General features: G+C 38.2%; 12 protein-coding genes and 1 long non-coding RNA gene across 19 annotated transcripts in view; 7 read left to right on the top strand and 6 right to left on the bottom strand.

Moving 5' to 3' along the window:
- babam2 (BRISC and BRCA1 A complex member 2) overlaps nt 1–25,148 on the top strand; it is a 67,926-nt gene extending 42,778 nt beyond the window's left edge. The window contains exons 7-12 of the mRNA XM_017431707.3: nt 2,608–2,717; nt 17,814–17,913; nt 23,368–23,438; nt 23,519–23,601; nt 23,695–23,848; nt 24,001–25,148. Of these exons, the coding sequence (XP_017287196.1) occupies nt 2,608–2,717; nt 17,814–17,913; nt 23,368–23,438; nt 23,519–23,601; nt 23,695–23,848; nt 24,001–24,064 (582 nt within the window). The 3' untranslated portion in view covers nt 24,065–25,148. The remainder of the gene's footprint in view (nt 1–2,607; nt 2,718–17,813; nt 17,914–23,367; nt 23,439–23,518; nt 23,602–23,694; nt 23,849–24,000) is intronic.
- Nucleotides 25,149–30,668: 5,520 nt separating this feature from the next.
- LOC112451130 lies at nt 30,669–38,748 on the bottom strand. Of its 2 annotated transcripts, XR_005233610.1 has the most exons (4): nt 37,337–38,748; nt 36,587–37,199; nt 35,107–35,278; nt 30,669–32,801 (listed from the first exon to the last, which is right to left on the bottom strand). It is a non-coding gene; the product is annotated as an uncharacterized LOC112451130 (long non-coding RNA). The 2 variants fall into 2 exon arrangements; XR_003039883.2 differs by having other exon boundaries at nt 36,587–38,748.
- Nucleotides 38,749–38,923: 175 nt separating this feature from the next.
- fosl2 (FOS like 2, AP-1 transcription factor subunit) lies at nt 38,924–44,612 on the top strand. Its single transcript, XM_017431763.3, has 4 exons — nt 38,924–39,589; nt 41,799–42,053; nt 42,146–42,253; nt 43,824–44,612. The coding sequence occupies exons 1-4, from the start codon at nt 39,461–39,463 to the stop codon at nt 44,376–44,378; spliced, it is 1,047 nt and encodes a 348-aa protein (XP_017287252.1). The 5' UTR covers nt 38,924–39,460; the 3' UTR covers nt 44,379–44,612.
- A 5,066-nt stretch (nt 44,613–49,678) lies between these two features.
- On the bottom strand, nt 49,679–52,624 carry LOC108245087 (potassium voltage-gated channel subfamily S member 3-like). Its single transcript, XM_017431726.3, has 2 exons — nt 51,791–52,624; nt 49,679–51,405 (listed from the first exon to the last, which is right to left on the bottom strand). The coding sequence occupies exon 2, from the start codon at nt 51,354–51,356 to the stop codon at nt 50,088–50,090; it is 1,269 nt and encodes a 422-aa protein (XP_017287215.1). The 5' UTR covers nt 51,357–51,405; nt 51,791–52,624; the 3' UTR covers nt 49,679–50,087.
- A 242-nt stretch (nt 52,625–52,866) lies between these two features.
- Nucleotides 52,867–65,761, bottom strand: wdr35 (WD repeat domain 35). The gene is made up of 28 exons (XM_017431701.3): nt 65,370–65,761; nt 65,170–65,287; nt 64,628–64,699; nt 63,597–63,689; nt 63,383–63,511; nt 63,120–63,253; nt 62,643–62,808; nt 62,392–62,537; nt 61,858–61,983; nt 61,248–61,433; nt 61,056–61,091; nt 60,887–60,947; nt 60,474–60,618; nt 59,962–60,031; nt 59,585–59,638; nt 59,349–59,458; nt 59,054–59,273; nt 58,837–58,917; nt 58,425–58,561; nt 57,664–57,867; nt 57,422–57,568; nt 56,763–56,895; nt 56,566–56,676; nt 55,863–56,027; nt 55,153–55,293; nt 54,832–54,988; nt 53,552–53,792; nt 52,867–53,284 (listed from the first exon to the last, which is right to left on the bottom strand). The coding sequence occupies exons 1-28, from the start codon at nt 65,391–65,393 to the stop codon at nt 53,134–53,136; spliced, it is 3,558 nt and encodes a 1,185-aa protein (XP_017287190.1). The 5' UTR covers nt 65,394–65,761; the 3' UTR covers nt 52,867–53,133.
- Nucleotides 65,762–66,693: 932 nt separating this feature from the next.
- On the bottom strand, nt 66,694–75,108 carry LOC108245060 (matrilin-3-like). Of its 6 annotated transcripts, none has more exons than XM_017431691.2 (14): nt 74,786–75,108; nt 74,402–74,521; nt 73,173–73,865; nt 71,801–71,920; nt 71,548–71,667; nt 71,124–71,243; nt 70,570–70,689; nt 70,200–70,319; nt 69,973–70,092; nt 69,718–69,837; nt 69,445–69,564; nt 68,745–68,864; nt 67,726–67,827; nt 66,694–67,430 (listed from the first exon to the last, which is right to left on the bottom strand). In XM_017431691.2, exons 1-14 carry the CDS (start codon nt 75,081–75,083, stop codon nt 67,378–67,380), a joined length of 2,346 nt encoding a protein of 781 aa, XP_017287180.1. In that variant the 5' UTR covers nt 75,084–75,108; the 3' UTR covers nt 66,694–67,377. The 6 variants fall into 6 exon arrangements, with proteins under 6 accessions (XP_017287180.1, XP_017287184.1, XP_017287183.1 ...); XM_017431695.2 differs by having other exon boundaries at nt 73,293–73,865; XM_017431694.2 differs by having other exon boundaries at nt 74,864–75,108.
- A 1,548-nt stretch (nt 75,109–76,656) lies between these two features.
- Nucleotides 76,657–81,804, top strand: LOC108245079 (G-protein coupled receptor family C group 6 member A-like). Its single transcript, XM_037977725.1, has 6 exons — nt 76,657–76,861; nt 76,935–77,247; nt 77,612–78,397; nt 78,785–78,994; nt 79,085–79,196; nt 79,915–81,804. The coding sequence occupies exons 1-6, from the start codon at nt 76,692–76,694 to the stop codon at nt 80,844–80,846; spliced, it is 2,523 nt and encodes an 840-aa protein (XP_037833653.1). The 5' UTR covers nt 76,657–76,691; the 3' UTR covers nt 80,847–81,804.
- An 859-nt stretch (nt 81,805–82,663) lies between these two features.
- On the top strand, nt 82,664–88,036 carry LOC108245088 (G-protein coupled receptor family C group 6 member A-like). Its single transcript, XM_017431727.3, has 6 exons — nt 82,664–82,980; nt 83,055–83,367; nt 83,535–84,320; nt 84,945–85,154; nt 85,237–85,354; nt 85,745–88,036. Exons 1-6 carry the CDS (start codon nt 82,811–82,813, stop codon nt 86,635–86,637), a joined length of 2,490 nt encoding a protein of 829 aa, XP_017287216.1. The 5' UTR covers nt 82,664–82,810; the 3' UTR covers nt 86,638–88,036.
- Nucleotides 88,037–90,775: 2,739 nt separating this feature from the next.
- LOC108245089 (G-protein coupled receptor family C group 6 member A-like) lies at nt 90,776–97,184 on the top strand. Its single transcript, XM_037977966.1, has 6 exons — nt 90,776–90,942; nt 91,618–91,930; nt 92,679–93,455; nt 94,027–94,251; nt 94,334–94,445; nt 94,936–97,184. Exons 1-6 carry the CDS (start codon nt 90,776–90,778, stop codon nt 95,859–95,861), a joined length of 2,520 nt encoding a protein of 839 aa, XP_037833894.1. The 3' UTR covers nt 95,862–97,184.
- A 212-nt stretch (nt 97,185–97,396) lies between these two features.
- On the bottom strand, nt 97,397–101,748 carry odc1 (ornithine decarboxylase 1). Its single transcript, XM_017431702.3, has 11 exons — nt 101,606–101,748; nt 100,786–100,934; nt 100,526–100,650; nt 100,158–100,331; nt 99,876–100,048; nt 99,567–99,783; nt 99,396–99,479; nt 99,109–99,271; nt 98,894–99,009; nt 98,595–98,809; nt 97,397–98,512 (listed from the first exon to the last, which is right to left on the bottom strand). Exons 3-11 carry the CDS (start codon nt 100,625–100,627, stop codon nt 98,374–98,376), a joined length of 1,383 nt encoding a protein of 460 aa, XP_017287191.1. The 5' UTR covers nt 100,628–100,650; nt 100,786–100,934; nt 101,606–101,748; the 3' UTR covers nt 97,397–98,373.
- A 5,778-nt stretch (nt 101,749–107,526) lies between these two features.
- nol10 (nucleolar protein 10) lies at nt 107,527–117,669 on the bottom strand. Its single transcript, XM_017431708.3, has 21 exons — nt 117,498–117,669; nt 116,983–117,028; nt 116,791–116,889; nt 116,617–116,694; nt 116,490–116,527; nt 116,043–116,179; nt 115,874–115,939; nt 115,697–115,757; nt 115,195–115,280; nt 114,822–114,900; nt 114,399–114,548; nt 113,979–114,045; nt 113,699–113,751; nt 111,595–111,721; nt 110,614–110,693; nt 110,400–110,498; nt 109,982–110,074; nt 109,487–109,663; nt 109,083–109,393; nt 108,790–108,892; nt 107,527–108,114 (listed from the first exon to the last, which is right to left on the bottom strand). The coding sequence occupies exons 1-21, from the start codon at nt 117,561–117,563 to the stop codon at nt 107,962–107,964; spliced, it is 2,169 nt and encodes a 722-aa protein (XP_017287197.1). The 5' UTR covers nt 117,564–117,669; the 3' UTR covers nt 107,527–107,961.
- Nucleotides 117,670–118,716: 1,047 nt separating this feature from the next.
- On the top strand, nt 118,717–124,879 carry atp6v1c2 (ATPase H+ transporting V1 subunit C2). Its single transcript, XM_017431723.3, has 14 exons — nt 118,717–118,982; nt 119,150–119,355; nt 120,063–120,130; nt 120,787–120,872; nt 121,033–121,095; nt 121,220–121,314; nt 122,057–122,148; nt 122,220–122,315; nt 122,391–122,459; nt 122,752–122,844; nt 122,936–123,023; nt 123,105–123,202; nt 123,297–123,420; nt 124,508–124,879. Exons 2-14 carry the CDS (start codon nt 119,227–119,229, stop codon nt 124,610–124,612), a joined length of 1,206 nt encoding a protein of 401 aa, XP_017287212.1. The 5' UTR covers nt 118,717–118,982; nt 119,150–119,226; the 3' UTR covers nt 124,613–124,879.
- A 788-nt stretch (nt 124,880–125,667) lies between these two features.
- Nucleotides 125,668–127,301, top strand: kcnf1b (potassium voltage-gated channel, subfamily F, member 1b). The gene has a single exon (XM_017431713.3). The coding sequence runs from the start codon at nt 125,881–125,883 to the stop codon at nt 127,198–127,200; it is 1,320 nt and encodes a 439-aa protein (XP_017287202.1). The 5' UTR covers nt 125,668–125,880; the 3' UTR covers nt 127,201–127,301.
- Nucleotides 127,302–140,613: the final 13,312 nt, after the last annotated feature.

The following is a 140,613-nucleotide window of genomic DNA, read 5'->3' as shown; positions in this document are numbered from 1 at the left end:
TCAACAGAGCCCTTGGTCTGATCAAATTGAGGGATGGTCCAGTGCAGCTCGTGCAGAGCTGTCCCATGCTCCTCTGCTGGCCCCCTCACCTTCCTGTTGGTTCTCATCCATCTGTTTGCTCTCTCCCAGTCCAAAGAAAGCATCAATTAAATCACTTCTAAAGATAAGAATGGGACATGACAGCTACAAACTGGAGCAAACCAATGTTCTCCTAAACCCCACTCCCCACCCCGGCCTTGCATTTCCACGCCTGTTCCTATCTGTCCCATATCGTCAGCAGGAGAAGCCGTGAGCACTGCTCTGAGGCAGAGAGCAGTTCTTGTTTACTGATGCACACTACACTGATGTGAGCTGATTTCATCAGGCAACACTTTTGGATGCCGTCTTTCTCTGCCTCCCTTCTTCTTCGTCTGTCTTAAGCTGCTAATGTATCTGCTGCGACAGGGCAGACTGCGTGACAGTCAGCAGAGCTTCTAATATCTGGGTGTGTTACAATAAAATGTTCAGCTAATTAAAACAGCTTTTCATCTCATGTTTTTCCCTGACGGCTGCTACCATTTTTATTGATTATTTTCTACATGATTTTTTTTTTTTTTGCTTTGATTAAACAAAGTCATCAGACTGTCTACAGAAAAATTATTTCCACTCTACTTGGGGAGAGAAATGTTCACTCAGGAAATTCTTTTTTTCCTCTTCTTCTTTTCACTAAGGCCTGTTTCTCCTGAAGCAGTAGTTATTTTAGATTTGTAATCAACAGACCAAAGCATGTGATTAGTTAATAGGCTGATCATGATGGGGGTTGCTTCGCAGCAAACTGGTTGCACTGTGCCTCTGTCCATCATGTATGGTGGTTAGCTTTCCTCTCACCACAAAGAGCAGCAATTATAACAAATGGATGAGTTCAAACCATCTGTAAGACATTTGATTAACGCTACAGAGCCACTGACGGCCGAGGGAGTTTAGAATGGTTCTTGATGTGGAATTGCACTAAAGGCAGTGCCTGCAAAGTAGGCATGCTCCAGGAAAAACATTACAAAAAGAGAAATTAGAACCTCAGAGAGACAGATGAGGTTTGTAGCGAGGAACTCCGGGTGGTCTCTGCATCCATCTCACACATGATTTGATTGGTGCTCCCAGTCATCAGCTCAGCCTCATGATGCAGTTGTTGGAGCTAATGTTGCATAAAACAAAACAGATGTTTCTTCTGGTGTCTTTCCTGTTCATTTTTCTATCTCATTCAGTGTTTTAGGATTGAACACTTCCTGTGCACATGTATCATACTCAGAGTAGTTTTTGCCTCTGAATCTTAAACCTTCCAAACCTCATCGAGGCAGTTTGGGAATCTTTTTTGTACTCTAGAAGTTTTAAATGGATATGGTATATTTTCTGTTGAGCCTTTAAAGCAGCATAGCAACAGTGGCAGCTTCAGTCCTCCTCCTGTATCTGCCATCTATGAATTCAGCTGCAGTGGCATAGGTCACTTGCATTTTGGCAACACTCAAAACCCAAGACACAGTTGCTGTAGTTAAACACCTAATATAGGAATCTAGTGTGCCTGAAGCAAAAGAGTTAATTTAGGTCATATTTACTGTACGTTGGAGAGAATCCTCCGCTGTTATGCAATTTCTTTAAACACCTATATTGATTAAAATAGAAGCATATTTGTTATGTTGGAACAAGAAGATGGACAGCTGAAAATGGAGAATACAAGATTCAAGGGAAGAAAAGTTGTGCCTCTGAAAGCATTTTATCAGGCTTCACCTATGCACAGCAGATAACCGTGATTAGGAGCACAAACTTTAGGTGCATTTGATGCCATGACGAGTAAAAACTTTGATCTTTCTAAAAAAATTTAAAAAAAGCTAAATTAAAAAAAAGGGTTTTAAGTCACTGCTGGTTGAGATGAATATCACTTTCATTTTAAAACAGATTTAAAAAATATTATGAAATGTCTCTAAAACTGTTTTGGTGAACGTGCACCAGAATTACATTTCCAACATCTCTTATATAATTCTTATATAACTTGTCTATATATAATTATATAATTTTAATTGTTTTCTCTGTAGGTGATTTTAGTGAGCTCTGTGACACACCTGACTTTACTCCCTTTTCTTTCACTCGTTTTTTAGGGGTGATTGTATGAACAAACATTACCCTAAAACTTTAGAGAACATTTGCAGTACTTACCTTGAACATGCGTGCGCTCAGACTAATGCACGGCTAAATTAGACAAACACTTTTATTCACACATATTTTCATTTTGGTTGTCAGCAGTTTGACATGCATGACTCGTGACAAGATTGTGCTTAGAGTCACACATTAAAATAAGTCAAGGTTATTAAAACACCACAGTCAGGTTTAAACATTAGGTACCATAATGGCCGACCAGCTGTCCCAGTTTTTCTGTCCCATATTGGCTTCATAAACTGCAAGTTTCACTATGGACCATTTCTTTGTGTTTATTGGTAGAACATATTTGACCAATTTCTATCTGAAGTGAAATATTTAACTTGTGATTAAAATTTGGAGGTAATAGCAAATTTATATGAATTTGATGTGTTTAAAATGTGCTAAATAACAATGCAAACTTGTTTTTGTCTCTTGAAGGACACGGCTCTGGACCCAGGAGAGGATGTGGCCCTTCTCTCAGTTAGCTTTGAAGATGCTGAAGCTACCCAAGTCTTCCCTAAACTTTACCTCTCTCCCAGCATTGAGCAGTAAGTACATTCATCAGGTGGTCCATCTTTGATTTATTTGCTCATGTGGAGACTTATAGTTAAAAAAATTCTTAAAAAATTGTAACAATCACTCAACATCATGACCAAATATCATATTCCATATAATATATAATAATCCAGATAAATTCATCCCTCTGAATTAAAGGGTGGTGCAAATATTTCATGGCTACTGAAAAGGAAAGTTTATTAAAAGTTAGCACGTAGTAACAAATTATTAGCTGTGTGCAGTCAGTTAAAGAGTAAGGTAAGGTAAGAGTAACTTTCAGTGGATTACACAATAGATAATTATCAATATGTTTGGTGCTGGAAAACAAAATAAATCAGTTTTTCTGATTTAGTCATTTTCACAATGGCCTTGAGCAGTCAAACAACTTTCAAAAAGCATTCAGCAAAAAATACTAAATTAAACCTGTTCTGGATACGTTCACGATCCACAAAAGCTTCAAAGTGTGTGTATTTAATTTTTAATGTGAAGCAATACTAAATGGTAAATATGAAGAGTTCAAAACCCAGGATCAGAACATTTCCTGTGAGCCCAGCATGAATACAACACCACTGCTGTAAGTTTAATAGAATGAGCTGCAGAAATGCTTCGTTATGTTTTCCTGACTAAGATGTTCACTAAAAAGCCTCTCTGACCCTTCGCCTCTTTCTGTTCCACTCTGGTATCCTTTTCATGAGCATGTCTTAGTGAAACACCAAATATTGTACTCATAGAAATCACTTCAGATTCCTCACAAGGGTTGTTAGCTCATCCACTGATCTGACTTTATTCATGACGATAGAAGCCTTCATGAGGCTGTTTCCAGTCTGCATCCAGCTCCTTCACTCATCATCTTACCGTTCATCTTTATCCTCTGTGTGTTGGCCTCTTTTTTTTTCATCTGGAATTGAGGTCAGTTTTATCCAACGTTAGTTTTGGCACATATTTAAATTCAGATATCAAGTTCCTAACCCATAAAAAGTGAATCATGCATCCCAAGTTCCACCGCCCTGTGAGAACATCCACAGACATTCACATCCGGCAAACACTTTGTAATAAAAGAGTTCAGGTTTGTTGCCAAAATGAACTTCTAAAAGCAAGCTGCTTCAGAAATAAAGAGGGTCAGCCAAGGATGATGTGGACTCACTTGATTTTGAGGATGTGAGATGGAGTCGGCAGATTAGCCTGAGTGTGCTGTGCGTCTTGCATCAAATTCTCTCTCTGAGAATAACTCCACATCCCAGCGTCTGAACTCATCGCTTGCTTTTCTAAAAACAATGAAGGAAAGATGAAAAAACTGAGATGGATGACACAGAGTGTCTGAGCCTGGCATGACTGGATGTCTGCAGACATCTAGGAGGTTAACTCTGTACGTGCATTCTGTTATTAAATATTTCATAGTATATGGAATATAGGAGTTTGTGTGGTTACTGTAGCAGTGTGTGTGCATTTTTATTTTATTTTAACGCTTGATTTTAGCATCTTTACGTGCAGTTATCAGTTTAAAACTTAACATGTCTGCATGTGAAGACCTATTTGTGTTTGACTGCATGCATGAGCAAAGCGTTTCACATCCCAAACAAAGAATATGCCTGTTTACATGTTTGTTTATGTGCACAGGTATTTGAATTGGCTTTGCTCTCAACACAAGGTCTTTGTAGGGATGGATGTGGAAGTGTTTGTGTGTTTGACTGTGAGAGCCAGGTATGGGCCCACTCTGACCTCGGGGCCTCACGGTCTGAGCTTCCGTGCTCAGAATAATCTCAGGCTGATGTTTATTTACAAGCACACGCCCCGTCGCACCAGGTTAACAGACCTCTGCTCCCCCCACCACCAACACCACCATTCATTTCTCCTCTCTGTCTCTCCCTTTTTATTTCACTCTCATTTTTATCCTCCTGCCTCAACACGTTCATGTTTTTTTTTTTTTGCCTTGTTTTCCGTGTGCTCTTCATGCTCATTTGATTTTTTTTTCATATTATCATTTCCCCACCTCTTTGTGTTCATTTAATTTTTTTTCCATTATTTTCTTGTTCCTTGTAGTTTTCCAAACAAATTGAGTCCCGGAGGCATTCATTGGTCTTAGAACAACAAAACTGTTAAGTGTTTTTTTGTTTTGTTTTGTTTTTTGTTTTTGTCAAAAGGTAGTATGGCAATCTTACAACAACAGGCCTGTTAACATTTGCATAAAATTTCAACATGACACAAGTCTGAACATTATGCTATCATTTTTTTCAGGATTCAAACGTTTCTTACAGTGACTGGACCAAAGTTATATTGAGCAACATATATGTGTTGTGTTGACAACAGTTAAATTGAAAAAAAATAAAAAAAACATTGTACAACTGTGGCTTATTTGAAGATGTTGCCACATCATAACTTTGGGTTTATAAAGGTTCATCTGAGCAAATCACAAGACTTCTGGAGCAATGTCTTTTGGACACAATGCACTGTGGCACATTGTGAGAAAACCACACAACATATCAACATAAACACATAAAAACGATAAGCTCAGTGGTGGAGGGTTGATGATTTGGGGTTATTTTGCAGGCATTAAAATGGCCATAAACTCCTTTATATGCAAAAGGATTCTAGAGTCAAATATGGCGCTGTCTGTCCAATAGTTGAAGCTTGGCTCAAGTTGAGTCATTCAATAAGACAGTGATCCCAAGCAGAGCAGCAAATCTACAACTGGATGGTTGAAAAGAACAGAGTCGGTGTAATGCAGTAGCCCAGTAAAAGTCAGGAACCTCAACCTTACTGGAATGCTGTGGTGGGACTTTGTGCAGAAACCAGCATCTGCAGACCTCTAAACTGAAGCAATGCTGTAAAGAAGAGTAGGTCAAAATTTCTCCTCAACAATGTGAAAGGCGAAGGTCATGCAGAAGATTACTACAAGCCATTAATGTTTTTCCGCATATTGCTTCTGAACTTTGACTTTGTGGATTTTTGTTTTTGTAAATAAGCAATTTTAATGTCAGTTTGTTGCTCATCAGAGCAAGTTATAGTAGAGATGTGTGGTTTTTTTTTGCACTCAGCACTGTCTGTAACATCACTCCATTCTTTCCAGGGCAGCTGCCTTTTCTCTCTCACACACACTTTCCTTCCTGCAACAGCTCTACTTCCACATGATTTCAGTTTGATGCTTTTCCTTCAGTGAGATTTAAGCAGAGATCTTTTATGCAATATTGTCCAGAACCCCGTTCATCTTTTTTTTTTCCAATGCAAGAAAACATAAACCCAAGACTGAAAAAAATAATAAGAATAAACCTGATCCACACACACACACACCCCTCTCCGTTATGATAAAATAGCCAGGACCTTATCCTCATGCAGCAGCTAATTACGGCATGCAAAAGGTCACCTACCTACAGACTGGCCCACATAATCCTCATTTATTTCATATATTTCATGCTGTGCACATGCATAAATCTGAGCAATAATATGTAGGATAATAAGCTATTTTGGGCAATAGATGTTTTGTTTTTTTCAATCTCAACATGTCATTGCACAGCTTTCAGAATAAACAGTTAACATGTTTTCTGTTATATTAAGCAATAAGTAAATCTATACAAGACTCTCCTTTGTGGTTTATTCTTGAGGGGGAAAAAAAGCCTCATTTTAAAAAGGAAAGGAAAGTTTTCATGAATGTTTTCTGCACCAAAAATCCACTTGCTTGAAGTGGAATTCATCAAGAGCCCTTCAGCGTCTGGATATGTGCAATAATTGTATATGTGTTTTGGTGAGATAGAATAACCTCGCCTCTGCTCCAGACCAGACTGGCACCATTTCAGCGGCGTTAGAGGCTCTCCTCCTGTGCCAGCATCGTATAGAGAACACACAAAAAGAGGCTGAAGGCAGCAGAAAGTGGGGAGCTGCGAGGGGAGGATGCCTGGCAGAGCAGTGGGGGGTGAGATAAAGGAGGAGAGGAAACGAACCCTCTCAGAAACATCACAAAACGCAGCGGCTTAAATGTGCCTCAATGAGCCAAGCTCTCATTTACAAACCCTCTTCTCCCGCTTAATGTTTCTTCTTTGTCTTGTGATATTTGCACATATGCATATCAAGGCCATCCATGAATATGCTCTGCTCCATGTTTTTGTGCACCTTTTTTGTCAGCTGTGTGGGAGTGTGTTAATTCATGACCCAGGGCAAAAATGTAAGTCTCCGACATCGTTGTTTGAAGACAACCAGCCGCATGTTCTGCGAGTTTTATCATCAGTGTTGCATTTATCATGAATGCTTCTGTATTTAGCACGCAGATAGTTGTGTTTATGCAGATGTGTAAGGCTGTTAGCTTGCCTCCATGTCCTCCCTGACCCTTGTTAGTCTTTGCTCTCATGTAGCTGCCCATTATCTCAGCGTCGGCTCCACTGAAGAGGAAAACTCATTTGTTGCAGTTGCGCCTGCACATGTCTGTGTTTTTCTAGTGAAGCATTTGATCGACATTCAAGGGGCTCTGCATCACAAATGTTCACAGTATCTCATAAAGCCAAAAGAAAAAAAAAAAGAAAAAACACATCAGAACAGATTTGGAAAACGCTTAAATCAATCCTCATTTTATCAAGTTGTGAATGTAGAAAGTGACAGATTCACAGACTGTCTCAGCTTTGGTGTTTGTGCAGGGTGTCATACCAGCTACATCTACTCCACACAGGCTTCTGCATCTTTCTGTGTTTTTTATTCCATGTTTTACTAATCTGTTTTTCTGTCACTATCTTTCATCTTTCCAAATATACAAATTTCCTCTTTTCACGTTTTTTGTTTTGGCAAAAAATATGTTTCCACCTAAACTCAAAAATACTAACAACATAGTTCCTTTTTAAAACATGATCATTTTAGTAACAAACCCACAAAAATTTAATTATTGCATTATTTATTACCTTTTTTAGACATTTCTTTAGATATAAAAGGTCAACTTTTCTCAGAACAGTCTTGGAAATTTTCAGTTGGTGCTTTAACAAGCATAAATATTGCAGAATAAGATCATATCCCTATGTTAAAACTGTTTTATTATTGTTTATTTTAGTGTATCCCCATGTATTACATTATTATCATTCTTCACTAAGAAGCAAATGTTATATAAAAAGTTTGTTAAAGGTTTGATAACTAGTTTTACATTCCAAACATGGGCATATGGACGGTGCCTCTGTTTACATTAAAAGATTACAAGAAGTGATGCCATATTGACTTTTAGAAGAGGTAAGGCAGTGGAATACTTTTAACTCTGAGAGTAAGTGCCTTTTCTCTTAGTAAAGGCACTTACTTTATTTTAAATTTGGATTTCTTTCAGTCTTTCATGCAAAAATACAATGATTTGTGTTGCATTCTGCTAAGATGCACAGCAGCTGGTTGAGTCTCTAACAGAGAAACTTAATGCTGCACAGCTTTGACATGGTGTAAAGAATGAAAACAGACAGCACAGATGACTTAGAAAAGATAAACTTGTGCAGCAGTACACGCTGCTGAGTTTTCCAGAAACCCCTCATTTTAGCCAGACAGGTTGTAACAAGCATGGAGATGCTGGATTCCAGCACTATTATTAGGAGCTGATATCTTTCAGTTTAAAATGTCAGCCATGAGTATTATGAAAAATGTGGTTTTATTTCATCAGTCCTAATTCAGTTTATCCCTGCTTTGGTTTTGGCATCATTGGGTGTTGACACAGGCTGTCAATTCAACCACATCTATTCAGAGATATGTTTCATTCATTTCTTCTGTTCTACGTCTTTCCATCATCATACGATTTCATCTTTTGCTGTTTCTCTCCAAGTGTCCTCCACTCCTTAACGTCACTTTGGACTAGATCTCCAAACCCAGGTACATTAAAGAGGAGATGTCTACCATGAGACTGGGGCAAAACACGGAGTGAAGAGATGGAAGTTTTAACATTGTTTTCATTACCTGTAAAAGCAAATGTGGGATTATTGGGGAAAAATGAACAAGAAAGAAATATTTGTTTTCTCACTCTGAAAACGCATCATCCCATTGAAAACCTTTTGAGAGTTTAATCTGCTCTTCTCTCTGTTAAACTGTATTTTTGACTTTTTTTGCTTATTTCAGAATTCTTTTTTTTTTCTGTCTGATGCTATCCCACAGTAAAAACTAAATAAAAGGTTTCTGTCTGTCTGTCCTATTTTCATTCTGACTTCTGTTTTAAGTTTCTGTTGGTAAACAGGTAAAACTCTTTTTATGTTTTCTCAAGCTGAAATGCTCCGTTTGTTTATTATTTTCTATTTTAAAGAAGTTAAAATAGCACAAAGTTATCCTAACTTTGACAGGTGAATTTTGCCTCATGCGAGTACACCCAACAGACAGAATAATAACACAAGAGGCCCGATGTGCAGTTTCTGCATGGAAGGCTTTTAGTTGGGTTTTAAAGTGGGAATGAAAAATACTCACTTTGTTCAGAAGCCTTTAAGCTTTGCTTTTTGCTTTGAGTGAAAAACTCATACTTACTAAAAATGATCAAAGTAAAGAGATTATATAAGAATGCTTTTATTTCACTTGACAATATAAATAAAACTGCAAAATAATAACTTTGTAGAAATGGTAAATGAAGCAACTGTTTTTGAACAGTTTATATAGTTATGTTCTCATTTTCTAATTTTAGAATTTATGCTGAAACAATATCATTTGCCTTGAGGGATTAATTAAATATTATTTCTTTCAGCTCTGTCCTGTGTATCCATCACTTATTTCACATTTTCTAAGTTTTTAATTCTTGTCCCCTCAGTCATTTAGCTCTACTCCCCCGTCCTCACCCCTCCCGTTTTTCACATGTGCACCGCTTGTCTCTTTTGCCTCCATCTTTCTCTCTTTCCATCACTTCCTCTCGTCTGCTGATCCCTCTGGCTGATCCTCAAAGGGAAACTCGGAGAGTGAGTGGGACTTAAAAGAGAGAAAAGCGCTGCGCTCTCACCGGCAAGGTCGTCCCTCGCTCGACTGAAACGCACCAAGGAAAAAAAAAAAACCACAACGTTCATTTTCTCTTTCCTCCACCTCTCTGCTTTTTTTTCCCTCTATCACTCCTGAGTTGTTTGATATCTCACTTTTGCTGTCTTTCAGCTGGAGCTCGGATCTAAAAGCTCTGAACGCAGTCGTAAGCTCCCTGAGCTACAGTGTTATACCTCTATCTCTATTCCCTCGTCTCTTTTTTCCTGCCCTCCCTGCTACTTTTTCTTCCTCTGTCTTCAAACAGATCTTCACTCTAATGTTTTCAGCCCTTCAGAGCGACAAGAGGAAAAAAAAACATGCTGAAATACCCCAACAGACGCCCACGTTTTTACCGATAATGTGGCGCGTATATAGACCGTTTCACCAGCTCTTCTCTCTGAAGGGACTTTATTTGCTTCTTTTTCTGTAGAAATGATCGATTATGTGCTGTAAACAGCTCTTATTCTGTAGGTTTACAGATGCACCTGATTAAGATTCAGTGTTCATTTGTTATGTAATATTTTACGGGACGCCTGGAAGAAAATGTACTGTGAAAAGGATGGTGTTGCACTGTGTAGCTTTCCTCTCCCGACTCATTTAAAGTAGCTGTTAAATTGATGTAGACATTTAGAGAGCATAAAAAATGTGATGTTTTGGAGGCGTGTTTACGCTGAATTTGTTGTCAAGCTGAATCAGGTTCTAAATAAGTTGTGTTAGAGTGGAAGTCATGGTATTATCAGGTCTAAAATTGCAGGATTTTCGTATCCCAGTGGGACGAAATAATAGTAAAGATGCAAAAAAAAAAGTTAAAAACAGAAACATCTGGACTTCTGTAGCTGAAGACGTTTCGCTTCTCATCTGAGGACATTTATTATGTCCTGGATGACTGAGAATTTACACCAGCAATAGTAAAGATGGCAGAGTAGTCTGAAAGATCAAGTGGATCAGGTGAGAGTGGGCTGGCTTGTCTTTATGCAAATAAAAGATTTGAACAGTTTTTGAGATTTTAAGAAGATGCAGATCAAACACAAATCTAAAACATGGCATTAAAAAATCCTGCAGAGAAAACATAGATCATAGAAATCTTCTGCTGCTTTAGTCAACAACGTTTAACTTTGTTTTTCATCGGTTATCTCAGCTGGATCTAACAGTTGGTAAAGCTTTGTTGTAAGTGATTGATCACGGTTGTTTGTTTGTGTGGTTAGTGTTGTTCTGTCTGGACCTGGTTTGGTTTTCTAGTAAACACGTTTTGTTTTTTCCTCTCCGCTGTCATCAACTGCTTGCTCGAAGGCAATTTATTGTGCTTGTGTTTAAAAAAACAAGCTACGCAAAGGCTTTTTGTTTTGAATGCGTGCTATTAGCAACAAAACCAAATCAAAATCAGATTGAACTAACACAAACCCAAAAACAAAACGTGTTCCAAGAGTGGCTGCCCTGTGCTGTCTTATAAAGATTAATGACTCCGTTTTAGATCAACAAAAAGTGTAAACTGTAGTCAAATTAAGTAGAATGGGAAATACAGGGTAATTCACAAATTAACTCAAAACACAATTGGATAATGTTATGTTGCAGCAATTCTTCAGGGATCATTGAACTTTAAATTAGGCATCACAGTGACTGTCCAAATGCACAAAATGCACATGAGAAATGAAGGATTTCTTTATTTGCTGCGTGTAACTTGTACATGTTAATTTGTCCAAAAACAAAAAGATAATTAAATCATTAAAACAACTCGGCTCTGCAGCACAGATCAATGTTTTAGACTTTTTTTTAACTTTTAAAGTTATAAAACTTTGAACATAAATTAGCATTAAAAGATACAAATTTCCTTATGAAAGACACTGTAGAGGATAATTAAAGTGGTGTTATAAATTTATTGTATACATTTTAAAATTTTAACAAATTTTCTGATTAGCTGATTAGTAGTGATTGAGTTTATTTTGCAGTTGGGTTAGCCTTGTTTGGTCAAATGGCAATATAAATAAATAAATAAAGACTTTCAAGAAAAAAATATCCAAACAGTGACAAGAAAGCTTTGTTAAACGAAGATGAAGATGAAGAGTACTTAGGACAAAGTTAAAGTTTATCAAAATAATAAAAATGGAAAAAGAAAAACTATAAACTGAAGAAACTACTACTGAACAGTACGTCACTGGCAGTGGGAAAATGTTCTCTAAGTTGTGTACTTTTATGTAACTCAAAATCCCTAGTGACTTAAATGGTTTTTAAACATGTGTGTTGTCACAATATATTTGCATAAGCCTGAAAGTACAAACTGAGCAGAAAGGGAATATCCCCTCCAGCTGTTACCTGCAGCAATAAAAGTGCTCATTAGCATGGCTCATTGAGGCTGTACCTGTGATAATGAAAGATTAGAGGAAGTAATGAGTTTGTGTCACTGCAGCTTCCGTCAGATTCTCTGTGTTTATTTTTGGCTTCTCGACTCATCGTAAGAAGCACTTAACTGCAGACTTTGATTTTTTTTTGCTAATTTCGAGCCTCCTTCACCGAGCATTTTCCATCCAGACTTCTTGCTCTTTTTATTTTCACTCTCACTTCTCGTTTACCTGATTTCAACGTGCCCATGAGACGAGTTGGATACATCTCTCCTTCCCCCAGAAAACCTGCTGCATTGCATAAAAGAATCGAGTGGGCACCGTCTCTGCCCCCAAACCAGATTTAGGAGCCCAGAAAAATCAACACAGAGAGACAGTTTTAGGCTGCAGTGCACTAATGTCTGTGTATCTGCATTTGCCTGTAGGTGCCTGTGTGTGTGTGTGTGTGTACACATGCTTCCCTGCCTGCTGATGTGTGTGTGTTTGCATGTGACTGTGTGGGTGTACACTTTGTGTGTCCCTTCTTCAGGGTCTGTAGAGGTGTTTTATGGCCTTTGAAAATCTCTGCATTTCAATCAGATATTTTTTTTCAAGGTTTTGTGAACATCTTTCCACAGTCAGAAATTGTCAGTCTGATAAAATAAATTCACCACTAACTCAGAAAAACCGACTCGACAGCGCAGACTTGTCAGTGCGGACGCCTCTCGTGCACGCCGCTGCCTCTTCCTCCTTCCTGTCTCCTTGAAGACTTCGGCTTTATATGTTTCTCTGTGAATCTGTGTGAAAGGAGTTTTGCGATGCGGCTTTGTTTTTGAAAGCAGAGTTTCCTCAGCATGCAAGCTTTCTGAAATCACAGTAAAGTACGCAGGATTTATGATTTTTGCATCGCTGGAGTCAAAATATTCCTTCTGAACAGCTGCTTTTGTTTTGAAAAAGGATGCAAATTTTCTTTTAGTTTTTTAGGTTTCCAGTTTACTTGTGTTTAACAATTTAATGACTGTTAAATGCACACATATAAAATCCATGTTAAATTAAGCACACTTGCCAATAGTTTAAACTTGTAGGAGTCATCAAAAATTATATAAAAAATGAATATTTTAGAAACTTAAAAGCAGAAATACCATGTATACATAATTGTGTACTGAAATTCTTTTAAAAAAAGAAGAAAAAAGGGATTAGAGTAAATTTTTATTCCTTTATCAGTATGTTTTACCATCATTTATGACTCATATGTTTTAGTGAAAAATGGTTAACCCGTCTGAATGTCTGAAATGTTCAGACGTCTAAAATGTCACCCACTTTTTGCGTTGTGGACATCATGGTTTTACATTGAGTCTGTCAGACAAAAACACAGGAAACAAAAGGGGTAAAATAAATAAAAATATACATGTATATTTTACTGGCAGATGGACGCATAAAAGAAGCAGCTCCACATAATCCCACTAATTTGCCTCCACTTATTTCAAAAAAGGAATGGGACACTACTAGTCCTCAACATGGACAAACAAAACATAGAGGAAGGGCTAAGTGCCAGGAGCAAGGGTTCAGGATCTACTGTAGAACTGGTTGAAGTTGTGAACACAAAGACTTTGCTCTGTTCTGCAAACTAAAAATATACTTGAGAATATAAAAGTCGAGCCCGAAGCTTATCCTAATCTGATTTTATCAAAATTGTTGCCGTTAGAAAGATTTGCATTATTTTTAGGCTCTGATAGAGGAGGGGTCACTGAGTTCTGTAGCCAAAGGCCAAAGGTGCCTCGTCTAGTCTCCGAGGAACCACAGGATGTTTATTTTGTCCAGTCTACAAGCAGACTTTACAGCCTTCCAGTCTTTTTTTAAACTGATGAAGGCAATCAAAATGGAAATGTTGCCCCTTTGAAGTTGCATTTGAATCCCCAAACGGTTCTTCTTGGTTTCATCTTCCACTTTGATAATGAATCACTGTTGCCCTCTTTCCATTTGAGCTTTTAGCCTTTCTTACGCTGCAACTGCCCTGCTGCTATACACACCCCTCCTGTTTGTTTTTTTTTCTCTTTCACACATAAACAAACAGAGCTTCGTCACCATTCACCTGAGTCACGGAGGATAATCTCTCCATTTGATGAAGTCACAGGCAACCCTGTCACTGTAGAGCATGAGAGTCTTTGTGTTTACATGTACACAGTCTACTGTAAATATGTCATGCAGTAGGTTGGATCGCTCAAAGGGTTCGAGTTAAGCAGCATGTCTGCTTGATGACTCCAGTCTGTGTGGGTAGTGTTGAGAGTGGTGTCACCAGTGGAGACAGAAGCAGGGACTCTTCAGGGTGCCACTTACAGAGTAAAACACCATTATGTCTCGATTCTGAGTCCACCCACAGGAAGCTCAGTTTAAAGCACTTCCAGGGAGTCTGAGAACACTCATTAAAGAATACACTGCTTTTTCAGGAGCAGTATATTTATTCTTTTCCCATTTTTGCAAACTGAAGCTGAAATTTCTATATTTATAGTTATGGTAAAAAGATGTTTATGTAGATTTTTTGGTTCTTTTATTTTGTCTTTTTTAATTTGGTTCAGGATGTAATAAATCATCTGATGAGCTCAACCAGATAATATGACATTAGCAGTCTCTTGCATCATTGTGGAAGAATTTTGGCCCACTCTTCTTTACAGTATTTCCTCAGTTCATTGAGGTTTGCGTTCTGTAATGCTTTCCTAATGTTCCACCACAGCATTTCAATCAGGTTGAAGTCTGGACTTTGACTTTATTCTTTTACTTTTCAGCTATTCTGTTGTACATTTGCTGTTGTGTTTGGCATCATTGCCTCGTTGTTTGATGCAATTTAGGACAAGGCTTTAGCTGTCGGACTGATGCTCTCACATTTGACTCCAGAATGCACTGGTGTACAGAAGAGGTCATGGTTGACTCCGTGACTGCAAAGTGCCCAGGTTCTTTGGCTGCAGAGCAAGCCCAAATTATCATTCCTCCATCCCCGTGCTCACAGTTGGTATGAGGTCGTTCTGATATGGTGACAACTCCACTGTGATCCTGTCGGCCCAAGTGACATTGTTCCAAAAGTCTTGTAGTTTGTTCATATAAAACTTTACAAACCTAAGCTGTGCTGCTGTTTTCTTTTTAGACGAAAGAGATTTCTTTTTGGCAGCCTTCCCAAAGAAGCAATGTTTGTTCCTCATTTGTTTCTTTTAGTTTTTATTCACAATTGAATGATACATGAGCTGCATTTATATACTGCTTTTCTAGTCTTTCTGACCACTCAAAGTGCTTTTACATTACACGTCACATTCACACACACAATGTGAAAATTGGGGGCAACTTGGGGTTCAGTGACAGTGCATGTGGTGGGGGAAGCCGAGATTTAACCATCGATTAATCAGAAGATTAGAAGCCAAGCGCTCTACCTTCCTGTGCCACTAACCCCATCGAAAAGTTGCAAAGTGGTGAGGAGTCCATACTACAAGATTATACAGAATTTGGATGTAAATAAGAAAACATAAGTGATTGGACAATAATTAATTAAATGAATGTTAGTGTTCTCTGTGTGGAACACGGCCTCGGTACTCAAATGCTGAAGTCCTGGATGTTTGGGAAAGTTTGTTGATTATAATCATCCATTGTTCACACATGTATGTTCAAGAGCACAATCAGTAACATTCAAAGAGTGTTACATTTGTTCCGAAGCTTGCCACTGACACAAACGAGTGACGAAAACACACAACCATCTATTTTGTGCCTCTGTCTGCATTTCCATCTGAATGATGTGGAGCTATTCTTAGATCTGTGGGAGGATAGATGGGCATCATTTAGATTTTCATTTTCAAAGGCTTTTCTCCTTGTGGCTGTGAGCCATTTTCAATCGACCATTTGTTGGTGCACAGAATAATGCTAATTATGTGCACAAAGCCTACTGTAAATGGTGGCTTTGGAGTTCTTAAGAAAAGGATTTTGACAATAAAAAAGGCTTCATGACATAGCCTGCTTCCCTGTGAATAGGGTCTTATTAATATTCAGCTGAACACCAGTTAATAACAGCTTTATATACCACATGTTTGAATTTGTGCAGCGCATTGGGACTTGTATCTTTACCTAATTTTATTCATTTCAAACTATCATTGGACGCTCCTGTAAGTGAAAAGGTATTTCCAGGATTAAAATACATTTTTTTACATTCTCATATTAAATGTGTTAGTCCAAGTGTTTCTCTGTTGACCATGTCTGAACCCTGTTCAAAATATTTTTTCCGCATAAACAGCTGTGGGTTTAGCTTATTACCGTAAGGAGGATTGCATCAGGAGGAGCTGCACCTTCCTTGCAACTCCCACTGCTTTTCTTCGGAATAGGAGTTTTCAGTCTTGTGCAATTTTTCTTTTGTGTTAGTCAGCTTGTAGCACTGAGTAAATGTGAGAAATATTTCCATGCAGGATAAGAACAGTTTCCGGGCTCTTATCGGTCAATGTGATGTAATGATAAGCTGTTACTTACCGTTATATTTCATTGTTTTATTGTAACCTCTTATGGGATATTCTTTTTAAAAGGCAAAAGATTAGTGCTCAGCATTCAGTTTTTACTATTTGGCATTTGTTTGGATGATGTATGGGAAGGAATTTTTCTTAAAAAAAAATTAACTCATGTTTTCATCACTCAAAAAGTTAGAAGTAAACATTTAAACCAAAATGTTTCAAGTTGGAGAAAATGTGAAATAGTCAGTGCCATTTACATTGTAAGAAATTTTGTTTTATATTATTTATTTTTAAGTAAGTAGAGAAATGAAAAAGAAGGGATATAATTTGTTCTCTGAATGTTTTATATTGTATCTGGGCAGCTTTTCAAATGAACGTCTACTGGGGAAAGAATGTTTAGTTAAAGTTCTAACTGTGGCTCATTAAAAAGCAATAACAAGGAAATAAATCCAGGAGGATCCTCCAATACTTGATAATGAATCCAAATTATTAACACATTATTTAATTATTGACACATATAATACAAACAAAGAAATCTCAGATGAAGTATAAATGAATAAAAAAAAAGACTTGTAGTTTTTACTGGGATAATGCTGTTGAAACTACACTTCTCGCCTGTTGACTTGTGGAATAAAACCCAGCTCCCTGCAACTTGGCACAGAAATTAGGTGGTTGGATGGAAAACCAAAATAAAAATCAATTAAAATAATGATGATCTATGTGCTTTGTACATGTGCATCATTAATCAGATTTTAAGACAAAGTAGTAATTTTTAAATGTCATGTGGCTGTTCTGCTGTAATGAAGACCGAAATAAAAATAGAGAACTGTTGAGGAAACTCTCCCTTCCCTCTCTGTGCCTTTAAATGAGCATTTAAAACATTAAAGCAGCCTCCTAAGACCTTTAACCTGTCCTCAGGGTATTCCCTCTGTTTTGCCCCAGATCAGAAAAAAAACCGAGGGAGTGACTACGCTGGCTGGTTAGTCACTGGGGAGCTGCAGCAGCAGATTTCCTGATTAAATAAGCATGCGCTAATCACTAATGGAGCTGTGCTGCAGGATTAAATCAGAGAGATGTCAAAATAATAACTGAAGGAGAATGAAGAGGTTGCCACAGGCATGACTCAATCTTTGAAATTATTTTTTTAATTCTTCAGATCAGGTAAACAGCGTCAAATATTAATGTGCTTCCAAGATTTGCTTTGCTCTGTTGTTAACATTCACTTACATGAAGTCATGCACAGTGTCGCATTGGTCCTGAAGCCATGGAAATGTCTTAAAATAGATACTATAATATATAATGTAAAGTTATAATGAGAATTTCCAGGCTCACTTTTGCCTTTTTCTTCTTTTTTCCTGATCAGCGCTCTGGGAGGCTCTTCTGCACTTCATATCCCTGCATTTCCCAGTGGAGGATGCCTAATTGATTACGTCCCTCAAGTGTGTCAGTTGCTCACCAACAAGGTAAAAGTGCTGTTGATATTGCTTGTTTCTTGTGTGCAAATATATGCATTGAATGTACACGTTTTCCTGCCTTCATGTGGATATATTTCAGGTATACGAATCATTTCCTGTATATTTAATCTATCAAAGCAAGCATCCACTGAAGGACATCTTGTGTGTGTCTGTTCCTGCACGTGTGTCAGTCGTATGCAGCGTGGGCGTCCTGGCCAGCCTCCATAGGCTGTCAGAGTGCTCTTTGGCCTCCGCAGGTTGACAAGTAGATATGCAGTGTGGACGTGGTGTAATGCTGTTTCCTTCAAGGCAAAATACCCATCCCCCTCTATTACATTTTGCACACAGAAATCCTCCATTTCTTCTTGATTTTTCTGACCAGCAGGAAAAACCTTCGCCTGACTGCCCTCCATGTTTCTGTTTTTTCAAGTCGGAGCCGCTCCCTGTGCACTTCTCTGTAAAGAGGCCCCAAGTGTGTGTGTAGGAAGGCATGTTGAAAAGCGTTGTCAATACCAGGTAGAGGGAGAGTGGCTCAAAGAAGGAAGGAGGAGTTCCAGCTTTGTTTTAGAGAGTAAGCACATAATGTTCAGAGTTGAAAACATTCTGACTCTCATCACTCCCATTGGTTTCAATGAGGGCCATGAGTGTTTGCTGATCTGCTTCTTCTTTTTTTAAAGGTTAGACTGGCTCATGCTGATTCTTTGAACTAATTGCTCTGAAAAAGAACATTTTGAACGGAATAGATCTCTGCAGAAATGCATTGATAGTTAAATACCATTTAGAGGACAAAATGCAATAAACTGTAATGTCCAAATTTAAGATAAAAATAAATATCACACCATGCTTTCTTAAAAGTAAAATAGCAATTTATTAGTCCTTTCTATTTCACACTATCTACAGAAAAAGTGATTTTTTTATACCAGCATAACATATCTAAACTCTTCTTCTTGAAACATTATTATTTTATTACAATTAACAGAACAGATCAAATATTTTAGAGCTGATTTTAAGATTTGCAGACCAGGATGATCAGATACAGTCAAGTGAGGCAATGTTGTAAAGCAAACAACAAACTGCAGCTCCTAGTATTTAGCCAACATGTTCATTTGTGCCACTCCCAAAGTAACTGAATTGTGCTCCAGAAAATTTTAGGTAAACTAGTTTTATTGCTCAAGCTGTCGTGACTGGGCTTTTCTATTTTAAACTCTTTAGTTAAAGTGTCATAAAAAACATTAAAGCCAAAAGTATATTTCGAAACTAAGGACAAACATGAAGTTCAAGTAATTAAACTCCAAACAAAAGAAAACAGCAAATACTTTTTCTGCTGTAGTTCACTGAACATCATAATGAAAGGAGGTACTAAGGCTCTACCAATACGTGTTTTAAATTCTTACTTGGAAATGCAACACCTAGTATGTTTTAAAGACATTATTTGCTTCAGGATGCATGTATATTTTAAATATGTGTACCAGGAACACATCCCTGGAGAACCCCACAATACTAAGAAGAAACATCTTTCACAACCAACTATGTTGAAGAGTAATATAAAGTAATGCAGTTATATCAAAACCATTACACTTTGCTTGCAGCAACTAAAGGTTTAGATTATTATTTTTGATTCCATACCTTTTACACTGAGGCTTCTTTAAACATTCACTTCCATTGTTCCATTGTTTGGCCCAATCATGCACAATAATTATCCGAGATTTGGCTGAGAAAGCACAAGAAATGAGTGGAGTCATTTAGCAGACCTGGAGAAATATTTGTATTTTTTATGTCCTTGAGGTAATTGGAAAATCTTCTGCTCAAACCAGAAAGTGTATTTTTAGAAAGAAATGTCAAATTTCCTTGTGATGTTTGCTACTCAAGAGCAATCTGTAGTCTTTTTTTTTTTTCTTTTTGACATCATCAAGAATTTTGTGGTCTATTTGCAGTATACCAGATGTATAAATTGTGTATCATAGACTTTGACTATGGTGCATGGTGATGGCAGCATTTGGCATCTGAAGACAAGTCAGCTTCATGAACAAAGTGTTCAGTGAAATTTATACATCTGCCAACTTTAGTACTACAACAATGCGGGGGTTTTGCTGGTCTTTGTTTTTCAGGAGTAAGTAAGGTAAAAAGTGTGACAGGAAGTAATTATTAAAAGGAAATCTAAAAAAATCTCTAATCTAAAAAAAGACTTACTTATTCCTAAGGTGTCTCGTGTCAGGGTTGATTGAGAGAACAAGGGTGCACGATCTGTGCACCCTTGACATCTGTTACATCTGGAACAGCGTTTATTAGTGATAAAAAAGAATAAAGTGTTGGGATTGTATTTTTTAAAATATCTTACAGTATTTGGGTGGTAAACATGACTTGGAACACTTAAAACAAAAGAAAGGCTTCCCACCGGCACCCCTTCAAAACAAGTCGTACCTGTTCAGTGTTTTTTTTTTTCAAATTGTCCTGTCATGAACCCTAACAGTTCAGATGTTAACTGAGGCCTGTAGAGTCTGAGGTGGAGCTCTTGGGTTTTATGTCAGTTCTCTGAGTGTTTTACAGTCTGACAGTCTGACCTCAAGGTAGCGCCCACTCCTGGGACGAGTGTCACCTGTCCTGGATGTTTCCTTCTTAATATCCTTTCTTTCTGTAGAACGATGAACTCCAAATCACTTGGAAATGGCCATTTCAGTTTGTGTCCCGTTCTCTATTTTACTTGAGAACAATTGCAAATGTTTTGACTACCAATTCCAAAGTAGGTTTTTGGGTTATTAGAGCAAATGTTTGGCAGAGGTGGAGCTCCAAATGTTTGTGAAAACAAACATGTGTTGTTTAGTTTAATTGAAGTCCATCTTTATCATCTGAGTAATGGCAGGGGAACAACATGCCACACATGAATCACCAGGCTGATTAATCCTTACAGTAACATCTTTACTATACACAAAGAAAAGAGCAACAAGCTTTGTGGTTGTCCTTCTGAGAAGCTGGGTAAATTGCAAACTCAGAAGTGACTCACAATGTTTCTGATATGTGGAATGTGTTTTTGTTTATTATTGTTTGTTTTCGTGAATATTTCTAATTAAAAACTGAGATTTTTTTTCTTCCTGAAAATGATATTTTATTGCTGAATTGTTTTCGTAGCGTTAAAGTAAACAAATTATGTCCCTTTGTCTCAAGTCAACTTCAAATTTCTGAAGTCTTCATGAAATCTGCGATATGCAGATTTCATGAAGACATTTAAGCATCCTGTTTCTAGAGGATTGAAGCTGATGCTGGGGAGCATAGTGAGACACCTCCTTTATGTTTGTTTGTTTTGTTTGTTTGTTTTTTACAGGACTTGAGTTTTAGTGTTAGCTGTGTCCTTTAGCCTTAAAGCATGCAACCTCCTCGTAAGGTTATGAAAACAATTAAGGCACAATCTTAGCTTGACTCATATGTTGAAGTAATCTGAGTTATTATTAAACTTGAAATGCAAACTCTAATGAACAAAACAGACAGCTGACAGGTTAATACCAATCACGCTCACACCTCTAGCAAAAACTGATTACACAAACTTACACAAACAAGTTTCATGTTTGGACAAAATGTTTTGATCTTTTCTTTCTGAGGTACAGTGAATGCAGCATAGTTTGAAGTTCAGTTTGGGACAAGGCAACAATAAGAAGAGTTGATTTCTTCTGCTCCAATCTGGAAAAATGACATTTTCAAACCCAGAGGACCTATGAAAATTAGTTTTATATATATATATATATATTTTTTTTTTTTGTTTTGTTTTTTTTTAGATGACACAGTTAAGACAAATATATGTTCTGAAACAGGAAAAATACATATAATGTTTCATTTTATTGACTAATTTTGCTGCACTCTGTATATAGATGTGCTCAGACAACCAAACACCATCCATTTATATAAAATCAGATATGAGATCAGTCACACTTTATGATTTGAGGGCCGGGGGTGGTGTGAATATGACAGAGATCTTTAATCACACAGCAGTCAGCACTACTGGCGTTGTTGCTTCCCCCCTTCACACACACACACACATACACACACACATGTACAAACACACAAACTGGATATGCAGGCGAAGAGTCATGGGTGCGGGCAGGTTTGAATACCTGCAGAGCAAGATCACCTGTCTTGCATCATTAAAAGCTCCAGGCAGCCAATAGGAGGACTGGGCGCATTGATAGCAGAAGCAGGAAGTCCATTCTTGGTATGGGTGTGTAAGTTCAGTGATCCTTAGTTCCTTTAACACACACACACACACACACACATACATATACAGAGTGTAATTAAATAAACAGCTCGTAGAGTATGTGGCCTTGCAGCTTTTCAAAAAGCAGCATTGCCGCCTCCGCTGTTTCGTGTGAACAAAAAAGAACAGAAGCCTGAGTCACAATGGCTGTCTGTGTTTGAGAGTTCTTGTAGAAATGAGACCCATCAAACGGCCAATTGTGTCAGAGATTACTACGTTCCTTTTTAACAAAACACAGTCATTCACACAAGGTTGATATGTAATCAAAAATGTGCAGTTTGGAGTGGCAAAACCAATTCCAGCTCGGTGATGATAAATGCTGGCCCAGGATGAACCAGATACCGAATACATCCTTCATAATGAGATATATATATAATATACACACAGATTCCATACAGGTCTGCCACATGATATGAAAAGATCAGCTTCAAAGTGAACTGATGTTTCTTAAACGCTCCTATCTACTGATATTTTATAGTTTAAAAACTTAAAAGCTAAAAAAATTTCCAGCTACCATTTGATTTGTTGTTGTTTGAACTGTCAATATATCGTGGGATTAGAAGCACAAACCTTTTTTTAGATTGACCACAGTTTGCTGTGCAAAACTATTAAAAAGGCCTAGAGGTTTATTCACTAAAAAACACTCTCTCTAGGGATCATTTCCAAGTTTAATATCAACATTTAGCTATTTTCCTTGTAAAGATTTCTACTCAATTCACTGTGAAAACCAAAAAAATAAAAAGTATCCACTAAAGCAACTCCAGTTTCAGTCTATGAATATAAGATATCAGGGGAAAATGAATCTGTTGAGGTGTCTGAAAATCCTTAAGTTGTAACTTTATTAGCACAACCATCTAAGGCTGAAGTACCTTATTTTAAAATATCAATGTTTGTGCAGTGTTTATTGTACCGTACAAAAAAAGGAAATGTAATAATTTGACCTTTTCTTTTTTCACTCCTACTCAAATGAGAAGTGCTGTTAGCATGACACCTGGCAGGAAATGTGTGTTTTACAGTCAGGGCTGCAAGAGTGAGCACAGCTCTAAAGAAAGCTAGAAAAACACGTGGATCCAGATGGATCAGAGGCTGGTGACTCACTCGAAGTTCAGCTTCGGTCAAAACCTCCGTAGTAAAATCTTTAACAGCAAGCCTCTTCCACAGGAAGTGAATCCAATTAGAATTATTCACCTGCGCTCTCGCTTTCACTTTGTTCTGTCTAGGTGCAGTATGTCATCCAAGGTTATCACAAGCGGAGGGAATACATCGCTGCTTTTCTCAGCCACTTTGGAACGTGAGTCAGCTATCATGGTTCATATCAGCGCCCGTTAATAAAACGGAGACACAGCGATGCTCAGTGTTTGTGTTTTGCAGGGGGGTGGTGGAGTATGATGCAGAAGGATTTACCAAACTCACCCTTTTACTCGTGTGGAAAGATTTTTGCTTCCTGGTTCATGGTAGGAGAGGCAGAGAAGTACCACAGTTGCTCAGGTCACTTTTGACTTACTTGTTTTTCTACATTTGTCTTCCTGTTGTTATGCGTCTTGCAGTGGATCTTCCACTGTACTTTCCCAGGGATCAGCCAACTCTCACCTTCCAGTCTGTGTACCACTTCACCAACAGCGGCCAACTTTATTCTCAAGTGCAGACATCGTACCCTTACAGCCCCCGCTGGGACGGCAACGAGATGGCCAAAAGAGCAAAGTATGTCGAATTTGTCTCTCAGAAAAACTAATTGTGTGGAACTAAACATGCACCTTTCGTAAACGCTTGACAGGCTGCTGCAAATTATTTTGTCAAGTGTTTGAAACACAATTATCACATTTTATTAATAACGGTGTGTGTTTTTCATTCAGGGCATACTTCAAGAGCTTCATCCCTCAGTTTCAGGAGGGAGCCTTCACCAATGGAAAACTTTAATATTCCTCCTTGCTTCATCATGGATGTAAATGTGGGAGTGTTTGTGCGTGGCCTTGTGTGACTCAAGGATGCACACAGTGGGAGAGAGAAGCCACTTTTCCTTTGAACTTTCTTGTTGCAAGTGCTGCAAAAGCTTTTATTTTGAAAACTCTGAGAGGAACTCAATGTGACAGCCTGTACTGCACAACATCTTAGTTTATTCTTAAAGTAAAAATGTTTTGTTTTGTTGTATGGATGCCTTCTGGAAACTCACAAAGATTCATACATTATTGGCATCAAAAAGAGCTAAAGGAAACTATTTTGTTTACTGTTTTTTTGTTTGTTGCATTTTTTTTGTTTTTGTCACTAGTGATTTTCAAGCTTTGCTCCACTCCGTATGTTAAAGCCATCTATAACTTGACTTTTTAGCTGTTAAGATGCTATTTCCATTCTTTAATGTTCGGTGACGTCTTTAACTGACACGTTGATGGTACTGTAAGTTACTGACAAATATGTTTGTTTAAAATTTCTTTACAGTAAAACCTGTTTTTTCCTAAGTCTGTCTCACAGAAATATCTTAACTGGATCCATTTTTTAGGGCATCCTTTAGTTTGCACCAGCCAGAAGCCAAATTTCTTTAACTCTGAGCGTAAATTGAACTGTGAAAAAAAGAACACACTTTGTAAAAAAAAAATTAAAAAAAAAGATTTTATTTAAATAATTTTTACTTGAATATTGTTCATATATTTTAAATTGGTACTCTCCAAAACTGTAAAAGTCTACTTTTTATGCAAACACTTTTAGGTCTGGTGTGTTTCAAAGCTTAGTGAAGCCATTTGCTCCAACAGGACATCAGTGTGACTGTGTAATATGGAGGGGGGGGGGGAGAAAAACGTGTGTGTGCTTACATGTGTGTGTGCTCTCTTGTTTTCATCATTAAATATGAAGCTCATAGTTCGGGGTCCTTCCTGGCCTAAGGCGCAGCCCTCTGCTATATTTATTGTCGGTAAAGCAGCAACTGTCAAGTCTAATTGAGAACTATAGGGTGAATGTTTCTGGGGCATTTAATAGCATCAAGGCTCTTAATAAAATAATTAAAATGCAAGATTCTTTTTGTCTTTTTCACTGCCCCGCTTCTAGTTTGTCGCTCTAACCTTTCCCGACCTGCTTTGAGAGCATCTCGGCTGTCAGCCGCAGGACAAGCTGCTCTTTGTTTTATGGGGGGGGTGGGTTGTGATGGGGCAAGTTCAGTGGAGGGGTAGCAGCATCTTTAACAAGCTCAAGAAAAGAAAAGTTGAAGCTGACAGTAGGCTCCGGGCGTCACAACTCTGAGCTCAAAAGGTACCAATTGATTTCCTATGGACGTGTTCGTTCAAGTGTGTGGAGCCGAACGTGTAAAATCTGTTGCTTAACATCAGTTAAAACACAGAGAGTGACTGAATCATCAGCTTGTGTCCTAAATCATTCCCTTGAATGCGTTGCAAAAGGTAAAGTTCACTAACGTGGAATGTCAATTAGAGCAGACGTTCACTCCTGAAGTTTCGCTGAAGTTAACCCGAGCTGACATAAGCCCTTTAAGAAACTTGTAAACAATTCTCCCCAAAGTGGCTTAAACCGTGTCACAAAGTCACATCTGTTTTTTTTATTTTTTTAATGTGTCTGAACCTAAACAGAGCTCACCTTTACACGATTTTAAGCAACTTAGCATGGATTTATCCGGTGTTAATGATCCTGTGAAGGTACCTTTTGAAGATGTATTTCTCAGCTCCCTGAATCACAGTGCAGAGGTCTGCCAACCCTCCCAGCTAATACTTCAAATCCACTAATCCACACGTCTTTGAGAGATCTCAACAGCAGTCGGATGGAATAATTACAGGCTGGAAAAATTAGTTTGGAATCTTCGGACATGAAATGATTAAATTGATGAGGCTTTTTTTTTGTAGCCTGGCTGAACCGATTCAAGCGACAAATGAAAATGTGATGGTTATTTTGCCCTCAGAGGTTCAGTGGGCAGTCAAGTGGTGTTTCTGCTTTTAACCATTTTCTTGGCTTGGGGTTAGACGATTGAACCCTTCCCGGTGGCGAATCTGTTCAGAAGTAGGTGCCGTCAACTTGAAGGAGCATTAGATTAACGTTAACTGCTCTGGTGACAACCCTATTAGCATGTAGCTTGGAGGCACTAAGGACCTGCCAGCCTGGAGAAATGACAAGTGTGTGAAACAGGATCACTTAAAGCCAAGCAACAAGCACCATCCCGGGCAAACAAGCCTTCGTTTGGCTTCACACTTCATCAGAAAAGTTCGTCAGAAGTCACCGGAAACTTTTGAGGAGCAGAAAAGCATGTCGGAGGCGGACAAAGTTCCAGGGAAAGGGAGTGAACCTAACCGAAAAGGAGGGGAAGTGTGTGACTGTGAGAGTGATTGAAAATCCTGAATCATCCTTGTTGAGATGACAAACAGTTGCAAGGATGAGGTAATCAGAGGGAAACGACGAGCATCCAATAGGCCTGAATATGTCAGCAAGCGGTGAAGCCGGGCAGGCGCCTTTATTGGAGTTTGTTTATGTTTCCTCTCCTGTCACTGCGTCCGAAATGTCCAATCTGTCAACCTCTCCTGAATCCTTTTATTTATTTTCACTGCAGCCTTTTGATTTAACATGTTCACCCAGAAAAGAGCCACTGTGGGGTACTTTCCAAATTCAGAGTGACATGTGGAGAGTTGTCTGTTTTTACCCCTTCCTCCTCGTCTTCAGGAGGGGAGGGATGGATTTCCAGCGATGCAGCGTAGGGTTGTTGATGCGAGCCATGTTGAGGATGATGGAGCTGAAAGGCTTAACTAATTTTGGAAAGAGAGCAGGAGGAGGGGAGCGAAGGGGGGATTTGGGGTCTTTTGTTACAGCCTGTTTGATCTGGGAATTCAAAAAGGAAAAAAATAGATGATGTTGTGGAAATGAGAGAAGTGCTACTCAGGTCTCTCACTTTCGTGGATGTTTCAGTCCCATGTCAAAGAGGCAGAGCCCTCCCCACCCAAACCTTCAGATAATAACTGGATCTAGTTAAACCCTGATTGTTAATTGCTAATTACTCGTCGTACACGAGGAGCCAGGAGAGCGTAGCTAAGCTGATCAGATGAGTTTTCGCCCAGGAGCTTGTAGGTTTTCCCGTTTTTGTCTCGTGTTCAGGGTGTTCTGGATGAGCTGGTTTTCGATGGCTTTTGACAAGATAAAGAGAGATTTATTTATTTATTTATTTTCTGTGTGTGTGTGTGAAAGTGGGGAGGGGTCCTCCTTATTTCCCCCTCTGGGTGCAATCGTTGAAACTTGATTTAAACCTTAACTAAAGCACATCCCGCAGGTGTTTTTTTTTTTTTTTCTGGAAAGCAGCTCCTGGTGCTCCTTAAGAAAGCTGCTTGGCTTTGCTTCAACATGCATGATTGTCATAGAAGATGAGATTTAATTTGCTTAAAAATACTGAAACTGGCACACCGTGTTTTCTCTGCAGATTCGGAGCTATAATGGAGTTTTCACCGGAAAGGTTTGGCTCTCGTTCGCAAAGCACGATCTCAGAATTGCTTCATTATCAGATGATTTTGTGAAATTAGCATTAAGATCAGTCATGCAGCTTGGATTAGTTCAAGGTGTTTACTCACTCAAATTTACTCCTATTGCTCTGCGGCCTTTCCCCTGCGTTCTCCCCCCTTGTTTCCGCCCCTTCGTCCTCCCCCAGCTACCTGAGGAGCTGTCAGTCTGGATTGCGGCGCTGTCGGTTCAGCCTGTCAGGCTGAGGGACGCGTTCCCATCAGCCGTGGACACTGATAGACCTGTCAGGTGGGATGACAGCTGCAAGTGAAGACGCGCACAGACAGGTACATGTAATGTGACAAGACTCCCGCTTCCCTTTGCCTCCCCCTCATTCGAAAAATAAATATCTATAAGTTGGAGGAGTGCAGGAGGGATGAGGATGTTTCCTGACGAGTTGAGAGAAAGTTTTTTTCCTTTGAGCCTGACAGGATGTGATGCAGCCACTTGATGAAGCGCATCAGTTTTGTCAGCATGTTAATATTTTGTTTCTGTCCATCTTATAAACATCCTAAGTAATACAACTGAACAAATTGGACTTTTGTAAAAGCATTTTTCTTAAAACTTTAATAAACTTTACATATATACATATATATATATATATATATATATATATATAAATGCATCTCTGAATTCTTGGAAATCTGATTGTTCATCTCCTTGGGGTGAACAAACATCACATGCTTTTCTGCAAGTTTTGCTAAAATTCAGAGTCATTGGGTACCAAATTTACAAAGAAGTCTGAGACCAAGATTGGTAAAAATAACAAACAATTCCAACAAAACCACCTTTTTTTGTTGTTTTTTTTGGCCAAACGTCGGTGACTATATTCATGGAAGACATAACATTAGTGAAACTAATGTAATGGTTCTTTTTTAAATCTGATACTAAGTGGTGATTTGTGACTTTGAAAATTAGTTTTTACTAAATATTTCATCTTGTAAAGCTGCTGAAAATGTAATCTTTTTGATTTTGATTTAGATTTCGCATTCATGGAGCCAAACTCTCCTAAGATTTTTAAAAGGTTCTTCAGATTTTTAGAAAAATTTTCAATTTTGGGTGGGGGTGAGATGGACTTCCCACCCCCTATTTTAAATTCAGTACCTGACCATTTTCCTGTCCTTATCTGTAAGACTTCAGAAAGCCAGAGGAACAATTGATCAAGACCACTTTAAAATGTTCGGAGAAAGTCTGGCTCTCTGGAAGCGAAATCTAAAGAAAAGAGGGATAATTCAGGACCTTTGCTCTATACTTTATAGTGCACTTTAAACTTGTCATGTGGAGTACAGCTTGTATTGTGATTTTCCGACTTGAAGAGAAAATGTCTTTTGAGCAGAGTATCACTCCTTAGACTCTCAGCCATAAAACGTTTAGTCCTTTTTCTGCCTGAGCTGCTGGACTTTTTTCAAATTAACCATATCTGTTGTCACTTTTACAGATATTGAGCTCACATTTGGTGCGGTTGTTTTTTTAGCCATCAGGAACCATTTAAATTTTCAGTCTGAACAGTGAAAAATGTTTTAGATATGATCTGTGAAGATCATGCAAATGATAACACTGTGGTTCTACAAACATTTGTTTTGTTTTCTTATAAATTTGTGAGTGTTTCATAGTAAACATACTGAAGATGATTATGCTTTTACAGCTGAAGCCTATGCATGTGGATGCAGCACTATCAAACAGATTTGAGATCGGTCTTAAAATACGTCAGTGCTGAGGTGTCAGTCACAACAGGTTTCATCATACGCTGTCAGTCACCTCAGTTTTGATGTCTGTAGCTTCCAGCCTGGTTATAAATCATTTAGCTGTGAAAATCTGATCAGCCGATATAACTTTAAAGATCAACTTGAATCCAAATGTGTCATCAGCCATCCAGCTTTAGTTTTGTCAGTTTAAATAAGGCCCGAATTGAGTCAGTTTTACAGATATTGAGCTAATATTTGTTGTTGTTGTTTGTTTTGTTTTTTTTAATAATCAGTAACTCAGAACACACAACCATTCAGCCAACAACAGCTACAAAACCACACTTCATTTTGTGGTTGTCATGCAGCAACATGTTGTAAACAACATTGTCATGTCTGCTCAGTTTCATGTAAAGGTTCAACGTTGTCAGAAAAATAAAAAATAAAACTTCAAGCCCAGATATGAGCAAGAATCTGAATCAAAGCATGAAGTTGTAGCGGCGTGGCAGTAATTATGTCACGAGAAGCAGTGAGATCTAAATGGCATTCAGCACGCCGGCCCTCCTGCAGCAGCCACTCTGCTTCAGTGTATCCACACATCAGTTCACACCCACTTCACGAGCTCTGTTCACCACTAAACTGTTGACCTCCATCTGCCTCTTTGGCCTGGTGGGTCATGTCCCGAAGGAGCGGCTGGAAGTACAAAAAGAAGTGCAAACAAGAAGGTTGTTGCAGCAAATGGAGAAGAGCAAAGGGTGTGAGGGGGCGGAGGGGGACTGGGGGAGTGGTGATGGTGGTCGAGAACGAGGGGGGGGGTGGAGGAAGGAGGAAGCTTGTGCCGAGTGACACAAACCCCCTTTGGCAGCCTAATTAAATTTTCCACTTTTCAACACTCACATTAAGCCTCCATCGAGCTGGAAGGAATGGACACACCGGAGGAGGAGGAGGAGGAGGAAGAGGAGGAGAGAAAGGACCCCAGGAAGAAGATCAACTACCACCTTCCTACACATTTCTGTTCAATCAACGAGTTTCACCTGAAACTGTCTCATTAAGGAGATGTTAAAGCTCACTGTATATTCTTCTGATTCAGTCATGGTGATGTGACAGCTTCAGCTCAGCTTCATCCCATTTTTTTATTTTTCTGCCAGACAAAGCTTTCTGGAGACCCTGTTTTTTTTTTCATTCCCATGGAATGAAAGTGGAAGGTTTCTGTTACTCTTTGTGTCTTTTGCAGAAAAGATAACATGTATCACAAAGTTAAGGCAGAAAAGCAGATTTGTAGCAAGTTGTTGTAGAGAACATGTTGTTTCACCATCTTATGTGAACAGTCTTTAATGCCTAATCTGAGCAGTAATGGAGTACAATCGTAAAGTTCAGTGTTTTAATTCCATATTTTCAAAGATGTACAGTATAATCTGCTGTATGTTATTTCAAATGGATTGATTTAACATTTTCTAGTTTCTGCACTGATTTTTCAATCTCTTCTTTTGGGAGCTATAACTCTGCAACAAGATGAGCATAAAATTATAATAAACCTTTAGGTAAAGCTTTTTTTCTTAAAAAGAAGTTTAGTCTAATGAGTGTTTCCTATAACAAATAAATAGTAACTTTTCTTAAAGAAACACGTCTTGCTTTCTGCCCTGCATGCCAAAGTATTCAACCAGGATCTTGTGTCTGTTCGCACTCAAGGTGTGTGTTGAGGATGACTCTCTGCTACTACCACATCAAATTGTAGCTCAATATCTGTACAAATGACTATGTTATAGCAATGTTTGCTAATTTTGCTGTGTTGGCCATCTTGAAATGGGTTGATTCCTAAAGTTAATTATTTGTAGATGCTCATTCAGTGATTACTTTCCAGGAGTTTTTAATAAAATCCATCCCGTGGTTCAGGAGATGCTTACTGAACAGACACCTAAATGAGATTACCCAGTTACAGACTGGAAGTGCAAACTCACGTGCTTTTTAGGTTTTATTTCTACACCTGCAACATGAAACCTGTCTGAATAGTAGTTTATTCTTGATGTCTTCTTTTCATCGTTAGAGTTTTGTTTTCTCATGAGGGCCTAAATCTTAAAATGATTAACATGGAAGCCACGGGACTTTTGGATCTGCATTACAAAAGAGAATAAAATCCCAGTTGAGAATGGTTACAGTTCAGTTCTAGGTAACCATATTCCTCATTTAGGTTGCACACATGTGATGATTATGTCCCAGAGCGAGCAGAAAGGTGCATTTGAAAGCAGATTAAAGACACAGATCTTTTCATGCGATTCCTTGACAGATTTTCCAGGGAAAACCCAAATAGACGGAGCTAAAACAATGTGGATTATTCTGCAGAAAAGATAAGCTTCAGGCTTGAACACAAGTTCTTTCTGTTTACGCAAATGAATATGATTTTATCTAAGAAAATGCTAAAAGTAATCTTCCCCTAAATACAAGCAGGAAACAATGCAGCTCTGCATCATTAGTAAAGTTCAGTTTACAGGTAGCACTTCTTGGGAAAATGTTCAGACGCAGAGGAAATGTTTATATATACGTATGTATATATGTATATATTTCCAGGCTTTAGGAAGAAAAGGGCAGTAAGTTAGCAGAACAGATCAAAAACAATGAAAGTAAGTCATCATGGAGTGAAAGTCCACAGCAAACAAGGCCACTGTACCACCCACAGTTTGTGTTCAGCTGGAGATTTCTGGGAAGTGTTTTCAGACAACAAAACAGCATCACAAAGAAAGATGTTCCAAGGTTAAAAAAAAAAACAGCAAATCAAACATTTTAAATTTTTTCCGACTGAAAGCTTCAGACACAGCAGGTCAGCTCAACCAAAAAGCCATTCCAGTCTGCACTGCGCTCAGACTAGCATACTCATAAATTACTTTGACTCCCTTGTTGACAGACGGAGATAAACTTGCCCATTGTGTGAGACAGTTCCAGAATGTTATTTGATTTGACTGTTTTGGGTCCGGAGACGAGGAAAACAACTAGCAGGAGGACCAAAACATCATAATAAGACTTTTTTTTTTTTTTTTTTTGGTCAGGCAACCAACATTTTCCTTCCTCGGTTTCTAGAAAGGTGGAAATTTGTTTTCTTCCACTAAAACCAAGCAGTTCAGTAAACACGGAAGGACCGTCGGGGAGCTGCAGGTGGTTGTTTTGGTCGTTCAGTACCAGCTCAAAAGTCCCCCGACCACTCGCCCATGTCTTTCTTCTCTCTCAGACCCTGTTATTTGTGCACTTCTTCCACCACATGCGCCAACACTTCCCCTTCTCTCTGTCTCTGCTGTTTTTTCTGCCCGAGCAGCGTTCCACTCTTTGTGTCGAGGTACAGCGTGCCTGTGACGCACTTCCTTCCATTGTATCAGGAACTGATACCTAAACGCTGCTGAAGTTACTGTCAGAAGTCACTCGGATGCGTTGATTGGAAGGTTCTGTTAACTCGGGACAGGTAATCCACTTGAACGAGCAGAACCATGTGGTAGATTGCAGAATGCTGCTTCCTGTTTCACAGAAAACATAATTTATTTATTTATTTTTTTACATTTCACATCAGAAAAATTCACACAAAAGCCTTTTTTTCTCAACTGCTGTGTGTTCAACTCTGCTCTTCTTTTGTCACTCAAAGCAGACAGTTGTGGATGTATGACAAGAGGAATCAAATGTTCACAATATGTTTGTTTACTGTTAAAAAAAAAGAGTTCCACGTCGAGCAGCAGCAGATGTGTAGGCACTTTTCGTCCCCACAGGAAAGTGAGCCGCTCTCCTGACCTTTTCTTTTAACTGATTTGACTGGTTTTTATAAAAGTGGAATCTCTTACATTATCAATACCCCCTAAAACATTTGCATTAGGCTCAGTAACCACCTTAGAAAGGGAGAATGTTCCTCTTGAATCAAGGCAGGGTGACATTAATAGCTTCTCACACATCTTTTTTTTTTTAAAGGTTCCCCTTTGGAAAATAACCCTTTCATAGACTAAAAAAGAAACTTATCATCTTTTCCTAGCCTTTGTCTAAACATAATGAGGTGAAGAAAACATGTTTAAAGAAGTTCTAAAGAAAAGGATGACGGCACTAAAACAAGACTTTGACCACACTGACTAAACTGTGATGTGGGAGATTTCTGGGAAGTACTCAGAAAGAATTTTATAAAAAGTATTAAAGATTAATTTGTTCTCATCATGATGTATTATTTAAGCTCTAAATATAATTCTAAAATATAAAATATTTAAGAGTTAAATCAGTGGGAAATAAAACAAAGCATTTTTGAAGTTTTTAGATTTATTTACATGAATCCTGATTGCTTTGAAAAAAATATAGCTCAAAAAATTATAGACATGAAATAATCTCATTTCTTTCTTAAAGGCTGATCCAGTGTTTCTTATTCTAAAAGAGACCATTAAGGAAGGTTTTAATATTCTTTCTTTAACATTTTAAAAATTTGGAGCAGTGTTTTTTTTATCATTATTCCTTCTGGTTATTTTAACTCAGCTTAAAAACAAATAAACTGGACTTTTGCTCAAAAGCAAAAAAAAATAAAAATTACAGGAAGCTGATCAGCCTTTGATTGAGGTGTGTCATTAAAGCCAACCTGAATAATTTATGCAGATATGTTTCAGAGGGATGTCATTAGGAAACTAAAGAAAAGTCTGGACTGGAAAAGGGGAATAACAGAATGGAATAACTCATTGTGGTGAAGATTTTATGTCTGTTTTGCAACTTTTACGTGCACAAAATGCTCCCACATTGCTAATAGAGCAGGGAATTTTCAAACAACTTTGGATAATAAGTGTGTGGTTGTGTGCAGGACACAGCCCTGTTGCAACAGCTACCAGATTTTGGGAGATTCGTGCTAAAACAGGTTGGTGTGACTGTCTTTATGTGCAGCTAAGATCCATTTGTTGGGCTTTTTGCCGGCCTCACTGGAGGATAAACAGCCAATGAATCCATATTCTTCTATTCACTCTCAGGAGGTCAACAACATTTAAATGATCCCTCTGCCGCTGCTGCTGCTGCTGCTGCTGCTGCTGCTGTTGTGGACTGCTTTGAATGTGTCACCAAGGCAACGGTAAGTGAAATCACTGACGGATGGTTACTTTAAATCACAGGAGCTTTCTGCGTGTTTGGCATCCAGCTTCTCGTTCCTGCACAGTGGGCATCCTGATGAAACCACTGATTAGATTTCTATTTAAGAGTCCGACCTGAGCAACATACTGAAACAATAAAGTCTGTGTTTGCTCCTGCTGATTGTGCATCACAGTTAAAGGGGTGGGAAAAGAAAACCTGTTGCTCACTGCTGGATTTACTCAGCCCATTGCAGCATGCAGGCACATGTTGCCGTTTCTTTGCTTTGTTGTGTTAATAAAACAGCACATTAGCTGTGTTCACAGGCCAGTAGCTCAATATTACCGCCCCTGTCAGTCATTTTGATTGCTCTTTAACCCACTCTCCACAGTCTTAGTCAGCACTTTGGTGTCTGCGTGTGTCCTACTGGCAGCACCTGAGCTGAGAGATAAGCCTTGCTGATCGTGTTGAGCTGTTATCCAGGTTAAAGTATTACAACATGACAGGTGGATGACGCTAAAGGGGGGGAAAAAAAGAAAGGAATGCAAGAACAAAAAAAAGAAAAAACTCTGAACTCGCTGACATTCAGCTGAGCTAAAACAGCTGTTTTACCTCTGAATAATCAGTATACAGTGAGTCACAGACTGAAAATCTACTTCTGAGGAGGAGTGCAGTTCACTGGTTTTGGCAAAAAAAACAGGTGAGAAACTTGCTCAGCATCTCTGACTTCATCAGAAAACTCACCTGAGTCATGCCTGCATTTAATCTCCGGCAAACAGCAGCGCTGGATGAGAGTGTGAGATGGTTCACACGAGGCGTACTCTGAGAAAAACTGGAACAGCGACGATGAAGTGGCAGAAGCAAAGGGATAGATTTAAGGCACACATCTCATGGACATGTTCGTGGCCGTGTTTTCCTATAGAATCCAAAAAGAGAAGACATATTGCTGAATCGGTGTTACTAAAAGTTCAGAGTTTATGCTTTTTAAAAAATAATTAACATGGCATTTGAAGAGGATGCTTCCACAAAAATAAAACAGAAGAGGAAAAATGAGTGAACTGTGTTTGTTTTGTATCTGTGTTAGCATTAAAAATGTGAAACAATAAAGTATTTGAATAGCGTGAACAAGACCTGAGAGCTTTATTGTGTTAATTGTCAGTTGTAAATGTTTTTAAGTAAAACTAAAAGAATAAATACTTGTAATAAAAGATTTAAATGTAAACATTATATTGTTATTAATAAGGACCAAATAGTATTTTATGTTTGGTATCACCTAAAATCGTTAACTCCCCTTTTTATTGTAGCCAAATTTTATTTTTTTGAACAGTTTTCTCCCTGAAATAAATCGTTTTATCTGATTTACATGAGACCTGAACAGACAGGATAAATTCAGATCATTTACATGACATTTTGAATCTTTTCTTCAGCCTTTTTAGGCCGTGGTGTTTCCAGTCAGAAATGACCAATCAATTAAAACGTCTGTGAGACATTAGGTGTGAGACAATCTGCAGCAGATGGACATACATCCTTTCCCACACCCTCATGTGCATTTGCTTTTGAGCAGACACCTCACTCCCTTTTTTTTTGGTTTCCATGACAACCCGCCACAGGAATTTTTCCCTAATTTTTCCCCATGACAACCACCTGTTGGCATTCTCACAAACCGATGCTACATGAGCTCAATCACTGTGGTTCTGGTATAACAAAAGTTGTTTTGTTTTTTGTTTTTTTCTCCATAAGCTTAAAGTAAAATCAAGTTTCTGATGATGACTCTCACAACTTAACAAATAGAAGAAGAAAAGAAACCTCCAAAAATAATATTAAGCGATTAAAAGAAAATAAGACCTTACAGTTACATTAATAATGATTTTTCATATTAACTGTCCTGTCTGTTGAGGTTTTGGTTTAACATTTAATTTTGCTGCACTTTTTAAATTTTTATTCAGACTGAAATTAGACTGTATGAACGTGTTTGGTCCCATTTAGGCCCTAATGTCCATTTCTGAAACATTTTTAATGCTCTTTATATAAAATCTCTATCTGTAAACCGCGTAACTCTGAGCTTTTGAACCAATAAAAAAACGACTCTAAAGAGCCACAGAAGGTGGATGTCTTGTGCTTTTGTTTGATTGTTATTTTTCCTCAGCACCTACTGTTGCTGGTTTTTACATAAGGAAAGGAGAAACTGGTTTCCCTTTCGTGACTCGGATTTATCAGGCGGTACCTGAAGGCAGCATTAGGCACGCGCCGTCTTGCGTCACCAACACCTGTCTCCTCGGCCAGGTAAGCCTCTTGTCGGTCTGTGTGGAACATAATTCCTGAATCTGATTCCTTCTGATGTGTGATGGACGCGTCAGTGGCGCACGAGCTGCGCATCAGCTGACCCTCGCGCCTTTTTCTTTCAATCACCTGACCTGACCGTGACCTGCCGCTTCCGCCCTGCAGCGTTTCCTCCTCTTAAGTCTCTTTCTGTTGTTTCTTAGCGCTGCTTCCTTTCTCCGGCTGAAAAGGTGAGAAGTGAACTATTATTGGAACATGTTTCGAGTGTAAATTCTGTTTTACACAAACTGACGCTGAAGGCTGCAGCTCAAGTCACATTATGGCGCTAATTGAACTATGTCTGATTAGATTTTCCCAAAGCAATTAAGCTGAAACTGTGTCGCTTAGCAACGCCGTTCCGTTCAAAAAGCTGCGCCTCTGGCTGATTGAGAACATTAATCATAAATTAATATCAGATTTGTTGAACATCTGGGTGATTTCTGGTTCTGGAACCCAATAAAAGTCGCGTCTCGTCGGTTCTCTGAGGGAGTTCAGACCCGTGTCAGATGTTAATGCAGCTGAAATGACACAAATAAAAGTATTTATTGCAAAGTGACGAAGAGCGAGCGAACAACAAACAAAATCTGCTCAGTATTCATGGTAAATATGCTTAAATTAAAATTGGAAGCAAAACTTGTCACCAGAAGCCACCTACCACGTGTGTTTGTTTACCCACAGAAACAGCTGAAGTGGGTGAAAGTTGGTGAAATGGTAAACTCACTGCATGTGTCTGAAAGCTGAGCTCTGACTTTATGGTTTTCTTTCAGGTTTAGCAGCAGATTCGCTCTCATAGTTTCACCTAAATGTCTTCTCCAAGACTCTAATTTTATCCAATTCCACCATTTTTATTTAGCTGCGCAGGTAGCCTAATGTAGGCCACTCTCTTCATGGGTTTTGTGTTTTGTTTACATTGAGCGTGGACCCGCATTTCAGAGCTGCATATGGATATATCTGGAAACCTGCTGGAGTGAACTCGTTGGAACTGCACCAGTTGATATAGTTCAGGCTAACTTTTTTCTGTTTGACTTCATGCTTTGCAATGAGTACCTTTAACTCTGGAAAAGTTGACATTCAGCGCAGGAGGCTGCCTGTCTGACTGATGTGTTCACGGTTTGAGCAAACAGCTCCTCAGCAAGTGGTCACCTCAGAAACCCTCCGCAGATCATTTTCCCCATGCAGACACAACTTCCCCCAACTCTTTTTTTTTTTTAAATGAAACTTCCATTTCACAGGAATGACTCCTTCTGGCAACCCAGGCGCAGAGAACAGCTTCAGGAGCTCAGCTCAGCCAGTTGCAGGGATCCAGATTAAAAGAGGAACCGTAGCGGATTGGATTACACTTAATAGGACATTTTCTATCACATAGCGTGTCACTTTCTGGGCGCAGTGCCCTTGTTTTTGTTTTTTGTTTTTAATATATGAGCTGCGTCCGAATTACAATTAGCCCACATCTCACAGAGATTCCTCCTGAAGGAGCTCCGTTGATGACCCGATCACTGAGCCCGGTGCGCAGACCTCCCATCGGTGCCAACTCTCCAAATTACGCACATAAAAAAAAAAAAAAAAAAAAAAAAAAAAAAAAAACTTGATTGTGCCCAAACACTGTGTGTCCGAGCATTCAGGGCGCACGTGGGAGCTGGTGGGAGCTGGTGGATGTTGAGCTCTCTGCAGGCACGCGCGCTGTCGGGATCCACAGATTGAGATTAATTTGAACGTCAGTGTTGTTGTTGTTTGTTTTTGTTTTTTTTTTGGTTTATTAGTTTTCCGCCGCAAACTGGACCTGCTCTGAGAGCTCCGAGTCCGGAGCGCAGCTCGGAGAGGGGAGGGAATCCCTCCAGAGTCTGACGCTTCCTTTTTACCAAGGAAACCCACACGCGCTCTCTGACGCAACTGCCCATTTTAGGAAACATGCGTCAATGGGCCGAAGAAAGTGAGACAAAAAAGGTGAACTCCAGTTCGAACAGTGACGTCCCTTTTGCTTGAAAAAAAGGAAAACAAGCTCCCGCGGAGAGCTGCTCGGCTTTAACTGGAAATCGGAGGGTTTTGACCGCGTCTCCGGCGCGAGGAAGGCGGACGCGGCGGATCTCTCCGGCTCGCTGCCTTATCCAGAAGCGAACCCCTCCCCGCGCCGAGTTGCAACGCCCAGGCGTGACGTGGGCTGTTTCGTTGGTGTTGAAAAGCCGTCGCGCTTCTTCATAGTGCCATTGAAGTGAGTCATCTTTAGGAAGTGGGGGTAAAAAGGGGAAAGAAAAAAAAAAAGAAAGAAAGAAAGAAAAAAAAAGTTCGAAGTGTTCCGTGAGCGGCAGAGAGTTCAGAGTAGAGAGTTGTAGGGAAAAGGCGGCGGAAAATATTCAGCAGGTTTTAAAAACAAGCCGGAGGTTTTAAAGCGACCTAAACGCGCGTGAGTCACTCGAACTACAGCTTCTCTGCTGATTTCAAGTTCAAGTTGGCGCACCTGACAGGATCTTTGCTGTAGTTTACCTGCGGATCCTAAATAATTAAAGCACAAAAGAAAGACTTTAGGGTTAAAGCAACAAGAAAAACAAACTCGCAATATCATGTTTTAGGTGAGTTCTTAGAGGCTCTATTTTTGCACTTTGCCAGCTCGTCCTTGGATATCTCAATTAAGGACTCAGATCAGAGGATTTTTCCTGTTGGTGCCTTTTTACTGTGAGGAATTTAAGAGGGAGAGGGAGAGAGAGAGAGAGAGAGAGAGAGAGAGAGAGAGAGAGGCCCCAGAGCTCAAACAGTCCACTGAAATCTTCCTCTGTCCCGGATCATGTACCAGGACTACTCCGGGAACTACGACACCTCGTCCCGCGGCAGCAGCACCTCTCCGGCTCAGCCAGAGTCCTTCACGAGCGGCAGCAGCACGATCGGAAGTCCGATCTCTGCCTCCAGCTACCAGGTAAGACACGACGAGTTTAAGATGTCTGCTCTTTTCATGCGCACGGCCACCAAGAACTGCTGTTTGTTTCATCAGGCAGAGTTCTGGGCTTCAGTTCGTTCGTTCTCCTGAAAAAAACAACTCCAGACCCAAACACCGCCGGCGACTCAACAGATGCGAGGCTTTTATTTCTGCATAATGCACACCTAGTTCACACTGTTGTCATCTGAATTTTGTCTCACGGCGTATGTGTTTTTAAATTGATGGGAAATGTGTCCAATGCACAGAAAATGTGGTGGGGAAGAAAAAAAAAAGAATTTTACGCAAACACGCAAAATATATATTCTTTATGGGCGCATTTCTATAATTTGTTTGCAGTTCTGTACATGGGGGGAGGGGGGTGTTAAAAAGCGGCACATCGACATGAGCCTCTGATTTCCAGATGTGACATTCAGATGCTCCAGTCGTTCCTTTTCCTCCATAAATCTGCAGCCCTTTGCGCTCGCCGCGCAGACCAGGCTCGTTTTTACGCATATGATTGCATCTCCGAGGTAAATCCAGCCCCCATGCTGAGCTTTACAGACCCTGAGCCGTGTGGCTGGAAACAAGCAGGAGGTGAAGCTTGTTCTGAATGCAACAGGCTTGTACCCAGCCTGCTGCCTGCATGTAAACACAGTCGGCAGCTGTCGGATTCTTCTTCGCCAGCAGTTTTATTTTTATATATATACGACGAAGGCTGGGCATATATCCTCATATCTGTTGGAAATATTAGGTCACTAATAAAAAGGGTGGCCTAATTTAATCGGACGGCTCTCGGGCCGCACATGGCACATTTCCTCCAGCGGGAAGCGCACTCAGAACGAGAACAGGGCGATCAAAAACAAACACTTCCTCACCGAGGAAATGCCAGTTAAAAGGGGGACTGTTTGTTACCAAAACCTCCCCTACATCAGGGGTCATACATCCTTAATGTTCACATCAACTCCACCAATGTAATGTGATGATGACAGCGCGCCTGTATATCCCATAATATAGGATCTAAATCCGGGAACAGACGGGCTGTTTCCACACACCCCTATCTCAGTGCGCTTCTGTGGAAAAGCGGCGTCAGGCTCACGCTGCGTTACTGTAAACGACTTTTGGCCCTTATCTCTAGCTGCTTCGGTTTCTTTTTGCAATCACTCACTGCTTTCCATTGCGGCGCATCGGAACATGACCTCCTGTGACTGAAACACCACTTTATTGGACCAGTAAGATATTTCATCATGCTCTAAGTATTCATGTAATGACTCTAAGGAATTTTTATGCTCCTCTGCGTAAAGTTGGTCGAGGCTTGTTTTCTGAGTTATGTGTCTTTCTTTCTTTGGGGGCTCTTCTCCCCCTCCTCCTTACTGGAACTGAGCGAGATTCACATGTGCTGAACAAATCCCATACACAATGACTCACCAGATAAACAAAGTTCCAATAGACTGCCGGGATATCCGACGGAAAGTCGGGAATAACGGGGACGTGCGTAATTTACGTACACAGGCAGGCGGACAGCAGCTCCTTATGTGGACACCAGAAACATGATGCAACACTGATCTGACATCAGTTCTCTGCTCAGAAATGTGTGAGTGATCCAGATTACTGAGAGAGGTCATTGTTTAGTCAGTGATTCTCACATAACTCCGTCTGCATCTGTTTCTGTTTTTTTTTTTATTTAAAAAAGCTACTGTTTATTAGAGTAGATCAGTTCTGTTTCACATCATTTGTGAGCATTTCTGATATAAATCTAATCGGTTGCTAAAATTTCTATAAAAAGAGATTTTTTTTTCCCATAAAAATCTTAAAATCTGTATTCAAACTGACATGTTTCCAGTGCAGACGGGCAAAGATTCAGTCCGTCCTGTGCTTCTTGTTGTAAAACGAGATGAACTGGACACCTTGGGCTTTCCCACATGATTCACAGCATGTGTCACTGTTCCACTCCAGGGGTTACAGTCTACGTAGATTGAATCACCACTATAAAGCTTTAAATGTGAAAAATGTGTGATTTTTTTTTATCATTGTGGGTGTTTATGGAGGCGACACTGCATTTGTGCTGTGAGGGACAGGGAAACTAAGATGCTTACAGGATTAAGTTGCACATCATGGTTCATCCACATGCAGCTGCCCACCAGTCACGTCTTCTGAAGCGTTTCCCTTCCATCACCTTTCATCACCCTTTTCTTCTCCCCTCTGTGTGCAGAAGTATAGGGTTGACATGCCTGGCTCCAACAGTGCCTTCATCCCCACAATCAATGCAATCACAACCAGCCAAGACCTGCAGTGGATGGTGCAGCCAACCGTTATCACCTCCATGTCCAACCCCTACACCCGCTCGCATCCGTACGGCCATCACCTGACCAACGGGCCGGGGCTGCTGACGCACAACACACTGGCTCGACCCGGGGTCATCCGCTCCATCGGGGACGCCAGAGGCAGGCGCAAGAGGGACGAGCAGGTGAGCAAACCCTGGAGGGCTTGTTAGTGGCACTCTGCCTCACATCCACTGGCAAACAATGCGCTTTATTTGCTTTCTTCTCCCGCCGACAGCTCACCCCAGAAGAAGAGGAGAAACGGAGGGTGAGGCGCGAGAGGAACAAGTTAGCTGCAGCCAAATGTCGCAACCGCCGCCGAGAGCTCACAGAGATGCTGCAAGGGGTGAGTTTAAAAAAAAAAAGCCTGAAGCGTTTCGTGTGGCTTTCCGCTTTCTTTCTGCATCATTTTTTTTTTTTTGCTGAAAATTAAAAAAACAATTTGAGCAGAAGAAGGAGAAAAAAGTCACTTTTGTTCAGAAGTGTGTCAGAAGCCCAGGTTTCTGATGAAAAACTGAAATCCACTCCTGCATTTTCCTGCCTGACTGGACTGGTTTGACTTTTAAGTGCGAGATCTGAGTGACGAGATGACAGGCGCTGAAAAGCTTTTTGTTTCAGGCAGCTGCAGACAGAGGTTGGGCTGTCTCACGGTTCATGGCTCGCAGACAGTAACGACAGCTAAATGGACTAATTAGTGGAATTACAGTGAGGTTGAGCTTGTCAGACCATAAAAAAACCCCTGCAATGAAATTTGCTGTAGGCAGCTGTCTTCATGAATGCAGGACATTTTGTAAAAAGGGCCAGTCGCTTGTGGAGACAAATAGTGTCCCACCAGAGCAAGTATTTCTAAAAATATCTTCCTTCCTCACACCTAATTTTATCAAAAACCCAAACATTGAGCTTTCCAGTGAAATTCTGCTGCAGTATTTCCTTTTTTTTTTGGTTACCAATCTCATTTAAGACTCCTACGTCACGCCTCTTTGCTCTTTGCAAACAACTTCCTTATACCTTTACCCTTGAGTCAAAGTTCTCAGACAGCACATCAGCTTTATCTCTGTCTACATGACAAACCTTTGTTTTATTCTGTCTTTATTGTAGATTTGAATCTTTGATGGCGCTTCCTAGATCTCATACGTCTGAGAGACAAACAGCATACAGTCATAAGGAAACGTTCAAATTCAAGCAGACGGGCTTGAGATTACATGTTACTGGTCTTTTTTATGACAAATTTAACAAGAAACAGAAGCAAAGAAACACTGCCATCTTTTGGATCTCTGGGGAACCACAGAGACAATCTGTTGCATGTTTTCATGGATGAAAAAAAACGCTTTTCTTATGTTTGGGTTAATTTTGTCATCAAATCTTCCAGTTAAAAGCAAACAAAATGTTATTCCATCAATTTTCTGCCAACTTTATATAATCGCTGCCAAAAGACACTTTATGTGTCAACTGTGAGTTTAACCTGATCGGGTGGGAAAAAATTTAAAAAGAAATGCAAAAGCATCAAAAATAATACTATACTAAAATGGTAATTAGTAAGAAATAAGATATAAAATTAAATAAATATTAAACCAGGCCTATGTGTAGGTTAAATTTAAATTGAGATATTTATCTAAAATAATAAATACATGTAGAAAAAAAAGAACATTGTTAAACACGTAATTGTCTATTCAAAAAATAACTCAACTGCTTTTAAGTGTTTTAAAATTTGTCTTTCTTTTTTTAATTTTTACATTTTTTATCATTTTCTCCTCCATAGTTTCTTTCTTTACTTATATCATTTTTTTATTTCTGTAGCTACTGAATTTTTCATTTTATATATATATATATATATATATATATATATATATTTTTTTAACATTCTTGTTATTCCACACACAAGCTAATAAGCGTCTGTTTTTTGTTTGTTCTGACAGGAAACAGAGAAGCTGGAGGAGGAAAAGGCAGACCTGCAGAAGGAGATCGAGAACCTTCAGAAAGAGAAAGACAAGCTGGAGTTCATGCTGGTCGCCCACAATCCCGTGTGCAAGCTGCCCATGGAGGAGCGCCACCAGTCGTCGGGACACCAGCAGCAGCAGTGCACCCCACTGCCGCTCACCATGCGCCCCAACGTCACCCTACGGCCCCCGATGCCCCAGGTGGTGGTGAAGCAGGAACCCGAGGACATGGAGGACAAGGTGGGCAAACCTCAGCGCTCCGTCATCAAGCCCATCTGCCTGGGAGGTGGCGGCGGCGTCGGTGGCGGGATGTACTGCCCGGACGGAGACAGCCTGAACACGCCGGTGGTGGTGGCGTCCACCCCAGCAGCCACTCCAAACGCTCCCAGCCTCATATTCACCTACCCGAACATGATGGAGCCCGAGAGCCCGTCACCCTCCTCCGAGTCCTGCTCCAAGGCTCATCGGCGGAGCAGCAGCAGCGGCGACCAATCTTCCGACTCCCTCAACTCGCCCACACTCCTGGCGCTCTGAGTTTGGGGGGGGTGAAACGAACACTGTGGTTGAACACTGCCCCCCCTCCAGCCCTTCAGTGTCTTTAAAGCACATTTAAAAAGTCCAGACCAAGCTGACCATGTTAGCCGTTCCCCCTTTGGGCGAAGCAAGGGGGGGACCCGCAAGGGCTACGCCGCGTTTCTTCAATTCAAGCGTGAAATTTTCTCCTCATCGACGTGTGTGCAGCAACCCTGAAAGGCATCATCTCTTCGCCATTTCAACTCCAGAGTGTTGACTTGTTTACGGACATTTCTGAAGAAAGACGCCTGTGTTGATGTGACTACAACCAGAGAACAACATCTTTTTATATATATATATACAGCTATATATCTATATGTATATAGATATATATGTAATTTTTTTTTTGCAAAAGCAAAATCATGCTTAATCAGCCTGTAAGCCAACAAAAGAAGAGTGTTTTTTTTTTTTTTTTTTTGAAAACATCTAAATAAAAAAGCCATGTGGCCGACTGACTCTTGCACTCTGCCAATCAATAAATCACTAAGCAAGGTCGGTGTTCTTCTGGAAATTCTAAGTTGAGACAATGAACAAAGACTTCCTCGCTTCGGTTTTTTCCTTTTTAGACTTTGATAACTCGATTCAGGACAGAGTGTGTACACTTTTCTGGTGTTATCTCCATCTCTTTAAGTGTATTTATGGCCTGTGCTGATTGAATTTTGTTGTTGTCTCCTTTGAATCTGCCTGTAGAAAAGCAGCGTGATCATTCGCAGGGTGACCTGAGGACTCCTCGGTGTTGCTAAGAATTTGAGCCAACTTTTAATCGATGACTAGCTCCTCAATACTTTCTATTTTTGCCATTGTGGCTTGAATTTACGGTAGTATTGTGTGCTTTTCCTAAGTGATTCTGTACCTGAACTCTACGGCTTGTTTTTGACAAAGTGTATGTGATTTACATTGATGTCAGGGATTATCTCTCATGTGTTTAGTAGAAACCTGTTGTGAAGAGTGTTGCAGGACTGCTGGCTGGTGCAGAGGTGGTACTTTTTAAATTTCATTGCCTCATTGCGTCTCTCTGAGAGCTTCGTCTTTCTTGCTCAGACATTTCAAAAAGTTTGAACAGAACCCTCCTCCGCTTTGTTCTCTAAATAAACTTTTTCTTTTTGTTGTTTTCTGAACACCGCCTCTCAGGGGCAGATCAGGTTCCAAAAAGCCAAAAAACAACCAAACTTTTTTATGACACATGTAATCCTGTATTTCATCAGTCTTTGTCTAAAAAAAAAAGGAGGGATTTTGGGCAAACTTGAAAAAAGCCACGGTGGTCCAGACTGTCGCCAGCTGCCAAATGATGTCAACTCTGTTTATACGGTGTTTGTAAATCTGTCACTTTTAGTAAAGAAATTATGTTTAAATTCTGCTCAGATGTGCTGATTTCTGGGTGCATGAGGTACTGATCAGCTAACAACCAGCACTAGACGCAGTTTGCTTTTTGACTAAGGGATGAGGAAGACTTTCTCTACAGCTGGTCTGATGTGAAAGAGTGAACACTGACCACTTTTTGGTCTTTATTTGTACCTGTATGTTAAAGGGACAGGGGTTTGAAATGACGCACTGAGGCGGACAGAACAGCCATATCTGAGAATCTTTATGTACTTGAGACATTCCAAATAAATTTTAATGTCAGGGGTTTAAAAAAAAAGCCATCATCGTTGCTTGAATCCTTTTTCCAGTCTGAGGAAATAAAGTTTTTTGTTGCGCTGGATACACAAACTACATTTTTTGCAACCGAACACAAGCTGCTGCTACTTGCTTGGAAAGAACACGTGGGCTGTTTTTGATTTAATGTGACTCATTGTTGAATATTTTGATGAAAAGGGGGGGGATTCTTTAATCCAGCATGACAACACAAAGAGACGAGAGGAGAACCAAAAACATTTGTTTGTTGGAGTAAAACCCCTCGACACACATAGGAAAGCCATCAACTCTTCTGCTGTACATGTCATCTACTGTCTGTCGCCTGTTCTTCTACTATTTCTTCTTTTTTTTCAGCTGCTTTACCTGTTTAAAATGATTCAAAATGAATAAAAACAGCAATATGTATAGCAGTGTTTGTTAATTTAAGAGTAATAATAAAAATAATTTTCAACTTGGGATTGTTTTTGATTTTCTGTTTTTCAAGCATAAAAATTCTTGCAGTAATTATTGTGTGTAACCATATTAGTTTAATCTATTTTATCTAAATTTTGCTAATCATCTCATAATAAGATTTAATTCATTTACTGTAGGTGAACAAAAACCTTCCTTCTTGCATTCATCTGGCCACGAAAAATCCAGCTTTGTTTTGATATTTTATCAAGGATGAATTGAAAAAGAAAAGCTTGAAAATAAAAATAAAATAACAGCCAAACATATAACAATCTGTTTGTTGATTATCAGTTATAATGCCTTAAATTAGCCCTGAAATGTTTTTGTCTCAGGTCAGAAGATTTCAAAGTTTTCTAAATTAAAATGTCACTAAAAGACCTATTTATTCTTAGTTCACGCCTTTATTTTTCTGATAAAGTTGCTTTTTTATTTATTAAAAAAATAGTACACTCAAAATTATGTCTACATTTACTGGTGTAGCAATACTATGAGACTTAATATTACTTCAGCTACAGAAGAACTGATGTTATTCATACAGATTTTAGCCAATATAAACAGGAAACACCAACCAATTAGACATTAAAAATGTTTATCCTTATTTTATAAAACGTTTTTGAGCTAGTGAAATTCTGAGCAGCTTTTCTCCTTCAGTGCCTGAGAAATAATATATTTTTACATGTTTTTGAACAATTTGAAATACTTCTGATCTGATATAAGTCGCATAGGAGAAAGAAAAAAAAAAGCTGCGAGAAGTTTAAGCAACAAAGTTTAAATTAGGCAGATGAGAAAACACAACTTGTTATGAGGTAAAAAAAAAAAAAAAACATGACATGGACAATAAAATGAAGACAAAGATTTAAAACTGAGACAAAGCAGGGAGAGCAGCAAGCAAACCAGAAAACAAAAACCTTCATAATACTCATTAAAACTCTTATGATCTTGAGAAAAAAATGGACCAAAATTAGTTTTAGCTGATAAAACATTAAGGTGAAATGCATTCTCTGTCTGGTGGTTGTGAATTATGAATTATACATTTTAGTTTAGTCCATGTCAATCACAGATGCTGCTTGTTGTGCTTCTTATCAATATTCATCCCGGGTCCTGCTGATATTCTAGGATTGTTGTCTTAGACTGTTTTGCTACATGCACATAGTAAAATAAAAACTAAATGAATTATTCAGTAAATCTAAATTCACACATCTTTTTTGTCGCCTCAGTATTTCCACTGAGGCCAGGAGCAAATAAATTAACATTAGGCATCTAAGTTAGACACCAAGTGCACATCCTTATAAGTCAGTAAAACCATAAAAGATGAACTATTTTGATTAAAAACAATATCAGATTGACAATAAAGTCAAAATGGTTTGTCCTTTAGAATTAAAAAAGAATCCCTCAGTACTTTTGGAGTGCATGAAATGTGTTCTGTTCAAATAATGAGTGTTTGCTGCCCCCAAGTGGTCATTGGAGGAAATTACAATGAAAAGCTGTTTCAGTTTTGTCAGTTTTTATTGGTTTGAGAAGTTTTGTCATTTAGGTGGAGTAACTATGTTTGTCTTAGTGACATAAAGTTGTATTACCTAAATATTTAAAGTTGTCTTTACATAATAACAAAGATGAGCGAAATAAGAAGTGCCATGTCCTGTTATTCATTACAATATTAAAAAAGAGTAGTACAGTGTAATTATATTTAAGTTTTATTTTGTAATTCAAAGTGTGACTTTTTTAACTTTTCATTTCTTTTCAAATAACACATTTCTTTGTTTGGCAATACAGTTTTGAAAATGAGAGTCTGTTTATTTTTCTCAAAAATTTATGGTTGATAAACATAAACATTTATATAATCAACATGTCCCAATAACGTTTAAAATATATTACACAATGATCCATCAGGATAAGATATACATGTTGTAGAAATTTGTTTTGACTCTGTTCTGTCCCAGTTGATACCTTCACACACACACTCTCTCTCTCTCTCTCTCACACACACACACACAAACCTACACTACACCAACATAACCTACCAGTAAGATACTTTTCATAAATAATAAACAATTGTAAAAATGTATATACAGTGATGTATGTTTGCAGAGAAAATGGGGATAAAAGGGGTTTTAAAAAGGGTGACAGTGTTACATGAACTATTCAGACATTTGGAGATGTCACCTAAATTTTTGATGGAAGTGGGGACAAATGAGTTTTCCTGTATCATAAAATCATGCCTCAGCTAACATCCGTCTCCTCGGCGCTGAGACGTCTAAAGTCCCGCTGACAGGGACTTTTACTCAGGCAGGCAGGGAAACTAAATCAGAGGACTGGTGTGTGACTTTAAGTGTGCAGGGATGTCACAGAAGGAGGAACTCGATGTCTCTAAGTGCTTATTTAAATATTTATTTAATGACTAAAGCCAGAGGCAAGTTAGCAATTACAGCCAGCTGCTTTGTAAATGTTCTCAGCTGCCAGTGAGACGCAGCATGTTGGAGGCTTTACAGCAGGTCTGGATACTTATTTTAGCTGCTCACCAAAATACATGCAAGTGCTAATGAAAATTAGTTTTTGACACCAAAAGGAGCCTGTGAATGCCCACCTTAAAGTTTTTGAGAATATTCAGATTAGAATCTTCAGGTCTCGTCAACAAAGTGTGAAAGTTTGTTCTGCTACTTTGGTTTTATTTATCCTTCTTTTACACAAGATGTGAAAATGCTATCTTTTGTTTTTAGGGGTATTTACAACCAAAAGGGCATAAATATTGAAATTTACAGTTCTTATATATATATATATATATATATATATATATATATATATATATATATATATATATATATATGTGTGTGTGTGTGTGTGTGTGTGTGTGTGTAAAAACCTGCTTGGAAAATTGAATCAAGCACTGGTTTTTGTTGTTCTTTTTGCAGTTTCATGACTGTTTTTAATAATACAACAATCTTACTGAAGTACTGAAAAATTATGGTTTTATTGTCAAAACTTTTTTTTTCTGACTACAGTAATGTTGCAATAATTGTTTGTTTTTTTGACATCTGGCTCAATTTTTTTTTTTTTTTCAAATTTTTAAAGAGCAGAAGAGTTTTTGATAAATCCTAAACTATGCAAACAATTATAACATAAGTTGCAAAAGCAACTTCTCAAGAGAATAGAGAATAAACAGATTTGATTGAAGAAGTAGCTGGTTTGGCTTCAGATTTTAATAGCTGGATTATTGACTCATAAACATTCATCTTAAGACTTTGGAAGACAAAAAAAAGGCCCAGGCTAAATGTTGGTTTGATATAAAGGAAGAGACAACATCATAAAAGTTCACATTAAACAGAATAAAAGGGATCAGAGAAGTTCGTATGACTTCCTGGGACTACTTTTGGCTTCATAAACACACATAGATCAGAACAAAAACTGTTTATCGTTCCAGTAACTACCTACTAAAGACTGCTGCTCTTTTAATGAAGGACATGTCTGTACAATTAATTCATTATTAATATTATAAACAGCAGTATTTCTTTTTTCTACTCCTTGAGATTAGGAAACAGTTTGGGCTTGCCCATGAATTGTATCCCAGATCTGTTCAGTGACATCAAATCATCTTTTCCTCTGGTGGAACTTGGAGAACTTGTTGAAGATGTTGGTAATGGGCAGAGCAACAATCAGCAGCCCACACACGATGCACAGGGTTCCTATCAGCCTCCCAGCTGAAGTAACTGGGACCGTGTCTCCGTAGCCCACTGTGGTCATGCTTATGGTCGCCCACCACCAGCCGATAGGAATGGTCTGCAGCTCTGACACTTTAGATTCTTGCTCTGCAAAGTAAATCAGAGCAGAAAACAAAGAAACCCCCAAAGACAGGAAGAGCACCAGCTGGCCCATTTCTCTGGAGCTGTGTCTCAGTGTGGCCCCGAGCGAGCGGAGCCCGGCTGAGTGACGAGCCAGCTTCAAAATACGAAACACTCGCATCAACCTTAAGATCTGCATCACTTTGCCAACATTCTCTAGCTCTGTGTTCTTGTCCTCGCTCATTTTATCGCAGATTAACGTCACGTAGAAGGGCAAGATTGTCAATAGGTCGATAACATTTAAAGGGCTGAGCAGGAAGCTCTTGGCTGATGGTGCAACGGCCAGACGAAGAGTAAACTCTGCAGAGAAGAACAGGATGCAGAGGTTCTCAAACCAAGCCAGCACTGGGTTTTCAACGTGCTTCTCATCAGAACCCACCCGATGAAAGTCTGGCATGCTGTTCAAACACATGGCAACAATGGAGACAAAGACCACGCTCACAGATGCCACAGCCATTACTTTAGCTGAGGTGGAGAAACCTGGATTCTCAAATCGAATCCAAACACTCCTGCGAACATCTGCGCACCAGGAGCCTTCAAAGATTTCCTTGTTGTCCTCCAAGGCTGTAAGCTCCTCAGCAGAGGCTGCAGAGGAGCCTGAGCTTTGGAGCTGCTGGTCTTCACTTGTCCGATCCCAGCATGTTTGCTCCATCAGCTCCAGGAATCTGCTGCTGCAGCACAAGTCCAGGTGGCGCTCCTTGATGCCCCAGTACTCAATCTCCTGGACGAACGAGACCACGCACAGGCCGTCCACCAGGTGGATTTTCCCTGTCAGGTAAAAGTTGAGGATGTAACAGAAGAAACTCGGGCTGCGGTCGAAGTAGTATTCCATGTCAAAGGGACTGAAGTCATCGCAAAGCTCCAGGATGGCTTCTTTGGAGCTGCAGCACAGAAGGCGGCCGAGGCGTGTCTGCGGGAATCTCCTCAGTACCGTGTGATCCATGCGCTGCCTGAATCCTCCAACGTTTACATTAATGAAGCAATCATCAGGCTGATGAAGGATCTGCCCATAAACCATGATAAAACTGCTCACTTATCCCTCCTGAAAATCCTAAAGACCTCTTCTTCTGCAGATAAAAAACACTGAAATAAGCACACCTCGGATATTGCTGTCATTTGATCACATCTAAAAGTTTAATTTCAGTGACTTCAAGCATCAAATTACATCTGGGGCTCTTGTGACGCCCTGAGTGTCAGCATCACTTACAGGCGATTCCTAATTTATAACATAATGGGTTTTGACATACAGGGTCAGATTGTCTTATATTTGTATCAAATTTACCTTAAATACAGTATTATAGCTATTGCATGCATTTAACAGTATTATATCTATATTAGATTTAAATATTGTTTTAAATAAAAGCAGCTGATACGATTACTCTTAATGTGTCTGACAGATGTTAAGTGAAAAATAAATAAACAAATAAAAAGGAAGAGTCAGCATTAGCTCACCTGACCATGTGTAGCTGTGTTTGTCTCCATCCAGAATGTGGACGCAGATGTTTATGAGTCCGGAGCAGCTTCTCAAACGCTGCTACATCCTCCTCCAGAAGATGTTTAAACATTAATGCCCAATGCGCCACCAGTTTAAAGTGCTGCAGTTTGTTTAAGGTGTCCACCCTGGTAAATATAACCTAACATGACAGTTTTTTTGAGTGTAATTTTCTGCGTAACGTAATTGCGAGCACTGCGGACGTCTTCTCCATTTACAAGACTGCTCGCTAAACTCCAAGTGCAGATAAAAATCTGAAATAAGTCATTTTGGTAAAATTGTTTTACTACACAAAGCTGTGGAAGTGAACTGCACTGCGTTGGACATTATGCTCATGCAGCAGAGTGAAGCCTACGGTCTGCGGAAGAGCTGTAAAGATGCATGAGAGACGAAAGGGCAGAAAGTTAAACCATTCTGTGACGTTTAAAAAGTTAATAGCTGCTGGTGATCAGAGACATGCACGCAGAAACATTTCTGTAGATATGAAGCACTGAGTGTAGGTATGGACAACTAGTTTTAAAACAAAACTGCAAACAGGAGGTCAGAAATTGGCTCCAGAATGACTTGATGGAAAGGTGCATAAAATCTTCATGAAAATCTGAAACCCCTCATCCAAGGTAAATAAAAAAAAAATAAAAAAAATGTCAAAGTCCGTATAAAGTATTTCTTGGTGAATGTCAGCATACCTAAGACGAGAAAATATGGCACACATAAAGCATCTTTACAAACATGCTGAAAAAAGGCAGAAACTCAGTTTCCAAGCAGCAGACAGCAGATGGAAACTGTGAGACACAAAAACCCGTCAGAATACGCTGCACAGCAAACACTGCACAGCAAACACTGTAGGAATTATTACTCAGAACTAACACTGCTGGTTTCTGAATGGAAGAGTTTCTGCAAGTCTTACTTTTACTCTTTCACTTTACTTATTTATTTAAAGCTGGTTTTAAAAGATGCTCTTGGTAAAAAAAAGCTGAAAGTAGGGCAGAATATTTTCCAACAAAGATAGCCTTCAATAATGCACCAAACAGCAAAGACATATTTCAAACTGTACATTTAATTAGACAGGTTATTTGCTACCAACTTTAATGTAAAATACTTACAAAGTTGTTTGATTTTAAGTGTTTTACAAGAATTATTTAATGATTAAAACCAAATAAAAGATGACAAAAACACTAGCTGAACATAAATTCTGTTGTTTGATACATTAGCCACTAATATCATTTAAAACCACGTAGCTGCCTGTTTACAAATAAAGGTGTCAACATACTTTATATGAAACAAGCCTTTATGTGAAACATAGTTACGCTGCAGGACTGTGGCACAGCGGGCAGTAGCTATTTCTGCTGATCTTCTGTTCCAGAGCGCAACGTTTACACACATTGCACATCCAAAACTGGTACTCCTGGATAGGCAGACCCGTCACAATGCATGTGGGTACTTTGCCCTCAGACCTGGAGAAACAAAAACAGGACAGCAGAACCGGTTGAAGGGATTTTGTTTGGAAAGCCTGTAAAAGACAGATAAAGAGCTTCAGCTCTGTTTGTTGCTTTCTGAGCTTTTGTTATCTTTAATCTGTAGTAAAGGTTTGATGATTGAAAGCAGTGTGTGAGATACATAAAAAGCCAATATTCTGTACCAATTATTTTATCATTTAAAGTCAATAATCTCCTATTTATGTTTGAGGTCACAGTGTGATCTGACTCTAGGGTGAGTCTCACCCCTCAGCTGGGAGATCTGCCTCTATCATGCGGCTGTCCTTTGGGGGGTACTTAGTGAAGATCTCCAGAGCCAGATCTTCATAGAGCTGCCGCTGCTCGGGGCTCAGACTCTCCAGGGATTCCAGCTTGATGAAGGCCTTGGAGCAAGTACCGAAAGCCCGGCTGACTGCAGAGCAAAGGGCAAGCAGAGAGTAGATCTCCACGGCAGGGATGATGTCTTCGTATTCGCGCAGGTGAAGGGCTGTAGGATGGAGAACACAGAGCAAAGTCTGACTTAAACTCAGGCTGACTGTAGCATTGGAAACTAATTCATCCATCCATCCATTTTCTTTAACCGCTTCTCCATTCCGGGTCGCGGGTAGCTGGTGCCTATCCCCAGCAGTCACTGTGCGGGAGGCGGGGGACACCCTGGACAGGTCGCAAGTCCATCGCAGGGCCACATATAGACGAACGAGACAAACAACCATTCACACTCACACCTAGGGACAATTTTAGAGTCATCAATTAACCTAACATGCATGTTTTTTGGTCTGTGGGAGGAAACCGGAGTACCCGGAGTAAACCCACGTGTGCACAGGGAGAACATGCAAACTCCACCCAGAAAGGCCTGAGGCCGGGAAGCGAACCTGCAACCTTCTTGCTGGGAGGCAACAGCTCTAACCACTATTCCACTGTGCCACCCCGGAAACTAATTCATTTGAATTAATATTAATTAACTAATTAATGACTGACAGGCTGCTGACTCTGGACTGTCAACACGTCTGCTTGTTGTGACTTTGTGATAAATTTATTTGCTTCTGGCTGACCTTTTATTTCATTTCTGAGGTGTTTGTAGATCAGCACAGTTTCAGGACCTCACCTGGAGAACTGATCATTCCTATCAGCACCACATCATAGTTAAAACTTGCAACCAGACACTAATTTGCCTGGGTTAATCAGTTTGGACTGAAATCTAATCCATTCAATTTACAGAAAATAAGCACAATATAACACTGAATCAGATGACTTATGTACAAAAAGATTTAAAGACTGCTCACCGATTTAAATATTGATGCCTTTTCATTAATACAGGTAACCACCACTAGATGGCAGATGACTCAAATCAAAGCCAGTGTCCATATTAGTTCATGATTTGTTTATCATCAGTGGTGTAACTAGTAATTTATTCAGTGAGTACCACATCTTACAGAATTAATTTAAATAATAATACTTGTCTGGCTTTTTGCTGATTTGTAAAAATGCTACACTTTGTATGAAGGATGTAGAAGGTGTTATTATACCTGTGCGCATAGCATTCTCTGTGTGGCCTGCATACAGCTGCCTCTGAGCAAGCAGGAAGAAGTGATATGCTTCAGCTCCCCGCCAGGCGTTGTCAATAATGCGATTGTCTGAAGAGGTGGCATCTTCTTCAAGAAGGCCGGCAAGCGCAAATGTTGCCTAGTTGCACAAAAACAATTCACATGAAATGTTGCACAATAAACAATTATTTCATTATTTTTATGATCCCTTATTTCATAGCACCTAAGTACTCCAAAACAAAGATGAAAACCTTGTGAAATAAACACAGAGCATTGGATATACGCTGAGCGGCAGAGATTTACCTTTGATTTATTTTCTGTGGCTTTGCTCTGCTGTGACGTCTTCACCTGCTCGTGGTAGTTTTCAACAAGCTGTGCTGCCAAGACATAAAGCTTCTTCACCCTCAGAGGTCGGCTCCTTTTCTTTGCCTCCTCATCTGCAATCTGCAAAAAGAGGCCACAACTACAGTTTTTGCACAAGTTGCTGCAGTTCAAATACACAAGATTGTTTTTTTATCTGGGTCAATGACAGTCAGAGACTTTCCCACAATTTCATACTTATGAAATTTTAAAGATCAATTTTATTATTTTTTTTAAAGAGTCACGTGTGAGGCACGCCAAAACACACAGTCGAAACAAACAGTGAAACCAAAGTTTAGGATCTGCAAACTCATAAATCTTTGAGGCAAACTGAGGCAGTCTGAACTCTGGTCAAAATACTCTTCAAAGACGACTTTTCGTCCAAAAGGGGCATTTGATTTAGAGGAGGAAAAACATGGAGGGCTCCTTGTAAATAATTGTTTTACTACCATTTGTAGTGGTCATAAAATAAAAAGAGGAAAAATATTAAAACTATCTATCTATAACACAAGAAAAACAGGGTCTGAATACTTTTAAAGCAGCTCTATGTCATTTTCTGAAGAAACTAAATTACTTCAGTTGAGGTTCTGGTTGCGTTACTTTGGAATACAAAGATGAACTTTTTTGAAATGGAGGTGTATAAAAATGCTCACCTTGAACATGAGTTTAGCTGCATCAAGGAAGTGGTGGGCTTTCCGATACAGCTCCACCGCCTCCAGAGTTTTATTGTTCTCCAGAAGATGTGAGGCATACTTGGAAAGAAGGGATTTAATCTCCTTCATGTTGTGGGTCCTGGCTAGTTCCACAGCTTTGTTCCACTGGAGAGAAAAAACAGCAAATAAGCACGTCAACTTTTGGTGGGACTTTAATTTAATATCAAAATCAGAAAATATTGCTGAAATCTCTTTAGATTTGAAACATTCACAAGGGGTGTTAGTAGGAAACAGTCTGAATACATTGCTGTCAACCCTACAGGAAAAACTGCCCAGGACAGAAATTAGTACTGTTAATTACAGAAAATACAACATTTTTTACACTGAAGCCCGCTGTGGCTCCACAAAGAACCACTGCAGCTTCTTTTACTCGTGTTTCAAAAGCTTTTCTATACTTGACTTCATCCTCAACAATTTTAAATTGTTCAAATGTTAGTTTTTTTTTTTTTTTTAAATCATTATTTTACAACAAAAAGTTGAAATTTCCTTTTTGAAGACCATAGTTTGAGAGCAGCATTCACACTTCAGAGCTAACTATCCATCAACGGGAAGGTGGGAGGACAGCAGCTGCCAGGTTGACTGCTGCTCTGAGGATCAACGTGTCCGGCGCTCCGGCGCCACAGGTTTTCTTTCCGTCTCTCACCTGGTTCAGATGGACGCATGTGTCAACAGCAGCTTTCGGTTGGTTGCACTTAAGGTAGGCATTCACAGCCTGTTCACACATCCCCACATTGGAAAACATCTGCCCAATATCCTGCAATGTGGACAATAAAAAGACTTCTGATGCATGGAAAAACAGAAAGAAGGGAAAAGAAACCTTTACTGCTGAAAACGACTCACCTGTAACAGTGTATGTTTCTCTGGCAGATCTGCAGTCAGCTTCTCAAGGCCGGTGTAGTCCTCCAGCATGTAGTAACACTCTGCCAGCTTCTCCTCATTACAACCATCACGGTAAAAATTCTCTGCTTCGACCCTTGAAAGGGAGAGCCAAGGTCAAAATATTTTGTTTTTCTAATTTTTGTAGTTTTCTATTCAAATTTCCTTACAAACAGACACTTATTCTTTTAGTACTTTTTACTTTTTTACTTTTGGACTGTTTAAATGATTTAGCATAGCAAAACAATTATGTAAGCGTAAAGTTCTGACCCTTCGGGGGAATTTATTTGTTTAAAAGTGCGACAAACAAACAAAAAAAAACTAGAACTGCAAGCAGTTGTAAGATGTAGCCATTGTAGGTCAATATAACCAAATTGCTCGTAAGGGCCTTAAAATTAAAAAATTCACCAAAAATCTGTTAAAATGGCCTATACCATCTAGTTTGGTACAGTGCACGCGCACATATAGGGCATTAAATTGTGTGACTTGTGGTTTAGAAGTTACAGGACAAAATCCAAAAACCGTAATGTAGCGCCCCCTTTAGGTGGACATTTCTGATAATTTTTGTGAGCCACACATGCAAGCCCTAGTTACCGCCATGTAAATATAATATAATTAAATACCACTTCTGTCTATCTGCATAGTAGTCTCCGATTCCATTGTTAGCTTGTTGGAGCAGAGCATCATCAGAGGCCACAGAAGCATTTCTGAACAGTTGGTGCACCTTGAACCAGTCTCCCAGCTTGATCCTGAGGTTGATGGCGAGGTCCCTACAGAGACATGCATCTTCACATGTAAAGACCTGATTTGACTGATTCAAGCTCAACAAAACCAGACGTGAAGTGGATCCTTTGACTTTCAATACCTGCGTTCCATACCCTGGTACTTGTTTTCAGCTTCCTCAAACCTGCCAAAGTAGGCAGCAACTTCAGCTTGTTTCATGGGCTCGCTCTGAAGGTTGCCCAGGCGTTTGACAAACAAAATACCCGGGTAGTCTTTGCAGTGGACAAAGGCCTCCTCGGCTGTCTTCAGATCCAGTTTCTGGAGGGCTGCCTCAGCCAACAGACGCCTGGCAGGTTCAGAATGGAAAGTAAGACAGATAGTGTTTATCACTATTACTGGGTCCACATTCCATAAATTATCTGTATTTAGATTTAAGCTGGAATGGAGCTAATCTATTGAAAAGTTTCTTAGACTTCAAATCTCTCTGAAGTGAGTGTTTGGAAATTTTGAGCTAGAGAACACACAAAAGCAACTCTAATCACACAGACATAAATCTCTAAAAATGTATTTAATACTATAATCCTATACTAACATATTCCTATAGATAGAAAGTGAGAGCATCTGTCAGCAGCTACTGATGAGTTCAAATTAACACTTGAAATATTTTGAATTTTATCAATATTTGAAAAGAGGATTTTTTTTGCCCTACATCAGTTAAACAAACAAGGTTGTAGTTTAAACTGAAAATACTTCCATCCAGCAGTAAAACTGATATAACACCAGTCAAACGTGCTAATCCTGGAGACATTAACCATACCAAGTGGATTTAAAGAGGACAAGTTCAACACTATAAAAAAAGCTGTCTTCACAGACTAAATCATAGGTGTCACTTTTAACATTTACCAGAGTCTTGGATGAGGATTGTCTTCAATAAATTGTGAAGCATCTTCAATGCCAACTTTCTCAATCAATGCACGACTGTCTCTCAGGGAGCGGATTTCAAAGTTGATAAGGTTATCTTTGTTTGGTCGCTCTGGATCCTTTAAAAAAACATCCCATAATGTCTCAGTCAGTCAGCAGACACTGTAACTTTTATGGCACAAAGTTTTAGTTATGCAAAAAGCTTCTTTTTGGAATGAATTAGCAATTTTTCAGGAAAATGTGAGAAATCAGTCAACACACAGGAAACATTATGACAAATCAAGTTTAATTCCTACCCTTTTCTGAAGTTCTCAATATTTAAAATGAAAATAAAGAAGCTCTGATTATGTTTAAGTTTCATGCAACTCAAAGGTTTCTTATTTTGAAATTTTACCTTCATGATTTCATCAAGCAAAACAGATTTGATTTCCAGGTCCTCAAAGTTGCAGATGTATCCAGAAGTTTGAATGGGTTCCTGTTTTTGAAAATAAATACAGTAGATAACTTTAAATTAAGGGTATGTTTACCTCGGCATAATAAGGTAACATAGAGAAAGATGTACAAGCTGTAATTTATCAGATGTATTTTATTAATAACATTTGAGTACTTACCTCTGGGTCAAGGTCCCTAAAGACGTACATTCTGGTTTTCTCCATCATGGCAAACAAATTAGGATTATCATTTGCCCACTTCATGTCCCAAACGTCTTTGCGCTCAAACTTGGACGGATCTCCTGCACCTGCCTGGTTTCCTGTCCCATCACCTGCAGCGGAACGAACTTCCAGGTCCAGCAAAGTCAGCACGCCCGCGATGTCAATTATGGCCAGCCGACTAAAGAAAATAATGCAATTATTAACGGTTATCAAAGGATACCTGATCTAACTCTGTAACACAACCAATGCTGACCTGGAGTTGCAGTTCAGAGACAGATAATAGGCTCGGTTGTTTAAGGAGTATTTTTGGATGAGAGAAACATTTGGAAGGATGTATCTGTAAATGCTGCCAGACTCACGAGCCTATAAACACACAGAAAAGATTTATTTAGGTGAGCATCCCAGCAACACAAGACACAAACACTTTCATTTAAATCTCGGTATATATGCTTTAATTTCAATCTTCCTTCACAACAGACAGGTACTCACCACTATTAGGGTTTTATCTGTTGCTGTAATACCACAGATAGGGTCTCGAGTTCTCTAGAATACAAACAAAACAAAAAAGACCATAACAGTTTTTCAGCCTTATAATAAACTCTTTTAAATACTCATTGCTAAATTTAAACCAACATGGTATCTACAAATATATTTTTTTAATTCAATTTAAATCTTACTATATTTTAATATTGCCAAAGGAAAGTTCTTTTGAGCAGCATTGTGTTTAATAAAGTATTTCATACTTTATGATGAGATTAAAAAACACTTTAAATAAAATGTTTTGCATTGAATGTAGAATAGTTTTTCTTAACATTTTTGTGTCTTCAAAAAGTCCTTGCACTCCAGGAGATAAAAATATGTCTTACTGCGAAGGCTTTTGATAAATCTGTCCCACCGTCGCTGGTTCCAGAAGGATTACTGTCGATGTGATAGAACCTGGAGAAGCAGGAAGTGGAAACGTGTGAGAAAGAAGCTGAGAAGCAGCCAGATAAAGAGCCGTCCATTTCCCGGTTGCGACTTGTGGCCCAGGTGTGAGGAAAACCCTGGCAGAACATTAAATCACACCTAGCCTGTCTGGAACCTCAGTGGCATTTCATGACTGAATGAATCCTTTTCATTGCTCTGTCAGGACCTACACTTTACACTGTAATGGTGAGCCAATAAAGCAAAGGTTTCACCCACTGACTCACAGAATCCAACACTGTGGTGCACAGGCTTTCCAGTAATAATGTGGTCTACTGGAAATCCCAACATAGCCTTTCTGTAATCGTCTTTATTTCTAGTAAGTGCCTTTGTTTACGGTGCAGGGTTAATGACGTCCAGTTGAAATAAAATTTAGCACAATTGTCAGTGTTATATAATGCTTGGAAAGCCTCACCTCTCCTGCACCCCTTTCTTTGTTTTGGTCACTTTGTTGATCTCCAGCGCTGTCAGTTTCTTTGCCACTCTGTACTGCCACAAGTAAAAAACTTCTTTGGATGCAGCAATGACGTGAGTCTTTGTCATGGTAACAAACAGTGGATCTACAGAGACAAAGTGACACACACCGTATGGAGTGCATATGATCACAGGTTAAAACACAATACTATACCAAAAAGGTGTGAGATACAAAGATATTTTGTGATCTCTGCTAAAAAAATATATTGTAGGCTTTCTGCAATCGTCTTTCTTTGTACTAACTGCTTGAAGTGTTGCATCAGTGTTGTGCCAGAACACAACTATGATCAGTTCAGCAGCAATTCAAAAGACTGAGCTTCGCCTCAACAGGTTGCATTTCTACACAAAACTCACCAATGTCAATGTATTTTGAGTCCAGAGGAGTTCCAATGGAGTTGCACAGAATCAGGACATACTGTTTAAACACAGCAGAGCCAGTTTATTCAATAAGTCAACGTCTGCGTTATATATAAACAGAGAATGAGCTTTTTTGTGATGTAAGGTTTTAAAATGAATACTGTACCTTTGCAGGACTCCCAGATTCTGACCCAGCATCCTCCTGTGTGACAACAAATTTCCAATTTGATCTATTTTTTTTTAAATTCCTCAGTTCAGTAAAAAGTTAGAAAAATGCTTAAAAAGTAACAAAAAGGTCTTAAAATGTAGCAACAAGCATGCATTTTCTTTTTTGGTTTTATTTTGTTTTGTTTTCTACCTGAGGCTGGGTTTCATCTGCCTTGCTAGCCAGGATACAGAAGTCTCCAGAAGTAGTGATAGACATCAGGCTCTTGACATATTTGACAAACTTCTCATTGTTTTTGGTATCCCAGAATACTACACAGTACTCTTGCCGCTCTGGCTTTGTGTAGGCATACACCACTGTGCTGCAACAGTAGCCCCACTGTTAAAACACAAAAAAACTCAATTTCATTTTAAAAATAAAAGATGAGTGACCAGAGAAAATGCTTGTTGACTCTCAAATGTCATTGACAAATATATGCTTCCCATCAGATTTCTCTCACATTGTAGTTTATATTTCATTTGAGTCCCCAAAGTTATCTTGCAGATAAATCCTCATAAATCAATTTATCCAGAAAAACAGCAGAAAATGTAATTAGAAAAGACCACCAGTCTCTTTTCAACAAACAGAGCTAATAAAAACCGTAAATGCTCTGACAAAGACTCTACATCTGACACTGAATGTAATGTTTGACCATTTTGATTATCAGAATAAACTTAGTTATAAAATCAGACTATTTTTCTGATTACTATTTTTAAAGTGTAGAGTTTCATGGACCGTGTGAGTGACGAGTGTTAGTGTGTACCTTATAATCTGGTCTTATGTTGGCAAAGTAGATGTAGGAGTCCACAGCCAGGCCAATTCGAAGACCTCCTCCCTCCCAGGCAATCCCTGACATCTGCTTCCCGGGCACTTTGAGAGTTCTTAGATGCTGTATAATAACAGAAGGACAGTGAGAACAAATAACTCATCTTCCTTAAAGATTTCTTCTTGAGTCAAGCTGAAGTTAGTGCAGGAAATGAAAGGACAATAAACTCTGTCAGCTAAAGTAAGACTGTGCCACCTGCCTCCACTCTGCTAATCATATTTTTTTTTTTGCAAGAATTAATGATGATGAAAACAATCAGTCACTTCATTATCTTATTTAGTACCTTTGGAGACATTTAACTTGGGTTCTGTGATTTATACAAGGCATATCTATTGACATTTTAAAACTGGTTTTCTTTTTTCTTTGTGATCCGTTTAGTTATTTATCTGAGACAATCCACTGTCATAGATCTTTAGAAATGTCAACATGGACAGCAGTTGGAAAAAACTCTTTCACAGAACACATCTTCACCTCTCCAAATGGTGTGTAAAATTGCACCACATTGAATTCCTTCTCCATATTTGAGGCTCTGAGGGAACCGGCCACCGCCAGCACACTGCCACAGTGGTTCCACTGGATACTGACCACATTCATCAAAGTATCAACGCACACTGGGTCTGCAGAAACAGGCAGGAGTGTTGAGTGGCACTGTTAGCAAACATTTCAGTAAAATAAAAACATAAACCGTACAGGAGGTGCTTTGGTTTTTTTGGTTTACTCACTCTCGTCGTTCTCATAGCGCATTATTTGACATCTTCCATTGTCGAAACAGATGGCAAGACATGGACAGTCTGGCTCAACGTAACCTCCTGTTCCTGCATACCAGTGGATACCAGATATACTGACAGCTCCACTTGCACTGGCGAGACAGCTGATGGACATTTTCATCTGAAACATAACAGTCAACAAGTTAACACAAATATACTACGGTAGGATGACAAGAACACAGAATAGTTATCTTATTTTCACGTGAATGCATTCAGAAAAACAAAGTGGATTTAAATCTAAAAAGGTTTGAAATGTTTAGATCTTTCCTAAAACCAAAATCATTCGTTACTGATGCAAGTCATGCTGCCAGCGTTCACTAGCGTGGTTATTATGGCTTCATAAAAACAGCATCACTTAAATCAGGAGGCTATGCAGCACAACATGGGCATATGCAACAACATAACTACCTTCACTGAAGCTTAAACACTCACTATGAAGTTTCCTTGATTGTCATAGATGTGTACTTCCCCGTTGGCCATGCCAAAAAGGAGGATTCTGCTGTCTGGTGACCATGCCACGTGAGCAAGCTGACTTCCCTTTAGCTCCTTTCCCCAAATCCGGTTTCCTACAAGCAGAAGGTGATAATCCTACTAAAGATATTTGTACTCAGTTCTTCACAATGCTTACATGAAATCCCCTTGAAATGGATTTTACTTATCTAATGGTATTTATTGTTTTATATAAGTAAATATACCATCTACAGATCCAACAATGACTGCTCCATCTTCATACACAATGCAGATCTTTTGACCATCAGCATTCCAGCTCATGCTTCTCACCACTGACTTGTTCCTGTTGTTGATCATCTCCTCGCACCACGCACCTCAGGGAGGAATAAAGATATACCACTAAACAAGACAATATCCTTGCAAAAGCACGAAATATTTAAGTTTGACTTCAGTCCTCACCTTTGTAGAGCATCCAAACAATAATCAGTCCATTCTGGTCACTGGTTGTCAGCTTCTCGTACTGTTCGTTCCATGTCACTACCTGCACTGCACCTGCATGGGTTTAAATCAGTAAACTTAGATTGTTTTGTTTTTTTCCAAAAAACATAATTACCAGACAAAAAAGGTAACACAAAAAACAGAATTTTAAACAATATTTCCAGAAAATGCATCAAAATGAATGATTTTACAAAATATGAAATTTTACAAACCTCAAAAAAGAAAAAGAATATTTATAAATCAAAACTAAATAAAAGGTCTTCTATGTTTTATTGTTAATTAATGGAATTTTTTCTTATTTTTCTTTTGCCTGTTCCCTTTTCAGGGGTCACCACAGTGACTCATCCTTCTCCATCTGACTGTCTTCTGTGTCCTCTGTCCTCACTCCAACTCCTTCCATGTCCTCTCTAACTGCATCCATATATCTCTTCTTTGTCTTTTTCCTGGCAGCTGCGTCTCTAACATCTGTCTACCAATATACCCCCTGTCCCTCCTCTGCACATGTCCAAACCATCTCAGTCTGGCCTCTCTAACTTTATCTCCCAGTCCTTCAACCTGTGCTGTACCTCTGATGACCTCATTCCTAATCCTGTCCATCCTCGTCCCTCCCAAGGAGAACCTCAACATCTTCAGCTCTGCCACTTCCAGTTCTGTCTCCTGTCTTTTTGTCCCCAAACCATACAACATGGCTGCTCTCACCACTGTCTCACTGTCTTTTCTTTGACCTTTGCTGCCACCCTTTTGTCACAAATTACTCGTAGAACTAAGTCCTGCACCTTTGTGACCTCTGCTCCTTGCAGCCTCACTGCTCCACCTGCTTTCCTCTCATTCACACACATGATGGAATTTGTTAGTTTTATAAAAAGCTACTTCGTTACGCATTTGTGTGATCAAATTGTTGTGCGGCACTTCAATTGCACTGTAGCAGACTACCCAAGTTGTTGTTTTTGTGAGGTAAATTATAAAATACAGAGTCTACAGTTGTGACTCACCACTGTGTCCCTCTAAAGTCTGGTTCATGGACAAGTTACTGGGTGCAGCAAGACCTTTAAGTCTGGCATCGTCTGTAAGAAAGTTCAAATTTTGTTGATTGCATTTGTTATTCATTGTGGTCATCGGTAACAATAACTTCAAGTCAGTCTAATACTATGAGTTGTATCGTTTTCTGCTTACAATGACAGGAACCGGAGCAGAGTCAAAAGGATTATTAAGGTTTTGACAGATTCTTCTCCAAAAATACAAGGCATTGTTTTAAATCACAGGATTATTACATAACAATTCAAACAGTAATAAACGCTCTGACACATAACTGAACTATAAAGTTCATTAATCAAACCAATTACAAGTTTTTAAAAGAACAGTTTGAGGCTATTCTAATGCAAGAAATACACAAAAATACATTTAAAAAAACATCTATAGTAAACAAGAGATGCTGGTGAAATTATACTGCCATGCAAATGTCCTTTAGAGGTATGTTTAAAAAGCTATGTTTACCATCTAAACCCCGAAGGTAATTCCCAGTTTTACACCTTACCTGTCTGAGTTTCAAGCTTGAGCACTCTCAGGAGACCATCATCCCCTCCACATGCAATGAAACCCTGGTCTTTGTTCCAGGAAACGCATTTCAGATGAATGTTGTTGGGAATAGCAATCTATACCACACGGAAAATACGACAGTCAGGTTGTCACCAACACGCTTAAATCTGTGACATAAATGTTCCGTAAACTGCTCACCTTCTTGCTGAGATATATAAACATAGTGATGGCTGAATGATAACGAAGTTCTCAAAGATTAACTTTTTACAGCCTATTCTATAAGTTTAATTTATAAATGCACAAAACTAATGTCTTTCTTTTTTTTAAACGTTTGCAATGTACATCACGAGGCCTAATGCTGTTTGCGTTAGCCTAGCTTAGCATAGTTACCGTTTTTTATCTCCCAAAACAAAGTCAAACTCCTTCATCCTTTTTATAACCCTAAACATTTAAAGGCTGTCTACCGCAACAGATAATAATGATAGTAACCGCATTGCAAAATAGTTTAAATACGACACTGAACTCTGCGTTGCCAGATTTGGGTGAATCGAGGCTATAGCTTTCATCCGTCTCCCATGGTAACCGTAAACCGGAAGCATTGAAAATGAGTGCCTCCTGGTATTTGTAGTTTTTCTTGTAAATTCATTTTGCAAGCATTACTTTGGCTTTCTCTCTGAACAGTGTGGATTATTTGGGTTTAATATTGGAACTCCTGGTCTGAAAAAAAACTGGCACTTTTTTAGATAACTATATACAAAGTAGTCTCTATACAATGGCTAAATACCCTCTTCTAAATCTATTAAATCACCATTAAGATACTTTTTTATTGCATATACGTTTGTAAGTCTTCTGGGACTGCAGAATAGTTGGAATCTCAAGATAAAAACTGTTTCTTTAAAATGCTTTAAATCAAATTATTTAGTACATCTAAAATAAATCAGTGTGATTATATGTGTTGAGAAAAGAAAGTAATTGTTACTTAAAATGAGCAGGCTGTTATCTCAAACTTGGTAATTCTGATGTGGCAGCAAATGAACTTAAGCAAAATTACAAAAAATTGTTTTATAGAAGTAACTTTGTATGGTAAAATTATTCAGTAAAATTAATAACCATAAAAATGATTAATTGAGCTAAGAGAGCATACATCTTTAATACACCTTACTGTAAGTTTCATTTGTCTGTGATCATATAGACTAATAATAACAATAACAAATACAAACAATAACTCAGATTCTAATAATTTCTTCTTCATTTCAAGTTGTAAAAGTCAATCTCTGGAAAGAACTTGTATTACACATTCTTTAAAATAAATTTCCTTCCTAACAATTTGAAAATATGCATCTTTCAGTGAACATCTGTAACTAAGCCCCAATGTTTTTTTATTCATTTCTTTAAAGTTTGTTTTTATTCAGCATTTATGATTATTTGAACATGAAAAATCTTGCTAGAAATTGTTTAAGGTATTATGCTATTAATAATGTTATTAACCTTTCAAATGGTGTGTGATCAGGGACATGACAAATTCAAAGTTTAGTCATTTTTATTTTTCATGTGCAGCCACATTTTGCAATAGAAATACACAAAAAAATTAACGTATTGAATAGTACCAAAATGTATATTGCACATAGAGTTACACAAAGAAACACAAAAGAAGTCATCTCTTAACTGCTGCCTTTTAAGTAATGCATTCTAGTTGAACTTTAACTTCCTGAATTTATTTTTCCTGGTAAATCCTAAACTGTTTGAGGTGAACAAATCAGATAAAACAAATTTCTGAAACACAAGAAGTCATGGGTCACAGTTATTCAATGTGATGTAACAAAGCTGTTTGATCGGGATTTACTTTGGTCTTTTGTACAAATTTGCAATCTGACAACAAGAATGTTTTTGTTGCATAACAGATTAAGTGAATGGATAAAGGCTTTGTGTTGTACAGTGAAACTGAAAGGTTTATTACTTCTGTTGCAGTAAATTTATCATCAGAAAACAGTGTGGTTTTATTATTTTACATAAGTTAGTGTAAACATTTACAACAGTTTATGCCACTTTTTGTGAAAAGTAATATCAGTAACACCAGCATATTGCATCAAAATGTAGCACCATGTGAATTTTTACTCTAACATTAAAAGATGTTGATTTTTCATGACATCCTCTTGTCAAGAATAAAGGGTGCATTGAAAGTTGGCTCCTGATGTCGTTTCTGTTCTTAACGTCGGAGATCGCCCCCAATTTGTATCACTTTGTCTGAAAGTTCATCAAGTGATCAATCAGTCAAGGCAATAAAGTGATTTCATCTTGTTAAAGGCATTAATCAGAACAACGGTACTATTGTTTATTACTAATAATCACCAAATAATCATTTTTATATGACAAATATTTCTCTCATAACAACCACATTATAAAACCTTAAAAAGACATTTTGACTTTAAAGAGAAAACAGATATAGGTGCATTAATAAAGGCTGCATTCTACTCCTGTACCTATAAGCAAACTTATTATTCTGTGAAACAAAAACAAAGCCTTTACCACTATTTTCATGTCAAAAAAAGGATATGTTTCCTGCTCAGCTCCTGAATGGCTGACTGCACTTTTTTCTGGAACACAATCTGAGCTTCACACATGCAGGCATCTTCTCTTATTTCACTCCTCATTTCCTCTGAAACAAAAAAAGTCATTAAGGTTTCTTTATCATTAATGTCTTGTTTCAGTTTAACTGGAAGAAGCAGCAGATGATTTATGTTCTTATGTCAAAGAGCAGTGTTAGATAAAATCAAACGTGTTATTTCAAAATACAACATATATAGATTAGATTTTGTGAATTAACAAAAATTATATACATCCAAGAAATTTGTTTGTGCGAAAGAAGGAGAGTTAAACTAAAAACATTCTGTAATTTGAACCAAGTAATCATTTAAGTGTGCTTATGTAAGTCTACTTACAGATGTCAGCTCTAAATAGAATAATAACATGCGAATTCACATGAATTCATTTCAAATATACAAATGACTTTACAACAGCACATTAAAAGCCAACATTCAAGAGGATAATTTAATCCAAACAATTTCTATGACATGGCATCTACATGACTTCTGTGCAGGACCAGTTTATGAGGCTGGACTTGGAGATCTTGGTCAGTGTCAGCTGCACACTTTCCAACAACTGAGGAATGCAAAAGAAAATACATAAATGTTGTGTATTTTCAGTTACAGGTACACATTATAATCTAAATCTAGAGAAATACATAAAACCTATTACAGTGATTCCACCAGATGAACTGAAAAGTCTTTTACTGTTCAAGGCTGCAGAAAACTGTGCTTTTGCATTTATGGTCTTCATTTACATACTGGGATGACACCGATGAAGTCAAGCACATTGGTTTCACTCTTAATATTAAAGACATAGTCCACTGTAGATTTCCTGATGGATTTTAAGTTTTTGACAACTAACTATATTCTTTCAAGAACTTTGTGCCAGACTGTTTTTTTTTTTTTTGGTTGACAATGAGAAGTCACATAAGAGTAAAAACCTGGGTGTTTGTCATGTTTATGCTGCAATAAAGCAAAATATTCTTACGTGAACATGTTTTCTGGTCTGTATTCAACACATATCCTTCTTGACACTTGCACTTGTAAGAATCACCGTTATTGAGACAAATATGCTGGCAGTCATGTCCCCGAGCACATGCATCCCAACCTGGAAGGAGACACTGGCTCATTTAACTCAATCAGCAAACACTCATAGTCTTTTACTTTGAAAGTTACGCTAAATAAACAAAAAAGAAAAAAAAAAGATGAAAGTACCATTTCTTGAAAGACTGACTATCGCCTGTTTCTTTGCATGCCAAAGTTTAAAAAAAATTGGTCTGTTAGTGCTTGGTATATGTGATGAAGATGACTTTCAGCTACTAGAACACAAAACATTTAGCTCAATATCTGTAAAAATGACTGTTACCGTCATTTTTGTAATTTCTAAGGTCGAATAGCTGTGATGGACATTCTGAATCAGGCTGACCCCAAAAGTTAATCTGTTATAGATATAGATTCCATAACTGTTTTCTGAGAGTTTCATTAAAAATCTATAATCTGGTTTATGAGATATTTAGCTAACAGGCAGACAAACGAACATATGCGCACCCCCATTTCTCTGGGAAAATGAAGCTATTTTAAAATCACAATAAAAACATGTCAGCTGCTCTTGGATTCAATTGTAAGATAACAGGAGACTCAAAGAATATTCAAAAAGCTGAAACAGTTTTGAAAGGAGGTTTTCTTACGTGAGCATGTTTTCTTATCCATGTTAAGCATGTATCCCGTTCGGCACTTGCAGATGTATGAAGCCCCATTGTTGACACATATGTGCTGGCAGTCATGTCTCTGAGCGCACGCATCTGAACCTGGAAATAAAAAGCTCACCGATCAGAGATATTTTTTTAACCATCACCTTTAAATATTACCAAAGCCTGTAAAAGAGGTTCTGTGGAGATAGTTTGATTTGCTGGTTCATACCAGAGACGTTCAATATGAAAGCTGAAAATCAAAATTCTTACTCGAGCATGTTTTCTGGTCTGGGTTCAATACATATCCCACTCGACACTTGCAGATGTATGAATCCCCGCTGTTTACACACATGTGTTGACAATCATGCCCCTGAGCACAAACGTCCAATCCTGAAACAAGACACCACTACGCCTGATACTGTTGTTCAAAAAACTTATTTATGAAGTAAATAATCAAAGGTTTTTTTTCATTTGTCTTGAGGCAAAACGTTAACATGCTCAGATGACGGATAAGAGGATCCTTACTTGAGCAAGTTTTCCTGTCAGCATTCAACGTGTATCCTGTTTTACATTTACACAGATACGAGTCACCAGTGCTGACACAGATGTGTTGGCAGTCATTCCTCTGTCCACATGCATCTGAACCTGAGAAGATAAAACTGTCTTATCTACTAGGTTCAGTTAATTAATGTACAATAGTGAAGCACTGGAAATAAAACAAACCCAAGACTCATCCAAAGTAAAATACTTACGTGAGCACGTTTTCTTATCTGGATTTAACACATATCCCTCTCGACACTTGCAGCGGTAAGAGTTACCACTGTTTACACAAATGTGTTGGCAATCATGTCCATGTTGACATGGATCAGAACCTGAAAAGAAATCACGTGATATGAAATATCTAAACATCAGTAGGTTGAGCTTTCCAGATGCAAAGCTGCAGCTCATTCAAAAGATGATAGCACTAACATGACACTGCAATGCTTCACCAAGTCTTTTTGCTTTTTCTGTTCTAAAATATCATTCCTCACATTTTATGAAGCTATCTTCAAAGCACACACTTTACACATCTATACACAGCCTACAGTGTTTGTTGTAAACCCATAATGCCCAGGTTCTTACGTGAGCACGTTTTCTGGTCTGGATTCAACACAAATCCCTCTCGGCATCTGCAGATGTATGAGTTACCATTGTTGACACAAATGTGTTGGCAGTCATGTCCCTGAGCACATGGGTCCGAAGCTAAAAGGAAGAGTCACGTTTTATTCAAATTTAATGCAACGTATGAAGTAATTTGCAGTCACAGATATTATGTACTTTAAAGCCCCGACAGCAAGTCTAGAAATCAATTTTACAATTTCAAATCTGAGAAATAACAAAAACAACCCACAAAGATTAAATTAAAAGATTTAAATCTTCAAACACAAATAAATATATTCTATTTAAAAACTTGTTAGCAATTTTTATCCTTTTGAACATTTACTGCTTTATGACACTTGCACAAGTAAAAATCATTATTCGCTGAATACACAAGTCTGAACCTGTATTATTACATTTACCATATCTGCTTTGGACAGGCACGAGTACATACTTTATATTTTAGCCTTTTTTTTTACCCATAAAATGAAACAGCACTTATAATCTTTCAAGTCAGGGTTATCACAGGTGTGTCTTACGTGAGCATGTTTTCTTGTCTGCATTTAACATAAATCCCACTCGACACTTGCAGATATATGAGCCGTCATTGTTTTCACAAATGTGCTGGCAATCATGTTCATGGGAACATGGATCAGAACCTGAAAAGACACACAATGTTATGTACAGTATGGGACACCTAAGGACATCATTAACATTTTGTTTTGTCCTAAAGGTGCCCTGTTTGACCAGTGCGACGGTTTTAAATCAAATTCTGATTTTGAAGCATCTAAACAGGGTGTAAAACAAGACTGTAGTATTCTTATGTGAGCATGTTTTGATGTCTGCAAATATCCCCTGCGACACAAACAGACATAAAATTTTATTTTTGATGTGAAAACCAAGACATTAACCCTGATTTGAAACAACTAAGGAAACTAATTTATGAAAAAAATCTGTTCATACGTGAGCAGGTTTTCTGGTCTGCGTTCAACACGTATCCCGCTCGACACTCGCAGGCGTACGAGTCACCGCTGGTGGTACAAATGTGCTGGCAGTCATGTCCCTGGGCACAAGCGTCTGAACCTGAAAAGAAACATTTCTACATTAAATAAGGCTTTTCCATCTAATTCCAAATGAGTTCTTCAGACGATTCTGCCAAAATACAGCAGCTAACTTGCAAAAGTCGTAATTTGAAGAAGATAAATAATACACTTACGTGAGCAGGTTTTCTTGTCAGGGTTCAAGATATAACCTGGGTGACATTTGCAGTTGTATGAGTTGCCACTGTTGACACAAATATGCTGGCAATTGTGTCCCTGAGTGCATGCATCCAAACCTAAAAAGAAACACTTTGTTTTCTGATTGGCTTAGGTCAAGTAAAGTCAGTCGATTTGTCTCGTATCTCTACGTTAATATGTAAGTAATTAGTTAATCTGCTACATGCAGGTTAGTTTGTTTGATCTCTGCATTCAAGTTAAATGGATTTTATTTTGAGTTTATGTATTTCAATTTATGTATTTATTTATTGTGAAGAAAGATGAATATTCAAGCTGTCCAGTTCTTTCGAATTTACACCACAGAGCACCTTTTCCAACAAATAATCCATGCAATCAAATAAACAGTGAAACTAATCACAAAATGAGCAGAAGAGTTGTTTTTATATATAACAATCTCATGTCTTTAGTCACTTGCTATCCAACAAAAGTTGTTTACATGAAAACAGAGTTCACTTTTTTAGTTCAATATATTTAACAGCAGGAGTTTTAGTTTATGTGGCTGTTTGCTGCATGTAACATCCTTCATATTAAGGACATTGCATGACTAGCTTGAGCTGCTTCGATCTGTCGAACTGGCTGTAAATCTTTCCTTTCCTATTAGCAGAAATAAAACAAAATGTGAAATATACATTCTGAGTTTTATTCTAAGCAAAATTATCATTATATTATTATTATTATCATAAAACTTTTATGATTTTTTTTTTCATTCCTAATATTTACATTAAAAACATTTTCTTTGCATTCATCGTTATAATAAATAGCTGCTGATGTTTTCCTGAGTTTGCAGAAGCCCAAATTGCAAAGCTTGCCCTCGGTTAACTGAGCAAAGCACAGGGCATGCAGCACAAAATGCAGTGCAGTCATTTAAGAGCAGCACGCTCCTGTGAAGTGTACAGACAGCATCATATTAGGTTTCAAACATTTTAAAGTATGGAAACTTCATTTTGCTGTAGGTAGGTAGGTAGGTACATTTATTTATATAGCACTTTTCAGCACAAGGTGACTCAAAGTGCTCTATCAGAAATGGATCAGTGTTCTCCTCTTTAAGTTGGTTAGTGTGTAATAAGTGGGGAACTTATTGCACATCTTTAATGCTCACTGCATTAATACCTCTTTGTTTTTACACCATGAGCAACAACAACAGTTAGTGGACAAGTTTTCTGCAAGATTTACAGTTAAAATATTTGCTAATGTTATGTTGCTCTTGTTCTTAAAACCAAAGAAAAGTCTCTATAACTTTAGAATGAAGATTCCCTTTATGGTGCTGCCCATATTATCACAGGTGAGAATAAAAGGATGGATCTGACATACCATTGTTTCCGTTATTGTCCCTTATTCCTTTACTGTCTTGGCTGCCTTTTAAGCCTAGTCCGTTATCATCAATTCTGACTTCTAGCGGAATATCTGCACTCCCATTATCATCATCCTTACCACACAAGGTTTCCCTAAATTTGGAAGTCAGCTTCTCTATGACACCATAAGTCTCCACATAGAAGACATGGTCATCGTGTGGTTGGCTGGCCATGAGTCGAAGGGACGTCATATCGGCTCTGTCTACACCCACTGCGTAGATCTCAATCCCAGATGCTCGGGCTGCTGCTGACACTTCCTCCACTTTGTCCTGGGGCCTCCCATCTGTCACTATAATGGCCACCTTGGCTATGTTCATGGAAGTGGCCCGGGCCCCAGCCTCCTTGGTAAAGGCTTTCTCCATGGCAGTCTTGATGGCCATGCCTGTCATGGTGCCCGAGGCTAGGGGCTCGACAAGGGCCAGTGCCTGCTTCAAGGATGGCTTGTCAAAATAGGTGTTGAGCAGAAACTCTATCTTTACTGTGCTGGCATAATTAACCAGGCCGACTCGGGTGGCGTCCGAGCCAATGACCAAACTGCCCACCATATCCTGCAGGAACTCCTTAGCCTTTTCAAACTCAGCAGGGCGTACGCTGCGAGAACTGTCTATGATGAAAACCAGGTCAATTGGCCGATTTCTGCAGTTAGATGTTGCTGTAAAAAAAAAAAAAAAAAAAGAAGAAGAACAATGTTTTAATGCAAGTATCTATTTTTAAATGCAGTTTGCCTTTATCAGTAAAACTTAATGTCATGGTTTTGGTCACACAGGGAGTAGTGATGCTACAGATTTATGCTTTAGGACGTGTTCAAGTTATTCAGCTTGGCTGAATTGAACATTGTACATTGTTTTGTAACGATTTTGCAAAGACTTTAGAGTTTATATGTTCAACTTCAACTCAGTCCAGTGAAGAATGAGACAATATCAAAGCTTTTAAAAAGACAAAAAAAGGCATTTCTTTTGGAATAATTGTTATAGAACTAAAATAAATTTACAATAGGTTTTTCAAAAATGAAAAACCTCTGAAAGGGAAATCTTACATCCGCAGAAGAGGAAACAGACAAAAACTACTTTTACCAAGCTGCAAAGATTCCTATAAAATGATTTGAATACCAGTTTTAAAAGTGTTTTTTTTTAGTTCCAATAATGTAATAAAACAGGATGTGGTTTAATGTTGGCTGAGGCTCCTTACCTGAGTCAGGGGCATCTCCAGCAGGCTGCCAGGAACCGGATGGTGAAATCTGATGGCCTCTGTCTGTCTGCTGCTGATGAGAAGTCTGAGCTTCATGAGACCAGGAGTTCATGCCACCAGCTTTGCAAAACACAGAGACAGTATAAGGGCAGAGGTGCTTTGAAAGAACAACAATGGCAACATTATGGTTTTTATTTAGCCCAATAATTTGACTGTAGTAAAAATGTATGAATTTATGTAACATAGTGCAAAATAGATAAAAAAAACACTAAACTTTTCAGTGTTTTATTTAAAAACACAGGGTGATGTTATTAAACTAATCTCTACACGAAGTGAGTGTACATACAAATTTAACACTAAGGGACCCAGCATCCACCGACCAACCTTCACTGGCCCCTTTGCGTCCACTGGAACCTGCGCGCGCGCGCAGGCGCTCCTGCAAGTCTGGTGTCGCGAAATCACCTCGTCTGACCTCCTTAAACTTTTCTGCATCGTGCAGTTCGGAATAACTCCGCTCCGTGGATCCAAAGTGATCAGAGCGCCCGTGGACCCGAGCAGGGACCCGAGGAGACCCCCGTGAAAGGCTCTGCCGGCGCTGGGACCCAAGCTGCGGGTTGGAGCCTTCAGAAGCCGCCGCCAGGATGCCCGTGAAGACCACCAGCTTCCACACTAATGAAGTCATGTCGTCTGCGCCTGGTTTGCAGACCTCCACCTCTGGGTGTCTGCTCCTACAGCTTAGTGTTGCCTATTTATGTGCTGCAGGAGCCCTGTCCACAAGGCGGGGGGAGCAGGGGCCAATCAGGACACAATGAACCCTGAGGTGAGGGTCGTTTTAGATGAATTAGACTTGTAACATCCAACACCGCAAAGCTGAGTGCACACTTCTGCACCTTACAGCACCTGAAGGTTTATGTGTGGCACATGGCCTGATTGTGAATGTTATTTATTGTAAAGTCTTAGTAGCACATATGGAGAAAAAGTTGACAAATGTCATGGTTTTATCCCCTGTATCACTATGACACAGATAAATAAGGCAATAATATATAAAAGCAAACTGAAATACTGTTTTGCTATGCATTTAAAAAGTTCACCGTGTTCTCAGATCTAAAGGGCAAATGTAGAAAGCCTGAGAGCGACAACCTCAAGAGCTCAGTTTTCTTTTGTTTCCAGGATCAGGGGAAAAAAATAAACGAACAAACCCTAATCAGAGGGACTTGGAGTGCTGCAGTAAGGATTTCATTTTTCCAGAGGATTAAGGCTCTGAATGGAATTAGGCTACTAAGCTCCTAATTAACCAAAACAATAGCCAAATTAATTTTTTTAGCTAATATTAATCATGCAACATTAATTCTACTCATACATATTTTCTATTATCAAATTATTCAAAAGTCTTTTTGCATAATACTTCTAGAGTTTAGCCTCTTATGATTTACAAGAAAATGCATTTAATCTTTAAATGAAGGACACTTGCTTTCCTTTTTTCAAACAGTACTGTTGACATTTGGGCCACTCACAGGCAAAGTCAGTAACACAGCTCATGTTGTAATGCAGTGTTCTGCTGGGAAGACCTGCAACCTGGTACCCTGATGGATGCAACTTTGAGATTAGTCACTCATTAGACACATCCTCCACACAGCAGCTGCACAATCCAAAGGTATCTCCATAAATGAGCTCTGCAAAAGGTACTAATCTGATAGTATCTAATAGTGCTTTTGAGAGGTAAACACAAACCACAGGGCCCAAAAACTCTATTTCAAATGCTTTACTCCCAGGAACTCAGTCCACAAGATGTTACTTGTTTTTGTCCTGGTTGGCCAAATGTGGTAAACAAGAGACCTGGTCAATGACATAAGGTGTTCATAATATTATGGCTCATCAGCATGTATCACAAACAAAACTTGACAGATGGTACTCATTCAGCAAATTTGTATGTGGCTTCCTTTTCATGAAATTCAGTGCAAATTGCATGCCAGAAGGTTTACATGCACAGAATTCTGTGGAAAATAAAACTATACAGAGGCCTTTGTTCAAACTTGTTTATCTGCTGAAACTGTGATAATGCTTTCTGTATTTATAAAACAGTGAATGAATCATTTTCTATGACCTATTTAAATGACTTTATCATTTTCAGGCCTTTGACTTTGCCTGCCAGAGTGAGTCTATCTGATGATGCAAATGATCTACTGTGACTCAGGGTAAAACTTTATATAACCACGTTATCCTGAAACCAGTTCACACTCTTGTCAGCTAAATACTCTTTACAGCTGCCTGTTTAAATTGCAGACTTGCAATGTTGTTGTTAGGGTTACTTCTAAGCTTCTTGAGTGTATTTCACTCTCATTCAGGACACGATACTGGTCTGCATGTGCACTCTCCTGGGGACATCATCATTGGAGGACTTTTTCCTATTCACTTGAAAACTAACAGAAGCGAAATACCTGGAAACATCTTCTGCAGCGAGTAAGTCCCTTTCCATTCTAGTAACAGCACAAACACAATTGGAATTTAATCTTGACTGTCAATTTTTAAACAGCTATAATTTCCAAATGTTTCTGCGCACTCAAGTGATGATATACGCCATTGAAGAAATAAACCAGCGCACGCCAAGACTGCTACCCAACATCACTCTAGGATATGATATATATGATACTTGTGGCGATGTCAGCCTTGCTATCAAAGCCACTCTGCAGCTGATAAAGAATCAGTCAGAACTTCAGAGCTGTCTACTACCTGACCACATCAATTCATCTTTACCTAAACCCCAAACAAAAGTGGTGATTGGTGAGAGGTACTCTGAAGTATCCACAGCTGTTGCACGGATTCTCGCTCTACCATCAGTTACCCAGGTTTGTCTTTGTTGCATTTTCATTTAGTTATGATAGGCACTCAAAATGCAACAACAATTTAAATATACTGTATATTTACTGGGGGTGCAGTGGTCAGTGCTGTTGCCTTTGAGCAAGAAGGTGGCAGGTTCGACTCTCTACGTTTTTGTGTGGCGTTTGCACGTGGGTTAACTGGTAACTCTAAACTGTGAGAGTTTAAATGGTTGTTTGTCTCGTTTGTTTCTGTGACGGACTTGTGACCTGTCCAGGGTGTGCCTCGCCTCTTGCACAGTGACTGCTGAATGTAGGCAGCAGCTGGAAAAATAAATGTTCAAAAATTAATAAAAGCATATTTATCATGATTTTTTATTTGTTTATTTTTCAGATTAGTTATGCATCAACAAGTGAGTTGCTCAGCAAGAAATTCAAGTTCCCCACTTTTTTCCGGACTGTTCCCAGTGATGAATTTCAAACAAAAGCCATTTATGAGCTGGTGAAGGAGTTTAACTGGAAAACAGTGGCCATTGTGGGAAGTGATGATGAGTATGGGAAGTATGGAAGCAATCGGCTTCAGTACATCTTCAGTAAAAGTGATGTCTGTGTTGATTTTGTTGAGATTCTGTCTGGTGACTTCCTTGAAAGCAGTTCTGACACCAATGAAATATTAATGGATCTGAAAGATAAAATTGATGACTCTTTAGCTGAGGCTATCATCATGTTCACCAAAGGCACCTTTGTTGAAGCAATCTTGAAGGCTGTGATTGAAAACAACATGAACAGAACCTGGATTGCAAGTGATTCCTGGTCCATCTCTGCTAAACTCTCTACGATGCCTGGGATTGAAAAGATTGGTCAGGTTTTTGGATTCACCTTTAAGAGGAACGAGGTGCCTGGTTTTAGAGACCTGGTTCGCTCAATGTTCAACGGAAGTGAGAACGACCTACTTGAATATCACCTGAGTCATTATCCACTTTGCTCAGATGACCCTGAGGAGATAATAGAATGTAACCTCTCCATGGAGTGTTCTGACCCAAAGTGCTTGGCTAAATTTGTTGACCAGGATCAATCTTACAGCATCTATTTGGCCGTGCAGGTCATCGCTGAGGGTCTCAGACGCTTACTGAAATGTGACATCCACAGCTGTGAACGCACTGAGTTTACAGCTTTTGAGGTAAGTAAAGATACTATATTTTCCTAACATAAACTGTGTTGTTATTTTTCTTTAGCTGAAATTTCACAAATCTTAGATATTAGTTGTAACTTAGTTAAAGTTTCTCAGACAAAAGTTTTGCACTCTGGTCATTGGCCAAACTACCTGGTTATATAATTGATGACAGTCCTGTTTTCATTGAACATTTCACAATTTTTTCCTGCTGGGATTGGATAATTACAGCTTTATGTATCGGTTCAAATGGAGCTATTAGTTTTCTTAGTGTAACATTAGTGTCACATTTTAATTAAGCAACAACAATCTGCTGAGCATGTTAGAAAGATTGTTGTACAAGAAAACATTGTGAATTTACATTAATATGCTTTCTGTTTATATTTGTGTTCACAGCTTTTAAAGGAAATCCAGAACACCAACATCACTGTAAACACCACAAACATATACTTCAACAATGGAGACCCCAGTTTAGGATATGATATCGTGTACTGGAACAAATCTGAGACCAATAAGGGCATGAAAATAGAACCCATCGGAGAATACTGGCCCAGCAGAAACATCTCACTTCCAGATGATCTCACTGCAAAGATAAAAACTGTGAAGGTGAGATGAAAATGCACATAAATTCATATATATAATTTAAATTCAGTTTAATTTATTTACTATGTGCTAATTAAAATATGCCTTTTACAGGTGTCTGTTTTCAACTGCTCCAAAATATGTCTACCAGGAAATTGGTTGAAAGTCAAAGGAGAAAAATGTTGCTTTGAATGTGTTAAGTGTCCTGAAAGACAGGTTTCAAATGGTCAGTGTTTCATTGTTTGGTTAGATACTTTGTCCATTACACTTGTAATCAAACAATTTAATGGCATCCTTTATTCAAGAAATGGGCTAATTTATTACTGGAACAACTGGTGGAGAAGGTTTGACTTAGTTTGTTTAGTTTAAATATTGATAGGGACCTCCCTTTAAAAGTAACCTTGTTGCAAATTAAACTGAAATTGTTTTATCACATGTAACATTAGAAGTGGCAATAAAACACAAATCTCTCAAAGAATTAAATAAAATTAGTAAAATCTAAAGAATCTAAAGTAAAGAACAGACAGATAAATAAAAATAGGTAAAAAAAAAATTAAAACAAATAACAGTAACTGAGAGCTACATGATTGTATTTATTTCTATAGTTGAAGTGAAAGTAGCATTTTTTTTAAGGAATGCATGTCGCCTGCTGCCTTGCAAAGCAAAGTTTTAAACAGAGACCTTCTGTGATCTGTTAGCACGTGTGATAGGGATGACTCTCAGCTACTACCACATCAGGTTTTAACTCAGTATCTATAAAACAGCCTGAATTATAGACTTTTTTCTAAAATTATAATTGGGGTTATCAGTTGTACATCCAGAGCAGTTTAAATCATGTACATTAGGATTTATCACCAGTGGCCGTGAAAAGTGAGCAATCAAGTAATTGCCTGTGTCGATGTGTGTTTGTACAGTAAGTTGTCTTTTTGTGTCTACTTTCACAGGTACAAAGTGTGAGGACTGTGGAGAACGGATGTATGCGTCTGAAATCGGAGATAAGTGCTTTAATAAAACTGATGATTTTCTCTTCTGGACAGATCCCGCCTCCATCCTTCTGAGTGTTTTTACATGCCTTGCAATAATCATTATGATTGCATTTGGTATTGTGATCAGACTGAACTGTCACACTCCTGTTGTAAAGGCAGTTGGAGGCTGTGCGTGTTTCTTTGAGCTCCTTTCCCTGCTGTTCAACTCCTGCCTTACCTTCACCTTCCTGGGAAAACCCACAAAGTACTCCTGTGTGGGGATTCCCCTCTTTGGTTATGGTTTTTCCGTGTGCATGGCCTGCATTTTGGCAAACTTGCTTCAGATTATGTTAGGCTTTAACTTCGATGTGAGGGTTAGGACCTGGATTAAGAGGCTCCATCAGCCGATAGCTGTGATTGTAATCATCTCTGGGATCCAGCTGGCTGTGTCACTGACATGGCTGATTCTATTTTTACCAAGTCCAACTGAGATGGAGGATACTAAAACCATCTTGCACTCCTGTGGCATGAACAATCAGTTTGAAAAGTTTTTTGCAGCCACAGTCTCCTACAATGCTTTCTTGGGCTTTATTTGTTTCCTCTTTGCATTCAAAAGTAAACAGCTGCCAGATTTGTACAAAAATGCATCATTAATCACTGTCAGCATGGTGCTGTTTTTGATCGTATGGATCATCTTCCTCCCATTGTTTCTCACTTTGGAGGGAAGGTATAAACCAGTTATTAGTGCTGCAGCAATTCTTATTTCCACCTACAGTGTCCTCAGCTGTCATTTGGCCCCTAAGTGTTACATTATAGTGTTCAGGAAGGAGCTTAATAATCAGAACGCCATTTCTGAGTACATCAGGAAGCATTATGAGCAGAAAGGCATTACTGTGGGTAAAAAATCATAATAGACATATGTCTAAAATATTCCTGGTAACAGATATCGACAAAATGATCACAAAAAAAAACTTCTGTAAATTTATGGTTACTTATTTCCAAACTATTGTGGGTTCAGTTTACATCTTTCATCCTTCCTGTAATTTTTCCAGATAGCAGCAAATGTGATTTATCAACATGGAAAAGTAATATATGACAACTAGCGTACACACACTGATGTCATGAGTGCAGGAAAATGTTGCACTGAGGAAATTCAGTTCCTGTACAGCTGTAAGAAAAATTTGGTCTGATTTGCCTTTAAGACGCCAAAATCGTTTGCAGTAAGTGTTGGATTACAGCAAAGTTGTTCTTTGTCACAGATGCTGTTCATCATTCTTATAAACAGAATTTCTGGTGTGGCATTACTTAAAGATTGCTGCACACTATGAAAACTAATCCAGATCAAACAAACTGGGGCAATTTTGTTTGCAGGACTTGGCAAAAATCCCCAAAACCAAAAGTGCCAAATTTACAACATAATTTCCTTAGAGGCTCTGAAAAAGGACCCCTATTAAATATTGACTTTAAGAATAACTACTCTTCACTTCTTTTCCTCTTATTAGTTGTTTGTTTGTTTGTATTTTTTCTTATTTGGAGACATTTGGTAGAAAATGTTGAATACGATTGTTTCTATTTGACCTGAAGAGGCTGTGGTGACAAATAAATTAGATTTGTTTGTCCTTTATTATTTTTTATTGAATCTTCTTTATATATGTATATTATGTATTGTTGTAAAAGATTTTTTCACTATTTTTTTGTTCCTGCTGTGTATAATGTGTGTAATACTTATGTGCTGATATAGCTGCCTCTTTTCATGTTTTTTTTCCCATTTTAATACATTAGTTGAAAAAAGTAAACAAATATAAACAATGTTCTTACAAGTAAAATGATATTTCTTGAGAATTGTTACATTATAAATAACTGCATCATGTGAATAAAATATATTGTTTAATAAATGTGCGGCTGATTCTTGATTTATTTTTTATTTTTTTGGCAGGATTATTCTAAATAATGTATTTTGTTTTCTAATAAAAAACAAGACTACCGATGCAAAAATATAAAACAGCTCTCTGTGAAAACAAAATCAGAGTTTATACTTTTATTTATCTATCTGCGTTGTGCAAAAGGCCATAAAGTCATAAAGCTGATGTTCAAGCCAGTGTTTATTTTAGCATCACTCACCAATCAGAGCTGTTCACCACTAGATGGGGCTGTGAGGTCTGCTTGTACAGTAATACTGACCTGTTAAATTCTCAAGAATTTGACTCAGCACTTACAAACAGAAAGTTTCATCAATCTACAACAAAATAAGAAAAAAATTTTAATACTTTCATTTATATACCAGCTTGTTGCCCTTGTTATCAAACCAGTTTATTGTTGAATTACTTTAACAACAAGCTGTATTCAGAGTATGGACAAACATAATTAAATTAACACTCAGACAGCTTCAGATAAATATGTTTTAGTTACCAAAGAATTCTAGAAAAGGTGCTTGACTGGGTGGGTTTTGGCATAAAGGAGGTCATATTAATATGGCAGATCAGTGTACATGTGTCAGACATATTACTGATTAGTCATCCTGTTTTAAAGGCACTTGCCTCAGTGAGAAAAAAAACTGCTTATCTGAAAAGGCAGTCAGACACAGGGACGTTTGTTTTCCAAACCAGTTTTTCAGCTGAACTCAGGCAATCGTGACATGAACAATGAAGTATACATGACGGAGGATGAATCCTTCTCTGTGAGCCATTCAAATCACTTTGAGACTTTCACGCCACTCCGCTGAGTCGAGGCTGTCCTTCCTAGTGTGTCTGTTTAACAATGTAAATGATCTACAGTCCGTCAGGGTAAACTTTTTACAGAGATGTTGTCCTGGAATCAGTTTACACACGTGTGAGCAAAATACTGCACACATACATCAGATCAAACTGCATGCGCAATGTTACTGCTAAAGTTACTTGTAACCTTTATGAGTGTATTTCACTCTCATTCAGAAAATAATACTGGTCTGCATGTATACTCGCCTGGGGACATCATCATTGGAGGACTTTTTCCTATTCACCTAATTCTCAAAAGAAACGAAATGCCCGAAGACTTCTTTTGTAGAAAGTAAGTATGACACCACATACATGACTCGACACGAATCCTAGATAGAGTTTAATCTCTCCTGTCGACTTTTACAGCTACAGTGTCCAAATGTTTCTGCGCACTCAAGGGATGATATACGCCATTGAAGAAATAAACCAACGTACTCCAAGACTGCTACCCAACATCACTCTAGGATATGATATATATGATACTTGTGGCGATGTCAGCCTTGCTATCAAAGCCACTCTGCAGCTGGTAAAGAATCAGTCAGAACTTCAGAGCTGTCTACTACCTGACCACATCAATTCATCTTTACCTAAACCCCAAACAAAAGTGGTGATTGGTGAGAGGTACTCTGAAGTATCCACAGCTGTTGCACGGATTCTCGCTCTACCATCAGTTACCCAGGTTTGTCTTTGCTGTGTTTCAGTCATTATTATTATTATTATTAATATTAGAATAGATGTTTTAACATGAAATACTGTATCAGTAAAACTAATCTGTCTTTAAATCTGCTGTTACATGCCTACTGTATTGTGATTTTTTTTTCTGTTTGTTTATTTTTTATTTTTCAGATTAGTTATGCATCAAGCAGCGAGGTTCTCAGCAAGAAATTCAAGTTCCCCACTTTTTTCCGGACCGTTCCCAGTGATGAATTTCAAACAAAAGCCATTTATGAGCTGGTGAAGGAGTTTAACTGGAAAACAGTGGCCATTGTGGGAAGTGATGATGAGTATGGGAAGTATGGAAGCAATCGGCTTCAGTACATCTTCAGTAAAAGTGATGTCTGTGTTGATTTTGTTGAGATTCTGTCTGGTGACTTCCTTGAAAGCAGTTCTGACACCAATGAAATATTAATGGATCTGAAAGATAAAATTGATGACTCTTTAGCTGAGGCTATCATCATGTTCACCAAAGGCACCTTTGTTGAAGCAATCTTGAAGGCTGTGATTGAAAACAACATGAACAGAACCTGGATTGCAAGTGATTCCTGGTCCATCTCTGCTAAACTCTCTACGATGCCTGGGATTGAAAAGATTGGTCAGGTTTTTGGATTCACCTTTAAGAGGAACGAGGTGCCTGGTTTTAGAGACCTGGTTCGCTCAATGTTCAACGGAAGTGAGAACGACCTACTTGAATATCACCTGAGTCATTATCCACTTTGCTCAGATGACCCTGAGGAGATAATAGAATGTAACCTCTCCATGGAGTGTTCTGACCCAAAGTGCTTGGCTAAATTTGTTGACCAGGATGAATCTTACAGCATCTATTTGGCCGTGCAGGTCATCGCTGAGGGTCTCAGACGCTTACTGAAATGTGACATCCACAGCTGTGAACGCACTGAGTTTACAGCTTTTGAGGTAATGATATTTCACTAAGAAGACTCTCGCTACTGTAATTTTTTATTTCTCATTTAAAATTATACTCTTAGACATTTGTTTTTGAAGCAAAAATGTAAAATTTACTATTTTGACATGTAATATGTGGAGCCACTAGCCAGGACTGTCCACTTTTGTTTTTGCCAATGATCACATCAGTTAGTTTTACTTACATTGTTTTTAAACCTGAAGGTCTTTGGAAATTTATATGCAACAAGTGCAGTTTGAAATGTATTTATTTGACTATATAAAGCTGGGGGGGGGGTTGCTGCATTTGATGGGAAATTAATCTAAGTTAGCAATTTGCATTTGGGTAATTGTCCAATAGAAATGACAACACTGTCAGTATTTATGTTTTGGACATGATTCCATGTTATTATCATTCACTCAAAAATGTCTGCTCTGGAAAATGTCTAAGGTTGGCAATTACAGTAATATATACAGTATAAATGAAAGTGGAGGTGTCACACATCTAAGTCTAACATTAGTGTCACATTTTACTAGAGCAACAACAATCTGTTTAAAAAACTGTATTGGAAAGGTTATTACCAAAACAAATTCATCATATATTAAATTGCTTTTTTTTTAATGCATTTATCTTTACAGCTTCTTGAGGAAATCCAGAAAGTCAACATCACTGTAAACACCACAAATTTGTACTTCAGAGATGGAGATCCCAGTTTAGGATATGATATTGTTTACTGGAACAAATCTAAGTCCAATCAGGGCATGAGAATAGAACCCATCGGAGAATACTGGCCAAATGAAACCATCACACTTCCAGAAGATCTCAGCAAAACGATGAAATCTATCAATGTAAGATGAAAATGTGTTGATATATTTAAACCTCAAAGTAATTTATAACTAACATGTTCCGATTCTGCTGTGTCTTTCAAAGGTGACTGTTTTTCAGTGCTACAAAACATGTAACCCAGGAGAAATGTTGACAAAGGAAAGTGGAGAGTGCTGCTTTAAATGTAAAAAGTGTTCGGCTAAACATTATTCACCTGGAAATGGTCAGTGTTGTAATATATACAGTTTTTTATATTTCCAGTTTGTACAAAACAATATAGAATATAGGATTAAAATAACATTTACAAGATTTGTTATTATGAAAAATCATAAAAAAGGATTAGATATAAGGCAATAAAATTCAGTAAAGAAAAATATACAATAATTGTATTTTATTAAATGCATGAAAAATATGAACATACAAAGTATATAGTAATTAGCAAAAAATAAATTACTTTTACTGCACGGAAAGGAATAAAGTGACACATAAGAAGTATAATTTTTTTATATTAACATCATAACAATAACATATTATTTTTTATCATTTTAGGTTCCAGTTTTGATATTATCTTATATGACGTGTTTTAATATTTAGTTTTTTTGTATTTTTACAGGTACAGAGTGTGTGCTCTGTGGAAAACATCAGTATCCATCTACGCTCAAAGATAAGTGCCTAAATAAAACTGTTGATTTTCTCTTCTGGACAGATCCTGCCTCCATCATTTTGGCTGTTTTTGCAGGCCTTATAATAATCATTGTCATTGTTTTTGCTGTTGTGATCAAACTCAACTGTAGCACCCCTGTTGTGAAGGCAACTGGAGGCTGCTTGTGTTTCTTGGAGCTCCTTTCTCTGCTGTTCAATGCCTGCCTTATCTTCAACTTCCCAGGAACTCCCAGAGACAGGTCCTGCGTGGGCATACCTCTGTTTTGTTTTGGTATTTCTCTGAGCTTGTCCTGCATTTTGGCTAACCTCCTCCAGATACAGAGGTCCTGGATTAAAAAGTGCAGTCAGTCGATACCTACGGTCATCATCTTTTCTGGGATCTCATTGTCTCTGACTGTATCATGGCTGACTATATTCCCACCAGGTGTTTCTGAGGACGAAGAAACTGAAACCATCTTGTACCAGTGTAGGATGAAAGAACAGCACTTTTTCTTTGCATCAATTGCCTACAACGCTTTCTTGGGCATCACTTGTTTACTCGTTGCATTCAAAAGTAAACAGTTGCCAGATCTGTACAAAAATGCATCATTAATCATTGTCAGCATGGGGCTGTTTTTGATCGTATGGATCATCTTCCTCCCACTGTTTCTCAGTTTGAAAGGGAAATACAAACACGCTATAGGAGCGGCAACCATCCTCATTTCTAGCTACAACATCCTTGGCTGTCATTTGGCGCCAAAGTGTTACATTATGTTGTTCAGGAAGGAGTTAAATAATGAGAATGCTGTTTCTGAGTACATCAGAAAGCATAATGAGCACAAGAGCTTGGCTGTGGTTAAATAATTATCATAGACACATTCCAAATTATTCCTGGTAAAAAAAACAAAAAAAGAAATCTGCAGAGCATTTCTGTTCTGCTGCACTTAAAAATCTGCTGTTTTAGATGTTGTAATGATTGAAGATCAAGTTTACATCCCTCACAAATAAAATAATGCTGAAAATAAACAGCTTCTAACAAACCACCCTGATGGAAAAGACTAATGACCTGTTGAGGGGTCTGCAATCATTACAATCTAAGAAAACTCATTTGAGCTGTAGCTGTAAAACCTACAATATACTGGTTAAAAATGACAGATGAAAAAAAAATAATTTAATGTAGGTTTGTTTGTTTTCTTTTTCAAAAGCAGGCCATTATTTCAATTTTTTACAGTGTAGCAATTTTGTTTATGTATGCAAAATTGCACTTTTTCCTCCCTGCAGTTTTGCTTAGTCATGCTTAGAAGTCTGTCATTTCTTGTGAATATTGGAGGCAGTTTGTACAGCAGCAGGAAGTTGGATAAACAAATAAGAGAACCAGCAAACAGCTTGTCAGAGAAACTGCTGACTTAAAATCATACAAGTGAAAATATATGTTTTATTCTCTAAAGCTTACAGAAAGAACAAGAAGCTGCGTTCATATTCCAGTACAGTTTGTTGATCATTTTTATTTTAATGTTTATCAAGCAACAAAACATTACAACTCATTTTGATTTCATATTCAATTTCTAAATAAATCAGCAAAGAAACTTTATTGTCGACATGTCGGGCTGTAAAATCTATCATCAGAATGTGTTTTGTTTATACAAGTCTAACTTTGGTCTGTTTTTTTCTTGCCACGTCATACCATTTTTTTTCTTTATCCGTGTTAAAACAAAAAGTTATTACTAACTTTATGTACATTTAACAGAGTCAGTTTAAAAAACTATTTAAAAAAGGAGCTCTCCAAAAACTGATAAATCTTACCATCCATCTAACTTATTCACCACCATCATCTGTATTTAAAAATACTTGTTTCTATATTCTATATTTTTCTAATCCCTCTATTAAACTGGGTAGAAATATGTTTCTATCTGCTGCTCATTCTACTTGAGCTTTGCACAGGTAGTTAATTTTAAAGATGTGAACATTTATACTAATTTAGAGACCAACCTGAGTGTGCAATGACTGGGAAAATCTATTTTCTGTTTGTTCAAATTCAGATTCTGTATTTTACTATATCTTCTTTTGTTTATGGTGATGTTGCTGACACAATGTTTACGTATTTTGTTGTGCTGTCTGTAGAATATGTGTCCAGTTGTACCATATTTTCTTATCAAGGTGCTTGTTTTCTTTTACCTGTTCTGTAGATTAATTCTTTTTTTTTTAAGTAATGTTCCTTGATGGAAAATACATTGTTTTTCAAAACTGCATGCATTGTACATAAATTAAAAATAGTAATAAATAAATATATTTCAAATAATTTTGCAGTTGTTTTAGTTATTTTTATTTATTTTTTGGATTACTCAAGAAACAAAACAGAATAAAATAAAACATAGCTGTCATTCCTTAAAGGAGCACATATTACTTACCGTCTGCATACCATAATTATCTCATGTTTGTTTAAGTCAGTTAGCTGTGGCAGCCATCTTGAATTGACCTGTCACCAAAACGATAATCAGTTAATCAGATAATCTCTGGATGTTCATCCAGTGATTAATTTCTAAATGTTTCTTTAAAATATTACTGCATTTTCAGAATCATATTTATTGACAAGTTTACAGAACAAGAATTAGTCCTTCAGAGTATCAAATTATTCTACAGGAAGTGAGATTTATACAGTTTATACTCTTGCGCCTCTCTGAGGTCAACATTTGTAATTGCAACATTGCTGTGAAGTAGTTCTCAGTGAAAAGTGAACCAAAGTTTATTCTGTTATCCTTTAAACTGTATATATCACTTTAGCTTGTTGCATAAAAGCTTATAGAGTTAAAACTGATACTGATGATCAGCATTGAAGGCCGGTGCTAATTTTACCAGCTGTCACCTCTCTGATCTGATCATGTAAAGCTCAACCACCCGATGGAGCTCCTGAAACATGTGATTTGTGGTGCTTGTAGTTTAAGCTTTATGTTTTCTTTAATTCCTTAAGATTTCTTATAATTATTATATCCTGTTTATGGCTTCTGTGTGAGGCAAACTCTGTCTAAAAAGACTTCACTCTACAAAGCCCAAAGATTTTATTTCTAATATTCTGTCACCGAGCTGCTCAGTGGAGCAGTCAGTTAGCACTGTTGCCTTACAGCAAGAAGATCTTGAGATTAACTAAGGAGCTTTTCCGCATGGAATTTCCATCTTTTCCCCGTGCATGCATGCGTTTTCTCTAGGTATTCTGTTTCCTCCCACACTTCAAAAACAAAGATGCATGCTAGGTTAATTGATGATTCTAAATTGACCCTACTTTTGAGTCTAAATGGTTGTTTTTCTGGATGTGACACTGTGATGGACAGGCGACATGTCCAGGGTGTCCCCTACCTTTGGCCTAATGACACCTGAAGATAGACAAAGGCTCCTCAAGACCCTGAACAGAAACAAGCGGGTAAAGAAAATAAGTATATGTATGTATAAATATGTATGTACTGTATGTATGTATGTATGTATGCTTTCAGGACATATGTACTTTTGTTCTGGTACCAGAAACCCCAGGATGGTTTGTGTTGTTATATGCTCTAGTAGGTGTTCTGATTGGAAATGAGGGACCTGCTCAATAACAGGCAGGTGGTCACATTGTTTTGGCTGATTCCATGTATTCAATATAAGACTTGTTCCTCCTGTTTTAAAGGCAGTTATCTCAGTGGGCAAAAATACCCTGAAAAGCTGGCAGATAAGGGACTGTTGTTTTCCAAACCAGTTTCTCAGCTGGATTTGGGTGATCGTGAAATGCACAAAGAATCACAGATAACAGTGCATGAATCCTTCTTTATTAGGCATTCAAATTACCTTGTGGTTTTCATGCCGGTCTGTCATTTATTGAGTCAGTTTTTCTAACAATGCAAATGATCTTCTGTAAATAACACTAGGAAAAATGCATGCAGAGGTTGTGGTGTGGAAACTGTTTGCACACTGAAGAGTCAACTGTAGCACACATTGATGTGACTGTAACCTTTATGAGTTCACTCTCACACAGAGAACAATACTGTTCTGCACATCCCCCCCACCACCACCACCACCAAAAAAAAAAGAATTTGGAGGACTTTTTTTCCATTCACTCAATTCTCAAAAGAGACTAAATTAAAACTTTATTCCTGCAAAATTTTATTTAAAAAATATTTAAATTCATTAATTTTGGTGGAACAAATGAAAAACATAATATATAATAATTACATTCTATCAAACAAATACCAATAAATAACATTTATAAATGTACAATGCAAATTTATAGTTTAGTTTAGGTTACCAGTTTAATACTGAGCTGCTGGAGTTTGCATGTTTTGCCTGTGCATGGGGATGTTTTCCAAGTACTGGGTTCAACTCCTGGCAAGGACTTTGAATGTTCTCACCATTCATGTGTGTGTGTTGGTACTTTGGTTTCCTTCCACAGACCAAAAATATGTATGTTACTTATGTTAATCAGTGATTCTAAGTTGACCCTAACTTTGAGTCTAAATGGTTGGTTTATGTTCTGGTAGCAGAAACCCGAGGAAGGCCTTTGCTGTTATATGTTTATGCTCTGGTAGGTCAAAGGTGGCTTGACGACACATCCGGACTTGTTCAATAACACACAGATGCTCACACTGTTATAGTTGGTTACATGTACCCAATATAAGACTTGTTCAACCTGTTTTACAGGCAGTCACATGAAGGTAAAAAAAAAATTACATAACTAGAGGAGCAATCAGATACAGAGACCTTTGCTTTCCAAATTAGGTTTATTAGCTCCGTTTGGGTGATCTTGACATGTGATGATAAACTGTACATAAAGGGCAGTGAATCCTTCTTTATGAATGAATCCACTCATCCTGGGAATCTGTCATTTTGAGGATGCCAGTTATAATGAGTCTGTCTGATAATGCAAATGATCATCTGTCACCCACTTCATTGGAAACTTATATAAAAAGGTGTTGTGCAGAAAGCAGTTTACAAAGGAGAATACAGCACGCATACATCTGACCAAACTGCATTCATGATGTTACTGTTGAGGTTACTTGTAACTTTTATGAGTTTATTTCACTCTTATTCGGAAATTATTACTGTTCTGCATGCATACTCTCCTGGGGACATCATCATTGGAGGACTTTTTCCTATTCACTTAAACACCAACAAAACAAAGCCTAGACATGTTGTCTGTACTGAGTAAGTATGCTCTCTTTTGAATTACTATAGCCAAAAAAACAATTAAGACAAATATTTTGACTTTATGTAATTTATTACATATAAAAATTTCCTCCAATTTTTATTACATGAGTGTAAGAGTCCTGTTTGAGGTATTTTTTTCTAACGGTTTAAGGAAAATTTAAAAAAATGTACATAAAACAAACTTTTTAATTTTTCATCTGTTTGTCAAAATTTTAAATGGCTGAACTTCTACAAGTCAGTAAAGATTTTAAAGAATTTGATATTAATCTAGTTGGAGTCCACAATGTTCACTTAAGTATATCATGATATAACTAACTAAGGGTATTCCTCCTGAAATTGAAAGCACAAAATGTTCATTTATCACATCAATATATTTAGGAATTTAAGAAAATGGTTCAGGGAATTTTGATTTTATATTTGTTCACTGAACAGATAGTCGAATCATTTGTAAGTGATGTTCTGTGAAATAGTTTTCAACAATTAGTATCTTATCAGCCGTGACATCAGTCATCAAGAATAGAATAATAAAGAAGAAAATGTCCACCTAAGAGACAAGTCTCCCTCACACAGTGCTCTTTTTTAAAATAAATAAAACAACTCTTGCTCAAAAATACACACATGACTCAAAATTAAATCTTTCTGGAATGTAAGTCTTCTGTCATTTTTTTACAGGTATAATCTTCAAATGTTCCTGCGCTCTCAAGTGATGATATACGCCATTAAAGAAATAAACCAGCGCACGCCGAGACTGCTACCCAACCTCACTTTAGGATATGATATATATGACACTTGTGGAGATTCCATCCTCGCTGTCAGGGAAACTCTGCAGCTGATGAAGAATCAGTCGGACCCTCAGAGCTGTTTACTACCTGACCACATCAATTCATCCTTACCTGAACCCCAAACGAAGGTGGTGATTGGTGAGAGGTACTCTGACGTATCCATAGCTGTTGCGAGGTTTCTTGCCCTGACATCAGTTGCGCAGGTTGGTCTTTTCTGGGTTTGATTCACTCTTACTGAAGATAGAGACACTCAAGAAAACATCAATGAAGCTAATTAGTCTTTAAATATAATTATTCAGAGTGTAACAGTATCCCTAAGTTAAGTATGTTCCTCTGTTTTAGGACCATGGTTCAGTACATCATTGGTACAACAAGTGGAAAATAACAAATTCCAAGTTATATCTTTTGTTTGTTTATTTTTACCTACTTTGAATAGATAAAAATCCTCCCAGAGTCACAAACAGAAAAACAAACCACCCTTGCTAGTGTTGAGGCTCTATATAGCAGGTCATACACAGCAAAGTAGGATTTATTAATTGTTAATTTCACAATGAAATAAAAACATAAAATTCTCATTTGTACTTTCTTATTCATTTTATTTGGACTGTAAACAGTGTCCTACAGGCCATCTGTCAAAAATGGTTTGATAAATTTTAAAACAAAAATCAAGGAGTGTCTGCTTCTTCTTCTTCTTCTGCTTCTTCTTTTTTTACTTAGAGTTGATGTGACATAAAAGGCAACGCATAACTAAATAACATCTCATAATGTGAAAATACAAAACAATTACAGTTAAATTCACATGACGGGTCCCAAAATTCTAAGAACAAAACTAAAGCAGCCTTCACACTTTAACTCCTGTGCTGGTTTATGCTTTACCTTTGACTCCGTAAACCAAATATTTACGTATATTTTATATTTATATACTCCTGATTTTCTTTTTGTTTATTACAGATTAGTTATGCATCAAGCAGCGAGGTTCTCAGCAAGAAATTCAAGTTCCCCACTTTTTTCCGGACCGTTCCCAGTGATGAATTTCAAACAAAAGCCATTTATGAGCTGGTGAAGGAGTTTAACTGGAAAACAGTGGCCATTGTGGGAAGTGATGATGAGTATGGGAAGTATGGAAGCGATCGGCTTCAGTACATCTTCAGTAAAAGTGATGTCTGTGTGGCTTTTGTTGAGATTCTGTCTGGTGGCTTCCTTGAAAGCAGTTCTGACAGCCAAGATCCACTAAAAAATCTGGCAGAAAAAATTAAAAACTCTGTGGCTGAGGCTATCATCATGTTCACCAAAGATGACTATATTGAAAGTATCCTGAAGAAAGCAATTGAAAACAACATGAACAGAACCTGGATTGCAAGTGATTCCTGGTCCACCGCTACTCATATTGCTACATTGCCCGGGATTGAAAAGATTGGTCAGGTTTTTGGATTCATCTTTAAAAGAAATGAAGTGCCTGGTTTTAGAGACCATGTTCGCTCAATGTTTAACAGAAGTAAGAATGACATTCTTAAAAGTCACATGGAACGTTATCCACTTTGCTCCAAAAGGTTGGAGGAATGTAACTGCTCCATGGAGTGTTCTGACCCAAACTGCTTGGCTTCATGCGTTGACCAGGATGAATCTTACAGCATCTATTTGGCCGTGCAGGTCATCGCTGAGGGTCTCAGACGCTTACTGAAATGTGACATCCACAGCTGTGAACGCACTGAGTTTACAGCGTTTGAGGTACAGTAAAACATATTTTACTGTCATGAATTGTTGTTTCTTAAAAAGATGATCATGTCTTTTACATTGTTAGATGTAAAATAATGTGAAATACTTACCTTTTTAAGTAAAAAGTAAAGCCAGAACCTACAACCGACATCATTGGTTGGTTGCTTGGGCAGAACATTACAGCCTCTTAAAAAAAAAACAGTTTCAGGTAGTGGATTTTTTTTTCAAGATTAAATTCATCTCCTCAAGAGACACATCAAGGTGCCTAACCTATAGGGACACAAAGTAGCTTTTCCCAAAAATATGTTGCATTGTTAATTTTAATTTATTTTATTTCTATCTTTTAAGTGTTAAGACAAAAGGAGAAAAATGCAAGAAAACACTTTATTGTTTAGAATTATCCCGACCTAACTGAGAACTTCTCATACTTGCAGACAAAGTAGTAAAATAAGTAGCCCTCCTATAAACACATAAAGCACTAAGTTGAAGGCTTAAGTCATGTAAAAAATAAGATGTTTGTAATTTCACCTATAAATTGATCCAATTTTCTATCAGTTTGCTTCTGTTTAAACTTTTTTCACAGCTTCTTGAGAAAATCCTGAACATCAACATCACTGTAAACACCACAAATATTTACTTCAAAGAAGGAGACCCCATTTTAGGATATGATATTGTTTACTGGAACAGTTCTGGGTCCAATCAAGGCATGACAATAGACACCATCGGAGCCTACTGGCCAAATCAAAATGAAACCATCTCCCTTCCACAATTTCCAAAGTATCTCCTAAAAAAGATGAAATCTGAAAACGTGAGATAAAATCACAACCATATATTTAAGTCCCAGTATTCTTCATAAATATCATGTACTAATTTAAATGTGTCCTTTAAAGGTGAGTGTTTTCAACTGCTCCAAAACATGTGACCCAGGACACATGTTGCAAAAACAAAGTGAAACGTGCTGCCCTACATGTGCTCGATGTGAGGACAGAAAGGTTTCAAACGGTGAGTGTTTCATTATTTTCTATTTAGAGATTCACAATTTTTGCATACAAACTGGGAAAAAGGAGACTCAGATATTTATATCTTTTGGTCAAATGAAAAACTTACTTGTTTTTAGAAAACGGGTTTATTGGACTGATTTCTTTAAAACTATTTATCTTCTTTAAAGGACAAATCTCTTCAAAGTTATCAATAGTTGATGTAGATCTTCCTCTTAAAAAGAACTCTGTTCTTTAATTCTTAACTCACTTGTGTTAAAATCTTCACATTATTGATTCTTTGTTACAATCAAATTCACATTCAGTGCAGTCACACATTCACACAGGAGTTTCCCAGCTTAAATAAACACAACAAATCAGTGGACATGGCTTCCAAGTTTTCACAATATTCAGTTTCTTTACTACCACGTTCCAGTCCTTTCGTCTGATCCTAGTTTAGGGGTTTATATGCTGTAATTTTTAAATGTCCTGTCCTTCTTTGTTCACCTCTGCAGGTGAAATGTGTGAGTCTTGTGAAGACTGGCAATATTCAAATGAAGGCAGGGATAAGTGTTTGAACAAAACTCATGAATTTCTCGACTGGACGGATCCCATTTCCATCACAATGAGCTTTTTTTCTGTCCTTGCAATAATCATTGTCATTGCTTTTGCTGTTGTAATCATACTCAACTATAACACTCCTGTTGTGAAGTCAATTGGAGGCTGCTTGTGTTTCTTGGAGCTCCTTTCCCTGCTGTTCAACTTCTGCCTTACCTTCACCTACCTGGGTAAACCCACAAAGACCTCTTGTGTAGGCATTCCTCTTTTTGGTTTTGGTTTTTCCGTGTGCATGTCCTGCATTTTGTCTAACTTGCTTCAGATTTTAGTGGGTTTTAAATTTGACCTGAAGGTCAGGTCCTGGATTAAAAAGCTCAATCAGCCGATAGCTGTGGTCATCACCATCTCTGGGATCCAGCTGGCTCTGTCAGTATCTTGGTTAATTTTAATCCCAACACAACCTACTGAGGACCATAAAAATACAACCATCTTGCACCAGTGTAAGATGTATGAAGGTTCCCAAAATTTCCTAATAGCCACAATCGCCTACAATGCTTTCTTGGGCTTCATTTCTTTTCTCTTTGCATTCAAAGGTAAACAGCTGCCAGATTTGTACAAAAATGCAGTGTTAATCACTGTCAGCATGGTGCTGTTTTTGATAATATGGATCATCTTCCTCCCACTTTTTCTCTCTTTGGAAGGGAAGTATAAACCAGCTTCAAACTGTGCAGCCATTCTCATTTCCAGCTACAGCATCCTCGGCTGTCACTTGGCCCCCAAATGTTACATTATGGTGTTCAGGAAGGAGCGTAATAATCAGAACGCCATTTCTGAGTACATCAGGAAGCATTATGAGCGGGAGGGCATAGCAGTGGTGAAGTAATGACCCTGGTTTCATTAAAGCCCAGACTTCAGTCTTATTATGAGTCTGTGGTCTAAAATAGCTGCACACCAGGAGAACTAATCCAGAACTTCTGTCTCCGTGAATGGACAAAAATCCAAAATGCTGATTATCCAAAATTTATATTCATATGTAACTAATAAAAATGTTCTCTGTTAGATATTGATTTGATGATCACTTCTGCACTCTCAAGGTTGACATTTTGTTTTTCCCAGGTAGAAATCCTTTAATCCTTTCAGTTTTTAATGTTGTAGAAATGTGTTGATCAAACAGCAAAATCTAAACACCAGTTCTGGTTTCGTGCTCTTGTCTGACTTATTAGAAATAATTGCTGACTAATTTATTATCATTATTTAGTTGTACTCAGTGCCACAGAGCACAGGGGTTTGTGAGAAACCTTAAAACCATAAACAACCATGTTGTGTCCTCATGTTGGACTGTCAGCTTTCTGCTTCTGCAGCCTCGATCGTCAGCATATGTTTTTGTTTCTTTAGAAAACTAGTTCCTCTCTGGTTCCATGCCAAGTCAAATCAGTTTTCTCAGGAGACTATTTAAAACCAAGTTATTACCAATTTTTTTACATTTAACAGAATAAGAAAAAAAAAGAAAAAAAAACTAAAATAATCTACGAAGCTATTAAATTTCTATATTCTTTATTAAAACAGGAAACTATTTGTTTATATTTGCTGCTTCCTAAGCTTGGAATTTTTTAGTGGCTGATTTATTTAAACAATTTTATGCGTTTTTAATAACTTGGGGATAGATATGACTGGAACTCTTACAGCTGAATAGCATTGTTTTAGTCTGACCTTCAATAGCTGTAAAGATGAATTTATTTGATGCTTTGTTTGATTTTTGATGATTTTGTTATTTGACATGTTTTGTTATATCTTATGATTTTATTATATTTATATAGATACTTATTTTATCCTTCTGTGTATATTGTGTGCACATTTATTTAATGTTCCAATGTAGCTGTTTTTCTTGTTTATTAATTACATAAATGACTATAAGCAATGCTTTTACAAGTGAAAACAATTCTTTTGAGAATGCTTACCTCATAAATGACTGCATTTAATGTTATTAGATTTTAATTGTGTAGTTTATCCTGGTTATTGTGGTGTTAGAGATCATGTGGCTTATTGTGTTTATTTTTTATTAAAATTTTAAAGAAGTGTGAGCATAATTTATTTCACAAATAAAGACAAAAAAGAGAAAAGATCCAAGGAGAAAATCTCTTTTTTGATATTTTACTTGCACTCTGGTTCCCCCTTCAGGTTATTACCTGTCATTGCAACATTGATACAAAATAGTTCCCAGTGAAAATTAAACCAACATTTATCCTTCCACCCGTGTTGTATTAAAGTTTATAAAGGTCAAAGTTGATGTTAGTGATTATCTACAATCAGTCTTTATTATAACTTAACTGTCACCACTCAGATATGTTCATACAAAGCTCAACCACCATGCGGTCCATGGAAATTGTACAATATTGACTAAATAAAACCACACATTCACCATGGGCTCTGTACCTAATGTTTTATTTAATAAAAAAATACAAAATTTCAAAAAGTTTCCATTGGAAAGCAATAACAATGTGCAATCCCGTCTCTTTCATATCCAGTTTTAATGCACGGTGAAACTAAGTCTTATTATTACAAAGATAATACATAATTAACCTATAACAAAATAAAATAATAAAAATAAGGAGGAGAAGAGGAGAGGTACAGTCTGCTTTTTGAGTCCCTGTGTTTGAAGCATTAATCTCTCAGTCTTTTCTTTTGGAGACAGGTGAGAAACAGATACTTCTCTCAGAGTTTCTAGTGTTTTGACATGCAGAGCGCGATTCATGCAGTCGGGATTTTCTGAGAAACTGAAATGTTCAGACCAGACACTGAGCTACTTTTCCATAAGTTATTATATGCAGTGCTTCTTGAGATCTTAAGGATTAACACTGAAGAAGTTCTGTGCTGAAGTGGAGATCATGGAAAAGATAAATATAGCAGCTACTTGAGGAACTGAATTATAGCTCTGAACATCTCGTTGTGAGTTAACAGATGTAGCTAATGATGCACATAAAGCAATAAAATGACCTCTTACACCATACATGTTAATCACCCTTATTTGCAATTATGCTGACACTGTGATAGAAAACTTTAAGTCAAGTGGTTTTTGCATTATCTTCTGTAAAGAAACTCAGCACTCAAGTTGATCAAATTCCCTGTTATTAATGATAGCAGACTGCAGAAACTAATCTGAGTAAAAGCAGTCCTATTCCATGTTGTTTAGAACCCATAGAGACATTTCAAAAGTAATTCAGCCTCATTTCATTGAGAGTTGATCCCCAGCTTTCAAACAGAATGCAGAAATGTGCCCAACTTGTCCCTCTCACTCTCCGGTCAAGTAACTGGCCTTGAAAATGTCACAGTTTTGGAGAAAACTCTGTCCAATCATTAATAAAAGATGCTAGCTCTAAAACAATGCTGCTGCGCGTTTAAACCACGTGTGTGCGGCAGGGCTTAGTTGGCATGTCCATGTTACTCTCTCGCCCACAGCATGCTGGAACGTCAAACAGGGAAGACTCTTCTGCAGAAGCTTGCAGGCCCTGGGAGCAAATCTGCTGAACCTGTTGCCTAACAAAATAAATTAAAATTTGAGTTAAATACTATAGAAACCTTTAAACCTGTAAAATTTCCTCATGAATCTGCTTCTCACCAGGCAGGTCGAGACATGACGTAGTAGATGTCAGGTCTTTCAAAGCCGTTGAAGGTGGAGGACGCAGCTACGGTGTAGGCACCCATATTCTCAAAGACCAGCCAGTCGCCCACCTGCATGTCTGGCAGGTAACACTGCTCCACAATCCGGTCCAGACCGTCACATGTTGGGCCCCAGATGCTGCAGGGGTACATCACCTCATCTGGCTTTGGCTTCTTTTAAAACAAAAGAAAACCTCTCTTATTCATTTTGCACCTTAGTAGTCCCCAAGCATGGCAATAAATGTGTATTTTACAAACCTTATGCAGCATTGGCAAACAATGAGCGTGGTCATACAGGATGCAGTTGAAAGAGCCATACACCCCATCATTGACATAGTACATCAAAGTCCTGTCACTGGTCACTTCACCTTCCTCTGTAAAAACAACAAATGATTTAAAACAAATGCAGCAAGGCTTTCATAATAAAGAGAAATTTTAAAAGTTCAGATTGTCATTCTAATCAAGGCCGTTACCATCAGAAGCAGACTCGTCATCCGTGATAACCTTCTTGGAGATTATGTTCACAACCAATGTGTAGGCAGATGCCACATAGAAACGTCCCGGCTCAGCAATGATCTTCACACCAGAGTCGACAGGAAAATACTTGTCGAGGGCTGGGTTGATTACTGCGGTGATCTACAATGGAAAACGTCAGTCATGACCAAGTCCACACGGGAATCTGATGAAAATACTTTAAATGTGTAAAAATGTGTGATTCTCTAGCTACATGGAGGAAAATGCAAAAAGAATTGTCGTCTACCTCTTCAAACTTAAGTTCAGTATCATCGGAGCCAGGGAAACCACCTCCGATGTCCAGGAGATCCATGTTGAAGCCCAGTTCATCCTGCAGATCACAACTTAAAATGTCAGTTTTCTTTGCTGAGTGCAAACTATGAATTACAACTGCATGTAGATGTTGACCACAACTCACCCCCATATCAAAAACGCAGCGGGCATCTGCGATAGCTTTGCTGTAGGTCTGTGCGTCAGTGCAGCCACTGCCGACATGGAAGCTGACGCCGATCACATCCAGCCCCAGTTTCTTGGCCTGCTCCAGGAGACCCCGACAAGCTTTAAGAGGGGCCCCGTACTTCACACTCAGACGACAAACTGCCTTTGAGTCGTCAGCTGCAATACGCAACACTAGCCTGGGCACAGAATAGAAATGACGTTAACAAAAAGGACCCAACTGGAAAAGTTAGAGCTACAAATTTCACCTAACAAGGCTAAAAAGTCTTACTTGGCATTGTCATGGTAACGAGCCACTTTCGTGAGTTCTACTTCACTATCAAAGGTCATCATCTGGACCCCATGTGACGAGGCATATTTTATCTGAGAAACTTGCTTGCAGGGGTTGGCATAAATAATTCTGCTTGGATCAACTCCCAAAGACTGAACCAGCTGAATCTCCATCTGGAGGGCAACAATGACAGTAAGCAAAAAAATGCACCAAAGCAGTTTCATCTATTATTCAAGAAAGCTTTCACACTAAGAGTATCAATGAAAATCTTCCAAAAGACACCTTGCTTGCACAGTCGAAGCCAGTTCCCAGGGATGCCAGAGTCATAACTACAGCCTGGCTGTCGTTGCACTTGACAGCGTAGAATGGAGTAATGCGAGGCAGTGCCCTCACCCAGCGAAGGTGCTTCTTTAAGACGTCTCCCAGGTCACAAACATAAAAAGCATCTCGGTCATCCTGTAATAGATGGAAAAACACAACTTATACTTAGTAAAATCCAGTTTTGTAAACATTTTGTTCTTACTTTACACATGATCCGATGAATCCCAAATGTAATGCAATAAATATGACTTCAGTTTGCATCTTGTTGATCACAAAACAAATGGGGCCCTCTGTGTCTTACATAAACAATGCCAGCACAGGATGCTTACCGTTGAGGACAACTCATTGATTTTTTGCTCAACGATATCCCGAGCAGAGAAACCCTCCTCAAGGAAAGAGAAGTCAAGATCTATGGCTGCGGCAGTGGTCATCCTAATAATTCTTTTTAGGCAAACTGGAAGAAAAAAAAAGCGGATGACGTGCAGCTTAAACAGCATCTTTTGCGTCATTGATTACTTAACCATTACATTCCACTCATGATAACATGATGAGTAATAGCTAAAGCATTTGAGTGAAACAAGATACTTACTTGGATATGAAAGAGAGAGAATTTGGAGATGCTGTGACTCAGGTGCAGTGAAGCCAAGGGGGCTCACCAGTGAAATGAAACCCCTTTAAATAGGACTCAAGGCCAGGGCCTGTTGAGCAACTGGAATGTGATTTCCTTGAGTGAAGATTCTATAAAAAGAAAAAAGTCATCACATTTAGACCGACTTGTTAGTAAAAATGGTGCATAAAGTCATAATAAACGTGTATCACTTGACCAACATGGAATCAGAACGTTTACTACACTCTTACTGGGCTTAATACTGTCGAGAATTAAACTATTTAAATCAAACTTACGTGGTTTGTCTCGAGTTTGCAAAGCTCCATTTCATAAGTGGCATTAACTTGCCACCGGAAAAGCCATTGAATGAATAGAGCACTAAGCCATGCCCACTTAAACACATCAACCAATCACAACAAAGGTCCGCCCTCAACTTAAAACGAATGAACGAAAATTGACCAATCAGCGACTACTACTTCCCTGACGTCAGAACACCGGTTCCGCTTGGAGCGCTCCATGCCATGAGGCGACATTTAATGCATTTCAATTCGATAAAATAGTTAATTAAAACTGACAACTAGTTTATAAACTTTTTATTCTTCACATTAAATAAAGTCACATCTACTGGTCTTGAAACGCTAGCAGTATAGGAAAAATTCTCACTAGCTACTGAGCAAAGGAAACAAAGAAGAATGCTAGCTTAGCTAATCATCCGATTGTCAAGCCGGCCACGTAGCAGCACGCAGAGCTGACTGAATTAGACGTCTCGGGTAGAAAAGGGCGACAGAAAGTCGATGCTTACCTTAAAAAGCATTTACAAAGAGTTTGTCCATTAGATCAGAGAGATGGGTTTTAAAAAGCAGTTCCCCTTCACGATGAAGTGCTCTGCTTGGAGGTGTAACCTGACTGACTGAAACCGGCGAAGGAGCCTCAACGTATTTATAGAAGGGCCGTTGCCAAGGCAACGCAGCCAGCTGGAACCGGCCTCACATCCGCGTAGGAACCGGTTTTGGCTTGTCACCCCATCCACATGGAGGGGTATAAAGAGACCACCACTGCAGCTACAGATTAATGGAAGAGCTGCAGGCCGAAGACAGATTTTATGTATTTTATTTTTGTAAAAAAAAAAAAGCCCATTTTTTTTCAATGCATCGTGATTAAGACATTATATATGATAGGGGGTTTTATTTAAAAAATACATTTTGGCTAGACTGTACAAAAATATTAAGGTTTTCTTCATTTGTGCTGGCAAAAACAAAACAAAACTATACTAGTCTTTAGCATTTTTTTCCAGCTGATTTTTATTAAAAGAAAAAAAAACTTTAAAGTTTTTCTTTGGACTTTGATTGCATTTTTCTTGATTTTCAGTCCTGTTTTAAGCCATTCAAAAGAAACCTTTAAACTGAACAGTGTAATAGGCAAAGAAATACCCATTTTAAACTGGATTATTAAACCTGTCTCAAAGACATGTTCTCATTTTTGTAGTTTCACACAATTTAAAACAGCTCTTTGATAAATTATGAGTTCATTCATTCCCTAAGTTTAAATATATTTTTCTCTGTTTAATGGTTTAAAGGTTTGTGTAGGTTTAACAATAGTAATAAAAATGCATTTTAAGACAATGAAAGATTTTCAGAGAATCTTGAGAACCATTGCTTAGGTCCACTTCAGAAACTGCAATAAAATCTGGGTTCTTGTACAGAAAACAAATTAAGGAATGGGTGATGGATCAAGACTTTTGCACATTTCTGAAGAAGTAAAACAACTCTGATTTTCTTGACTGTCACCAATCAGAAAAACATGCATGCCTGAAAGGATTGTCTGAAGTCTTTACACAGAAGAGATTTAAGAAAGAGTAAACAGAAGCTTGCCTGATAAAGAAAATGATTTATGACAACAAACATATTTCAGTTTCTTTGTTTCCTAATAAATGGGCAGTCTTTAGGACTGTTCTGGTTTTGGTTTATAAGTAAACTGTGTTCAATTTTAAGTTAATCAGTATATGATAATCAGTGTTGAAACAGAAGATGAATGCAGACACGTCTGCAGTGCAGTCATGTCACAATAGCTGATGTTGTCACTTGTTTTAAACCAAATATGTGAAATATTTCCCCTAAAGATTCAGGTCTCCTTACATTTACAAGAAAAAGCAATTACACCTTTGTAACTTTCATGTCTAAAGGTTTTAATTTATTCAGAACATTTTATTTTATGTAAGTCCATATAAAATAAGAGGGCTAAAAGCAGCCATGTGCTGACCATCAAGTGCATGGATTAACTGACCATCAGCAAGTGAGAGCACCTCAAAGAAAGCAAAGGTTTTGCTGCTTTGGATCTTCAGATTTTAACACAATGCCAATAAAGGAAAACATAAGCAAGGTTCAAGAAAATCATCAGTTTGAGAAGTGTCAGCACAGAAAAGTTCAACTCGGCCCACTGTCCTTCAAGATCCCTGCACTGCCTTTCTGTTAATCCCAGAGATGCTCAGTCATGCCTGGCATCTGCTGCGTCTGACAACAATGTCTCAGTAATGTGATCTGGCTCAACGGGAGTCTGCTTTGTCTCATTCTGAGCTGCTGACTGGTCTGATATGATTAAAGAACGATAACTGGCCACAACAAGCCTGGAAAGTTGGATTGCTGGAGTCTTGAAGATGAATGCTCACTTCTGCTAAATATGAGGATTTGAGATGCTCAATGATCCGTGGTTATTGTTGTCTGAGTCTCTTCTTCATGATGTGCCACAAACACTGATGCCCCTCTACACCAAACCAGATGATGGCTTTTACGCCTTTCACATAGAACAGCCTGGGTGGTCTTTCTCATCTTTGGCTCATATAAAGTTAGGTTTTTGTTGCATTGTTGGGAAAACTTTCCAACCTTTTTGAAATGGAGTTAGTCTATATATTTAATTGATGCACTCATCTGGAATTTTTCCTGCGGTCGTGACACATTTTCCAAACTTACATGACATTCATGCCCAGCTTTGTACATTAAATGCTTTCCATGAATAAGAAAAAAAATCACACACTGTTGTAAGCTACTGAAAAAAGCATGCAGTAGTAAAAAGAAGGCTCTTACTGATCTTCTTCTAAGCAGTAAAAAAAAGCTCTTTTTAAAACCAGAACCCCCTCTTACCACACAGTGTACTCAGTCCAAAGGTTGCCGTTCACAGACGTTTGGTTTGAAAGCAGACATTACCAAATGGAGGAAAATGTAGAATTTGGTTAGTTTGACCTAAACACATGTGGAAATGCTGCACAGGCATCAGTTCTAAGACACTAAGAGGAAACATTAGGGCTACTTAAGGACCACATATCTGTGGGCTTAATATTTTTTCCAGGTCTTGAGACTACAATAAAGATTCTCGCCCTCGCACATATTTCCATTCAGAGCTACTGCAGGGTTGGCGAATGATGTCACCATTACCAAGAACTTTAATTCCTAGAGACCAATAATCACAGTCATTTTTTTTAATTTGGTAAAAAAGAAAAGAGTTGAAATGTGATTACTAAGGAAATTACACACCTATGTTCAACTTGCAGCCAATTTCTCATTCAAACCAGGCAAGGAATGGTTACACTCCTCAGGGCAAATTCATTTTCGACAAATTTTCAAAGTCACAAGATAATTAAGACAACTTTTACACCAAACGGTTCCAATTCATTCCAGTAATTTTTTTTTTTGTTCTGTCTGCCTGCAGTTACTCTCTCTTTCACCCTTCTCCTTCTTCTCTTGTAATGTCTATCTTTGCCTCTGCGTACAGAGGCTGTTATTGTTTCTGTGGACCATTGTGGCCCAGCTTCCACATCTGCAAGGCCTCACCACCAGACAAGAATCAGGACTGTTATTGGACACCCACACGATATACTTGTGTGTTGGGAGGGACCTTGAGAATGTTACTGCAGCTCGTGTTTCTTTATTGGTTTGTAGGTTCACACTCATCTGCTGCAGTCTTATTTTGTAACAATCAACTTCTGCAGCATGACTTGTGTGATTCAGATCAGGGTGCATGACAAGTCTTTACAATAACTTTATTGTTGTTTACTGTAAAAGTAAAAAAAAAATTATGCACGTTTTCCATACTGAGCTCACTGATGGGGATGATTGTGGAAGTCACGAGTGTGTGTTTGGTGTTTCCCTCATTGCCGATTGCAACTGCTAATAAATATTGCCAAGTTGACAAATCACGGCTGACTGGTTTAAGCCAGTTAGCAACTGAGTCATTCATTTGTCACCCCCTGAAACAGTCAGCGTTGTGCCAGAAGTTGGAGATTACAGGTGTTAATAGGTTAACATGCGAAATCCAATAAGGCCTGACCTCAATTTCTCAGTGGTCCAGACAGATACCCATGCACGCTTTAGGTTGGCTTGAACAGATGCTGCTGCAGCCTGACAGCCTGGTCAAGCTGAAGTCACTTCAAGAATCACGTGGATGCAAACTGTAAAAAAAAAAAAAGTCTAAAATTCGACATAAATACACAGTTAACTTTTGTTTTGTCATTTTTGGCTGGAATAAAGCAAGCGTGAGATGGAACAGGGAGGCTGTTTAGTGCCAGATAGTTCAAGGAAACAGAAAAGATAAAGCTGTACGTTTTCTCTGGATCCAAAGAATGTGTGTTGTAATTAAGGTTCAGCTGTGGTGTCAGGCATGTTGCCACAAAACCTTTATAAAAACCACTTAAAGCTTTGCTCCTGTGGATGTCTGCTGACTGAACTGATTCATGGCTGGTTCATTCACAAGGCTACAGTTTAAAGAAAATGTTATCCAGCTCCTGTGCAGAACTTGCAGGAGTTAGGGGTATTTTTCATAAATGTATGAAAATATCAGCAATTGTAGTTTTCTAAAAAAAATAATAAATAAAAATGTATGGTAATTGAATCTGACCACTCTCTGCCCTACTTGGTGTTTTGTGTTCCCATTGTTTAATCTGACTTTCTGCTGACTCATCCCCTCTTTTACTTTTGGAGCCGAGTTGCCAAGATTTTGTGCTTTTGTCTGTGTGGAAATGGGGACAGAAGAGAAAGTAGTGACTATATTTTCACTGGAACATATTCTGTGTGTCTGGGTTGGCCTGAAGCTTGTTAAAAATGGCAGCATTTTAGTCATTTGATCCATTTGCAGGAAAAAGAGACAAAAGACAAGGCTTGCAGCTTTACATTTTCATGTGTCAGGGTTTCGTATTTTGCACATAAAACAAAGTATAAAAAGACCAGGATTAAAATAGCAAATAGGGGCTTCATATCTATAGAACATTTATTGAAGTGTGGAAAGTTGCAACAGGTTGACATGCTTTAAAGACTATATTAACACTTTTTTGCACAGCACTGATTGCATCATATTTATCGGGCTCTTTTTTACCCACATATAGCAAGTGTTTATAGCCTCAATCATGTTTGTGTCCTGTCAGCCCTCAGCTGGTCGAAGCAGATGGCCATTCTTCTTGGCTCTAAACTCTTACTGCTGCACCACAAACTCCAGATGGGGGACTGAAAACAAATTTTGACGTGATTTGTTATTGATTTCCTTAGCCAAAACAATTACATTTATAAAACTGCCCTTTTATAAATGAAATAAACTCATTAATATAGAGTTGAAAAATATTTGGACTGTATTAAACTGAACTTTTGTTGTGAATTAGTGTCTATTAATGAGGTGAAGTTACTATTTGCAAGCCTTAGAAATAAAATGCCTCACCACAAATAAATCTCCAGGCTTTTGCTCAGCCACTGAATCAGGTGTGTTGGATTAGAGAAACCTGTAAATCATGCAGTATAATGGCCCTCAGGGGCCAGCACTGAACACTGCTCTAAACACAACCACAGGTGGTCTCATATGTTGCAGGTTTTAATTGTTTGGATTCAGTTTGTTTCTATATTTCTGTTTTTGGTGCTGCATTTCCTCTGTCCTAATTGTCAGTTGTCATGGTGACACCAAACTACTGTGAAAGAAAAAGAGGACGATTTGCCTGCAACATCAGATGACATTTAGCTTACTTGTTGCACAGAGAAACAGTGCCGCTGATGTCCCAACACAAAGGAGGAAACACGGCTGCAGATTTGCCATCAAAACTCAGTTACCCGCTGAACTACGGACGACCTCTAGAAATATTTTGATTTCAGAAAGATTTGCTACCATAGATCCTGTATTTGAAATACTTACCCTGCTCTATTTGCAGACTGGGAGGATTGAAATGTGTGCTCAAACCACAAAAAGCAAAAATTGGAAATTAAAGTGAGAAAATCGCCATACAGGCAGCAGCAGCTGATGATCAAATTGTCAGATTATATCAGTGAATTTAGTAAGTCACAAGATTCTTTTAAAGGCTGTAACAAGAGTTAATTGGAATGTTAAAGCAAAAAGCACAGGGAGAATTAGGAGTCCGAAATGATAGCTTTACTGGAATTCTCTGTCACAAAACATGACGAATGGATCTTAGGGGGAAAGCATGCTGACATCAGATGGGTTTAAAATGAGCTTTTAGGCCAGGACTTCAATCATTTCTGACAGGAATTATCCATCGGGAAAACTTGGGAGGAATGGGAAGGACACCAAGTCTTTGATTCTTAAAAGCTTCATATTTTTCTTTTCCACACTTCTTAGTCCTGGTTTCTGAGTCACAATCTGCTGTTAATAGGACATACTATAGACTATTTGATGTATTTGGCATTAAAAAATAATCTAAACACTGATTTTAAACAACAACAAAAACAAAAAGATAAATCTTGTACCCGATATAATATATTGTAAAAGTAATTCAGTGTTAGATCAACAATGTACATTTTCAAACAGAATAAAACACATTTCTCGTCACTCTCAATTTGAAACAGGCTCTTAAGAGTCATTCAGAAACTCAACCCTCTTTTCGGTCCTCATGTAGCCATGCCTGCTGAGTTATCTGCAGTAAAGACTGTTTTTTACATTTATACAGAAACTGACAGAGGTGATCTTTTTTAAAGATGCTGTGAGTTCACAGAGAGGAAGTAAAAACCACCCAGGAGGAGGACAGGCCTCTAACTTCATCAGTCGACTATTTTCTGGTCTAGCAGCCTGTCTGCAACTCTCCCCTCCTGCTTGGAGATTCATTTAAGGAAAAAAACAAACTATTTTGATTCTGTTTGAGGACAGCTGTTCCTCATCTGTCCAAGCAGTCTTGCTTTAGTAGCGTCCTCTTCCTCTTCCCCTTCCTCTTCCTCTGCCGCCCCAGCCTCTCCCACGGCCGCTGCTCAGGTGTCCGGCTGAGCGCCTCAGCTTCTTCCTCTCCTGGTGGTGTTCCCGCTCCGCCTGCTGCTGCTTCCTCTGCTGCTCCGACTGCACACAGGGAAACAACTTAGGAAGTTTAACTTCTGCCAATCCCCTACTTGATGACTCAGGAAATGACTTCATTGCCTGACTAATTCTCCAGCTCTTTTTGGTTTGATGGATCTTCCTTTTTTTTAAATCAAGGAACTATTAGTAACCAGTAAAAAATTTGGATGTGTCAGAATAAGATGTCAGTCTGTTTTACTTGTATATCTACACTTGTATATCGACTTGTATTACAATATAAAATATACTAATAAAGATGGTTTATCAAAAACTTTGCTTTTAATAAAACAATTCCTGTGAAACTCTGCAGTGTGCCGACTTTGATAGAACTGATTTCCTTTAAAATGTTTTTTCTTAGTGTTTGGCTTTTCTTGCTGTATTTTGTCATATTTTTGGAATAAAGTGGAGTGTCCTGCAGTGGTTTTGGTTGTGCTTTATTACTGACTTTTCTAAACCTGTAATTCTATTTCCAGTTTGGTTTTTGTGTTTTGCACCTCTGGGCTTTTACACAGAATCAGTCTGCTTGATGATGACTTTTTCCATTCTGTTCACCCTAAACCCAGTGACTGTACCACGTTTGAAGGTTTATGAAAGGTTTTATATTGGCCACTATGTTGAAGCAAAACCAGAAACATTTACAGGAGCAACAGTGGCTTACATGCCAAATTATCTGTGTACCTTTTTGAGAGTGAAGGTCAGCTGTTTGCTGCCGACTGCTGTGTCGACCATGTTGTTGGTTCCTGAGTTTTCCTCCAACTTCAGCCGGTCCTCCAGAGAAACCCTAAACAATAACACAAACAATCATCAGTCAGAATCAACTCAGCAGTGAAAACACTGTGGTTTGTGTATTCTTGTGAAAGGTTTTAGTTTAAGGTTGTAAAACTGTTTGTTTTAAACAGCAGACAGTACAGAAAGGTCTTTGTTTGGATTTATCAGACAAAATCTTAGAAGCAAAACCATCTAGGACATACTTCTGCATCTTCTGTTTGCGCGCCATGTTGTTAAAACTCGTGAACTCCTCTCCAGCTTTGAGCTGATAAAACTGCGGCTGCCTCTTGTTGCTCTCGGCCATGTTTGAGGTTTCCCCCCCTTCGTTCTGTTCCTCCTCCAGCAGGACGGTGTTGCGGTCGGCCTCCTTCCTCTCCTGCCGTCGGCGATCTCTGCCCTCTTGCCAAATTAATCTCCGCTGCTCCCTCACTTCCTCCACCCAGCTCTTATCATCATCAGAGCTATCCTCCTCAGAGCTGGCTTTCCCCTCCAGCTCCTCTTCATCTTCAGCTGCCTAGATTGAGAAAAAGAGAAAGAAAAGTTATCAAAAACTTGAAGCTTAAACAAGAATCCAGGAATTGCCGCCACAACATCCAATCGGTGTTACCTGTTGAGCGGCAGCAGCGTGTTTCGCCAGCAGACGCAGCTTCTTCTTTCTTTTCTGCTCCACCTTGGAGACGATGGGGTTGAGCAGCCGAAAGTCCTCGCTCTGCTCGTCCACTTGGAAGTCTGGGTTTTCAAACATCACCTTGAAACGATCGTCTCCTAGTATGCTCGGGACAGCCTGTTGTCGTGAAAAAAAAAAGAATACGTTTGAGGTCACAGTTAAATAAATTACACTGCGTATGTTTTGTAAATTCAAAGTCAGCCAGGGTTTTAGGAAACCGTGAGAATACATATGGCCGTATGTGTGAATCAAAAATATGTGAAGGAAAAGTGCTGGATGAGCTGATGAATCATGGTCCTGGCTTGACTGTTGTTGATTTGATCATTTAAGAAGTCACAAAGTGAAGTTACATAAAGATGAAGTAAAGTTACTTCAGTGTGATTATTTCAGAGCACAAACAGGGTGTGACCATCCTGAAAGTTGTAATCACAGTACCTTGCCCTTCTTTTTCCTAGAAGCCACCTTTGCTTCCTCATCCCCCTCCTCCATCAGTTTGAGAGCCAGATTCTTGTTCACTTTAGGAAGCGTCTGTCTCAATCGAAACAGAATTTACATCATTACACAAGCAACAACAGAAACAACAGAAAACACGACTGATGTCTTCACATGAGATTTCTGACTAACATTTCCTAGAGATGAATGTTTTTCACTTTAGTAATGAGTTAGGCAGGATGTGAAGAAAGTTTGTTTTCAGGTGTTGAGCAACAATTCAGCCGGTATTAACAGGAGTAATTCTGTTTGATCAAAGCAGTCAGGGAGACTGAGGCATTTCAACAAAGGAGGAAAAGTGGAAAAAAAGAAGAACGTGAACTTGGGTTAAATGGATCTAAACATTTCTGTCAGAACTTCTCACCTTAACCTGAACTCTCTGTGTTCTGGACTCTTCAATCTTCTGACGGATTTTGTCCTTGCGGTACTCCTCGTATGCAAAAGGATTAGCCATGGTTTTCACCTGGGGCAGAACCAAACATAAATCCAACATTTATGGCCGCTTTTCATAACGACCTGATACTATAGAACCTCTACTGACTCCGGTAAGAACAAGGTGATTCAGTAAAACATCCAACCTTGTGATAAAGTCGTATATCCATGAAAAAGCCGTGCATGTAGGCTCTGAGGAGAGACGATCCCACCAAGTGAGACAAACCTGGAAAAAAAACAATTCCTTGTGAAATAGGTATCCCATTTTTTTATTTAATCTGATACACCTATTTATTGTCAACCCCATTGACTTTTATGACCACCGCACTGGTCCTCTGGTGCTGACACAAGATGATAATTTTATTTACAATAAAGACATGTTTACAAGTACTGAGCAAACATAATACTTAAAGACTTTAATGATCCTATGACTTTCTCAGCATGGGATGTTTATTTAAGGAAGAGCTGGGGTGACAATTCAATACGATCGACATAATTAAAGATTATTCATGCATATTTCCCCTCATGTGGAAGCAAACCACAGAGCCTGCAGATATTACTGATGCAGTGAACCTAAAGTGAAGAACATCTGGGCCTTTCTGGGCGTAGTTGGTAGCAGCTGAATGCCTGTGACTATCAGAGGACATTTTTGATGAGTTCAAGCCTGCAGTCTTTAGACAGAAGGACACCGAATGTGAAGCAAATTACTGGGAACCTGAATCAATAGGTTGTACTCAGAAACCTCAGCATGATTACGCAAGAGGGCTGCATTACGAGGCTCATGTAAATCAACACGGCTGTCTCCGAGGACCAACCCCCTCTTTTATTCCACACAAGCCAACCACCCTTCTGCTTTCTTGTCATTTGATCTCTTTGCTGCTGAGCCTGCATTCCAGTGTTCATTCAACCCCTCCAGTGTCGTCTCCCTCCACACTCTACTTTTCTTAGCTAAAAGCTCTCAGTCACTGCGGGCCTCGAATCAGACACTCCAACCATCCTAACGACCCTCTCAGCAGCAGAAGGGCTCACTTTGATTCAGTTCTGAGTGACTCTTCTACCCTTTTTCAACTGAAAAAAGATCCTTTTACAGCCTGTTTGCTGCAGAACTTTAAGATGCTTCATCTCACCCAGATTTTCCAGGTCCTTCCGGGTGACGAACTTGTAGTCATCGTACACAGTGCTCTCTGGAGTCTCCTCCAGCTCCTCCGTTAGGCTGTCAAGGAATGAGCACCAGCGAGGTGCAGGGCCCAGAGCCTGAACACACAAACACACACACACATGCTGGGTGTATATTTAGACTGGAGAGCGAATTGTGTTGTCTGTTTGCTGAAACAAAAATAGACCGACTGTTCCTGCTCGAATTTCTATTCCAGTAAGAATGTAGTGACGCTGCTTGATTTCCCAGGGAATTAAAGTGTTAATGTGTTGCTCTAAAACACTTGTGATGAAGTAAAATTACTGAATCTGTTTCACTGTATTATGTTCACTTTATAAAAACAATTTATCCTCACAATAACAAAACATTTATTACTTTGCAGTTTTGCACTGACTAATATTCATGTTTAAAGAAACTTATCAGTCATAAGGTAACTAAATAAAAAGGAAACTGATTGCAAATTACTTTCCTAATCTGAAACTAATTAATGGTTTTATGATACAAACCAGTTTCTCATTACAGCTTCTTTATAATAGGAGGTTTGCAGGCTTTGTGTGTTTTATGTCTCAGGAGATAATGTTACCTGTCTGACTGACTGAAAGCAGGTCAGAGATCTGCTCTAACACACTGACATTTTCACTCAAAGGACAGACAAAATTGAGCTTCTCTGCCTGCGTTGAGCAATCAATTCGTTGACTCAGGAGATGATGTCACATCCCTGAGACCAAAGTCAACAGAATCCACCCGTCATCCAGCTTTTTTTAAAGTTCATTACATCTGAGCTAATAAAGTCTCCTGCTGCCTCCTGAAGATGAGCACGGCTCTGCGACCAGCAGAGAGCTCAGGGATGTTTTTCCAATGCAGGAAACTTTAACGTCAGATTGCTCACACGAGCCTGAGCAGATTCCCAGTTTCTGAGAAGTCTGCTCACTGACGAGAAAAACAAAAAAGAGAACAATAAAAGCCAGTGAAGACTGAACTCCCATCAGAGGAAAGTTTCTCTGAAAAGTTCATGAAATCTTGTGAAATGGAATTGAGCAAAACGCACAACACTGTTAATTACACCACAGAATCAAGGAGTATGATCTGTGGAACATTTGTAACCCGACAGGCAATATTTAACTTACCTAAACCATTCAAAGGAACACAGAAAACAAAGTGTTCCCGTACATCCCATTCTCTTTCAAAAAATGTTAATTTAGAGAAAAACTCACCTTGTTCTACTTGCTTAGCATTCAGTTAATATTGTTTGCTAAAAAATGGATAATTAACTGTTTCTTAGATAAATATTTTACCAGGAAGATATGTCAGAGGAAACTTTTAGGGCTTTTTCTCTCAGTTCAATGAGAAGTTTGTTCCACAGTTAGCATGCTCAGTCAAACTATTTGAACACAGTGGTGTCTTCGAACACTTTACCACTTGTGACAAAGTAAGAATATGTTGGTTTTTGCTTAAAACATATATTTTTTTATTATTAAAACATTGTTGATAGTTTGTGGTTCTGCCATCACCACTGACCTCACTAATCTAATTCAGTTTTTTATTTTAGCTTTGATTTTCAGTTGAAGGCATAAGGAGCTGGTTGGTGATCATTATTTAAATATTTTGCTCATGTGAGATAATTTAAAAACTACCACAGAAAACAGTGTTAATATGCTAACAAAGCCAAACCTCCTTATTTTTGTTCATGTCAAAAAAAAGTGATGTGTTCACCTTGGTGGTAACTGAGACAGAACGTTCATCCTGCCTGGATTGTCTTCATGTACACAAAAAGTCACGTTTACTGTACACACACACACACACATTTTCTGGAATAACACACGTGTTGAAATCAGGCCTGAGTCACAAACTGCAGACAACTATTTTCCAGCATTAACTTGACTTTCTGGGCTTTCAGGGGCAGAAAAACAAACAAACCAGCCTTTTTTTGTTGTTTGCATCTACATGTGTCATTAAACAACCACCTGAGTGCAGATGTTCTTTTACTGCACCTAAAGCTGTCTGAGGCTGTCATACAGGAACTCATCAGGACTGTATCTGAACAGCAGATCACGACTCTGTGCTTCGGTACTCACTGGGATGTAGAATGTGTTCATTTTGGGGTCTTCGTTGGCAGTGAACAGCATACCTGTGAAGGAGGCACAAGCAGTAAATAACTTTGACCCTGATAAAAGGGAATCAGAAGGTTTTGGTTATTAAAATGAGAGAAATTACAAATACAATGTAAAACAGCATTTGAAATGGCGATGGCAATGAAATGGCGCCACCCAGAGGTGAAAAATGCTCCAAAAATCAAACAAATCCTTCTAGTTTTAAGTAAGGAAATTATAAAACAGCTACAGAAAGTGTTCTCACCTGAATTAGGATACATGCAAACATCATTGATGTCAGTCTGAGGCTGTATGGAAGAGAACAGCTTCCCCTGCAGTAAAACAAAGACAAAAGCGATGTAAAATAAAGAATTGTCACTAAAAAGGATTAACTAATCAAAAAACAAAATGTATTAAAGCCCTTAAAACTTAGATACTTCTTTGAATTGAATCCTTTGTTATTAATGTTTTTATATTTAAAATAATATTTGAAGACTGATAAAACAAATGAACTGAATCTGTTTTGAGCATAAAACACAACAGAAATTAGAGTTTATGTGTAGTCTACTTATAAAACACCTTTTCTCAACAAAAAACTAAACCAAAGTTCCTAACTAAAAATAACACACCCTTTAAGAAACTGGCAAAAATATTTGTTAATGACTTAAAAAGAGGTGTTACTTACAGTGTCTTTGTTCCAGATTTTTATTATCTTCGAGTCGGCAGACATGATGAGGTCCATCTGATGGTGGAAGTTGAGAGATTTGATGGGCAGGTTGTAAAAGTGGTCTTTAACCAGCAGCGGCTGGTTGGAACGCAGGTCATACAGGAGCACCTGAGAGCGAAACAAACAGGCAGAGAGCAGTTTCACCTTCTAAATCCTGCAGAATGCACTCAGATGTTAAGACGAATAAAAAACCTGAGATATGCTGTTGATGAAACAAAACCCTCTGTGCTCAACCACAAACTGATAACACGAGCTGCTTGATTTTCTGTTAGGCAATTAGTTAAAGATGCAATCAAAGATCAGTGAGAAGACAGAGTTATAAAGAGAGATTTAAAACTGAATGTTTCAGTTTTTTTAACTTTATTTTATAGCTTGGCTCACCTGTCCTGTGCTGGTGCCCACTGCCATGGAGAGGGAACCGTTAAACTTCAGAGCACTGATGGAAGGCAAACCCTGAACTCTGTCAGCAAACACACAATCAAAATGTCATCACAACAATAAAAAACATTACAATTTAAAGAGGGAAGAGAAAAAACTAAAGAAAGAATAAGTAACAGTAATTACAGCTCTTTTAGGACCATAATAACTAACTCTGACTCAAATAAAAGCTGAATATTCCTGTTTTGAGCCATAATATCAAACAGACTGCTGCTTGTTTTTTTATGTAGAAAAGCACCATGTGGCTACAAATGCATCGCCAAGCTGACATCAGCCAAAATGATGTAACATCTCTGTGTGACAGCTCGGTTCTTACTCTGTTCCTTCAGTCAGGCTGCTCAGGGCGCAGTCCAGAATGCCCACTTGGTTCCGGACACGAGGGTCCCAACATTCGACCCTTCCCTGACAAACAAACAGAAGAAGTCTCAGTCAGAGAAATGCAATTTTAAGGTTTTACAACAGACTGGGACACAGTGAACATTTTTTCTTTACATGTCACTGCATGCTTTTTTTAATGCCAATGCAAAAAAACTTGCACCTTGTTTGTACAAATGAATGCATGATCAAGAAATAAAACAGCTGTGGGCAGCTGTGGGTCCTTCAGGTAGGTCCTAGAAGCTGCTCATTACTCTTTAAACAGAAGATTTAGAGCTGAGCCGTGATTATTTCTGTTTTTTTTTTTAAAAAACAGGATTTATACTGAACACAGTACAACTTGGAATAAAGCACCAGCAGAAAATATCAAGTTGTATTAAATCAAAAATACATCAATATCAAGGACGGCTTCCATGCACCGTTAGTAGATGCTGCACTTTTACCTCAGAGGTTCCTGTAGCAAACAAGTGATGAACGGGGTTGATGTCACACACATTGTTCTCCCTAGTTGACAAATAGAAAAAAAACAACATCTTGAATATGAGCTGTTAACATATAACAACATCCCATCGTACTCGTCTCAAAAACTCAGAAGGTTAAAAAAAACTGACAGTACTTACGCAGCATTTGTCTGAAGGGAGTTCAGGAAGTGACCCTGTTCCAGGTTCAGTCTGTACACCTCTGAGCTGAAAACGAAAACAGACCATTAATCTGCTGCTTCAACAGCGAAATAACAACACTTCAGAACAAAAACTTGTCTGAACATCTAAAAGTCTATCGTATTCTCACCTCGCACCCACAAAGTAGAGGTCACAGGATGGATAGTGGTATGAAAAGTCCCGTCCGAACTTTGGAATACGAGTCTTGTAGTAATGTCCACCTTGGGAGTGGAACTCCACGTAACGATCACAGTGCAAAAAGACTATCTGCATAAAAATACAGAAAAAGTAACAATAATTTCACATCTAAGTGTGCTTGGTCAGCAGACATGCAACTGCATAATGAGTCTTACAAGCTTTAAGCAAATTAAAACAGCTTCTCTGTAAGTGAATGCAATAAAAAGAAAAATTAAAAATTCACACTAATCCAATATCTCTTTGTTCAATTGTGAGCTGCACAATCATGCAAAGTGGGAAATATCAGAACAACACAAACACCTTTAGATTAACATATTTAAGTTGAGCTAAAATGCTTTCATCTCTCGTGAAACAACAACAGCAGCATAAAATGTCTCACCTTAGAGTAGTCGTCTGACAGGATTTCAAAGGTCACAACTTTAGGAAGAAAAAAAAGGTTTATTTTGTCAATTTAGTCGACAAGAATGTAGCAGGAAATTAACAACAGAACAAGTTTACCAACTTACCATCTGAATCCAAACAACGCTCAAATTTCAGGGACAGCTGATAGGTATCATAACAGCGAACTCTAGGTTTGTAAGTGCCTGAAATAAAAGTAATAATAAACTCAACTTTTCTGGAGCAGCACACACACAGACACAAAAAACTCCATGGTTTTCTGAAAGTAAAGCTTGACTAACCAGCTGCCAGGATGAACTGTCCATCGCGGGACACTTTGATGGACGTACAGACTGTAGGCATCTCAAAGTCCTGGATGAGCTCAATCCGACGCTGGATGTCTGCGAAAACAAAGAGAAATAAACAGAATAATGTCAAACATTTTGGATGAAATGACACAGTCTATGGGGATCAATCTGAAGCTGTCAACTCACCGACATCTTTCTTTTGCAGCTGTCTTTTCTTCCGATCAGACAACCACTGCAAAAACAAAGCAGAGGTGATCAAGATTAATTAGAAGTAACTTTAAAAATTATATTAATTATACCAGATTAACTGCCTGAACCCCAAGCAGCTTTTCCTTTTAAGGTTTCTGTTTGTTTACAAGCACATATGGACAAAAGTTGATTTATATTTTACAAGATGGTTGGTTAATATTCAATTATCACTTCTGAAAGTTCAAATATTTTCCTAACAGCCTAATCTAACCTGTTTTTTTTGTGTGAATTTAGAAGTATGATAATTGTTTGCTAGTCTTAAGCTAGAATAGCAAACGGGTACAATCATGTACTGAAATTCAAATAAATATTAGTGAAATGTTTGGGTAAATTGAAGTTTGAAGGCTGAACAGCAGTTCAACAGATTTCTACAGGCTAGCTAGCGAAGTTATCAATCAAAGCTAAAGTTTCCGAATAACCTTAAAACTCAGAGGACATTAAACCACACTTACCTCAGGAAGAGACTTTCCGTAGCTTAAATTATAAATTTTCACATCGTTGACATTAGATATCTGCATTTTTAACTATGAACAACTCGTCCGGCACTTCATCCACGTTGTTGAACAGAACCAAACACAGAAAGCCGAGCGGAGTTCGGAGAAAAGGGTCCGACCAGAAACCCCATCGCCGCAACCGCCATCTCAAAAGTTCCGGTGTTGTCCTAAGGTAATTAATTATCCCCGAGCACAAAGCAGGAACCTAAAAAATAATAATAACGTTTTAATTTATTGTATAGCTGTTATTTAATTGTTGAACCTGTGGGTCACTGTAAGGAAAAATGTTTTTATTGTTGTCAATGTGTTGTCGTCTGTCTTCACAACAAACTGAAGACATCAGCTGAAAAACCAGGGAAGTTGTGTCCCTGTAAAGTCGTTTCATATAAAAAATATTATTTTCGGTAATAATTTCTACCCATTAATTAAAGCTCCGTTTGCTGAACACGAAAAAAACTGCACCTACTTGATTACATCACTGTAAGAAGTTGTCTATTTTAAAAAAAAAACTTTTATTTGGTAGCAAATGATATAAAACATCCCAAAATCACATTTTGCATTGCATCTAAGTATAGTTTTGGTCCTCCGTACCTTTAAGCTACCAGCACAGACTCGCAATCTGCTTATATTATATTTTATTCATTAAGTACAGTGCTCTTAATAACAGGTTAGAGAAGCCTAAATTAAAAGTTTCTTAAACCTTTCAGACAGTGAGTCATTCTATGCACTGCCACCCAGTGGTCAAATAGTGTAACTGCATCTCCAGTAGAAACGGCCACCTGAAGAATAATTTGCTAGTTTTTATACAGTAGATGGTCCATGACTTTTGTTTATTTAACTTACATATGAGCATTGTTATAATTTTTTAAAGTGTGCAATTATTGTTTCGGAATCAACATCCACCCAATCAATTTGATATCAAACATCATTTGTTCATTTTCAGCAAAATTTCAGTTATTTGTAACTTTTTTTTTTCTTTCAAAAACAAAACAAAAACTCGCCAGCAACTCAATAAGTTCATGCTACTAGATAACTTGCAGCTTGGTTACATCAGGCGTGTCAGCTCAAAAGGTAAAAAAGAGAAGAAACGTGTAAAGTGCTATCAACAACCTGAGTGATAATTACCACCTTTTTTAGGAAACTATAAGTATTAATCTTTTTCCATTAATACAAATAATATGAGTCCAAGAAGAAAGAAGGAAATGCCAAATTATGTACTTGGTGTTCAACATTTCAAATTAAACACCAACCTTTTCTGCATTTCCTCAGATCACCTGAGTGATAAGAGCTTCCTGTGACTGATAGTAAAACAGCAGACTGACTATCAGACGGTGTAAAGTAGAGCTGTTGCTCAGACATCAGTCCGTCTCAGGTGGAGCTGCTACTCAGACTTAACCTCTTACTGAGGCAATGTCACAGGATGATCCTGAAGATAACCTGAAGGTAAGATCCTACTTTGAACACTTAATTCTAGGAGGGCATTTGACTTTATTTTATGCATCTAGTATTTTGTGGAAAGACTGAATTAATATGTTCTTTTATTTAAGGCCAGTTCACAAGTGTTCCCAGTAACAGAGCTAATGTTTCTGTGTTTTTGTTGCTTTAAGTAGCAGGTTTTTGGGGGCCAAAGCCTGCTCTCGTGAGAAGGATTCATGTCTGAAGGTCTCTATGTGAAGCACAGGGAGTCATGACAGATTTTTGGCTGATTTCTGTCCCACTGGACAAGACCAGTCTAACCAGCGTAGAGAAACTTAAGCGAACCATCAACAAAACCCAAATGGCCTCATGCTGGAAGTTCTCCATCCCAGATCTGAAGGTGAGGGTGCGTAACGCCAGCGAAGACCCTGAAAGTGCAAAGTAAATTTCACTGAATATGAGATAAGGAGACATTTCTGTTCTTAAGGAAGGCAGAAGCACACGTTCTTTGTTTATACTGGTACAGTAGAGTGAATGTGAGGAGGGTGACGGTGTTTGGTGTCCTTCTCTGGTGAAGGGATCAAGGCTCAGGTTGCTTTCTACAGTTTGAGGCAAAATTTCCATCTGACCTGTTTCACTCAGCATGATCAATGTCCAACCTGGCTGCCAGGAGCTGCTTTTTCACTACTGCTTTATTGTGTAAAATTGTTAAAGCTCGAAAGATTGGACAACTCATACTTTAAAATTAGTAAAACTGTCTATATTCCTTTCAAAGCCTCTTAAAAGACATTCAGACCCAAATGTTTTAGTAGCAGTGAGAACCAAAGATATTCAAGATTCAAAATTTAAGTGCAGAAATGTACAATTATTTACATTTATTGTGACTCTTATACACTTCAGGAGCAATTTACTTACTGAGAACCCACGTCTCAGTGGCTAAATCTGGCACATTTACATAATTGAAGAAATTACGCTAACAATCAACCCCTTTCTTTTATTTAAACATCATCAAAATGAAACTGACATGTATGATGAATCCTAAAGTCCACAAAGATCAAACATGAACATAAATGTAAAAAAACTTTTGTGTTTCTGCTGAGGCTGCAGGTGGGAATACTGGACAGTCTGCTCAGAGTGTCTGATGATTTATCAAAACTCGACATGCTCACTGAAAGGTAAAAAAAAAGGAGTTTAATTAAATTGAGTTGCATGCTCTTTGAACTGTTGGTCTCAATGAGAATTACACGGTTCTAGCTTAAAGTGCAGCTTTATCCTTCATTAAAACCAGCAACCCTGAGCCTGTTTGCAGTCTGTGCCATGATTAATTGATGCTCAGGGGCAGCTGGAGTTTAGTTTTCCTTCCTAGTTTTAAATTCATCATTGGTCTATTTGAGCTGAAACAGCGTAAGCGGTGATGTAGACTTCTTCTCACAGTTCCAGGAAGAAGATTAAATGCTTAATGGGGGATTCAATTTATTGCATAATTTGTCTGTATGGTTTGAACTGTTATTTTCTGGAGATGAATAATAGTGCATTACAAGTTTTCATCTTCGGTGACAAACATCCACAGTGAATATAAGGATGCACGTAGCATAAAAAAATATATTCATTAAAAAAACAATCAAACAAACAAACAAAACCCACATGTTTATTCTCTGGTTGTGAAATGCCCAATACAACCTTTTGTTAAATCATTATTTTTTTCTCCCATTATATTGTCTTATTGTAATGTGTGGGGGGAAATAAATTTATAAGAGAGAAATTGGTAAACAAATTGCATAAATGTGCGGTAATAATGTGTTTTCTTCTTCTCCCATGTCACCTGGGTCAGTCTGATTAAAAAAACCTGCCAGTGTTTGAAGGAAGTGATGGAGCCGTCCAGTGACAAAGTGCAAGAAAACGTTTTAGCCAATGGAGGTGAACCACACAAACACAGACATGAAGCTGAGTTTGTTGATTACAGCCTAGAAAAACTTGATCAGTGGATAAATAGAAGCCACTGCAGAGCTCCATATGACAACACTGTTGAATGTAGAAGAGTACAAACCAGACTAACGTGATCAGTCTCCTCTTTCAGACCCAAGGATGAATCAGAGAGCCCCCCTGTCGCCCCTGAAAGCTTACCTCACAGCCCTGAGGGGTAAATTTCTGCTGGCAGTTTGCACTTTTAACTGGAGTGCAGTATAACATGCGTATGTGCTGTCTTTTTTTTGGAATGGAAATGTGATTGTACAAACTGAAGTTTTTTTGTGTTTTCTCCTTAGTGGACCTGATGAACCATATGACCAAATTTCAATGGGACAAAGCCAAGTATCCCACGGCTCTGCCTCTCTCCAGCCTGACAGACATCATCAACAAGGTAAAACAGTTATTAAAGATCTTACAGATTGTGGCTGAGTCTGGCAGAGAGACTGAGCCGCTCTAAATCAGGGATCAATCAGTGTAAACATGTGTATAGTTCAAAACTTTGTTCCCCATTAGCTGACAGTCACATGGCTTTAAACAGAAGACAAGGTTCAGTTATAGAAGACCAAAACACAGCTGACTTTGCACAAAAAGTTGCTCTGCAAGCCGAGCTAATGGTATTAAATATTATCAGCTTCTTAACACCTACAGTAAATGATCATGGTTTTAGTGTTTAAACATTGTATTGATTGATGAAAGCAAACTGGGATGTGTGTTTCTTGGTTTCATTTGTAAAACAAGACGGGTGATAAAAATTTTAATTTGAATGTCAGGTAAGTTTGTTCTATATATTTAGATTTTCTTTTAACATTAGAATTCTGAGTTTTCAGATTTAGCAGCAGTACGCTTTAGAGACAAAACAAGCCTTAATTAGAATAATTTTTAGGCAATCTGTCTCCAAAAAATGTCAGTTTGGTTTCAGTTTATCGGTGTTTTGCACTGACATAAATGAATAGTAGGAGTAGTTTGTTGTCTCCAAAATCCTGTTTTGGCATGAGCATTCTTAAAGGCTTACAGTATAAGGTGAAAACAACAGCAGTAATGCCACCTATAATGATAATTATGTACGTAACAATTCCAAGATGCATGAAAGGATTGATTACAGAAAGTTATACTTGATGCTTTATATTCTGCAGGAAATTTCACAGGTGGAGACAGAATTAAAAACTCGCTCTGCAGCATACAGCAGTGTAAAAGCCAACTTGGAAAGCCTTGAACACAATCAAAAGTGAGTGATATGAGCTATATATGATACCTAACTGCATCTGCAGGACATTCACAGAGTTTCTCTGCTTCTAGTGGAAATTTGCACACTTGCAGTCTGAATGGTGTTGTGAAGAAGGAAGACCTGGTGTTCTCAGAGTATCTAACAACTCTGCTGGTTGTGGTGAGCAGGTCAGTCACATCGCCTGTTTGTTTGTCTGCTCTTGTGATATCATATAAATATAATGTGCATGTCATTGGTCCTAGAGAGAGTTTCCTGCTGTGGGAGAGAAGTTATGAATCCTTTTCAGAGTTCGTAGTTCCACGATCGAGCAGGTGAGTTGTGTTTTTTGAAATTAGACTTGATTCTGGTGCAAGTGTGTCAGCAAAGCTCTAAGTGCCGTTTCCCCACCTCTGAAAAGTCAAGCTGGGGTGTTCTGTTACCTGCAGAAAGTAAGAGTCTGTGTGGCCTGGATCAGCAGGATAATAGGAGTCCGTAGAGCTGTGATAAACGTTTTTATAATTAGAGTTTAGATTTTATTCAAACCAAACTGTACATACAAGTGGAAAAGTTGCATTCTGCTTCTTGTGTCACTTTGAGCTTCTGTCTTTACTCTGTGACTTTCAGGAAGCTGTTTGAGGACAGAGAGGGGGCCATCTTCTCAGTGACACTCTTCAAAAGAGCTGTATGTGAATTCAAAGCCAAAGCTCTGCAGAGCAAGTAAGCAGCAGGGATTGACAGAAAACACCCAGTGGAGACTAAGCTGTGCTTTCTGTGTCTATTACCATAATGTAGTTTATGTGCCCTGCAGGTTTATGGTGCGAGAGTACAGCTTTGATGTGGAGGAGAAGAAGCAGCAGGAGATCATGAAGCTCAGCGTCCAGAAAAAGGAGCAGTATGTGAGTCACTTTACGTTTGACCTCTGGATTTACATCAGAACGCGTTGAGGTGCATCTTTACAGCTAATTCCTGCTCCACAGGGAATCTTCGTGCGTTGGCTGAAGGTGAATTTCACTCAGGTCTTCATTGCCTGGATTCACTTGAAAGCATTAAGGGTGTTTGCAGAATCAGTCCTCAGGTGAGTAAAACATTGGGGATTCTCTTTAGTCACTAATGAAAACGTGGTTGCTTGATTTTTATGGGAATTTTCTGCATGATAATATCTTCTGCAGGTATGGGTTACCTGTGAACTACCAGGCTTTACTGCTAGAGACTGAGAGGAAGCGCTCCAAAAAACTGAAGGAGGAACTCAACTCTCTGTTCGTGCATCTGGACCCCACTGCCACCATGACGGATGTAAGAGGACAAACAAATCTATCAGTAAATTCTTATATTATTGGTGTTAATTTATTTTAATCCAAAACACAGAACAAAAAAAACAGGTTTTCAAGTCAGGAAAACCTGCATCAGCCGTTAAATAATGTTGAAATTAAGATATATGATACTGTGTGATATTATATAACATATGAAACAATGCAACACAACAAGTGAAAAACCATAAACTAGCAGGAGCATAATGACTTCACTCAGCTTGACTTACTTTTCTGAAGTGCAGAAGAAAGACTGGAGATGATGAAGTGTGTGAAAAAGCTGCAGGGAGTTTGAGAGAAGCCTCAGTCTTGGACTCAAGTAGAGAAACACACATGGGAAAAGAGAAAAAGACATCTGAGTGTGGGTTTTGCAAAGGATTTTTTTTTTGGTACCTGAGTGAAATTACACAGAGTTACAGCCATGATAAAAGCTTTTTCCTCTCTATAAGTGGTAGGAAGGGAGCTTCAAAGCTCTTTTCTTTATGAAAGGAAAAGAACGAACACTGTTCTGCAACTACAGCATGCCAAGTAGGGACGATCCCTTCATACTTCAGCTTGTCTGGTTTCTGTAGAAAAACACAAGCACAGAAGAATGAATGAAAGCAACCAATAAAGTGAAATGTGCCTTTTTGCTTCTGCTTTTCTCTTCATTGTACCAACGTTGGAAAAGTGTTTGATCAAATATCAATGGCTTTCATATTTGTAAAACTGTACATATCCCCTAATAATGTTTTTCATTAACGTCATCAATGAAAACACTGGATGAAGTTTTTAATGCTAAAATTTCTTCAAGAATCTTCAAAGTGTTTCAGTAATTAAGACAGAAACATACAGAAATTGAGGGGATTTTGATATTTTCATATCTAAAGACCCAGAAAAAGTCAAACCAGGTTTATTTATATTTTATTTTGCTCTCTGCCAACCATTCATTTTCCTGCAGGCACACGTTCTACATGCTAAACAGAACAGATTTTACACCCAAGATTTAAATTTGCATGGTGTACAAATACTCCTGCAGTACTAAGATCAGTTTCATGTGTGTGTCACAGTTGTCTGTGTTGTCTGTCAAACAGGTAAGCTGTGACATCCCAGGACTCTGCCAGCAGGATTACTCCTCCTACATCTGCTTCCATATCAGCACCAGTGTGCTGGAGAGCAGCGAGAAGTCAGAAACGTGACTGACAAGCACGTCGTCAGCCTCAAACAGTCAGAACCAGAAATAACTACACTGAATTTAAAAGAACAGAAAAATTCTCTTGAGCCAGAGAGGATAAACCTGTGTAAATAATCACTTCCCTGGAAGGATGTCTGTCTTCATCACAACAATGCCAGCTGCACAAAAAAGTACACTCTGTGAACTGTAGAACTGTTTAACTATGATTCTTTTAAGATAATTGTTTATTTACTGTATGCTGTAAATATTAAAAAAATAAATGAGCATATCCTCCCCGAAACTGCTGTAACTTAAATAATAAAACTGTTAAACAAAACTGCTCATTTTGTCCTTTATGACAAAAAGCAAAGATCAAATATCATGATTAACTTTTTCATACAAAAATGAATTTAAATAAAAAATGACATAAAAACTTTAGGAAAAACCAACAAGATAATCGACAGCATATATATTATTTTATTTAGAATGTGGAGGGTAAATGCTCTACATGGATTAGATTTTTTTTTTTAAATGGTCACCTGAATATTTAATCATTCAGTCTGAACATATATACATACTGCGTCTAGTTTTATAGAGATAAAGGGGCACAAATACTGGAATGTTGTATGAAATATGACAGAAAAAAGTCAAATAAATTGACTTATAAGGATGTTTTATTTAGAATAAACTGTAAACATCCTTATTCATACTGAATGATTGTGTAATAGTATGTTATACCATGCTCAGTCAGCAGAGAGTGCCCTGTCTGCAGATTTAACAATATTTTACCCTTTTAATGTATGTTAGAATTTTGTTTTGAATATGCAACAGTTTAAATCCCAGTAGGTAAATTATGAATTATTCATTTATGTTAAGCATTATACAACATATTTTGATTTTGAGTTAAAAATAAAGGCTGCTGTTATCCATTGCATCATATTTTTAACAGTTTGATGGTTCTTTAAGGGCAGCAGTGATGTTTTTGGTCATAATTGGTTTTGCATTCAGTGCTGGGCTGCATCGCAGCAGACACCAATGGGTGCGTGCAAGAGGATGTTGTGATTGTTCCCTTTTAGTCTATCTGTGCGTGTGCGTGTGGCTGTGTGGGAGAGAGAGAAAAGGAGAGATGGGAGGTGTTAGGAGAAGCTGGCCACTCAAGCTGTGCCACTCAGTGCAAGAAACAGTCTGGTGGAGAAACATTTTACGCGTGAAGGATGAAGGCTTCAGCTCTGGTTAGTCAGCGGTACTTGTGCAGTTTCTGTTAAATACTCGCTCCCTTAATTAGTTTGTAAAATGTGGACAGTTCCGAGGCCAAAATACAGGAGTGGTTTGAGCGACGAGGAGGAGATCACTGTGAACATTGGCGGAGTCAGAGTGGTGCTTTTCGGGGATGATTTGAAGCGCTACCCAGACAGCAGACTGGCGGAGCTGGCCAACTGCTCCACTCAGAATCTGGACCTTATATCATCGCTCTGTGATGACTTTGATCCGGGCAGGAAAGAATTTTACTTCGACAGAGATCCTGACTCCTTCAAGTGCATCATTGATGTTTATTACTTTGATGAAATCCACATAAAAACCGGCATCTGTCCCATCTGTTTCATCAAAGAGATGGAGTTTTGGAAGATAGACCAAAGTGTTTTAGATGAATGCTGTAAAAGTTACCTGAGCGAGAAAGAGCAAGAGCTGAAAGAGATTGCAAGCAAAGTAAAAGTTATTCTGGAGGATCTGGATGTGGATCAGTGCATCACGCGCACCCAGCGGTGCCAGAGGTTCCTGTGGAAGCTGATGGAGAAGCCGGGTTCCTCGCTGCCGGCGCGCATCGTTGCCATCGCGTCTTTCCTCTCCATCCTGGTCTCCGCGGTGGTCATGTGTGTGAGCACCATCCCGGAGCTCCAGGTGACGAACGCGGAAGGGAAGCTGGTGGAGCACCCGACCCTGGAGGCGATCGAGACCACGTGCATGATGTGGTTCACGGCGGAGTTCCTGCTGCGTCTCACCTCGTCTCCGAACAAGCTGCGCTTTGTGCTTTCCATCATGAACATCATAGACTTCATGGCCATCATGCCTTTCTACGTGGTCCTGTCCCTCACTTACCTCGGCACCACATCCATGATGGAGCTGGTCAACGTCCAGCAGGCCGTCCAGGCACTGCGCATCATGCGCATCGCGCGTATTTTTAAGTTGGCGCGCCACTCCTCGGGGCTCCAGACACTGACCTACGCGCTGAAGAGGAGCCTCAAAGAGCTGGGTCTGCTCCTCATGTACATGGGTGTGGGCATCTTTGTGTTCTCCGCGCTGGCCTACACCATGGAGCAAAGCCACCCGGAGACACTTTTCAGGAGCATCCCTCAGTCTTTCTGGTGGGCCATCATCACCATGACCACGGTGGGCTATGGAGACATATACCCCAAAACCACCCTGGGCAAGTGCAACGCGGCCGTGAGCTTTCTCTGCGGGGTGATAGCCATCGCCCTGCCCATCCACCCAATCATTAATAACTTTGTTGTCTTCTACAACAAGCAAAAAGTGCTGGAGACTGCAGCCAAGCACGAGGTGGAGCTGATGGAGCTGAAGTCCGGCAGACAGGCGCGCAGAAAAAGTAATGAATAAGAACAACTGAAAACAGATAAATCACCGAAAAACTATTTAAAATATGTTGATTCAAAAACAACAAAACAAAACAAAAAATAAAAACAGAACAAAACAACACAGTGTACAAGTTTTTGAAATAAAGACTGAAACTTTCACGGACTTGAAAATGCGTTGGGACGCCTGTAAATAACGCTGTTACTGTCTTCTATGGGCCACATGTGATGTGCTGCTTTTGTAGTATTGAAGGTGCAGAATAATAAAAAAGTGTGCATGAAAAGTTGTGCATGCACAGAATGATTACATCAATTCAAATTGAATCTTTTTTTCCCTGAGCTTTCAGTCCTGATTGAATGAAGACAAACATGATGCAGACTTTCATTCTTCATTCTTCTTGGCAGTAAAATAGATAAGGAATCTGGGCAATAAATATACAAAAAAATCATATTACTTTCAAAAAATAACTGGAATTGTTAAATTAGATATGCTAAAATATGACTAACATGAGTCTTAAGATGAAATGTGTGTGAAAAATGTATCTCTTCAATCAGGATATCAGAGGAATAATTGGCTTTCAAACAGCAGTTATCAAATCTGAGTCACTGATCCCACTGTGTCATGATGATTGTGTTTGTGATGTGATTTCACAGGGTCAGAAAGTGAAAGGCAACAACTATTGTTTCACATGGCAACAATGTCTTGTTATATTCAGAACCAAAAAACAGACATAAATTATACTTTTAGCCTCAGAATGAGTCAGTTTGTTCTTTCCACTGAGCAGCTGTAGCAGATTTTACACACTCATCTGAGGGATCTCCACAGAGGTGAGCTAAGTATTAAAATAATGCAATAACTCTAATAACATTTTACTCAAGTAAAAATAAACTCATTAAAGATTTACTTTGAGTACAAGTTACTTTTTTAACGGGAGGAAGGTGTCTTTCCTATGAACTTTCTTCAATTAAATAAAAAGTCTCACAGATTAATGTGCAATAAGAGAAAACACATCCACGCATGTTTAAAACACTTAGAGAGTTTAAAGTGTCATTTCAGTGCAGGCCACCGCTCGCTGCTCAACTTGACAGACAACAGAACATGTTGAATAGACCGCAAAGCAGCTGATAGAAAAATGTATGCATAGAACAAGACATTACCATCAGAACCATAAATTAAATTAATTAAACAGCCTCTTAAAATAACTGCACTATCACTTTAACATTTATTCAGGTGCTGATTCAATGTGACTCTTAACAAAGATATTAATATTAAAATGTTAATGGGTAGAGGTTTTCCATTAAGCTCTATTTTTCAGCAGGCTGTGTTTAATCCAACCAGATCCTCTCAAATTATTGATCAGGCCGGCTAACGGTGAACCAGAGCCAATCACTGCAGGCGCTCACGGTGCACTTTTTTTTCTCTCCTTCTAATTTTCATTTACATATTTACGTTCACATTTTTTTACAAGTGTAAGAAATGTAACAAAGTAGAGTGCTGAAAACAAAACATACTCAACTAAAAGTCAAACGACAGAGCCTAAAAACTACTTAAAAAGTACTAAGTACACAAAATGAATACTCAATTAGAATGACTCAAACAGCTTTAATTAGTTACTTTCCACCTGCGGCTCTCTGTGGTCACAAACAAAGAGGAGTTAGAGCAAATATCTAGATTATTCGGTAAAATAATGCTAATGAAATCTTTTTCAGGCACATTTTCACACTTTATATCTGCAATCTGCTAAATGCTTCAAGAGTCCTTCTTCTTGCCAAAAACATTTGTTTATTTCATTTCATCCAAGAGGTTGTTTGAAAGATGTCACAGTGGGTTATTCATTTGTTTTTAGCAAATATTTTTAACACAGGAAAAATGGCAATAAAAGCTTGATTGGTCAAACTGGAACACAAACACTGCATGAATCATGCACAGACAAAGGTCAGTCCTTTGGAGGAATTAGACGTGTCTGAAGTGTGCACATCTTTTCTTGTCTGTCTATTCTGCAGAAGTTTCTATGCTTTTCTGTCTATCTGACACGCTTCAAGGCAGTGGTCTGTGAGAAACGGCTGTCCCCAGCAGGAAAACACTTCAAAGTAAGGCTACATACGCCCACACACTCTGAAAACTGAAAAACACACTCCACTCCACCCGCTGCCTCTCTCCTTATCACTCCTTCGTCCAGCCTCCACCTCCTCATCCTCCGTCTCAGATGATGATCTGTCAGCTTCACTGGCTGACGGAGAGATCAGTCGCTGCGATATGTAAAGTGTTCATGCTGTCGTATTTTCTGGCACAGCTATTTCAAACTTTAGTGTCACATTTTAAATGGATTTTGCAGAAATAAATAAATGTTTGATTGCTAATTGATATCCAGGTATGAAGCATTTAATGAGGTTTGAAATGAACTTGAGGTAATTTGGTTAAATATAGCACCCTATTATGTATCATTCAAGATGACTCAGAGCTGCTAAATCTGCACAGGTGGGATTTAAAAGTTGCTTACCAAACTTACCGAAGCTCTGAACTGAAAAAAAAAAACAACACTTTTTTATGCATTTTTGAATATTAAATCTTCGGCAAACAGCAAAGTATGTTTTTTGACAAGCAAGAGCTGACTCTGCTCCTAATATTTTGGTTAAATAAGTAACTAACTAGCTAAATAAAGTACCTATAAAGTGCAAGACATGTTCTAAGAAAACCTGCAGAGCTACATAGAAGAACAGAACCTAAAAGACAAAAATCAAACTCAAACTCAAACTGTAACTAAACTCACAGCCCCTGGTAAATTTAAGATAATAAATGTCACAAAACCACTTTATTCAACACAGTACATTACATACTCTGTGCTGAGGAACACAGTGTGAAACTGATTATTATTAAATCAAGATGATCCACACATCCGCAACGTGTGCAGGATTATTATCTGCTGATTTGTCTGAACAAACAACCTGATATCACAGGAAGAAGCAAACAAGCATGGAAACTGATTGGTGTACAGACAAGTTTTTTTTTGTTTTATTTCTTTGGCTGTATATTTGTGCTAATGGACACAGAAATAAATGTGAATGAATAAATTGTCATCATATTTCATGACTGAAGTTGCATTACATTTAACAGAAAAGTCCACACTTGGAAGTTGGGTTTGGGAGGTGGAGCTGCACACATGAAGACCAGAAGAGGCTTGAAGAAGTACATGTTCAAATTTACAAAACAAAATGACTGAAATATATATGTCAACATCAAGATATCCTTCTACCAGCTGCTGGTGCTGAAACACATCACAGAAAGGACTTTAAAAATCACACAAAGATCTCTATATTGTGTCTTCTTCGTGTTTTTCTTTCTTTGTAAGAACAAACTGTTTAAAAACAAAGAAAAACCAAGACCTTATTAATGAGAAGATGTTGCTGCAAAATCCCAAATTACCTTCAGTGATTTAAATACATTTCAAATCATAGTCACTTTTATTGCTGTACTTTCACACTTTCGCTCACGGAAGGAGATTAAAGGAGCATAAAATTGTAGATTTGTGATGTCACAGAGTGAGTCAGACAATCTGCAGCTTTTAAACACTCTGGAGGTTTTATTTTAGCCTCTGATGAAAAGCCTATAACACTGTGCAGTTCCCTGCTACCTATAAAAAGTAACTTTATTACTTGTAATATGTTCAGGCATATGCTCCTCCTAATGCATAAAATCACACCCATTCCTAATTTTTACGGTTTCGTGGATGCTTTCTGGGTTTAGCTTCACAACAACATAACCCAAACACAACAAAGCAGATTCCAAATAAGCAAAACATCTGCCAAAATGCCTCCTAACACAAAACAGACTTGTGCCAAATTGCACTTTGTCAGTCAGGTTCATGTTGTTTGTGCTCAGTACAAAATCAAACCCTTGACTTGCTGTCACAAAAAACATAACTTCAAATCCCTTCTTTCTGGGGGGAAAAAAAGCACACCTAATTTCCTTTGCCAGCGGTGGTCTTCTGTTGTCATGGCTCCTTGCAGGCTTTAAATAACAGTCTGGCACTCATATTCTGCCTCAATGGAACCCTTTCCTTTTAGCCTGGACTCCCACATTGAAAACACTCTGCAGTTCATTGTAACATATTTATCAGAGCAACATGGTGGTTTTTTTTCTTTCTCTCATGGACGTCAAGAGAGTGAGTCATTACAGATATTTTGAGGTGTTGCAGAGTTGTACATGAAAGTAGAGAAGGGGTAGTTCTTCTTGCAACCTGATTAAATCCACATCTTGTGCATATTATACTATATTTTTCATACATTTACATACTCTCATTTAATTGTCTTTAATAACTTCATTTTTAGAGTTCATCTGGTTATTAAGCCAGCATGTAATCTAATGTAATACATTTAACTTCTGGCATACATGGTAACAAACATCAGCATTAAGGAAATAACACATTTAGAGAGATATATTTCTAACATTTTATCTGTTTTAAAGGGCATTTATATTATGTTTATGTGTTCATAAAAACATGTTCATGTATTTGATGACAAATTAGAAGGTTTAAAAATGGCAGGAAAATTGCATGATTGAAGAAAATCATTTCCTCTTGGGCTTCTTTTTCAACTTCTCCACTGCTGAACTGCTTAATGACCAAATTAGAGATGAGGCACACTTTAAATCATCAACATAAATTAAAAGCTGAAATCCCTGACTGAGCATGAACTCTTTCTGACCTCAGGCTTAGCTATGATCAGCTTTTTAAAACCCCAGAGTTCAACTAAAGTTAAGCTATTAAAACATGTTATTTCTCAGGTTCTAACAGTGGGATCACTGGAGAGTTTAACATTCTACCTTTATAGTTCAATTCAACTGATCATTATTGACTTTCCACTTTAGGTTAATTAATATTATTTTTTACAGTTTGAAATACTGTGTTTTCAGAATGGTTGTGATTTGTCAATATGACTCCAGTCTTTAAAAATCAAAGCAGATGCATCAAATGAGACAGAACAGAGTTAATAATTTATACATGACAGGGATGGAAGTTTCAAACAGATAAAGATTTGTTTTGTAGATTCTGTATACTGTGGCTGCAAAACAGCCCAAATCCTTAGCCTTCCACCTCCGTGCTGAAAGTTGCTTTGGCCTGTTTGCACTGATATATCACTGTGTTTGATTTACCCAAATGTGCTGCTGTGCATTATGGGAAAACATGTCCACTTTGGTCTTGTCTGTTAAAAGGACGTTGTTGCAGGAGTTGGGTTTTCTTTGTTCAGAGGCAACTTTACAAACCTTTGTTGTAAACGCTCATGTTCTTTTTAGAGAGAAGAGACTTGCTTTTGTGATCGTTTCAAATATGATATTCTTATTCAGCCTTTTTTTAACTGTGCTGTCATGAACTTTAACATGCTTTAACATGCTAACTCAAAGATTTACCCAAATTAAATGAAACTGCCTTTTGAGAAATCACCCCTTTGAATCAGGGCTGGTACTCTGCCATCTTAGCCTTGCGTATTTCATCATCATGGCAGATAAACTCTCAAAACCATTCCAATTTTATTTTACAGAGCCAAACTTACTTTGAGTAAGAAAATGCATGTTTAAATTTGAAGTTTTTGAGGAGTAAAAAGCTCCATCACACTCCGTGTAAGAGTGTGACGTCTCCAGCAGCTTTTCTTGTTATTGTTTGTACTGACTTCACTGAAACTGAATCTCATGGCTCTGGTTCACTGTCACTCCTCTCAGCTTTCTCAGCTTGTGTCAAGAGGAAAGACACTTCATCGGGGTGACCTTCACTGCTACTGAGAAACACTTCAGTTTAATTCGGCAGAACTTAACCGGAGAGGTCCTCCTCAGAGTTCTTACTTTTAGATTCATCCGGCGGCTACATTATTGATGTTTAAAATGATTCTGTAAAAGCAGCAGGATCACGACCTTTACTTTTTTTTTTTTTTTGGTGTGAAGCAAAGTGAGTTCTCAGTTTTGCCCACTCAATAAATGCTTTGTGCTTCTGGTCCCCGCCTTCCTGCTCACAGCTGGTCATCCACTTTTTAGGGCAACTCGACTTTTTCGCTAAGTGTATCTCCGAGTGCTGACCCTAGAGGCCTTTTATGCTTTTCTTTTTCAGTTTTGTAAAGCACTTCTCAGTCAATAATGTACGCTCTCTGTTAAAGGCCACTGCTGCCTGGGGGGTGGAGAGGTCTAATGTTCGATGTGTCAATTTTTTTCCTAATCGTAGATGAAAAAAAAGAAAAAAATTCAGAAACCAAAAGGCAGAGATCTGAACACTTTGTACAAGTACTGAGTACATGAGTGTGGATTTCAAATTAAACAAAAACAGAAGGGTTTGCCTTTAATTAATTAGAAATAAATTGCTTGATCGGATAATCCTTGAGCCATTTTCAGGAAAGTTTCCTGATTTTTTTTCACTGTAGGATTCCTTAAAACCCAAGTTCCTTTCAGTTCCTTTTAATGAGACCTGAATATTCAGTTTTGTCCCTCGTGGTGCACATTATCCTCAAACCTTTCGTCAAGTACAGTTAATTACATTTCTTTACATCCTAAAGCACATAAAGAAAACATCATGGACTTCTGTTGCTTTTAATACAGTGAAGTAGCCCCACTGTAATATATAGACTTCTAAATGTCAGAAGTCTCCATATTGTGGTGTAAAAATACATATGCAAACAATTTTTGATTGATATTAGCTCAGAGCTAAGATATTAGACATCATCTTCTGAGGAACCTGAACTGCAGCAATTCATTGTATTGTCAGATCATATCTTTAATTATTCATTTTTTCTATCATTTCTCTAATCATGCCATGCAGCAAAAAACAGTCTCCTTTATTAGTTATTTGTATTCTTGCTACACAACATAAGTGTTTCCCTCCTTTTGTTTGACTGTTAATCCTCAGACAAACGAGGCAGTTCAGAAGCTGGTGAGCCGTTATCACCGTGCAATTGTTATTCATCCAGTACAAAATTAGTACTCCTTCAGCCTTTGCAAACACATCTTCTCGAGAAAACCCAAGTGAGGATAATGTGTTCATAGCTCAACTGTTCTTAGTCTTGCACTTCCCCAAATACCGTCAAGGCCGTGAAGGAAACTCAATCACATGGTTGAACTGGCTGCTTATTCACATTCATTTCTGACAAATTGCTCTTTAAAATGTCACAGCTGCAGAGCTGCTGCGAGTGCACAGAAATCTTTCCTTGAGGGAGGACTGGGAATATTTTTGTTCATGATGTGCTCGAGGCTAAATGTACAAAGCTGCATTTCCAGCACTCTGAACGCCTGGAGACATACAAAACTAGTTCAAAAGAAACTTGTGCTTTTCTGGGAAAAAGATGAAGTTTTTTTGTTTTTATGAATTTACATTTTATATTAACATATCCTCATTCCAAGATGCATCACTTTGCATCATTTTAATGAAAACTGAAAAAGTCCCCTTTCATCTCTAATTAGAACTATACATTTTTCCAATTTAAATTATATATTTTTAAGCTGTGTAAGCTCTCAACCAGAAACAATGTTGCAGATTAAGACATTTCATGTGAATAAAAAAGTTTTACAAGTGTTGTTTATTTGTGCAGGTTTTACTTCTGAAAAGAAGCAGCCTCTTTTGTTCATGAATAAATGCATGTATTGACACTGACAACCTTCAAAATTACGTATCGTAATATGTTCAAGCCTAAATTATGATTTTCTTATCATAACCATGTTTTTTTGGTTACTTAACCTAACTACATAGTTTAGGTGCTTAAATGTGACCAGGAGACTGTTTTCCTACATTTTAGTGGTAGTGATGGCTCAACATTAAATGTTTCATGGAGCAAATTAACTAAAAGAGTATGCTTTTGCAGTTTTGTTGTGTTTCTGTAAGGCATATTTCATGGCAGCAAATAGATTTTTGTCTGCATCTTTCACCCAATGCAAAACGCACCTCCACCATCAGAGTTGTGCTCAGCGCCTGTAAAAATCAAAACATAGCCCCAGAGAAGAAGTGCCAGATTTGGTAAGAGGCAGGAACCCAGAACCCAGAATCGACATGAGGAGCTCAAAACCAAAACTAATTTTTTACCAAAAGGCAAAAATAAAACTCTGAGTATTTACAAAGACACTCAGGAGATCACAGGGAGACACGATGAGACACAAGGGATTAACCAGACTGTGGCATGGAGCCAACGATGCACTGCCAAGACAGAGACTGAATGCATGTGACTGGGCTAATGAGGAAGTTGAAAACACCTGAGCTGAACGGGGATCAGGAACAGGTGAGAGTGAGAGGTGAGAGGTGAGAGGCTGAATGAGAAGCTGAACTGAGGGAGTGAACGATGGCACAAGGAACACAGGGAAGCAGAAACATCACAATAAAAACACAAGAGTCACAAAATACAAAAAACCTGATCACAAAGAAAAGAAAACAACTTCCAACCCAAATAGAAAAAAAACCCCACTATCATAATTGACCAAAACCCTCCAGATCCTGACAAGAAGTAACGTTTGGATCATATGCTGGTTGGTTCATAGCTGGTTAGAGGCCAACAAAAAATATATTTTATTTACAAATATAACAACCATAAAAAAATAAGAATTATGGAGAACATTTTATAACAAATCACAGGTTAAAAGCAGACAATAACTAGAATGATTCATTTTTATTCAGTCAGTTATTTTAAACACTTTATTTCACGCCACCACAAAAGCATTGTTCATCTGTTTTATTTCTCTGCAGAACAAACCTAAAGGACCAACATCCACCAAGACAAGCAGAACTGGTCTACATCTGAAAATCTTCTATGAATGTTTGAGATTTCCTTCAAGGGAGAGCAAATTGTAGAATGATACTTCACACCCTCCAACCTCCAAACAGGGACATTTTTTACCTTTTTCAAATGAAATACATCCATTTGTGATGTTTTTTTCAGTTATGCTTTGCAGTGAATTGAGGCTGTAAGTGCAAATTTATATGATAATTTTCTGTGGGCTCATCACTAAGAGCAGAATCTTTCACGTACTTTGCGTCATGCTCTCTGGCAGATGAAAAGACAGATGGAAATGTGGTCGGATATTAAAAAAAAGAGCATGACTGTTGAGAAATCTAAAGGCATGCACTTTTTAAAGTCGAAATTGCACCAAACATCGACATGAACAGGGGGAGTATTAGTCTGCAATCCTTTACTGTGATTTATAAGCCATATTTTTTATCTGACCGTTTTCCAATTTACTATCGTATTATTTACACCAGAGCTCTTCTAAAGTTTTATGAGGCTCCTAAGCAGAGTTTGATTTGAGGCCCCAGCTTCTAACTGACCCCATTGCCCTCTATTGACCTGCAGCTTCACTAATATCTACTTTAAATAATTCATGTTTGATAAATTGTGCATTTTTATAGTTTACTAGTAAATTAAATAACAAACAAACAGCCCAAAATGTAAAAACTGACAGAATGAGTACTGATTGAGAATAGCATCAGTTACTTTACATGTATTTATGTATTATCAGAACATTAACTAGTGTTCATATTTAAAAAAAACAAAAACATACACAATATGTTTTAATTCCCTTTGAGTTCTTTCAGGAAAATGGTTACCAGAAAACCTTAGTTTAGTTTGTCCCTTCTTCTACAACAGTTGTTGTGCACGGTGAGCAACAAGCGATTTTGCTTATTGAGGTGTTTTATGCAACAATTAAAGAGCTCTTGGGGGACCAATCAGGAATTAGAATGTTAACAAGTCCAACAACTGCAGATATGATGAAGTTACTCAGTTATTAATTTAACACAGAGACTTGAAGTAACAAAACTAATGTTGGCACAGATGGTGGTTGAAGTGAAGCAGATGGTCTGGACTTTCCAGTGTCACCCTCGTAGAGTCCTGTTTTATCTCTCTAACTTGTGTTTAAGCTCATTAAACAACAGTTCTTGGTATTTTTGACGTACCACAGCTGCACAGTTGGCTTTAGTTCCCAGGGTTAACCAATCATCATACAGTCATCTACCTGAATGTCAAAAAAAAAAAGGGTTCAGCTTAAGCATCTCAGGCAATTGTTTTTTTTTCCAGAAATCTAATGAAATTCAATTACTCACATCATGAGTAATGCGAATAATAATGCAGGTTTAAATTCCTACACATTTGATCACACTGCATTATCTTCTTTTATTGCGCTGCATGTGCTAAGACTTTACAGCCTGGTCACACCAAAATGTAGCAAAATGTTTAAAATTTATGTGTCAGTATAGCCTACTAATAAACCTCAGAGGACAGGAGAGATCAAAGTCATCATATAACACAAATAATATAATCCTTGATTAAATTATATGAGTTACATGAGTTTTTTTTGAGTGTTTACCTTTTTTTAAAATCTGCACAAGTAGGATTTTCTCCCCTCTCAAACATAATTAAACTGTGACTGAAAATAAAAAGTTAAAAAATAGAACATTATTTCCAGCAAAGAGTCAAACAAGCCTCTGTTGGGTGAGAGTTTTGCCTCATATCTTTGTACAGAAGACTTTTAGATCTTTAGGCTTCCTCAAATGAATAAAGAAATCCATTTTCTTAAAGAATCATTGTGTCAACGTGCAGAAAAGTCAGTTGCTTTGTTCTAATATTGGTATTGTTTCCATGGTGCCAGCATGTAATATTGTGTTAAAGAAGCCTTACTTATTGGTGCTTTTTTCCCTCTGATAACAGTTTGAGTGCAAAAGGCAGCAGCGATAGTAATAATTTCCATAGAAACACAGATTTGCTCAGATGGTTTAACTCCAAGAGATTTTCACACATGTATTTCAAAATAACTCATGCATTTGCAGTGTTTTGCTTTAATACCACTCTCAGTGGCACTTGTGAAGCTTGTTGCAGTGAGAAACCCAAAAAACAGATGACTTCTGGTTTTCTGATACAGACTTGCTGAAGTTAATTGCAGTGCAGCAGTTTTACTAAGAATAAATTTGGAGCTGTGAAAAAAAAAAAGCTTTGATGGCATAAAAATGTTCACATAATAACAGGAAAGTGGTTTTCCCATCTGATGCTTTAAAAAATCTGTGATTCTAATTAATTTGGCATAGTTTTTTTGTGTGTTTTGTTTACAATAAACAAAACATGCAAAACAATAAAATTCTTGGAGAAATTTTATCTGAGGAGAGGAGGAAGCTGCGGGTTTAAGTGTGACCAAACTGAGTTCAGGCATGAATTAGGAGGACAAACTTAAATTATTCATATGCTGACTACCTTTTTCATTAATCTCTCAGAACTAAAAAGTGCTTCACCTCTGCAGGAGTTAATAATAGCTGCAGCAAAAAGGCAAAAAAGATGGAAGATAGCTCAAACTGCAGAGGCTCAAAGTAAAAGAAGTCACTACGGACACCTTGAACCTCAAAATACAGACGCATGTGTGCTTCAGAAAGTCAAATATGACAGATTTGATTGTAGTAGCTGAATGTATCACAATATTACGTGATAGAATTACATACACAATAAAGTTGCTTCAATATTATTAGTTTCACTCATTTGCAACTGTTTGCTATTCAATGAAAGCCATAAAAGATTATAAGATTATGTGTAACTGAAGTTTTGTGCATATATAGTACTCTGTTGACAGATATTTTCTTATTCATGTCGTGCATCTCACAACTTTAAAACAGCAAAACACAAATAAAATAAATAAAATAAGTGCAAGAAACCTAAAAAGGCTTGCAGAATCTTTGCAGGGACACAATCTAAAATTTTAATGACCACAAGGATTGGTTGCATGATTGCATTAACCTCTGTACTGCTTGGGAAAGCTTATACTGTGATTATAAAATCAATGGATGTAATCAATGCGTATTCACTGTGCATAATTAGGAAGGTCCTGCAGCCGAAATCCCTCTTATCGTTCTGAGTTATTTAGCTGCTTTCCTGCTCTCATTTCTGAACTGTTCTCTTGTGGTTAACACCCAAACTGGAAGGGAATTGATAAAAATTTACTTCAGAGACATTCTGCATGCACTGAAAATCTCTGTGTCCCTGTGGAGAAAGGATGAGGTCAACAATAAGCAAATTACTGCCCCTGCAAACAACAGAGTGCTAAAAAAACAGCTTTGTAGTATATTGATTACTTTTAGTTTATTCATTATTGACTGTATTTATAAAAAAAATGTCTGTGAAGTAGAAAGTGATTATTTATAATAATATAATCATCTGCAGATGTCATTAATAAAACAGTTAAAATGTAATTTAATAAAAAACAGGTGTTCTACACATGAGAAAGCAGGTGAATGAGTTTGTGGTAAGCAACCAAATTCTGCTGCAGTTAGCTGTTTACCCTGCTGTCTATTCATGATGCATTTATGTTCTTTTTAAATGAAGGGGTGGCCCTGAAAGATTTGTCTTTAGGTCCAGATGGCTCTACCTTTTTAAACTTTCTCTACATCTCTCATACAAATGGCACACCAGTAGCCATTAGCATGGATGAGCAAAATCAGTCTCATTTCCTATTGGAGCCTGCATAAATAATCCTCACTTGCTGCAGATAACGTCTCAACAGTAGAATTTATTTAATTATTTATTATGAAAAGATTGTATTTGTGAAGAGGTACTACTGATAATTATGATGTTCATAGGAACATAAATGTCTAGTGACACTTCAGGGACATATTCTCTGAATCTGCACAAACAGCTGATTGGAGAAAAGCAAGAACATCTTTATTTCCAGCCATAAACCCCACATGGTGCTCAGAAATGACAGCACCCACAGAACAGGATCTCATGGCTTTAATTCTCAACAATGGAAAAAGGCGGGACGTAATGTCTTTACATCTTTAAAAGTCAATGAACTGGTTGTCATTTAGCAAATAAAGAATACATCTCTTTCAGGAAATTTGAACATGTGAGGTATCCTATGAAGACAAAAGCTAAGATTTTGCCTTTCAGTACTTTGAATAAAGATGCTTTTGGTTTTCTACACCTTAGATATCTTTTTTAACCTATGTGAACTCAAAAACAGTAACCAATTACATAAAAAAGTTAAACTAGAATGAATGTTTTGGTCCATTTTAAAGTACACACATACCTGCCTTAACTGCCTTTACTTTTGTTACTTGCATATTGTTTTTTGTCGAGTGTTATAAAACAACCTCCATGTTACTTTAGGGTACATCGTAGGCTTGTCATGGGTGTTGAGCTGACAGTGACATGGTGCTATTACTCAACCAGACAGATGCAATGTCATAAACATCAGATTGTCTCTTATTCATCATTCATTATGACAACTCATTTGTCATGTTTTTTTTTTCCTGTATTCTCTGATGATGACAAAGGCACTTAAACTTTGACACTTGAACAATCGGCTCCGAACAATCTTCCAGATAATACTTTTTACATTATAATGACTGAGATTATCTCATAGACTAAAATGCCTCAAATGTGTCATTTTTCAAACTCTCAGATAAAGTTCACTAAAGATAATTGCAAAGAAAAAATACAT

The sequence above is a fragment of the Kryptolebias marmoratus genome, linkage group LG10 (assembly GCF_001649575.2).
Source record: "Kryptolebias marmoratus isolate JLee-2015 linkage group LG10, ASM164957v2, whole genome shotgun sequence".
Classification (NCBI taxonomy): Eukaryota; Metazoa; Chordata; class Actinopteri; order Cyprinodontiformes; family Rivulidae; genus Kryptolebias; species Kryptolebias marmoratus.
The sequence above is the reverse complement of the archived record's forward strand: the minus strand, read 5'-3'. Positions and strand labels throughout refer to the sequence as shown.

Excerpts from the sequence above, each read along its gene's own strand:
- LOC108245087 (XM_017431726.3), bottom strand. The coding sequence starts at position 51,356 with ATGGTTTATGGGCAGATCCTTCATCAGCCTGATGATTGCTTCATTAAT.
- wdr35 (XM_017431701.3), bottom strand. The coding sequence starts at position 65,393 with ATGTTTATATATCTCAGCAAGAAG. Across the intron at positions 62,538-62,642 it reads GCGCTATGAGAACGACGAGA|ACCCAGTGTGCGTTGATACT; the intron begins GTGAGTAAACCA and ends CTGTTTCTGCAG. Across the intron at positions 59,639-59,961 it reads ATTTATCAAAAGCCTTCGCA|AGAACTCGAGACCCTATCTG; the intron begins GTAAGACATATT and ends TTTGTATTCTAG.
- LOC108245079 (XM_037977725.1), top strand. The coding sequence starts at position 76,692 with ATGTTGTTGTTAGGGTTACTTCTAAGCTTCTTGAGTGTATTTCACTCT. Across the intron at positions 77,248-77,611 it reads CTCTACCATCAGTTACCCAG|ATTAGTTATGCATCAACAAG; the intron begins GTTTGTCTTTGT and ends TTTATTTTTCAG. Across the intron at positions 78,995-79,084 it reads CAAAGATAAAAACTGTGAAG|GTGTCTGTTTTCAACTGCTC; the intron begins GTGAGATGAAAA and ends TGCCTTTTACAG.
- LOC108245060 (XM_017431691.2), bottom strand. The coding sequence starts at position 75,083 with ATGACTTCATTAGTGTGGAAGCTGGTGGTCTTCACGGGCATCCTGGCG. Across the intron at positions 71,668-71,800 it reads TGACAAGAAAACCTGCTCAC|GTTCAGACGCTTGTGCCCAG; the intron begins GTAAGTGTATTA and ends GTTTCTTTTCAG. Across the intron at positions 67,828-68,744 it reads AGACCAGAAAACATGTTCAC|AGGAAATGAGGAGTGAAATA; the intron begins GTAAGAATATTT and ends TTTTTGTTTCAG.
- LOC108245088 (XM_017431727.3), top strand. The coding sequence starts at position 82,811 with ATGTTACTGCTAAAGTTACTTGTAACCTTTATGAGTGTATTTCACTCT. Across the intron at positions 84,321-84,944 it reads CTGAGTTTACAGCTTTTGAG|CTTCTTGAGGAAATCCAGAA; the intron begins GTAATGATATTT and ends TTATCTTTACAG. Across the intron at positions 85,355-85,744 it reads ACATTATTCACCTGGAAATG|GTACAGAGTGTGTGCTCTGT; the intron begins GTCAGTGTTGTA and ends GTATTTTTACAG.
- odc1 (XM_017431702.3), bottom strand. The coding sequence starts at position 100,627 with ATGACCACTGCCGCAGCCATAGATCTTGACTTCTCTTTCCTTGAGGAG. Across the intron at positions 100,332-100,525 it reads TCAATGAGTTGTCCTCAACG|GATGACCGAGATGCTTTTTA; the intron begins GTAAGCATCCTG and ends CATCTATTACAG. Across the intron at positions 98,810-98,893 it reads GTTTGCCAATGCTGCATAAG|AAGCCAAAGCCAGATGAGGT; the intron begins GTTTGTAAAATA and ends TTGTTTTAAAAG.
- LOC108245089 (XM_037977966.1), top strand. The coding sequence starts at position 90,776 with ATGTTACTGTTGAGGTTACTTGTAACTTTTATGAGTTTATTTCACTCT. Across the intron at positions 90,943-91,617 it reads AGACATGTTGTCTGTACTGA|GTATAATCTTCAAATGTTCC; the intron begins GTAAGTATGCTC and ends ATTTTTTTACAG. Across the intron at positions 94,252-94,333 it reads AAAAGATGAAATCTGAAAAC|GTGAGTGTTTTCAACTGCTC; the intron begins GTGAGATAAAAT and ends TGTCCTTTAAAG.
- atp6v1c2 (XM_017431723.3), top strand. The coding sequence starts at position 119,227 with ATGACAGATTTTTGGCTGATTTCTGTCCCACTGGACAAGACCAGTCTA. Across the intron at positions 119,356-120,062 it reads TCTCCATCCCAGATCTGAAG|GTGGGAATACTGGACAGTCT; the intron begins GTGAGGGTGCGT and ends CTGAGGCTGCAG. Across the intron at positions 122,316-122,390 it reads CTGCTGGTTGTGGTGAGCAG|AGAGAGTTTCCTGCTGTGGG; the intron begins GTCAGTCACATC and ends CATTGGTCCTAG.
- nol10 (XM_017431708.3), bottom strand. The coding sequence starts at position 117,563 with ATGCAGATATCTAATGTCAACGATGTGAAAATTTATAATTTAAGCTAC. Across the intron at positions 116,528-116,616 it reads GCGTTGTTTGGATTCAGATG|TTGTGACCTTTGAAATCCTG; the intron begins GTAAGTTGGTAA and ends TTCTTCCTAAAG. Across the intron at positions 116,180-116,489 it reads TGTCAGACGACTACTCTAAG|ATAGTCTTTTTGCACTGTGA; the intron begins GTGAGACATTTT and ends ATTTTTATGCAG.
- kcnf1b (XM_017431713.3), top strand. The coding sequence starts at position 125,881 with ATGTGGACAGTTCCGAGGCCAAAATACAGGAGTGGTTTGAGCGACGAG.
- fosl2 (XM_017431763.3), top strand. The coding sequence starts at position 39,461 with ATGTACCAGGACTACTCCGGGAACTACGACACCTCGTCCCGCGGCAGC. Across the intron at positions 39,590-41,798 it reads TCTCTGCCTCCAGCTACCAG|AAGTATAGGGTTGACATGCC; the intron begins GTAAGACACGAC and ends CTCTGTGTGCAG. Across the intron at positions 42,054-42,145 it reads GGCGCAAGAGGGACGAGCAG|CTCACCCCAGAAGAAGAGGA; the intron begins GTGAGCAAACCC and ends TCCCGCCGACAG.